This window comes from Rana temporaria, chromosome 11 (genome assembly GCF_905171775.1).
Source record: "Rana temporaria chromosome 11, aRanTem1.1, whole genome shotgun sequence".
NCBI classification, from domain to species: domain Eukaryota; kingdom Metazoa; phylum Chordata; class Amphibia; order Anura; family Ranidae; genus Rana; species Rana temporaria.
In genome coordinates, this window is record NC_053499.1 from 25,442,516 (window position 1) to 25,586,694 (window position 144,179).

At 45.7% G+C, this 144,179-nt stretch overlaps 2 protein-coding genes across 6 annotated transcripts; both read right to left on the reverse strand.

Moving 5' to 3' along the window:
- Positions 1 to 2,031: 2,031 nt before the first annotated feature.
- On the reverse strand, positions 2,032 to 45,312 carry ARFGAP2 (ADP ribosylation factor GTPase activating protein 2). 2 transcript variants are annotated; one of them, XM_040328229.1, is made up of 17 exons: positions 45,123 to 45,312; positions 33,080 to 33,198; positions 29,857 to 29,929; positions 27,690 to 27,821; positions 27,132 to 27,212; positions 24,793 to 24,889; positions 24,653 to 24,709; positions 22,092 to 22,136; positions 19,210 to 19,262; positions 18,915 to 19,051; positions 17,066 to 17,197; positions 16,708 to 16,833; positions 16,043 to 16,180; positions 14,628 to 14,751; positions 8,115 to 8,208; positions 6,532 to 6,650; positions 2,032 to 2,834 (listed from the first exon to the last, which is right to left on the reverse strand). In XM_040328229.1, the coding sequence occupies exons 1-17, from the start codon at positions 45,192 to 45,194 to the stop codon at positions 2,814 to 2,816; spliced, it is 1,620 nt and encodes a 539-aa protein (XP_040184163.1). In that variant the 5' UTR covers positions 45,195 to 45,312; the 3' UTR covers positions 2,032 to 2,813. The 2 variants fall into 2 exon arrangements, with proteins under 2 accessions (XP_040184163.1, XP_040184164.1); XM_040328230.1 differs by lacking the exon at positions 22,092 to 22,136 and having other exon boundaries at positions 45,123 to 45,310.
- An 11,600-nt stretch (positions 45,313 to 56,912) lies between these two features.
- PACSIN3 (protein kinase C and casein kinase substrate in neurons 3) lies at positions 56,913 to 116,457 on the reverse strand. 4 transcript variants are annotated; one of them, XM_040328231.1, is made up of 11 exons: positions 116,308 to 116,457; positions 97,063 to 97,156; positions 89,273 to 89,429; positions 85,760 to 85,995; positions 80,525 to 80,680; positions 78,497 to 78,672; positions 76,936 to 77,056; positions 71,366 to 71,505; positions 67,611 to 67,673; positions 63,791 to 63,948; positions 56,913 to 57,222 (listed from the first exon to the last, which is right to left on the reverse strand). In XM_040328231.1, exons 2-11 carry the CDS (start codon positions 97,105 to 97,107, stop codon positions 57,107 to 57,109), a joined length of 1,368 nt encoding a protein of 455 aa, XP_040184165.1. In that variant the 5' UTR covers positions 97,108 to 97,156; positions 116,308 to 116,457; the 3' UTR covers positions 56,913 to 57,106. The 4 variants fall into 4 exon arrangements, with proteins under 4 accessions (XP_040184165.1, XP_040184166.1, XP_040184167.1 ...); XM_040328232.1 differs by lacking the exon at positions 116,308 to 116,457 and adding an exon at positions 116,218 to 116,304; XM_040328235.1 differs by having other exon boundaries at positions 57,199 to 57,222; positions 63,864 to 63,948; positions 116,308 to 116,387.
- Positions 116,458 to 144,179: the final 27,722 nt, after the last annotated feature.

Here is a 144,179-nt window from a genome sequence, read left to right on the forward strand (position 1 = left end):
GTAAAGTGCCAACGTATATGTACGTGAGCCGGTCCTTAAGTGGTTAAACTGTTGCTGGATTCATGCTTATTTTTAACCTTCAGTTGGTAAGTACTTGTCCACTTGCGCAATAAGACTCTTGGGTAAACAGTACTTCACTATGGCACCTTTTCTTTTTATTATTTCTGGTATCATGATTCACATTTGATGTTTACAAATTATGGAGATCTTCTTGATGCACCGATGTGACTTAGCCATCCCTGGGCAAATTCTCAAAGCCTGAAGGACCCCCAGACTGAAAAGCAAGGGGGTCCATTCTATCCGGTGAGTGGGGACACAAGAGGGAGTGTGGCGCACCTTGAGTTTTGGAGCACGACTGCACTTTAATATTGGAGCACATCACATATTACAGTTTTTGGACTTTTATAAATTGTTTATGAATTATTGCACCCAACGGCCCAGATTCAGGTACATTTGCGGGGTAGCAGGACAACGATTTTGCCCTGCGCCCCCGCAAATATTTTGCGCTGCCCTCGATTCACGGAGCAGTAGCTCCGTAAATTGCGAGGGCGCGCCGGCAAAATTGCCCGGCGTAAGCGCGCGCAATGTAAATGATCCCGCCGGGGGTGGGAATCATTTAAATTAGGCGCGCTCCCGCGCCGAGCGTACAGCGCATGCTTCGTCGGGAAACTTTCCCGACGTGCATTGCGGCAAATGACGTCGCAAGGACGTCATTTGCAATTTGCATACTACACGCTGATCACAATGGGAGCGCCCCCTAGCGGCCCACGCAAGAATGCAGCCTAAAATCTGCGTGGCGTAAGAGCCTTATGCCGCGCAGATTTTATGCTGCAGTCGGTGTAACGAGGTTCCTGAATCAGGAGCATTCGTTACACGGGCACAAGTAAGCAATTGCGCCGTGGTTACACAGGCGCAATTGTTTCTTGAATCTGGGCCAATGTCTGCATTTTATTATACTCATTTGCAATAGCTGTAATTATTTCTAGTTACTGTATATACTCGAGTATAAGCAGTCCCGAATATAAGCCGAGGCACCCAATTTTACCACAAAAAAAAACTGGGGAAACGTATTGACTTGAGTATAAGTCTAGGGTGTCCATCTGCATGCCTCACTGTGCCCATGACTAGACTGACATTTAACATGGGAGTCTATGGAAGGGGTGAATAGCTTTGAAAAAAATTAAAAAATAATCGGTGCTCCCTGGCCGTAGGTCCCCCGGACAACAAACTTTGCACACTTGTAGAGGAAGAGTGGGGCTACATGTGTGCCAAGTTCAGGGGACCTACGGCCGGTACCGGGCCCCCAAAGTCCAGGAGATCAGGCGCAAAAAGGTGACTCGAGTATAAGCCGAGGGGGGGCATTTTCAGCACAAATATGCTGAAAAACTCGGCTTATACTCGAGTATATACGGTATTCATTTTTCAAGTGTTAGCACCCTGTGTACAGCAGCTGCAATTTCACGTGTTACACCCAAATTATTTTATTATATATTTTATCTGTACTTTCAGCACGAGTTATATATTTAGATATATGTTTGTTCACAATGTCCCGGGTTAGTAACTCAAAGTACTGAAATTCTGAGAAAGCCAAACAATTTGAGAAGCTCCCCAATGCCGCCCTACAGATTTTTCTTGGTACAGGTTCTCTTTATTTTTTGGAAACATGGCATGAAACCCTTGTAAACAAAACCCACAAGTGGCTGTGTGTGCCAATGGAGGCATCATCCACATAGATGAAATAAAAATGTATTTCCGCATACCACATCTCTTCTTCTGTGGTGCAATGGATGATCACCACCTCTGCTTTGAAAATGTGTAATGCCGGGGCCCCATACAAGGCCACAGCAGTTTAGCTTTACTAGGGATGATTGGATGACCCCAGGGGGGGTCCATTGGGAGCCATCAGCTTCAGTCAGGTAAGAAGTCACATAAAAGACACTTAAAAATGGAGGACTTTATTCCAAGACTGGAATATTTTCACATGAACATAAACTCTTCCTGCCATCCAGAGGGGGAAAAAAAAAAACAAAGTCATTGTGCCTCAGTATTTTTATTTATCTGGTAAACACTGTATGTGGCTTTCAAGGCAATTCACATCCCCTACCTCACACGTGATCGGCAATCGCAGGTCTACCAAGAGACATGAAAATAAATACTCATGCAACCAGCCTCTTTAAATTGCCTCACCTGCCATGCCAGGGCCTGCATAGTCTCCGTGTCCCAATATAGTCCAGATGAAAAGAATTAAAATGACTTAAAAAGTAACGCTGGGACACAAGGGGTTAATAAATCACATGATAGGATTTCACTCAATGGGAAGATGGGAGGCCTCACCCAGACAGTAACAGTCAGTAAAGTTTCTGAATGAGGTTCCCAATACCCTCCCCTACTGCGCACACTCATCCTTGTCCACTACGCACATCCATCATCTGTTACATATACATCCTGTCTGCAGCAACATTACCGGGGTCCTGCACAACACACCCCATCTATCATCTCACACAAACACACATTAAAAGCACAATCTCTGGGCGTCCCTAGGAGGAAGGGGAAGCAGCAAATCCTCCGGGGAGGTTGGGAGCAGCTGATGGGAACAAGCAACAGCAGACACTGTAAGAGGGGGGGAAATTATCCAGTGGTGTTTTGAGGAATACTGAAGCGGTCGTCTCCAAAGAAGGGGTGCGATTCGCCACTTGCTGGAGAGAAGCGGGTCACTCTCTCCCAGTCTGACCCCTCCATTTCCCCAGCCCTTATCTGGTGGGTACATGGGGCAAGATACTACAGCAGTAGACTCCACATTCTTCCCTGATGACCTAGTAGGAACTGTATCGATCCTAAGAAAGGAGGATAAAAGAAGTTTTTATTTGAATGCAAAAAAAAAAAAAAAAAAAATTTAATAAAAAAGGGTTGACAAAAAAATAAATAATAAAGAAAAAAAAAAAAAAAAAAATCTACACAGGTACATAGGACCCCCATTTATATATTACACATAGACCTCTTGCACCCTTTAAATCTCCACCCATGCCCACTTCCAGGACTTCTGCAGAGCCTCTCATATCCTATGGAACTCCCTACCCCATTCTTTCCATCCATATTCTACTTTGCCCACTTTTAGGCGATCCCCGAAAACTTATTTTCTGAGAAGCCCATCTTGCCGCCACCCAACAACTTTTATTTTACCCATCAGCTCATCACCCACAGCTATTACCCTTTGTATCTCTTGAACTTCCCTTTTAGATTGTATGCTCCAACAAGCAGGGCCCTCAGATTCCTTCTGTATTGAATTGTATTATAACTGTACCGTCTGTCCTTAGTATTGTGTTAGCACTATATAAATCCTGTATAATAATAAATGTGGTTTTTATAGTTGGTAGCAGGGCCGGCCCGACCATGGGTCCCAGTGGGTCCATTGGATCCAGGCAGCACTTTGAGAGGGGCAGCAAATTGAGCCATTGCCGCCTCTCCTCCTCTATTTACCCAGTAAATTGACGACCAAGAATTTTTTTCCAGCAATTGTGTGTCAAGACAACTGCCCCCCAGGCCGCTCCAGTTGTCCCTATACTACCCTTGGAATTTAACATAATGGTAAGTCATATAATTTTGCATATAGACAAGGTACTGTAGCATGTAAATCTGACTTCCTGAAAAAAAATATTTTTAATTATCATTATATTAAATAGATGTGAGGATGTGCTCAACGCGATTGGCACTGCGCTGATAAGCCATTCACCTCTGCAGCTAGGGGTTCGGGTTCGGGTCGCGGCTACATGTGAATTGAGTTTGGTGGTCTCAGCCCGGCTCCCGGTGGGTGTGCTATGCGAGGTAAGCCTGCGCTTAGTACGCCCACCCCCCTCCCACAAAAACCATCACACTTACACGCACTCGAAATTGGGTTAACACGCACGCACTTTGACCACGCGGTCTCTAAAAAAGAGAGGCGAAGGACTAATGGGGCTGGTTGAGCGGGCAAATCCTCTCACTCCCCTATAGGGAGTCCCTCTGCCCCGTTGGGGTTCAAAGCGGAGGAGGTAGGGCGGGCTGTGTGGGAGGACCCCCTCACACACCCGCCATTGCCACCTTTCTCCATGCCCCGGGTGGCAGATTGCCTCTGGGGGAGGCCTGCCTACTCCCAACTCCTGCAGTCCGCCTCCTCGCTCGAGTACACGCACAAAATACACTTAAAAAAAAAAAAAAAATAGATATGAGGGCCTTTTGGTGGACGTGATTTTTTATTTTATTTTTTTGTTATTTCATTCCTATACCCAGGCAGCAAAATGTCTTGGGCCAACCCTGCTTAGTAGTGTAGCAGTGTGCATCTATTCGAGGACAGTGCTGACTTGTTTTTAAGAGGTGCATGATCCTACTGTTTCTGCAATACTTAATCACTGAATGGAAATAAAGCATTTGTCCTGGTATTTAAAAATTATTGTTCAAGACCAAATGGCTAACTAATAGAAAGAAGTCCACAGCCCCATAGCCAGCACCCATCATTTTAGGTTCTTCTAAAGGAAACTCCCTTTAAAAATTTCTCGCTGCATGGCAATAAAGCTTGTCCTATCCAGCACCAATACTGAGACACTGGCCTGGAATAAGGGACTATATTAGAAGTTATGACTTCACTTGCTGCATGCTTGTTCTGGGATAGTGAACCTACACCAAGTAGTAAAGTTACAACCAAGCACCTAGCATTTTTTTTTGTAGATTTTATTATAATGAAATGAGGCATGGAATTAAAGAATATGCAAATAAAGTTTTTCTATCCACACAGTTCGGATTTCAGGGCACTGTCCTGTAAACAGGAGTTTTGATGAAGCATTAGATAAAAACACAGTCAATGTTCACTTGGGCCCTTTTCACATGGGGCTGTCCGTGTTCAGGCTCCGCTTGCTCAGTGGGATCACTCCGCTGACCCCCCCTTGAGCTGGTGCATAATGGACAGGTCTGTCTGCGCTCACTGTGCAGGGATGGACCTGTCAGATCTCCGCTCTCTCCTCTATGGGGGATCGGATAAAAATGGACCACCTGTCCGTTTTCATCCGATCGGATGGAAAATAGGGTTTCCATCCATCTGGATTCAGTGAATCGGATGTCGGTGGATATGTCACCGCTGACATCCGTCGCTCCATAAATCTGCATGGAGCTTCTGTTCTGGTCCGCCTAAAGAACTGACAGGTGGAATTGAACAGTCTGCCTGTGTGAAAAGGGACCTTACTTTGTATAGAAATCTGAAGCATCAACTGAGAAAATAACCAGCACCTAGCATTTTTAAGACAGCCATTTTAGTACTTATTTTATGAAAGTGTATTTGTTGAAACTTCTTGACCACTGCAGCTTCCTTGCTGCCGTTTCCTAAAAAAATTTAGGGCCAGATTCAGGTACAATTACGTTACGCTGCGGCGGCGTAACGTATCCCATTTACGTTGCACCGCCGCAACTTTACAGCGTAAGTGCCTGATTCACAAAGCACTTACCTGTAAACTTGCGGCAGTGTAACGTAAATCCGCTCGGCGCAAGCCCGTCTAATTCAAATGGGGCGGGCACCATTTAAATTAGGCGCGTTCCCGCGCCGAAGTACTGCGCATGCTCCGTCCGTCAAATTACCCGACGTGCATTGCGCTAAATGACGTCGCAAGGACGTCATTGGTTTCAACGTTAACGTAAATGGCGTCCAGCTTATACTTAACATTGGCTAGTCCACCTAGAGGGCAGCCTTAGTTTTACGCGGCGTATCTCGACGGAAACGACGGAAAGTTAGAGCGACCGGTAAAGCGTACATTCGTGAATCGCCGTAACTAGTCATTTGCATATTCTACGCCGACCGCAATGGAATCGCCACCTAGCGGCCGGCCTAGAATTGCATCCCAAGATCCGACGGTGTAAGTCAATTACACCTGTCGGATCTTAGGGCGATCTATGCGTAACTGATTCTATGAATCAGCCGCATAGATACGTCAATCGTATCTCAGAGATACGACGGCGTATCAGGGGATACGCCGTCGTATCTCTTCTGTGAATCTGGCCCATAGTATTTAGAGGATTTAACTTTGAAACAGGGTCCAAAATTAGCATTTACAAAAAATAAAATAAAATAAAAAACATTCCAAAGTCTGCCCCTTTGCCAATTCAGGTGGAAGTGGCGTGTATGAAATATAAGGTCCACCTCCAAACCCATTACCAACCTCTCCAGCGATCCCCCACCCATTTCTTCATTGCAACCAGTGCAAAATACCTGGTGCTTCTAGCTATGGGGAAGCATGTGGCTGTCTCCAATGTTGCAGCGCTCAGGCCTAGCAGTCAATCACATGATTCAGCCTTCAAGCTTTTATTTGTCACAGCTGTCAATGCTGGAGGCTGCCATGGTCTGAGCTGCAGGTAGCGCCATTCATTTTAGAGCAAAGCAGCGTCTTTTACAGAGATTTGGTGTAAGGGAACTTGAGTCAGGCAATGGCACATCTAGCAGCGTAGGAGAACCTCTGTTGTGACAGGCAACATCCATCCCCCCAGATTCCTTTACAAGCCACTTTGCGTTACCTGTAAGGTGTTCATGACACCGTTTGCCAATACAGCCATCTTGCCTGCAACAGATTTCACACCCTGCTTAAAGTGGGTGATATCAGCAGAGGGCAGAACATTTCCCAATGAGACTCCAGCTGCAAAATAAAGGATTAAGCCAATGTAATAATTGTTTCACACATTTCAATTGATGTTAAAGTGACATTAAAAAGGTAACTTTTTTTTTCTTCAATTAACAAACATCTTCTACTTACCTATTCTTGCAATGGTTTTGCAAGTTCTTCTCCAAGGAACTTGCTATGGGGACACTCGTGCACGCTCACTCCCAAGCTCCGCTGTGTGTGTCAATAAGACACACAGAATGGGGCATGGCCCTGCCCCCCCCCCCCCCCCCAACACTCTCTGGCTGTGTCTCAGCCAATGAGAAGGCAGAGACCAGGGAGACGAGCCCCTCTGATGCACATCACATTGGGATCGGGCTTAGACAAGTGTTAGAAGGGGCTGTTGGGGAAGCTGCATAGAATGCATGAAGGTAAAAACCTTCAACCTTTACAACCACTTTAATGAACAGTGTTTGAAATATACTCTGTCTCATTACAGCTATGATGCAATTTTTAAGAATAGAAACCAGGTTTTTATTTTTATTTTGGCAAAATATCACAGAACCAAGTACAGTGGATGATGCCTGTGACGGGAGTCACGTTTGGGCGCAGGGTGACCAAGAAAATAACGAACACTGAGAATTTGTCTTGGATTACTTAAAATAGGACAGTAATATTTATCCACAATATTTCCCAGGATATATGTAAAGACTATTCTTGGTTTGTTTGATTCTGAACTCAACATGTTAGTTGAGAGAGCCGATCACAGTGGCCTCTGTACAATGTAGGAGACGGGCCGACTCCTGCTGGAGCTCCTGCTATTGTGAGAAGATATCCTGTGTTTAAACTTATGATAATGTATCATCTACTGTGTGAAGCTCGGTGACAACAAGTCTGACCTGTAGTGAAATCCTGATTTATCATAACAATGACCAGGCTGCTTAAAGGGATTAGTTAATTAGCTCATGTTAATTAGGTTTCTGGTCACAGGTGTATTTTCAGAGTAATATGAGCAGGAGGTATGCACCTCCTCTTCGACTGTATATAAGACTTGTATTCTGGTTCTAATAAAGAGGCCAATTCCTGCTTGACCCTCAATACAGAGCCTCGTCTCGTAATTGGGTGAGAATTATTCGTATGGGTTTCTTGTTCGGCTGATTTGAGTGTTCAGTAGTTGCCTATGTGTTCGGAAATGGAATGTCCTAAACGGCTTTAACCCCTTTCATACTTGGGATGTCGTTACAATGCCCCCTCTAGTATTTCTCCCCATGGTATCTATGAGGCACAAACAAAGCAAATCCCTTAGTTTAGGGACCAATTTAAAAGGAGATCTCCAACCGGAAAAAGAAAACCATCATCATTACAAACTTGCAGGTTATCAAACAGGTTGTGTGCTCTTTGTATCTTTTTGTGCTGCTCCAGCTCACTCCTCCCTTATTTTTTATTCCTGTGGGTAGCAGTGAGATTCACACATAAGGCAGAATATATTGGAGAACGTACCTGCTGTGTTTACAGAGTCTGCGTCTCCAAAGAGGTCAGCTGAGCTGATGGCATTGCTGGAGGAGAGCTGCTGCAGACGGGACCGAGCTTCATACTGCAGGAGAGACAAAGAGCCATAAATTGTGAGCATCACACATAACCTGTGCCAAATAATCACCAAACAATCTCCAATCACACCAATGTGCTACGCAAGACGAAAAATGTAATGAGTTAAATAATACTGACTGACCAATGAACCCTCAAGACTGGATTTGGACCTGGGGTAGCACAAACCACATGGGGGGAATGCAATAAAGCATTTAGGACACTTTTGGTGGTATATTCCCTTTAAAATCAAATGTGTATAATGCACGAAAGTCTTGCGACCGTTTTATTTGTGTTACTGACACATGCAACACATTAAGTTTTTCTATTTTTGCCACTATTGCTGTGACAAAGAATTATCATTTTTTAGATAATGAAGACCAACTGTAATGCCACGTACCGTTTTTCGGGTTGTAAAAAATGACTTTTTTTTTAATGTCAATAAAAAACGATCGTATGTGGTCTCCAGAGCATTTTTCACGATGTAAACAATGGCCATTAAAAATTTAGAACATGCTTTAATTTTTCACAACGTTTTTAACGTCGTTATAAAATGGTCGTGTGTGGGCTTTAACAACGTGAAAAAAAATGCACATGCTCAGAAGCAAGTTATGAGACGGGAGCGCTCGTTCTGGTAAAACTAGCGTTCGTAATGGAGTAAGCACATTCATCACGCTGTAACAGACTGAAAAGCGCAAATCATCTTTTACCAACAGGAAATCAGCCCCAAAGGTGGCGTCATCCGCATGGAACTTCCCCTTTATAGTGCCGTTGTACGTCACCGCGCTTTGCTAGAGCATTTTTTTTTCACGATCGCGTGTAGCCAAGGCCGTTTTAACGATTGGGTTGAACATTTTTTTTTCCTAGACCATTAAAAACGTCATATTTTACTACCCGAAAAACGGTCATGTGTATGCGGCTTTAGACTCTAGAGACAAGCCAATGCTAAATTATGTCGCCATATCCCCTGCCCGTCACTCTCCTTGCTGCCGCTTGCCTGACCTCTCATCTCCCCAAGCTTTCCACACCCCCCCCTCCCTCTGTACACTCCCACCAGGTTTACCCTTTCCCAGTTATCCCCTGGCTGCTCTGTGGCCTCTATTGTCCTCCCCCTTTCCCATGGAAACCTCTTCCTTCTGCCCCCATGATCTGCCTGAGCACCTTGTTTTCTAGGCCATCAGTGTTCTCACAACCAGCAACTATTCATCAGCCCCATTCAGCTACTGGCCAGGAAATTCCCTGGCTGAGTGGTGAAAGTAAACGAGGGGGCGATGATACTGGCTGGCGTCATTGCCCAAATATGACAACAGAACGCGCCACACACACACACACACACACACACACACACACACAATTTACATTGGGAAGTAATTATTATTTATTTTTTTCAAATAACTTATTGTTGTGTCTATTGCAATACAAGGATACACACGCTTATTAAAAAAAGGTACAGGTCATATTATGCTAATTTCCTGATACACAGTCACTTGTAGCATCTTGCAGTTTACTTAAAGACAATAGTTGTTACATATCCGATGCTAGCAGATCAATGTATATGCGTTAGAGTATTATTCAACAATAAATATATAATATCTCTATCCATCTATCTATATCTGTTAACTTGTATAAAGGGAAGTGATTTATTATATATCAACTTTTGAGATCACAATCTAAAAATGTTCAATGCATGCAACATCGAGTATTAGGAATCTTAAGAGGGAAAAAAAACAAAGTATTTGTGGAATTCTAGACAAAATTACTATACACTACACTTTACGCTAGTGATCCTTTGCAGCTGGGTGAGAAATCACCAGCGCTAGGATAGCTAGATTATCTAGATCCTAATTGTTCAGATACACACACACACACACACACACACACACACACACACACACACCCCCCCCCCCCAAATGATGTTGGAATGATGCAATTATCTATAATTTGTGTGGCCTGCACATCGTTGCTGGAATGGAGCACAGAGCTATTAATCCTTTGCTGAATTATAAATGGTGCTGTTCAGCGACTAGCAAAGAAAGGTTACAGGATGAGTTACAGTGGGAGGAAGAGGACCAGTCAAGCAGAGCAAATTCAAAAATAAGTTAGGCCAGGCAGAAACAGTGCAGGCAAGGACAGAAGGCTGGGGGGGTTTTTTCAGCATCAATTAATCATTGTCCTGGAAGTGGGTGAAAGCAATGTGCAAGTAAAATGGGAGTTCACGGGAGCCCTTGCTAACAAATTGCTATATCTAGAGCTCATGATAAATCAGTGCAAAAAAAAAAAGTAAGTTGAAAGAAAAATAAAAAAATAAAGAAGGAAAAAAGAAGAGAGAAGGAAAAAAGAAGAGAGAAGGAAAAAAGAAGAGAGAAGGAAAAAAGAAGAGAGAAGGAAAAAAGAAGAGAGAAGGAAAAAAGAAGAGAGAAGGAAAAAAGAAGAGAGAAGGAAAAAAGAAGAAAGAAGGAAAAAAAAGAAGAAAGAAGGAAAAAAGAAGAAAGAAGGAAAGAAAGGAAAAGAAAAAAAAAAAGAAAAAAAAAAAAAAGAAGAAAGGAAAAAATAAAAGCAAGATCTTTTGGATATTTGAAACAAACTACAGTACTTTTAGTACTAGTAATGAAATAAAAATAGGGCCGAAACAACTAATCGATTAATCGACAACTAATTGATTATGAAATTAATCGATTACAATTTTCATAATCGATTAATCGGCCAGTAACATAATGGGGTTAAAAAAAAAAAAAAAAAATAATAATAATAGCCCTTTATAGTACAAAAAAGCAAATCGCTACTGTAAATATTACTTTCACTGTCCCACAGTAAAAAAATTGAACCCCTTACAGTAGTGATTATTTGCTCTTTTTGTACTTATTTTTGTTTTTTTAACACCATTATGTTACTAAACATCTCAGGCCGGGGTCACACCTCTGTGTTTTGGTTCTTTTTGCAGAAACACACTACAGTTCATTTACATGGTTTCCTATGGGACACGTTCACATCCATGATTATTTTTCAGCTGCTGCGTATTTGGAAAGGGCAAGGACTTTTTAACGCAAAACGGTGCCATTTTTTTTTTTTGGTTCACTATACTTCAATGGAGAAGCTGCAGAAAAGCATTAATGTGTTTTTGCAGCAATTTGTGTTTGTAATCTGCCCAACAACAAATTGGGCCAACATTTTTTTTTTAAATGCTATATTTTTTTTTTTTTTTTTTAAGGCTATTATGCGATTAATCGAAACAATAATCGGCCAACTAATCGATGTTGAAAATAATCGTTAGTTGCAGCCCTAAATAAAAATGAAAGCATTTTGCTGTGCTACATTGGGGAACAGAAACAGCCTACAGGTATGGCATCTGCAGCTACACACCGTACCATACATTAAAAACTACTGGAGCCACTTGACTGCATGGGCTAGTTTCTGGAAAAGGTGAACTTCTCCTTTAAGCAGCACCATTATTGTAGCCAACGTTCCATATTTCCACTGGCTAACCTACAAAAATACAAAACACACTACACTTTTAATGCTATACCAGCCATTTCTATTGACCACCACTTTAAGAAGGATAAATTGTGGCTGGTGAGGTAGAAAATGTCTCGGGCCCAGCATCAGTGAGAATAAACATGGCTTCAGGCTCGGTGGTCAGTAGGAAGAGAAGGAATAGTGCCCCATCATTGGTATCAGTGGAAGAAATGATTCCCCATTGTTGGTGTCATTGGGAGTAATAGCAGTCCATCATTGATATCAGCGGGAGGAATAGTATCCCATCATTAATGTGAGCGGCAGCAATTATGGCTCGCTATTGGCGTCAGTGAGAGGAATAGTAATTCCAGTGTGGCCATGGACTATGAAATGTGTACAGCCAGTAACATTGGGAATTTAACCACTTCCCGACCGCCGCATGTACATATACGTCGGCAGAATGGCACGGACAGGCACATCAACGTACCTGTACGTGCCTGCCTAGACGTGAGTCCGATCGGGACCCCCCCCCCCCCCCCGCTACATGCGGCGGTCGGGTTCCCTCGGGGAGCGATCCGGGACGACGGCGCGGCTATTTGTTTATAGCCGCTCCGTCGCGATCGCTCCCCAGAGCTGAAGAACGGGGAGAGCCGTATGTAAACACGGCTTCCCCGTGCTTCACTATGGCGCTGCATCGATCGAGTGATCCCTTATATAGGGAGACTCGATCGATGACGTCACACCTACAGCCACACCCCCCTACAGTTGTAAACACACACTAGGTGAACACTAAATCCTACAGCGCCCCCTGTGGTTAACTCCCAAACTGCAACTGTCATTTTCACAATAAACAATGCAATTTAAATGCATTTTTTGCTGTGAAAATGATAATGGTCCCAAAATTGTGTCAAAATTGTCCGAAGTGTCCGCCATAATGTCGCAGTCATGAAAAAAATAAAAATAAATTAGTAGTAAAAAAAATAATAATAAAAATGCAATAAAACTATCCCCTATTTTGTAAACGCTATAAATTTTGCACAAACCAACCGATAAACGCTTATTGAGATTTTTTTTACCAAATCTAGGTAGAAGAATAAGTATCGGCCTAAACTGAGGAAAAACAAAAATTTTATATATGTTTTTGGGGGATATTTATTATAGCAAAAAGTAAAAAATTGCATTGCATTTTTTGCTAAATTGTCGCTCTATTTTTGTTTATAGCGCAAAAAATAAAAACCGCAGAGGTGATCAAATACCACCAAAAGAAAGCTCTATTTGTGGGGAAAAAAGGACGCCAATTTTGTTTGGGAGCCACGTCGCACGACCGCGCAATTGTCTGTTAAAGCGACGCAGTGCCGAATTGTAAAAACCCCTTGGGTCATGTAGCAGCATATTGGTCCGGTCCTTAAGTGGTTAAACCCGCCTACTTGTTTTGGGTCATTGATTTATCAAAAATGGAGACATGGACGAGAGTAAAGATTTCATAATAGCCTGCTAAAAACTTTCATCCTTGAAAAACTTCCTATAATGAAAACTGAACATGTTGGTGTTATGATGAACAGTTCTAGCTTCCAGGGTTTTACCCTGGGTCAAACCATGTAAAAAAAAAAATATATATATAATATATATATTTTTTTTAGCAGAGACTCTAGGGAATAAACTGGTGATCGTTGCGACTTTTTACGTCACACGGTATTTGCGCAGGATTTTTTTCAAACACTTTTATAAAAAAAATAAATAAATAATTATTTATATATATATATATATATATATATATATATATATATATATATATATATATATATATATATATATATATATATATATATATATATATATATATATAAATAATATTTTTTTAGGGATAATAAAAAAATTAAAAATAAAAAAACGTAAAGTTAGCCCAAGTTATTTCCATAATGTGAAAGATGATGTTACGCCGAGTAAATAGATACCCAACATATGATGTCACACTTTAAAATTGCGCCAAACTTTGTTACTTAAAAATCTCCATAGGTGACGCTTTATTTTTTTACAGGTTACCAATACCAATTTAAGGAAGTGGTCTCCAAGTATATACGGAGAGAGATGAAGAGCGTATATACAAGTCCCTTAGTATTGTCGCGTTGGTTCTGAAGAGGTGATGCCTCAAAATGCGTTAGCAAGGATATTAGAGGTTAGTCTTCAAATAAAGCACCAATGTATGTTCACGATTGAAATTATGAAGCGTGTCTTTATAGAACTTTTGTGAGTATAATATATTTAAGATAACCAATAAGTTATTTTGGAGGATCCTACACTATTTCAGTTTATCTGAAGCAGCATTTATAATTTTAAACAAGCCACTAGCAGGCTTTAACAAATTTCAAGCAGCGTTGAAGTCTGTTGAAGCCTACTAGCAGCTTGTGTAAAGTGACAGTCAGCACTCTCACCATGATCCGTGTCTCGAAACTGGAGCTGATGGTAACTGTAAGGCCCCTTTCACACCGAGGAGTTTTTCAGGTGGTTTAGCGCTTAAAAATAGAGCCTAAATACCGCCTGAAAAAAACTCCTGCCCTGCAGTCTCAGTGTAAAAGCCTGAGTGCTTTCACACTGAGGTGGTGTGCTAGCAGGACCGCTCCAAAAGTCCTGCTAGCCGCATCTTTGGAGCGGTGAAGGAGTGGTGTGTTTACTGCTCCTGCCCCTTGAAAGCAATGGGAAACCGCGGTAATACCGCCAGCAATAAACCTCTGCAGAGGCGCATTGCTGGCGGTATTAACCCTTTTTCGGCCGCTAGCGGGGGTTAAAACCGCACCGCTAGTGGTCGAAGACCGCCACAATTCCGACGGTATGGTAGCGCTAAAAATAGCACCGCCACACCTCCCGCCCCAGTGTGAAAGGGGCCTAATGGTTTCAGGAAATTCACTCAAAGCCATTAGCATGCAGGAATCATGCAGTGCTTAGGAGAGGTTATGTACTAGAGTACACTGCACTTACCTCAGCATCCTGTTCTCTCCCAAAGAACATGTCTGAGGAGATAGCTTTGGCGCTGGCGAACTTTGTGCGTGCTTCGTTGGATTCTGCAGATGGGGTGGCCTCTGGTTTTCTCCTGTTTGCAGGCCTGAGTGTGAAGAATACAATACGTGAGAGCTCATCAATCACACTTAATAAGAAAAGTATTATACATGCTCACAATCTATTGCTCCGGTCATTACAGACCAAGAATCAATGCCGATTTTTATGCTTTCAGGTTCCCCCAAAGCCATAAGAAGATGAAGGTAGTCTACCAGTAACACTTTAGATCATTTCATTGTGCAAATAGAAACTATTGAAGGTATAACTACATGTGTTTGGTAATTTATGCCAACGAAAATTGGTAGAAAGTGTGCATTTGTGTGCAGAGAGATGCACGGTGTGAGACCAAGCAGACGCTTGCAGATGCGTCGCGGGATGACATTGCTGTTATGATATGGCTTTGCCCCACTAAGGACACAGCTACATAGTGAGTAGTCCGACACTGAGCCAGGCAGCACAAAAACAAAAAGCAAACCCTGGATTTTTGTACGCACCGTAAATCATTTTCTTGCTGGCCCTGTAGGGTCACAGGAAGTCATACACCTGTCGGTTATACTGCCACCTAAAGGAGGATTGGACACTGGCAAAAAAAAATAAAAAATTGCAGGCCAGTCCAAGAAAACCCCCTCCTACTGCCAGCAGTTTTTTTGTCAATTTCATAGAAGGATGGATGTCTTTTCTTTAGCTCTGCCGAGAAAGGTCTAACTTTCGGCTTCTGGTGCTTTCTAGACATCGGGTACTGGAAAAAGTCAGAAATCAGTCAGCGCTTTCCAGGTCTGGAGCAGCATCACTGCCTCAGTGCTTGCAGTGTCTCTAAAGGCTCACTTCATGAGTAGGCTGTTTGGACCACTGAACACCTTCAAAATCAGAAGGGATAAAGGCTGAGGAACTGGGCACAAGCGTCAACAGCTTACGTGCACACCGTGCTCCCTTTCTCGATATTCAGTTGAGGGAGCATCTTCCATTGCTGCTTTTGTATACAAGAGCCACAAAGAACTCGATCCTCAGTCCCACTGCCCCCCTACAGTGACTTAGTCACTTTTGGCCAGCCGAACCCTTCCCCCTGTTTCCATGCAGTTGGGTTTGAGAGCTCTGGAGGCTTTGTCCTGTACCCTGAGCTACATTGCTTTCCACCTTGCAGTGCAACATGTCCGATTCTAGAAATGGGGGTGGGGTGGGGGGGCAGTTCCACTGTATGGGGTGCCATCAGCTTACACTGCACAAACGGCTCTGGTACATTCATAAGTTGAAAGTAAACACAAATTAAAAAAAATATATATATATACGACAAAAAGTACAACAAAATACTTTACTGATAACATACTGAGAAAACTCACCGGTCTCGTGCTGGCTGAATACTGGAGATAGTCACCTCTCGCTCCTCCTCACCCTTATCTGCAGACCCCCAGGTAGAGTTTTCTGTTTCCCATCTTGAGCTAAATCCTTCACCTAGTGAGAATGGGTTGTCTTTATATCTATTTAGAAAAACAAACATTACATTACAAAATGTAGTTAAATCATGAACACTTAAAAATTAGGAACAGATCTACTTGGCTGAAAAAAAAAAGGAATGCAGTGCTACTATCCCACAGGTAATCCAAAACAGCTCTGAAGCCGGTGCTCTGGCAAAACGGCTGCTGAAACTTCACAAATAATCAGTTCAAAAGAAAAGCCGGCAAAACAGCATATATAACTGAGCAGCACGACAAGTTTTTATTGCTGGAGAATAATACAACCGGAAACTGGTCAACATGTTTCAGCCTTCCTGGCTTTATTCGTGACTGTCTTGAACAAGGGGCCAGGATAGATAGCCAAAGCATGTTGACCAGTTTGCTGCTGTATTACTCTGCATCAATGAACTCATCATGCCAGCTTTCCTCTTGGACAGATCTACTTGGCCCCCTTATGAAACAAAGGTTTACGTCGTCCATGAATATACTAAACCTGCCATAGAATTGCACTGTATTATAACTGAAGATAGATAGCTACCACAATAACATACTTTGGCGGTCCAGAGGTGAAGCTGGAGTCTTCCAACAGGTCAAGCTGAGATCGTGACGATTTTGTTGCAACAGGCGTCTCCTGTTCGATCACATGCATCTCTGAGAGAACCGAATGCGAAACAGAACTGTGCAGAAGTAATGGTATTGTAATAAGCATTTTGCCAAGCAAATAATCATCAATACATTCCTAAAGAGGTTAGGTCTGCTTTCAAAAGGTCGATCTTCCCCTTTTGGGTGGAGCTCCACTATTACCTAGAATTAATCGAGGGGGAGGCTAACCTAGAATTAATCGAGGGGGAGGCTACTTAAATAAGCAGACCCTATAGGGGTCTACAGTGACTGATACATATTACATACCTCCTGGAAGCCAAGCCCATGCCCAGCCGCTCTGCCTGCTCCCGTTTCTTCCCTTCCAGGGTCTGTAGCTTTTTCTCCTCTTTCTTCCTATCTATCTGAAGCTCCTGGTAGGCGAGTCTCATGGAAGAAACACTAAACAAAAGGGAAAATTGCTTGAACAATTTTGCATACATGAAATTATGCACCATTCAATTTAACAATGCTGCCATGCAATGGGAAGTTCACTTATAAGCAAAAGGCAAATAAAAAAACATTACCAGAGGCTTGTCCCACAGAAAAACATATCAAAACAATTGATAGATCAAAAGATGAAGGCAGTTATGTGCAAATCTCAACTTGCTTCATAAAAGGCAAGCTTGATCGCATCTCCCGCACCTACCCACTGGTCACTGAGGCCAGCCATCAAATAGAGAGGACCAAGGATGGCCGAGGCAAGCTCAAGTCTTACAAGGAAAGTTGACACTTTTTTTATATTAATGCAGCGAATGCATTCGCTGCATGGAAGATGGGCTTAAAGCGATATTTAGGGTTGTCCCGATACCACTTTTTTAGGACTTAGTACAAGTACCGATACTTTTTTTATGTACTCGCCGAAACCGAATACCGATACTTTTTTTTTAAATGTGTCCCCAAACATATTGCAGCCATGTCCCCCGTATATCCAGCAATGTCCCCCGTATATCCAGCAATGTCCCCAGAATATCCAGCAATGTCCCCAGAATATCCAGCAATGTCCCCAGAATATCCAGCAATGTCCCCAGAATATCCAGCAATGTCCCCAGAATATCCAGCAATGTCCCCAGAATATCCAGCAATGTCCCCAGAATATCCAGCAATGTCCCCAGAATATCCAGCAATGTCCCCAGAATATCCAGCAATGTCCCGCTCCCGCTAATACTCGGTATCGATACCGGTATCGGTATCGGGACAACCCTAGCGATATTAAAACCAAAAAGTGTAATATACTGCAGCTTTCCAATCCTTAAATGTGGTGGGTGCATTGGTTTTCTTTTTCTAGCCCCCCCCCCCCCCCTGTTTTCACCTGGTGATCTGGCCAGTAATACAATTCCTGTATTAGACAGCCCCCAACTCTGGATAAAAGGGGCACTCTCAGTCGGGGAGGGGTGTAGTGTACTAGCAGATTAAAAGCGAGTATTTAATATGGGCAGTTCGAATCTCAGGCCGATTCAGCAGGGACCAAACCATGTTTGGGCAGGCTGCATGTACCCCAAGTTGATCAAATCGCATGGTGCTCCAGAGCTTAGTAAATGAGGTAAAGCCTCATTTTGCAAAGAATACCCAATCACGTGCAAGGAAAATATTAAACAGCATTTTTACTTGCACATGATTGGATGATGGAAGTCAGCAGTGTTTCTGCTCATTTACTAAGCTCTGGAGCAACTGAACTTGGCAAAGTGCACAGTCTGTTTTGCCTTTAGTAAATCAACCTGTGTTCTCCTGGCGGGGACGGCTTCCCCCACTGGGAGCACACAATGGCCCCACGGGAGGGATTACCCCATCAACACCGACTGCATTGATGGGAGAAATGGAGCAATTTTCTTGTCTGCAACCTGTGGCTGCAGGAAGGATAAATTGCTCCGTCTATGGCCAGCCTTAGATACACTAACAAATTTAAGTCAAACTCCAGCTCACACAAGTAGTTACAGTAAAATGTACACAAATTAAAGTGGATCATCAGATATATTGGTAAGCTGCTTTTGAGTTTAAAACTGCTTTAATTGCCCATCTAAATGAGCCCTTAAGCATGTTAACTGTTTCTGTTAAATCTAGTGTCCTCCAATTGCACAGGATAACAATAAATGCACAATTTGGTAAATCAAATACTTACAGGGACTCTTCTGCTTCCTTCCTCATTTCAGCCACCTGCTGCTCTCTCAACTTTTCTGCCACCTGTGCCTGTCGCTCGATCTCACTGAAGCTCTGGCTGCTCACCTTCTGGGCACCAAGACCTTTCTTTGCCCCCAGCTGCAACACAGAAAAGTGTAAGAACTGCCCGGAGATATAATCCAGAGCAACAAGCTAGCATTTACTAACTGCACACTGAAAGCACCATCCTTCAGTTGACTGGGCTACGGTCACTGCATTGTTCCTAGAAACTGAACGTGTATAAAAAATATACTCACTCCTTTCTTTGTTGCAGCAGGTTTCTTCTTTCCAATGAGAGATGGCTTCACCTCTAGAAAATAAAAAGATTTGCAGACATAGGAAAGGACTGTAGCGCACATGCATCAAGGCGTTAGTAAGGTGGCAGAGCCCCATAGCACAACAGGGTGCCCTGTGCCAGAGACAATTTAAATTAGTTCACCAGATATTTTAAAAGGAGAGTATACCGAGAGCAAGTCAATGAACAAGTCTTCCCTTCATTTGAATACAATGGCTGACTCTGTAGCAGCAATAGTCACTAAAGTGACAAAAGGACCAGTAAACCTGAAGCCTGGGACATACCACGTATTTTTTTTTTACCATTGAGTTGAATGCAAAAAGGGAGGTCCCTGTACTTACACAAGTGATGTTCGTGCAGCAGGGAGTTACTGAAGTCCTGGAAGACCTATGTGAACTATTAGAGCACTCACCAGAGCCCTAGCAGTTCATTGAGAACTAAAAGCTGCTTGCCGCAATGGCAGGCGGTACTTGTAGTCCATTCAAAGAACTCTGAATGAATGGCACGGCTGTGTGGGTGGATCCCCACATGGCTGTGTTGTATTTGAACTGTGACAGCGGGTGGAAAAAAAAAGAAGATTCACACAATTCACAGGTCAGGGTTGTGGCAGGTGCTTTAATACACCCTGAATATGGGTAGAATATGTTGCTAAAAGGTGAACGTCTCCACTAATGAGGAATAACATGCAATACTTACCATGGTCCTCACTGACATTCTTTTGCAAATCCTGGTGCTCAGCTTTAAAGAGGAGGTCCGCCCGCCTCTTTAAAAAGATTAAAAGTCAGTAGCTAGCCATACTTTAGCAGCTGACTTTTAACATTAGGACACTTACTTGTCCTGAAGTTCAGCAAAGAGGGCATCACAGGCGATCTTCGGACCAGCTGGTCGGGTGCGGCTGTGGCCATTGCTACTGAAGGAACCTGGCAGTGTAGCCTTTTTGGCTTCTTGGCCGGGCCCCTACTGTGCTGTGCATATATCTCACACCAAACATATTGGGACGTCTGCCTTTACACGCACATGAACTGTGTCTATTGGGTTCCATATTGAGTTGGTCCTCCCTTTGCAGCTATAACAGCTTCAACTAAATTTGGAACTCTACGGACCAAGACTGGGATGTCATTAACCACTTAAGACCCGGATCTTTATGCAGGTAAAGGACCCGGACAGTTTTTGCGATTCGGCACTGCGTTGCTTTAACTGACAATTGTGCGACGTGGCTCCCAAACAAAATTGGCGTCTTTTTTTCCCCACAAATGGAGTTTTCTATTGGTGGTATTTGATCACCTCTGCGGTTTATATTTTTTGCGTTATAAACAAAAGTAGAGCGTCAATTTTGAAAAAAAACGCAATATTTTTTACTTTTTGCTATAATAAATATCCCCCAAAAAGATATAAAAAAAAAAAAAAAAAGTTTTTCCTCAGTTTAGGCCGATTAAAAAAAAAAAAAAAAAAAAAAAAAAACACGCAATAATCGTTTATCGATTGGTTTGCGCAAAATTGATAGCGTATAGGAGATGGTTTTATTGCATTTTTATAAAACAACATTTTTTTACTACTAATGGCGGCGATCAGCGATTTTTTTCGTGACGGCGACATTATGGCGGACACTTCGGACAATTTCGACACATTTTTGGGACCATTGTCATTTTCACAGCAAAAAATGCTATAAAAATGCATGGTTTACTGTGAAACTGACAATCGCAGTTTGGGAGTTAACCACTAGGGGGGCGCTGTAGGGGTTATGTGTGACCTCATGTGTTTTTCTAACTGTAGGGGGGCGGGGCTGGACGTGTGACGTCATTGATCGCGTTTCCCTATATTAGGGAGCACATGATCAATGAAGCGTTTACACACAGCTCTCCCCGTTCTTCAGCTCCGGGGACCGATCGCGGGACTCCGCCGGCGATCGGGTCCCGCGGCCACGGAGCTTCGGACCGGGTCGCGCCCGCGACCCACGGGCGCCCGCGACCCAGGGCTGGGCACTTAAAGAGGACGTACAGGTACGTGCTTGTGCCCAGCCGTGCCATTCTGCCGACGTATATCTGCAGGAGGCGGTCCTTAAGTGGTTTAAGTGTGTGTGTAAACATACATATATAAAATTTGTATTTTAGGTTTACGGATCTTCATTTAGGTGCAATTCTAGGTATTTAAAAAATGTATTATCATGGCTGAGGAAAGAAAAAATAAAACTTCTGCAAGCATGATCTGCAGGCACCTAGGGATGCCCACACCTGAAAGTCTTCAATAATCCTGCCATTATGGTTGAACAACAAGCTGTTCTAACAGGCAAAGCCCAAATACTTCTGGGTAAGGGTTGAGCCTGCCGCTACCTCTCGCCCCTTAACCTACTTTACTACAACAGTCTGCCTTACTGGCCAACAAGAAGGGAGTGGCAGGCAAGGTTTGAATCGTCACTATAGAAAAATTTAAAGCATTGCCAGTTAGAATAACCAGGTTTTTGAAGGCTGCTGCAGGTATGAGAAGTCATCTCTAGGTTCCATGTATGATTGCAGCAGTCTTTTTCTTATGACAGAACCTCCAAGTCAGGGGTAGGCAACCTCGACCCTCCAGTGACACTACAAGTCCCATGAAAAATTGCAAGACCCTGACAATCACAGGCATGACTCCTCGAGGCAGAGGCATAATGGGATTTGTAGTTATGAGGTTACCTACCCCTGCTCCAAGTTATTATTACAATGGACTGCACTGCAGGAAGCACCAATAACTATTGCAGCTACAAGAGACTCTTAATTGAGAAGACGTTCTAGACTCTGGTATGAAAAAACGCAAAAAAGGCATGCCAAGCACACAGCAGCCAGAGCGAGCCAGTCACCATCTGGTCACCTGTGCTGGGGTTCGGCTCCTGAGCACTGAGGCACATGGCCAGGTCTGAGGAGAGAGGAACATACAGGTTTAGCTGTTGCATAAAGCTACAGGCATAATATACAGCCTCAGTAAGAAGTACAGCGTATGGCCATTGTCAAACCTGGTCACACACCCAATGATTTTGATTGGCAAGGTCAACAAGGTGTGCATCATTAGGTGAACTACGTCTTACCAGTTTTAGGACTGTGGAGCGGCCCACATTTCAGAATGGTTAGGAAAACCATTTTAGTTGGCTAGTAAAGACCTACTGCTTGACGATCTTAAAGTTATACCTAAAAATATTTATACTGAAAGTACGTTTTGCATGTTACAGAGGGCTTCTACCACGTTGTGTGCACATTTGTAAATAACTGCATATTTGATAGAGAAAAGAAAACAGCACGAAGCAGACAGCAATGGCTTTTAAGTTGTAGTGAATAGCACTTAAAAAAATAAAAAAAATAAAAAAAATAAAAAAAATAAATGCTACAATGACAGAATAATATTGACAGAGAGGCCACTTTAGAATGCCTTAAAGGGGTTGTAAAGGTACAATGTTTTTTTACCCCCAAATAGCTTCCTTTACCTTAGTGCAGTCCTCCTTCACTTACCTCATCCTTCCATTTTTGTTTTTTAAATGTCCTTATTTCTTCTGAGAAATCCTCACTTCCTGTTCTTCTGTCTGTAACTCCACACAGTAATGCAAGGCTTTCTCCCTGGTGTGGAGTGTCGTGCTCACCCCCTCCATTGGACTACAGGAGAGTCAGGACGCCCACTAACACACTGTAGTCCAAGGGAGGGGGCGAGCACGACACTCCGCACCAGAGACAAAGCCTCACATTACTGTGTGGAGTTACAGACAGAAGAACAGGAAGTGAGGATTTCTCAGAAGAAATAAGGACATTTAAAAGCAAAATGGAAGGATGAGGTAAGTGAAGGAGGACTGCACTAAGGTAAAGGAAGCTTTTTAGGAAAAATAAATAAATAAAATTGTACCTTTACAAACCCCTTTAAATACACCTTTAGATGCCTACTTAAAAGTTCACAAATCTGGGCCAAAAAGATGCCGCCTTCGGTTCGAAGCAATCCCACTGTGCACTGAAAACATCCTTCAACGTCTACAAGCCTATAGCTAGCACTGGGAAGTATGTCGAGCAGAAACCCGGAGCACAAAGTCTAGATCAAAGTTGGTCACCAGAGCAAAGGGATTCGAAAAGGAATAGAGGTGCAGCGACATCAGCTTGATGCAGTCCATTTAATTCCTGCAGCCCTATAGTGATAGGTTGGTACCTCTGTATGGACCGGTGGACCCGGGGCTGAGAGGTAAACAATACAGGAGCCTGCAAGCACTGCAGGACTTAAAGTGGAGGTTAACCCTCACAAAAAATTCTGACATCACACGGAGTTGCGCCATCCTACCGACAGAATGCCGGTGTTTTTTTTTTTATCAGCACATACCTTGTTATCACGATTTTCACCTCACGGCAATCCCGCGGGAGTGGGCGTTCCCAAGCACTGCCTGTGATTGACAGGCTTCCGAACGGCGCATACTGCGCGTCACAGGTTGCCGACAGAACCCGAACGTCGGTGCGCAGGCGCCGTATAGAGACGCACCGACGTTCGTGTTTTTTCGGCAACCTGTGACGCGCAGTATGCCCCGTTTGGAAGCCTGTCAATCACAGGCAGTGCTTGGGAACGCCCACTCCCGCGGGATTGCCGTGAGGTGAAAATCGTGATAACGAGGTATGTGCTGATTAAAAAAAAAAAAAAAAATCAAACACCGGCATTCTGTCGGTAGGATGGCTCGACTCCGTGTGATGTCAGAATTTTTTTTGAGGGTGAACCTCCACTTTAAAGAAAATTGTGCATTTATTTTTTTTGCAGTATCAATCTTTAATAATGCACTTATATTGATAATGCAAAAAAATAAATGCAAATACAGGTGTATTTAGCAAAGTTTAAATTCACTTTTGTAAAAAATGAATGCACCTATATTTGTAGGGAAAAAAAAAAAAGTGCATTTGATTTGTTCTTTTTCTAGGAGCCTGCAAAGCACCCATGTACATTAGATCGCAGGTGCAATGCAGGGCTCTTGCAGACTGTCAGTGTAAGCCATTTGCTCATACCTCGTACGAGCAGACAGTTGCACATGAACAGGAAGCATCAATAAACAGACATCGCCCTGGTAGTTTATTGATAACTACAAGCCGACAGCCACAAAGGCTATCTGTACTTGTAGTTCTTACATTCACAGGGATCTGTGAACGAATGACGGGGCCGGGTGGGCAGAGCATAGGAGGCGCACAGCAGAGTAGACAGGACCAGTCATCTGCATATGCTCAGCGGAGCATTCAGTGACCCCACAGAAACTGGAACCTTTTCTGCAGCACAATTTTCTTTATAATCTATGCTCCAAAATAACTGGGGGAAAGGGCCTTGAATCCCAACCTTCTTTCTCCACAGCCTATTCAGCTAGCTCATAAAAGTGATCCTGTTTGAAACCAATAAGATTCAGTACAAGTTAGTGTAATGAGACTTACCAATTGTGGCTTTGGGTGACGTGCTCAGAATGTCAACACTAGGGCCAGTCTCCACACCTGCAGACACAGCAATGAGTGTTACACAAGAACTCAGAAGAAGTCACAGCACTGACAAAACTAGATAAAGAGCCAACACTCACCAATCGGCTCACTGCTCACAGAGACACCAACCGGCTGTTTTGCAGCTGATGGACTTGTCACAGCTGCTTCAGTAATTGGTGCTGCCTCCCACGAGGACTAAAAATGTATTGGATAAAATAGTTTTTCAGTGTGAGAAAACACAATCCATTCATTAGAAAGCAGTTAACACCAAAGGAATACAATTTTACCTAAAACTAGCTCACCCTCCCCACATGCATACTACTTGCTTCAATGCGATGACCATGGCCTCTGGTGTTTGTTTATATCCTGTGCTAACATTTTCAGTGTGCTGGCCTTTCCTGCACAGAAATTCCCCATAGCAGAGGTCAGATTCTAAGAACCCAAGTTTTCTAACAGGGCTAAATTCCATTTAAAGCAGAACTAAAGTCCCAATAACTTAGCTTTCCTTTTATGGTCCCTCGCCAGCATCTGCATCTTGTACCCAGCTTCTACCTGGTGCAGGCTGTGGCCATCTTCATTGGCCAGAGATGGTTGACGTCACTCAGGGCTTATACACAGGAGTTCATCTATCTTGGCACACAGGCACAGTGCCAGAATGTAAACTGAGCTGTGCTTGCCTGTGAGAAGACATGTATGTTTATTTTATTTTATTGCAGAGAGGTTGCATATCACCTCTGCAATAAAGATCAGGCCTGTTCGTAGTTTTTAAATCTGGGACTATAGTTCAGCTTTAAAGTATTGACTATTGCTAAAATGAGAGAGCCTGGACTTAGAATCCCATTCAGTCCCTGTAATGTATACAGCCTGAATGAACCTAGGTTCACCATCATTCACCAACACTGGCCCAGATTCAGGTAGCCTTGCGCTTTTTTTACGTAGGCGCAGGGCACCGTTTTTGCCCTGCGCCCCCGCAAATTTTCTGCGCTTCCCGCGATTCACGGAGCAGTAGCTCCGTAAATTGCGTGTGCGCTCCGGCAAAATGCGCGGCGTAAGCGCGCGCAATTTAAATGATCCCGTAGGGGGGCGGGAATCATTTAAATTAGGCGCGTTACCACGCCGAGTGTAGGGCGCATGCTCCGTCGGGAAACTTTCCCGACGTGCATTGCGGTAAATGACGTCGCAAGGACGTCATTTGCTTCAAAGTGAACGTGAATGGCGTCCAGCGCCATTCACGATTCACTTACGCAAACTACGTAAATTTCAAATTTCGCGACGTGGGAACGACGGGTATACTTTAGCATTGGCTGCCCCTGCTATTAGAAGGGGCAGCCTTACGCTAAACACGCCGTACGCAAACTACGTAAACTGCATACGCAGGGCGCGCGTACCGTAGTGAATCGGCGTTCGTATGCAATTTGCATACTATACGCTGAGCACAACGGGAACGCCACCTAGCGGCCATCGCAAGAATGCAGCCCAAGATATGCGGGCATAAGAGCCTTATGCCACGCATATCTTAGGCTGCAGTCGGCGTAACGAGGTTCCTGAATCAGGAGCATTCGTTACGCCGGCGCAAGTAAGCAATTGCGCTGCGTAACTATGGTTACGCAGGCGCAATTGCTTCTTGAATCTGGGCCACTGTGTACAGACTGTGCCTAGGACCCAAACTGCTTCCAAGGTGACCAATTTAAAAGGTAAAAGAATGAATGATTATATATATATATATATATATATATATATATATATATATATATATATATAATATATATAAAAAAAAAAATATCTATATCTATATATATATATATATATATATATATATATATATATATATATATATATATATATATATATATCTCTATCTATCTATCTATCTATCTATATATATAAAAATAAATGAGCTTAGAAAGCATTGCACCCATAATCAGTGGATCAGAGATGCAATGCTAGGCTTCTGCAGACAAATCCTGCAGCTTTATTGGCTGGCTGTCTGAACGCTGCAGGGCTTGTGAATGATCTACAAGAGCGCTCATCTTTGCGTTTCATTCAATCCTACAACCTGTAGGCTGACAGTACGTGTAGTTCATTCATTCACAGGAAACTGAATAAATGACACAGCTATGTGTTGGATCCTCACGTAGCCCCACTCTTTTCCAAAAGCGACAGCTGATGCAGGGAGATGATCCCCCACCCACGGTCACACACACAATTTTTTTTTAGGCATGTCACTGGTTTTGACCACACCTAGACAACTCTTCAGCATTTTAAGGAAAAATACACATGGAAAGTATTAAGCTGTCAATTAGATGAAAAAGAGCAGCCGCCTGGAGTTCGATTCCAACTTCAAAACCTGAAGGTTGTGCAGGTGCCTCTTGCATCCAGCCAGCAGTTTACCAATTTTCCATCTACATATGGGTTTGCTTCATAAAACAAGACATACCTGGGTCAGTTCAGCAAAGAAGTCAGACTCCTTCCTCTCTGGGGAACTAGCAAGGGTGCAATTCATTCCATCTATCCACAGCTAGAAGAAAAATCCACAAATATTGTTCACGTTCTTTCCAGGACATGATTATTTGTCTTTGCATTCAAGCAGAACAAGGCCCTTGTAAACAGTGAGTGTGTCAACAGAATTTTCACTGAACAAAGATTTGATACAATACATTTAGTGGCATAAGAACTGCATTTGCAGCCTTTGATTGTAGTAAACTGTATACTGACAAATGGCTTCACCGCTCTGTAGCCTAGCTTCCGGTGTTAGGACCTGAATGTACAGAGGTTCAAGGGTCAAGCAGAGAGATTGGAGTCATCAGTAATAGGACACTGTAATGAACAAAGAGGGTAAGGGGGCACTAGGGAGGGTAGTATAGAAAAGCAAGCTGACCCAAGTTTTCTTTTCATGTACATACTTGCACTTTGTACTCCTGTAACACAATGTCGTGTAATACCATCTTGCATAGGAAATTCCCAGTGCTGCATAAATCCCTCTGGAAATACTCACATCAGTGCCGTGTTTGGACATGGCTGCACTGGCCGATTGCCGGATCTTCTCTCGATACATTTGAGCGCTGCGACTGTTGTACTTGGCATTGGTGTCATTAGTGGTACAGCCATGCTGGTGGAAGAAAGCATTCTGCAGCAAGAACACAAAAGAATTAGGTGAAAACAAGCTTTAATGGAACCCAGGTCAAAAATGAAAAGTATAGTAGAAGCCATCATCAGGTAAAACCGTGTGTCATATGCATACACTACATACACGGCTGACAGCAGCCGCATCAATTAGTAAAGGAAATTGTTTGGTGTGCCCAGCTTGGCAAAAATGAACTAGATAAAGGGATACTAATCATGGCGTTATGCTTTAAGGCCCCATTCACACGAGGCGGACTCCATCGATACTCCGCAGATCTCCGCTGAGCCGACGGATGACAAGCTCCTCTCTGCTCACTGAGCGAGGAGGGGCTTGTCGGGCATCGCTGTCTCCTATGGAGCGATCTGATGAAAACGGACAGCATGTCCGTTTTCATCAGATCTTACCCGATCCACCATGGGCGGATATGGACGTGGTCCCCATACGTCTGTTTTTATCGGATCGGATGTCAGCGGACATGTCTCCGCTGACATCCGACGCTCCATAGGGATGCATGGAGCGGCCGCTCAGGTCCGCCGTCAAAACTGACAGGTGGACCTGAACGGTCCGTAGTGTGAATGAGGCCTGAGTCTTATCTTTTTTTTTTCCTTACATTGTAATCATCTGTTATAACATTTTCAAATAAGTAATTTTCTTCTTCACTGATATCAGTATGAACAATGTACTCACTGTGACCTGTTAGATCGGCTATCCTTTCCTCACATGCTGTCTGCGTGTAAGGAAAGGACAGCCGACTGACAAGTCTGTTTACATGCGACCAGCTGTGATTGGCCCTTTACCTTGATCTGTGATCAGCTGTGTCCAAAGCACACAGCGGTCAGAGCGTGCCCCATAGGGCATGTGGGAGGATGTCCATCGACATCCTCCCTGAACTGGAGGCCCGCGCTGTAGCGTTCCATCAGCTATAGAGCAGGCGAGAAGTGGTTAAATTGTTTTTGTCTTGGAAAGGTTTTAAAACACCCTTTTTCTAGTGAAGTGGTCTCTTTCCCTCTCCAGTGCTCTGTGCTGGCATATACAAGTAACAGCCCCATCCCTATCAGAAGTTTCCTCATGGAGACATTTAGGGTAGAGGAACAATGGGGAATGCCTCTAAGGTCTATGGCGTACACTGGGCAGTGTGGTCAAACTCTGCTGTCCATTTGATTGTGCAACTGCTACAACAGGAAGGTGGACTTAAGTGGGGGGGGGTTAGTACAATGACTGCCTAAATGAATGTCTACTTCTGTAACTTCAAATTGGTCCAAGCTCTTTGTCACAGGCCAGTGAGGTTGCCCATTATATTTACAACCTGAAGGAATGCCTAGGAAGTGTAGAGGCAGGGTAACACTGACCTTTGAACAGAAAAAGAGATTGCAAGTGCCTTGCTGCCTAGATTTCTAGGTATACTGATTTTAGCTTGATATGCTTCTTTTTTTTTTTTGTAAGCTTTTTAAAGCGGATGTGCCATGGGAAAAAAAATATTAAAAGCCAGCAGCTACAAATACTGCAGCTGCTGACTTTTAATATTAGGACACTTACCTGTCCTGGAGTCCAGCGCCGATCGCAGCAGAGGACGAGCGATCGCTCGTCTCTCTGCTGCTCCCCCCGCCATCCACGCTGAGGGAACCAGGAAGTGAAGCGCTGCGGCTTCACTGCCCGGTTCCCTACGGCGCATGCGCAAGTCGCGCCGCGCCCGGCGATTGGCTCCCGCTGTGTGCTGGGAGCCGAGTGTTTCCAACACACAACGGGTGGGCGACGGGATGTGACGGAATGCCCGTCTTTTGCCCGTGAATGCCGGGCCGGAAGTGGGTGCAAATACCTGTCTTTATCTGCACCCCCCTCCCCCTGAAAGGTGTCAAATGTGACACCGGAGGGGGGAGGGTTCCGATCAGCGGGACTCCACTTTAGGGTGGAGAACCGCTTTAAGCTCCGGTTATGTTGGCATACATACAGTTGTATTTTTCTAAGTTTACGACAGTTCACGTTAATGAAAAATTAAATTTTCTGCGACATAACTAGATTGCTACTAGTGGTTACTCACAGCGTTGGCATTGCCTCCAACTTGCATGCACCTCAGCTGATACCAGCTCCAGTTGGAATCCAGTTCAGTTGACCTGAAACAAAACACAGGGGGTCAGCACTGCTTCCATTTTTGTAAACTACACAACCCAGTGGCTTAGTGGTAAATGCTGACTTTAAGTTTAAACTGACACTATACTCCAATTTAAGCAAAAAATAAAGTCTATTCATTCATGCATGCATACTATGAATATAGCCACACTGTTTTTCTTGCTCCCAAGATGGACTATGGGATTAGTAGCGTTGAAAAAACACCCAGGAAAAAAAATGCAGTGGTTTTGGAGCTCACAAAGGATGCAGAAAAACACAGTAAGAAACAATTCCATTAAAAAAAAAAAAAATAATAATAATAATAGATTACAGAACTATTTAGTAGTGAATGTGTATAATCCCCCCCACCCCAAAAAAAAAAAGAAAAAGAAAGGAGGCTACCATTTAATGTCACTTATCCTTCCATTTTGCTTTTAAATGTCCTTTTTTCTTCTGAGAAATCCTCACTTCCTGTTCTTCTGTCTGTAACTCCACACAGTAATGCAAGGCTTTCTCCCTGGTGTGGAGTGCCGTGCTTGCCCCCTCCCTTGGACTACAGGAGAGTCAGGACAGCCACTAACACACAGCTCCTTTATCAGCAACGTAGAGTGCGTCCCGATTCTCCTGTAGTCCAAGGGAGGGGGCGAGCACGACACTCCACACCAGGGAGAATGCCTTGCATTACTGTGTGGAGTTACAGACAGAAGAACGGGAAGTGAGGAAGAAATAAGGACATTTAAAAGCAAAATGGAAGGATGAGGTAAGTGAAGGAGGACTGCACTAAGGTAAAGGAAGCTATTTAGGAAAAAAAAATAAAAAATTGTACCTTTAACAACTGTAGATTATATAAACTGTGTGGCCAGGTTACAGTCAACCAAAACCTTTCTAAACAATGCTAATAAACAGTTTTTAAAGTATTTATGCGAGCACCATTGGGTGTCTGATGAACAGACAGTATGGAGGCTAAAAAGGAGCAGTCTATAGAATTAAATATGAACCAGACATAAGGGTTCATTTACTAAGACTGGAGAGTGCAAAATCTAGCGCAGCTTTACATGGTAGCCAATCAGCTTCTAACGACAACTTGTTCAGTTAAGCTTTGACAGAAAAACCTGGAAGCCGATTGGTTTCTATGTAGCACTGCACCAGATTTTGCACTCCCCAGTTTTAGTAAATCCACCCCATAGTGTACCTCAAACTTCTTGAACAGCGATGGGTTAAAGCGGAGGTTCACCCATAGAGAACACATTTTCCCCTTAGATGGATGCTCGTTTTGTCTAGGGGAATCGGCTATTTGTTTTCAAATATGAGCAGTACTTACCGTTTACGAGATGCATCTTCTCCGCCACTTCCGGGTATGGGCTGCGGGACTGGGCGTTCCTTCTTGATTGACAGTCTTCCGAGAGGCTTCCGATGGTCGCATCCATCGCGTCACGATTTTCCGAAAGAAGCCGAACGTCGGTGCGCAGGCGCAGTATAGAGCCGCACCGACGTTCAGCTTCTTTCGGCTACTAGTGACGCGATGGATGCGACCGTCGGAAGCCTCTCGGAAGACTGTCAATCAAGAAGGAACGCCCGCTCCCGAAGACCCATACCCGGAAGCGACGGAGACGATGCATCTCGAAAACGGGTAAGTACGGATCATATTTTAAAACAACTAGCCGATTCCCCGAGACAAAACGAGCATCAATCTAAGGGGAAAAGGTAAAAAAATAAATAAATGGGTGAACTCCCGCTTTAACTGCTGCATTACAGACGCTTTCCAGGTACGGAAATTTTATGCATAGTTACATTGATCCAGTTTGGACCAACAGAACTATGCATTTACCATACCTGGACGATGCCCCTGGAAGCTGGAAATCACTGAAATAGACACCGCTACTCCACAAGATTCTTTGTCCTGTGCCAAGTGGCTGTCCTGCTGCATTCTGAACACGGGAGGTCAGAGCGAGTGAGTGACTTGTATAGCGCTACAAATGCAAACTAAATTGCCTCAAGGCGCTTTTTGCATCCAGTGTCGTCCTGTGTCTTCAGAAGAGGTCAGCCGCTCGGTACAGGCACCATTCAGAGAATGTTTTGCATTATTAAATGAATGTAAAGCATTCTCTGATTTAATGAGGTGGAGAGGCGGAACACGAATGCAACATCCATTTCATCCAAAACCTATTATCTGAATGGCACATGTCCTGAGTGTTCAGAATACAGAAGTGCAGCTTCTCAGCATGGGAGACCTGGAAGCAAGTGGAGATTATTAGAAAAACAAACAAGGCGCCTCTAAGTGCAGAAATATAAAAACTTAATATCCCCTAAAGATGTTCCAGTGGCAGGGCAGTCCCAGTCTGATGATAAAGCTTCCAGGGAAGTCCACAAGATAACAGCCAATTTGTGCTGTGAGTGTTTAGGGAACACAATGGTGATGGAGCCTGGGGATGTGACCTGGCTGAAGAAGGAACCAATGAGCTGTTCCGAAACGCGTCCCGCCTCTATGACACACTTCCTGCCCTCTTCCTGTTTGTGTTCCATTCTGGTTTTTGTCTCGCTTCCTCTGACATCATCCCCAGGCTCCATCACCATTGTGTTCCCTAAACACTCACAGCTCAAATTGGCTGTTATCTTGTGGACTTCCCTGGAAGCTTTATCATCAGACTGGGACTGCCCTGCCACTGGAACATCTTCTGGACACACTTACCTGCTACATGCCTGCTTCATCCACCATCTTGTAAGTGTTTTTAACCCCTTTAGGGGATATTAAAAGTTTTATATTTCTGCACTTAGAGGCGCCTTGTTTGTTTTTCTGTTCCCATTAGAGATTGCTTGTCTCCCCGAGTGCTGCCTAAAGTGTGTGAAGATCTGCTACCCTCTCCAACACAGACTTTATCTGTCAGGATTCAAATTCTTGGAGCGCCCTGGATATACACATTTTTAAGTGGAGATTATTAGAATAACTGTATCTACTTCAGCGATTTCCAGCTTCCCAGACATTGGCCAGGTATAGCATTTTGCATAGTTACATAGGTCCGAGCTGGACCAACGCAACAATGTATAAAAATATCCACATATTTCAAAAGCTTTTTTCATGCTATGTCTACTATCTATCTATCCATCCATCCATCCATCCATCCATCCATCTATCTATCTATCTATCTATCACCCACCTGATGAAGCTGAGATGAACTCCCAGAGATCGATGTATTCCAGAGCAATCAATGCATAGAAACACTCCATAGGGGATGCTGGCCCAGCTGGGGTTCTTCGCTCCGCAATCAAAGCATGACTGGAAAAACAAGAAAGACAACAGATGAAGCAACCAGTGTAGCAATCTGAACATGTAAATGCATGCATATATATTAGTCAGAACTTTTCAGCTTCGGACAGAGTAGGAAAAGGTTAAAACTCGTCAATTTATTTTTTGTCTGTTCTATTGGGGGGGTTTTCACTTCACCTCCCATCCCAGATATACAAGAGGAAGTCCTTCTTGATGGCGGTCACCAGGACAGGAGCCCCTTTTCATATAATTACCCCGCTCTACAGTTCCAATAAAAAAAATTGGGATTTCACTTCACGTTCTGACTCGGAAGATGAACAAGACAAATAGCTAGATTCAGTAAGAGTTAGGTCGGCGCATCAGTAGATACGCCGACCTAACTCGGAATCTGCGCCGACCTAAGTTTAAGTGGATTCTCAAACAGAGATACACTTAAACCTATCTAAGATACGACGGCCTGCGCCGTCCTATCTTAGGGTGCAAAATTTAGGCTGGCCGCTAGGTGGCGCTTCCATTGCGGTCGGCGTAGAATATGTAAATCACTAGATACGCCTATCCACGAACGTACGCCCGGCCGCAGTACAGATACGCCGTTTACGCAAGGCATTATCAGGCCTAAAGATATTCCATCAAATAATTGGAATAGTAATGTTAAAGTATGGCCGCCGTTCCCGGCTTCGAAAATTTTACGTCGTTTGCGTAAGTCGTCCGTGAATAGGGATTTACATCATTTACGTCCACGTCGAAATCAATAGGACCGTGAGGAGTACTTAGCCGCAATGCACACTGGGATATGTAGGCGGACGGTGCATGCGCCGTTCGTAAATTACGTCAATCACGTAAGGTCACCCGCCATTACCATAAAACACGCCCCCTCAACTAAATTTGAATTAGCCGCCCTTACGCCTGCCCGATTTACGCTACGCCGCCGTAACTTAGCAGGCAAGTACTTTGTGAATCATGTACTTGCCTGGCTAACTTACGGCGGCGTAGCGTAAATGCCATACGCTACCGCAAAGTTAGGACCCCCTTTGTAAATCTAGCTAAAAGAGTGCAAATTTCCCTAGTGGGGCAAAGACCACACTAAAAATGTGATAGGGGGTTCTAATTCTCCTTGGTTCTGTCCAAACCTTTAAAAACCATGGGATCTCAACCTGTGGCGCTCCAGCTGTTGCAGAAGTCCCATCAAGCCTCTGCCTATGGAAGTCATGCTTGTACCTGTCAGACTTGCAATGCCTCATGGAACTTGTAGTTCTGCAACAGTTGGAGGGCCACAGGTTGAGCACCCACGTTTACAAAAACAAAACAAAGAAAAAGTGGGCTATACATACACTTTAAAAGAGAAGTGTGGGAATCGAGAATAAACATTGAGGCCGGGTTCACATATGTGCGGCTGCTGTCTGGTTCAGGTGCGATACCGGTCTGAATTTCTGCCCGAATTCGCACCTGAACCAGGCCCAAAAAACGCACAGGACCCTTTTCAATCCGCTCCACGGCCAAGCTGGATCTGTGTGAACCAGTTCCATTGAGAGCCGGTCACACTCCCCTGTTATGTGAATTGCAATCCCTGAAAGCCTCATCCAATTCGCACATATGTGAACCCAGTCTTATACTTACCTAGATGGCTGCAGCATCGCTCCCCCCCGTGGTCTATACACTGAGAACCGAGCAATTAACCACTTAAGGACCACCTCCTGCAGATATACGTCGGCAGAATGGCGCGGCTGGGCACAAGCATGTACCTGTACGTCCTCTAAGTGCCCAGCCGTGGGTCGTGGGCGCTCCGGTCCGAAGCTCCGTGACCGCGGTACCCACGGACCCGATCGCCGCTGGAGTCCCGCGATTGGTCCCTGGAGCTGAAGAACGGGAAGAGCCGTGTGTAAACACACCTTCCCCGTTCTTCACTTTGGCAGCTACATTGATCGAGTGTTGCCTGATATAGAGAAACACGATCAATGACGTCACACGTCCAGCCCCTCCCCCCTACAGTTAGAAAAACATATGAGGTCACACATAACCCCTACAAGCGCCCCCTAGTGGTTAACTCCTAAACTGCAACTGTCATTTTCACAGTAAACAATGCATTTTTATAGCATTTTTTGCTGTGAAAATGACAAAGTTCCCAAAAATGTTTCAAAATTGTCCGATGTGTCCGCCAAAATGTCGCAGTCACGGGGGAAAAAAAAAAAAAAAAAAAAAAACGCTGATCGCTGCCATTAGTAGTAAAAAAAAAATTTCTTTCTTTCTTTCTTTTTTTTTATAAAAATGCAATAAAACCATCTCCTATTGGGACTGTACCACAATGTACCCTTTACCATGTCAATTTGAAAGATGTTTGTTACTGTACTCTGTGATTTCTTGCTTAATAAAAAATTTGAAAAGAAAACCATCTACTATTTTGTAAACGCTATAAATTTTTCGCAAACCAATCGATAAACGCGTATTGTGATTTTTTTTTTTACCAAAAATAGGTAGAAGAATACGTATCGGCCTAAACTGAGGAAAAATAAAAAAAAATGTATATCTTTTTGGGGGATATTTATTATAGCAAAAAGTAAAAAAATATTGTATTTTTTTCAAAATTGTCGCTCTATTTTTGTTTATAGCGCAAAAAATAAAAGCCGCAGAGGTGATCAAATACCACCAAAAGAAAGCTCTATTTGTGGGAAAAAAAGACGCCAATTTTGTTTGGGAGCCACATCTCACGACCGCGCAGTTGTCAGTTAAAGCGACGCAGTGCCGAATCACAAAAACTGGCCAGGTCCTTTACCTGCATAAAGGTCCGGGTCTTAAGTGGTTAAAGAAAGTTGATCATTCTTGGTCTTCACTGACCTAATCAGTGACACTCAATCACTGCTCCATGCTCTGCCCCTCCATCGCTCACTGGAGTCCCGGGCTGTGGAGTGGACAAAAGTTGCTGGCTTTGGCCATCAGCGGCATGCTTAGAGGCTGAGCCAGCTGCTGCCCAGGCATCTGAGCAGATCCCGACATTATTGTTGGGATACATGCAGGGCCTGGACCAGCTCTGTGACCCCAGACAATTTGTTTGGGTGAACTGGTGCAATAGAGACGTGCCTGGTTGAAAATCCTGAACAGAAAAACTGTGTTCCTGTATGGATGTCAAGGCTTAGGTTTCAGTAAATAAAAAGGACAGAAAGATGGGTATTCCAATGGTGAATAACATTTAAAATAGAAGCTTTGATCCGGATGCGAACTTCACTAGTACACAGGCAGGAAGGTCTGAACTTCTGACCAGCGTATGTCACTCACTGTCTGAGTTGGCAGGACCTGGATAAAAGCAGTAATTCCGGTTGGTTCACCTCCACTGTATGTTCACTAGTAATGCATTGACTGGCCATCCCTCTAATGCAGCATTGCAGCTTTTACACTCCAGAGGAATCCTTGAAATTATTCAGGCCTGGGGGGGGCAGCTATCTATTCAGGCCTGGGGGGGCAGCTATCAATTCAAGAAGAATGCCCTCCCTTAGGCCCTGATTACACCTAGTACATGATCCACGTTCAGAACGCTCTTAACCACTTCCATACAGGGCTGTTATACACACCTCCATACCACTCTAACGCACGCGGCGATACCTCACATATGTGGTTTAAACGGCGTTTACATATGTCGGCGGGACTTGCGCGTGCGTTCGCTTCTGCGCGCGAGCTACTGGGGACAGGGGCGTTTTACATTTTTTTTTTATTATTATTAATTTATTTTACATATTTATTTATTTTTTTTACACTTTTTTTATTACTTTTTTTCCTATTATAAGGAATGTAAACATCCCTTGTAATAGGAATAGTGTGTGACAGGTCCTCTTTATGGAGAGAGGCGGGGTCAATAAGACCCCACATCTCTCCTCCAGGCTGGAAACCATGAGATCGGTGAAAAAAATTCACTGATCTCATGAATAATGTGGCCTACAGCCGCAATCGCGGCTTTGTTTACTTACGGGACCTGGGCGTGACGTTATCACATCGCGCCCGGGTCCTCCGACGGTCATAGAGATGACTGGTGACCATCTGGTCACCAGTCATCTCTATACTTCCTGCCAGCGCCGGACGATTCTTTCTCCGGGCCCCCGATGGCACGGGAGAGCCCGGAGAAGCACCGGGAGGGGGGGGGGATGTCCCCTCCCGCCGCCTGTAAGAACGATCTAGCAGCGGAACCGCCGATATGATCGTTCTTATGTTGTGCAGAATCGCCGGCACAAGAGATAGATATCTGAATGATGCCTCTCGCTGCAGGCATCATTCAGATATCCCCCTTCAAAGTCCAGGACGTCATATGACGTCCACTCTGGATGGTAGAGCCACTTTGTGGACGTCATATGATGGTGGCTGGTATTGAAGTGGTTAAAGAGGAAGTAAACCCTGATGGGTTTTACTTCCTTTGTTCCCGGCAAAGAAAAAGCATAATGTGCTAGTATGCATCGCATACTAGCCCATTATGTACTACATACCTGCAGAAGAAGCACTCAATGTCACTGCTGTCCCCGCTGTGTAATCGCGTCCATCTTCAACCTTTCTTCCTTCTGGGGGCCGTGGACTCCGGCTCCGCTATTGGCTGGCATTGCGTGATGTGACGTCACTCCTACGCATGCACTCGGGAGCTGATGGTCACAGCACAAGCACTATAGAAACAGCACGATTGTGCCCTGTCTTCAGTGCAAATGCGCCGATGATGTCAGCGCCAGCGTATACGGCTAATATCTCTAAACAATAGAGGTTTAGGAGATATTTCCAGTACCTACAGGTAAGCTTTATTATAGGCTTACCTGTAGGGAAAAAACTGGTTGTACAAGGTTTACAACCACTTTAAAGTGTTACTAAACCCAGGAGCTTGCATTTACTTTATCTGGTCTCACACAGTACACAGAACATGGAAATGCAATTATTTTAGTAAACAAATTGCTAAATGCTTTTTCTCATCAGAGGTATATAGCAGTCTTGTGATTTCTATCAGTGCCTGGTTAAAGCTTGTAGGAGGTGTTTTCATTTTACCCTATGAGGCTGCAGGACCACTGACCCTCTGTCTGGACAGTACTGATTGGCCCTGTGATGACATGCACTCTACCAAAAAAAAAAAAAATTTTAGCAATACACACCAAACTGAGCATGTGCAGCTTGTCCCCAAGGCTCTCTTCTATCAGGAGATGGATTGGGGACAGTGGAAGAAGGGGAAGTAAAGAGAAGACAGGGTCAAACAGCATTTTTACACAATGTGGAGGATTAACCCCTTAGGTTCCACAGTGAGCATGCTTTACTGCATATACAGACTTATTTTACTGTTGTGGGTTTAGTAACACTTTAACCACTTAACGACCGCCGCCTGTAAATATACGTCCACAGAATGGCACGGCTGGGCAGATGGACGTACCGGCACGTCCTTTACATCTACCCGGTCGCGCACCCGCGACCCGGTCCGAAGCTCCGGGACCTGTTTGCCGCTGGGGTCCCGCGATCGGTCCCCGGAACTGAAGAACGGGGAGAGCAGCGTGTAAACACAGCTTCCCCGTGCTTCACTATGGCGCTGCATCGATCGTGTCATCCCCGTTATAGGGAGACACAATCGATGATGTCACTCCTACAGCCACACCCCCCTACAGTTGTAAACACACACTAGGTGAAACATAACCCCTTCAGCGCCCCCTGTGGTTAACTCCCAAACTGCAATTGTCATTTCCACAATAAACAATGCAATTTAAATGCATTTTTTTGCTGTGAAAATGACAATGGTCCCAAAAATGTGTCAAAATTGTCCGAAGTGTCCGCCAAAAAATTGATGATCGCCACCATTAGTAGTAAAAAATTTTTTTTTATAAAAATGCAATAAAACTATCCCCTATTTTGTTAACGCTATAAATTTTGCGCAAACCAACCTATAAACGCTTATTGCGATCTTTTTTACCAAAAATATGTAGAAGAATACATATAATATATATATATATTTTTGGGGGATATTTATTATAGCAAAAAGTAAAAAATATTGCATTTTTTCTAAACTGTCGCTCTATTTTTGCTTATAGCACAAAAAATTAAAAATCGCAGAGGCAACCAAATACCATCAAAAGAAAGCTCTATTTGTTGGAAGAAAAGGACGCAAATTTCGTTTCGGTACAACATTGCATGACCGCGCAATTACCAGTTAAAGCAGCGCAGTGCCAAATTGTAAAAACACCTCTGGGCATTTAGCTGCATATTGGTCCGGGGCTTAAGTGGTTAAGCATTTGACAGGCGGTGAGGTGGCCCTGCATTGCCTCCTCACTGCTTGTTTTAACCCCCTAAATGCTGGGCAACTGCATGCATTGTTCACAGTTCCAGTGCAGCCCCATTCACTTGAATAGGTTGCGTTGGGCAGGGAGTAGCCAACCACAGCAGAGGGTATAATTCCTGCAGCGACATGTGTACATCTCCAGTCAGTGCCTTTCCTGCTAAAGAGGGACCAACTGAGGGGTGGTAAAAATGGGGGATGAACGGACGTTTTTATCGTCTCCCAACTGATAGTGTAAACAAGCTTATGCAGTGGTGATCAGAATACCAAAAACAACCACTGATGTTGTGCCGCTGGCTCATTCAAGTGGCATTGACGCGGGATAACTAATGCAGGTGACTTGTCCTCAATGTTCCCCTATGGGGGAAGTTCCTCCACTGACTGCGCAGGCGCAAACTTCCCGACGGAAATCTCCGAACCTCGCCCGGCATCCAGGCTCATTCTTTAACATCCCCGTGGATTGGAGGATGTTAAAAAAAGAGCCAGGAGGCCGAGTGAGCGAAGCGAGGACGTGAGGCCGACTGGCCACTTTCCTCTAAGTCCACGTCGCCCTGGATGCCGGCCGCCGTTCGGGGATTTCCGTCAGCAAGTTTGCACCTGCGCAGTGCTTGAAGGAACTTTCCCGATAGCTGGAACCATCTCTGCGCATCAGTTCGCGCATGCGTTGGAACTTCCATGATACATGGAACCAGCACGGCAGATCACAGGCACCAGCAATAGCAAGAAAAAGCAACCAAAACTCAAAGAACCCCTAGAAAACTCTGGCGGAACCCTGGTTGAGAATGGATGCTCTAATGAATCTCAGGTGGTGTGTAGTCAACATACTAGGCCAGGGATAAGCAATTAGCGGACCTCCAGCTGTTGCAAAACTACAAGTCCCATCATGCCGCTGGGTGTCATGCTTGATGCTGTCAGAGTCTTGCTATGCCTCATGAGACTTGAAGTTCTGCAACAGCTGGAGGTCCGCTAATTGCATATCCCTGCACTAGGCTAACAAGCCCATTGATAAGGGGATTTTGCTTCGTCATGTTAAAGTCCAGAGCAATCAATAGCAGCCTCTGTGTGACCCTGTACTCTGGATAGGGGGAGGGGAGGAGGAAGGACGCTACACACCTCCGCCAATAACCATCAGGACAGCAAATCTTGCATTGGCCAACAATACAAGAGGATTTGTCACCCAACCAGACCACCATCACTCCCAGGGCCGAGCTGGATGTTCCTGATCGATCAGAGTTCTACCCCAGGATAGGACAGACACGCCGATCACACAACACTAGTGTGACATGAGAATGACTGTTCAGACTGTGATCACTTACATAAACAAATACCTGAGCCAACCTATGCCTGAGGCTAGCTCTGCTATAGACAGGCCTAAGTCTGACATGTGTGCAGGAGCAGATGAATGGATCTGACTGCAACCCGTCTGCGTTCAGATTTGTGCACCCGCTACTGCGGGCATGATCACTTGTGACATGCGGCTGTGTCCATGCGGCTTCTGCATTTCAATCTACATCTATTGGCGGCCTGCGCACAGCCAGGGAAGGACGCAGGAAAAAGCGGCTCAGCACGCAGGACAGGTAAACAGCACCCGTCTGAACCTCAAAAAGAAAAAAAAAAATCATATTGCAGTTAGTTTTAGTGAGAGCTGACAGATCACTTTCACAGGGGCCCGGATTCAAGAAGCAATTGCGCCTGTGTAACCATAGGTTACAAAGCGCAATTGCTTACTTGCCCCGGCGTAACGAATGCTCCTGATTCAGGAACCTCGTTACGCCGACTGCAGCCTAAGATATGCGCGGCATAAGGCTCTTATGCCACGCATATCTTAGGCTGCATTCTTGCGATGGCTGCTAGGTGGCGTTCCCGTTGTGCTCAGCGTATAGTATGCAAATTGCATACTAACGCCGATTCACAACGTTACGTGAGCCCTGCGTACGCAGTTTACTTTTTTTTTGTACAGCGTTTTTCGCGAAAGGCTGCCCCGCTATTAGCAGGGGCAGCCAATGTTACGTATACCCGTCGTTCCCGTGTCGCGAAATGTCAAATTTACGTAGTTTGCGTAAGTGATTCGTGAATGGCGCTGGACGCCATTCACATTCACTTTGAAGCAAATGACGTTCTTGCGACGTCATTTGCCGCAATGCACGTCGGGAAAGTTTCCCGACGGAGCAAGTGCTCTACGATCGGCGCGGGAACGCGCCTAATTTAAATGATTCCCGCCCCCTACGGGATCATTTAAATTGTGCGCGCTTACGCCGGGCATTTTGCCGGCGCGCCCACGCAATTTACGGAGCTACTGCTCCGTGAATCAAGGGCAGCGCAGTAAATTTGCGGGGGCGCAGGGCAAAAACGTTGCCCTGCGCCTCCGTAAAAAAATGCGCAATTGTACCCGAATCTACCCCACTGCCATCTTCTTCCCTCTAATTAGAACCCCCAAACATTATATATATTTTTTATCCTAACACCCTAGAGAATAAAATTGCGATCTTTGCAATACTTTCTGTCACGCCGTATTTGCGCAGCGGTCTTACAAGCGAATGACTTTTTTTAATTGAAAAAATAAGACAACAGTAAAGTTATCCCCATTTTTTTTGTTATATTATGAAAGATAATGTTACGCCGAGTAAATTCATACCCAACATGTCACGCTTCAAAATTGCGTCCGCTCGTGAAATACAACTTTTACCCTTTAAAATCTTCATAGGCGACGTTTAAAAAATTCTACAGGTTGCATGTTTTGAGTTACAGAGGAGGTCTAGTGCTAGAATTATTGCTCTCGCTCTACCAATCGCGGCGATACCTCACATGTGTGGTTTGAACACCGTTTACATATGCGGGCGCTGCTCACGTATGTGTTCGCTTCTGCGCGCAAGCTCGTCGGGACGGGGCGCGTTTTCTGGCTCCTAACTTTTTTTTAGCTAGCTCCTAGATTCCAAGCAAATTTGTCAAACCCTGAATGGGAGATCTTGATGACTTGGGTCTTTTGACGGAACAGTGGCATGGATAAGCCGGCACTAATATGCCGCACTGATGATCAGTGCCCTGATCACCTGTACAGATCTCCCCTGTGAGCAGATGATCGGCTCTCCTCTCACTCTGTCAGTGTTGGGCGTGGTGGTGAGCCCATAAGCCCATAAACGGCACTTCCTTGTTTACATGTGATCAGCTGATCACATGGGTAAAGAGCCACGTCATTTTCTCTTTACTAAGATTAGGGTTGCCCCGTGTCTGTGGGCACACAAGAACAATGACACTGGGCCAACGTCATCCCAGAATGAGAGGGGTGGTGAAAGCGTCATCTGTGGACCATTCCATGCACCACAATTGGGCATTATATATTACATTTGTGTGCGAATATTAAACCCAAACTCCAGGCACAAAACACTTTAACCACTTCAATACCGGCGCATTGTCATATGACGTCCACAAAGGACCTCTACCGATCTGGGTGGACGTCATATGACGTCCTGGGCTTTGCGGGTGGATATCTGAATGATGCCTGCAGCTAGAGGCATCATTCAGATATCCTTCTCTTCTGCCGGCGATTCTACACAACGTAAGAACGATCATAGCGGCGGTTCCGCCGCTAGATCGTTCTTATAGGCGGCGGGAGGGGACGCCCCCCTCTCCCGCCGCCATCCAGTGCTTCTCCGGGCTCTCCTTTGCCATCGGAGACCCGGGGGAAACGATCCGCCAGCGTCCGATGGAAACCATCTCTATGATCGTCGGAGGCCCGGGCACGATGTTATGACGTCAGGCCCGGGTCCTGGAATGTAAACACAGCCGCAATTGCGGCTGAAAGCATTAGATCGGTGAATTTTTTTTCACGATCTCATGCTTTCCAGCCTGGAGGAGAGATGTGGGGTCTTATTGACCCCGCCTCTCTCCATAAAGAGGACCTGTCACAGTGATTCCTATTACAAGGGATGTTTACATTCCTTGTAATAGGAATAAAAGTGATAAAAAAAAAAGTAAAAAAAAAGTGTAAAAATAAAAGAAATTGAGTAAAATAAAAAAAAAATAAAAAAAATTTAAACGCCCCTGTCCCCGGTTGCTCACGTTCAGAAGCAAACGCACACGCAAGTCCCACCCACATATGTAAACACATGTGAGGTATCGCCGCGTGCGTTAGAGCGCCAGCAACAATTCTAGCACTAGACCTACTCTAACTCTAAATTTGTAAAAACTAAATAAAAAAATAAGCGACGCCTATGGAGATTTTGAAGTACTGACGTTTGGCGCCATTCCATGTGTGCGCAATTTTAAAGCGTGACATGTTAGGTATCTATTTACTCGGCGTAACTTCATCTTTCACATTATACAAAAAAAATTGGGCTAAATTTACGGTTTTGTTATTTTTTAATTCACAAAACCGTTTTTTTCCCCCAACAAAAAAAAAAAAAGGCGTTTGAAAAATGATTGCGCAAATACTGTGCGAGATAAAAAGTTGCAATGGCCGGCATTTTATTCCCTAGGGCAGGGATATGCAATTAGCGGACCTCCAGCTGTTGCAGAACTACAAATTCCATGAGGCATAGCAAGACTCTGACAGCCACAAGCATGACACCCAGAGGCAGAGGCATGATGGGACTTGTAGTTTTGCAACAGCTGGAGGTCCGCTAACTGCAGATCCCCGCCCTAGGGTGTCTGCTAAAAAAAGATATATAGTGTTTGGGGGTTCCGAGTCATTTTCTAACAAAAAAATAATTATGATTTATGCATGTAGGAGAGAAGTGCCAAAATAGGCCCGGTATGGAAGTGGTTAAACCCGAACTCCAGGCACAAAACACTTTAAAATAGAAGGTTCAATAGCCACAAAGGATATAAACCGGGGATATGCAATTAGCGGACCTCCAGCTGTTGCAGAACTACAAATCCCATGAGGCATAGCAAGACTGACAGCCACGAACATGACACCCAGAGGCATGATGGGATTTGTAGTTTTGCAACATCTGGAGGTCCGCTAATTGCATATCCCTGATATAAACCCACCTTATGTGCATCGTATGCCTTTGTAAAAGTAGAAGTAACATCATCACTGTGCTATACATTGCCTGTGTAGAGAGCAGAGCTGTGGGAGGGGCCCAGCAGGTTCCACCCACTACAGACTGCTGTAAGAAAACATGAGGGGGCGGAGACAAGACCGGTCACCCCGCACAAGGAGAGAGAGCCGCAGGGACCGGTCTTTATTATAGGGAGGAATTTCCGGGACAGATGTGGAGGAAATACACGGGACACACCAAGAATGAAGGAAGAATACACGGGATGTACTCAGGATTTCCTCCCCCCGGAGTTCCGATCTCCCTCCCGTGTATTATTTACAGAGAATACGGGTTTGATAAAGTGTTGTGCTGAGGTTACATGGCGGAAAAGCCCAGAACGGTCCCCATTGTACTCCCTGTGATCTCCGCCTCATATCTCCGGAGTGGGGGGATTATAATCTGATCTGCAGGCCTGATGTGTAAAATATAAATAAACATAACAGGTGAAGGGTAATGAAGCCTCCTGTGTCCTCCCCTCACTACGCTTGGCATGAATCCTCCTCCATGCTGGGACTTGTAGTCCTCCAGCACAGTCCTGACTCACACAGTCCCTGGCAGATAAGGAGGCCATGACACCATAACAAGTGCCAGGCCTCTCCCTTCCCCCTCCTCACCTTGTTGGTCGGTACAGCCCTCAGCCTCTTGAACACGGATTGAATGTCCGCTTTAGTCGGCTCGGCAGCCATGTTATCCTTTCCTCACTACAGTATACGGCCCTTCCACCTCTCCTCCAATCACAGCGCTCAGAACATCACCCAAAGCCAAACAGCCAACCGGCCAATCACAGAGCTCAGAATATTCTCCGCACCGTCTGAGCCAATCACATCGCGTGCACCCAATGACCACTGCAGCCAATGACGAGTTCAGACCTCCCGCCCACCAGAGCACAAACCACTCCCCCGTCATCTCTGGTCTCCAATCACCTGCATGATATTACCACGTGACTACCCCCCCTTACGTCCCTTCACAAGTTACTCCTCCCCATTCGTTCCCGATAAACCTCATGAATCACTTCACGTATTCTCTAGTACAGCATCCTCGCTTGGCCCCGCCCCTTTACTTCCGCAGTTCTTCCCAAGTACTGTATTTCACTATATAACCTCAGTTTACTGTTATAAATAAGTGTAAATGCAAAACTCCGGTGGGTGTAACAATATGTCCGCTTGCCCCCTTCGCGACGTATCCTTACTGTGGACGGGTGAGGGGTGTAGCAAGATGGCGGCGACAAAACGTCACTTCCGTTACACATCCTGATGGGTCGCCAAATCTGACGGAACACAGGTGTTATATCAGAAAGCCTTTTAAAACAACATCAAAACAGTCAGACGGATTTCTAAATCCTGCAATTCACTATATAAGCTCAGATTACTGTTAAAAATAAGTGTGAAACGCAAGACTCCGGTGGGTGTAATATTATGTCCGGTGTATTGTCACAGTTTGCTGCCTATCCTAGAATGCTCCGGAAGTCCCGTGGCGGCCAACTGCGCATGCGCGATGCGTTCCAAACGCAAATGCGATGCGTTCCAATGCATTCACGAAACCTCAGTCGGCATCCAGGCTCTTTCCTTAACATCCCCGTGGATTGGAGGATGTTAAAAAAGAGCCAGGAGGCCGAGCGAGCGGAGCGAGCCATCCGAGCGAAGCAAGGACATGAGGCCGACTGGCCACTTTCCTCTAAATCCACGTCGCCCTGAATGCCGGGTTCGCTGGTGTGTACTGTCGAAAATCCATTGAAACGCATCGCACTTGCGTTTGGAACGCATCGCGCATGCGCAGTTGGCCGCCACGTGACTTCCGCAGCATTCTAGGATAGGCAGCAAACTGTGACACTACACCGGTGTCTTGTCACATTCCGCTCCCCATCTCAGAATGCTCCGGAAGTGACGTTTCGTCGCCGCCATCTTGCTACACCCCACACTACTGCATAGTAATGATTGAGTGTGAAGGGGGTAAGCGGACATCTTGTTACACCCATCGGAGTTTTAGATTTCACTGTTATTTTCAACACAAAACGGACCTTATGTGCTTAATACAGGATTTTGAAACCTGACGGACTGTTTACATGTTAAATGTGAAAATCAGAGGTGTTCTGTCACATTAGCAACCATGTAAGGTCAGCAGGTTTGCTGCTGCTTTTAAAATTTAACATTTAAACAGTCCGTCGGATTTCCAAATACTGTATTTAAGTACATAAGCTCAGTTTTGTGTTGAAAAAAACTGTGAAATCTAAAACTCTGGTGGGTGTAACAAGATGTCCGCTTGCCAACTTCTCACTCTATCATTACTGTGCAGGAGTGCGGGGTGTAGCAAGATGGCGGCGACAAAATGCCACTTCCGGAGCAATCTGTGATAGGGAGCAGAATGTGACACTACACCGCCTTCCCCCTTCTCACTGTATCGTTACTGTGGAGGAGTGTGGGGTGTAGCAAGATGGCGGCGACAAAACGTCACTTCCGGAGCAATCGGTGATAGGGAGCGGAATGTGACAAGACACCGCCTTCCCCCTTCTCACTGTATCGTTACTGTGGAGGAGTGTGGGGTGTAGCAAGATGGTGGCAATGGAACATTACTTCCGTTACACATTCCGACGGATCGCCAAATCTGACGAAACACCGCTACCCATCAGAAAATGCAACCTTAGTGATGTTCCGTCATGGCCATTTCACACAGCGGACATATTTTTACACCCACCGGAGTCTTGCATTTACATCATCATCATCTTCACTGTATCCCGTTCCCAAAGCCTCCTGCTATTTCATACTCCCTGGCAGAAAGCCCTCCGCCCCCTGACCATCCAAGTCAATGTCCCCGCCATGCATTGGGCCCCACCCCCAGGTTTCTTTACTAGTTCTCTCCGCCCACAGATCATTAAACTCGGGCTCCGCCTCCAGACACTCCCCCAACCCATCAGACTAGACTACCTTCCGATCAGTCCCTTCTCTGGGAGATGTTTAAGGGCATCAGATAGAAGTCAAACCGGGCGTAATGTGGGTGCAATAGAGGCGTAAGGTGAGCGCTAGAAGGGCGCTGGATAGACGTAATGTACGGGCACTGGTGCAGAGTTGCAGTAGGTATAGGAGATAACAGGGAACATATCAGAGCGCTTATCTCCTCCCACTCCCTAGGTAGAGGCCAGTGTTCTGCCGAGATGTGTCCTCTTGGCGGATAATGCCAGCCCTGGACTGCACAGGCGCAGCGCTCTATCAAACGGAAGCGCCGAAAATTGCCGAACATGAAGAGCTGTGAATCAGCTGTAGACTGCGCCTGTGCGATAAAGAGGACATTGTGACAGATGTTGCCGCACATTCCTGATGCTCGCTCCACTCTGCAAGGGGCAGGTGTATTACTATTATGTCGTGCAAGGGGCGGGTGTATTATTAGGGTGCTTTTATCAAGAAACTACATGTCTTTGCCGGGCATGTTAAAAGCAAATGAAGGGCAAAGAGGCCGTATTTTAAATTGACAGACAGAGATGGTAAGGGCGGGTAGTTCAATGTGGATGTCAGTAGTTTCTTGATAAAACCACCCTAATAATACACCTGCCCCTTGCTGTAGCCATCCACCTCTTACATGATATAATAGTAATATACCTGCCCCTTGCAGAGTGGAGCGAGCATCGGGAGCGTGCGTCAGAATATCATGCTCATTGCGCATGCGCCGTGTACAGGTAATTCAGAGCTGTGTTCAACTTCGGCGATTTTCGGAAGTCCGCTGTGCTCTGTTCTGAGCAAGGGCTGCGCCTGCGCAGTACAGAGCGGGCATTATCCGCCGGGGAACCATTCTCGGCAGGACATCGGAGCTATGAGGGCGGCCTGAGTCTCGGACATCTGATTGGCTCTGATGGCAGTACAGTGGGTGGGGCGCCGCGTGAGTCAGGGGACGGAGTTGTCTGGTGTGTAAAAAAACAGGCTGAGCCCCGGAGATCTGTGTGCAGGCAGAGGTCGGGGTGTGTGTGTGTGTGTGTGTGTGCGCTGTTATCTTTCACTGCTTTCATCACCAGTGCTCAGGATAAGAGGGGTTAACTTTCACCAACACGGGGATCATAGTACTAATACCAATGCTCTGGCATCACTGGACGCAATAATTACCTCAAACATCGATATTGAAGAATGCAATAATAAACCCGTAGGACTGACGTCATCAAGTAATAACTCCCGGAACTGACGTCCATGGACGCAATAACTCCCGGCCCTGGCAGTGGACGCAATAATAACTTCCGACACTGGCGCCAGTGGATGCAATAATAACTCCCTACACTGGCATCAGTGGACGCAATAATAAATCCTGGCAGCGGGCACAATAATAACTCCCGGCAATGGCGTCAGTGGACGCAATAACTCCCGGCCCTGGCAGTGGACGCAATAATAACTTCCGGCACTGGCGTCAGTGGACGCAATAATAACTTCCGACACTGGCGTCAGTGGGCGCAATAATAAATCCCGACACTGGCGTTCATGGACGCAATAACTCCTGGCACTGGCGTCAGTGGACTTAATAACAACTTCCGGCACTGGCGTCAGTGGACGCAATAACTACCGGCACTGGCGTCAGTGGACGCAACAACAACTCCCGCCACTGGCGTCAGTGGACGCAATAACTCCCAGCACTGGCATCAGTGGACGCAAAAACTTCCAGAACAGCAAGTGGGGAGAGCGCAGGGAGACATCCTTGCCAGGAGAATATTGATAGCAGCTATAGGTGCTGGCAATAATCATATCTTAAAAATCCAACATGCTGGTTGTATCCAAGTCAATCTATGAACCCACTTGGGTACAATCTACCTGCCCATAGATGGATTAAATCTCGTCTGGTCTCATCTGAACTGGCCAAGATTCAAACCATCTATGGCCAGCTTTAGCTTTATTACTGAAGGTTGTGTGTTGGTAGGTGGAGGTGGCTGCAGTGTGGCTCGGCACTTTGAATAGAGGGGAAAATCTTCCTGGTAAATTAACCAGTAATCTAATCAATGTAATTGGGAGAGAACCAGCATAGAACATTATGTATATATTGTGTAGATGCACACCAATGTAGAAATAACACAAACTTTATATATAAAAAGAGATAATTAACAGTACATACATTCAATATACAAACAGATTCCATCAACAATGGGCCCAATAGGAGTCCTGGCAGAATTGTGTACATATACCTAGGAGTATATAGCCATTAATAGAGGTTCCTCCAGATGAATGTTGCAGTGGCTCCTAAAGATGATGCGGCTTCTGTCTTTGTGTCGTAAACTTGCATTCATAGGGAGATCCTCCAACTGTTGCCCAACAAGCCTGGAACGGAGTTTCTCACCAGCAGTGACTGTGGTGTGGCACTGATACTCAGAGTCAATCTACTCTGATCTTTAGTCTCTTCCTAAGAAAAAATAATAATATCTAAACTGACATGCAACTAGACCTCTAAACTGATGATCCCGACCTGGCCACCAAATACTGCACCTGGCTCTAACGTATGCGGATTATCAAGCCCCAAGCTGATACTAGCTATAGGAACAAGGTTAAACTAGAATAACAGGAGCTGTATATAAACTACATTTCAATAAACAGGTGCACCTGACAATTTACTGGAAGGTGACCAGTAGACATACAGAACACAGACCTAGGTATCTGGCACAAGGATTTAGATATACACTCAGAAGCTGCAGTTAAACTATTAGATTATAGGAAGACTATCACAATAGTCCCTTCTGGATTGGGGTTCAGTAGTATGGACAGGACATGTGGCTGAGACATTCTCTCTACTTCCTTCTGAGGTTTCAATGCAAACAAACCAGGGACAGGAAAGGCATACATCATATTTACAGGCATTTATAAATTCAGACAGAGGGCATCAAATCTCTACATAATTATAAATAAATGTTTTTTTTAACCACTTGCCGCCTGCCATATAGCAAAATGACGGCGGCAAAGTGGTTCTGTTATCCTGATCGAACGTCATATGACGTGGAGGGGGTGGCCTCACCAAGGGAAATCACTGATCTTCTGTTCATACCTTGTATGAACAGAGGATTAGCATTTCCCCTCCTGACAGGACCGGGAGCTGCGAGAGAGCCCACGTAGAGCTACGGGCTCTTGCGCAGGAGAGCCAACCTGCCACCGTAGAATAATGGCGGCAAGCAGGTAAAGGGGTTGTAAAGGTACAATCTTTTTTTCCTAAATAGCTTCCTTTACCTTAGTGCAGTCCTCCTTCACTTTCCTCATCCTTCCATTTTGCTTTTAAATGTCCTTATTTCTTCTGAGAAATCCTCACTTCCTGTTCTTCTGTCTAACTCCACACCGTAATGCAAGGCTTTCTCCCTGGTGTGGAGTGTCGTGCTCGCCCCCTCCCTTGGACTACAGGAGAGCTGTAGTCCAAGGAAGGGGGCGAGCACGACACTCCACACCAGGGAAAGAGCCTCGCATTACCGTGTGTAGTTACAGACAGAAGAACAGGAAGTGAGGATTTCTCAGAAGAAATAAGGACATTTAAAAGCAAAATGGAAGGATGAGGTAAGTGAAGGAGGACTGCACTAAGGTAAAGGAAGCTATTTAGGAAAAAAAAAATTGTACCTTTACAACCCCTTTAAGGCTGAAGGAGGCTTTCAAGTGACAGAGTTATTTTATGGCCCCACAACCCACTAAGCTAGGGAAAAATCACTGCAACACCAAACCACCTTTATTTTTAAAGGAAATGGCTCAGTCCTTGGCCTCTCAAAGGCATCTCCTCCTCCTAGGCCAATTTTCAGCTTTCAGCGCTGTCCCACTTTGAATAACAATTGCTCAGTCATGCAACACTGTACCCATATGACAAATTTAGAGCTTTCTTTTTGGTGGCATTTCATAACCTCTGGGTTATTTATTTTTTTGCTAATTAAATAAAATAAAAAAGCATTTTTTGTTTGTTATAACATTTTGCAAATAATCTCCTATAAATTTAGGCCAAACTGTATTCTGCTACATTTCAGTGTATATTATTTAGTCTGTAGGAAAGTCCACAAACTATGGTATATATACAGTATCTGAAAACTGATCAATCCTGATGTACTGACGGCCTATTTCATTTCCTGAGGCCCAAAAATACCAGGACAGTACAAATATCCCCCCAAATGACCCCTTTTTGGAAAGCAGACAGTCCAAGGTATTTAGTAGGAGACATGGTGAGTTTTTTAAAGTTGTAATTTTTTGTCATAAATTTTTACATACTGTCAAAAGTTCAGTACATGGTCATCATATAACTGGTGTGGCGGTAATCAGAGACCATGACTGGTGACAGTAGGGAACAAATAATATACAGTAAAACCTTGGTTTGAGAGTAACTTGGTTTGAGAGCGTTTTGCAAGACAAGCTAAATGTTTTAATACATTTTGCCTTGATATACAAGCAATGTATTGATATAAGAGTAGCGTCATGTCACAACTGAGTATAAAAGAGAAGAGAGGAACCTTTAAGTGTAGCAATATGGTTACATTTAATGAAGGTACAACATTTAGCAACTTATTTCTACACTTAGAGGTGCCACTCTTCTCTTTTATACCCTGTAAAAAAAATGCTTTGATATATAAGTGATTTGGATTACAAGCATGTCTCTGGAATGAATTATGCTTGCAAACCAAGATTTTTCTATTTTTATGATTTAAAAAAAAAAATATGACCAGAGTAATACACTGTCACCGTAGGAATACTGTACTAGTACTGGAAGTGACCAGGATTTTTTTTTTTACTCACGGTTGCTTATAACAAGGAAAGTCACTGGTATAAGCAATCATTTATACTAAATGAAATCAGTTCATTCAGCGCTTACTATTGTGGTTAGCTGCGATTGGCCACAGCTAATCACATAGTACAGATGGGCTGTGATTGGTCCTGCCTGTACCATGTGATCACTGACACCAATCTCAGAGATCAACACAATAGATGGAAGCCATCTAGTGTGTGCAATTGTCATGTGATCTGCTGTGATTGGTCACAGCAATCACATGGTACCGGCAGCTTGGCCTGTTTCGGGTGGACATCATAGGATGTCCACCCGGAAAGACGAATGTCCTTGCCTGGCCGTCATTTGACTATAGACCGCTGGGAAGTGGTTAAATTCAGGCGTTTTCTTTGTCTTTGTTAATGCTACAGCCTACATGGGTATTCTAGTAAACTGTACACTTCAAACCTCCTGGTAACAGTTTAACCACTTCCCGCCCGGCCTATGGCCGATTTACGTCCGGGAAGTGGTTCTGAAATCCTGACAGGACGTCCATGGACGACCTGCAGGATTTCATGCCGCGCGCGCCCACGATGCGGGGTGTCAGTCTGACACCCTGCATCTCCAAACTCGGTAAAGAGCCTCCGGCGGAGACTCTTTACCACGTGATCAGCTGTGTCCAATCACGGCTGATCACGATGTAAACAGGAAGAGCCATTGATGGCTATTCCTCACTCGCGTCTGACAGACGTGAGTATAGGAGAGCCGATCGGCGGCTCTCCTGACAGGGGGGGTTCACGCTGATTGTTTATCAGCGCAGCCCCCCCTCGGATCGCCACATGGACCACCAGGGAAGCCCACCCTGGACCACCAGGGTGGGGCAAAAAAAAAAAAGCATTGAAAAAAAAAAAAAAAAAAGCTTTTTAAAAAAAATAAAGATGCCAATCAGTGCCCACAAATTGGCACTGACTGGCAACATGGGTAGATCAGTGCTGCCCCACAATGTCCATCAGTGCCGCCCCACAATGTCCATCAGTGCCACCCCAAGTGTCCATCAGTGCCCATCCATGCCCAGTGCCCACCTATCAGTGCCCATCTGTGCCACCCATAAGTATCCATCAGTGCCGCCTGAGTGCCCAGTGCCACCCATGAGTGCCGCCTATGTGTGCCCATGAGTGCCGCCTATGTGTGCCCATGAGTGCCGCCTATGTGTGCCCATCAGTGCCGCCTATGTGTGCCCATCAGTGCCGCCTATGTGTGCCCATCAGTGCCGCCTATGTGTGCCCATCAGTGCCGCCTTGAGGCGATTAAGTTCGCATTTGCTGCGCTATACAAGTTACTCACTCACTCACTCACTCACTCACGCATACCAGCGCTGTCAATCAGTGCCACCTCATCTGTGCCCGTCAGTACTACCTCATCGATGTCAATCAGTGCCATCTCATCGGTGCCCATCAGTGCCGCCATATCAGTGCCCGTAATTGAAAGAGAAAACTTACTTATTTACAAAAAAATTAACAGAAAAAAATAAAAACGTAATTTTTTTCAAAATTTTCAGTCATTTTTTAGTTGTTGCGCAAAAAAAAAATAAATAAAAAAAAATCGCAGAGGTAATCAAATACCACCAAAAGAAAGCTCTATTTGTGGGGAAAAAAGGACGCCAATTTTGTTTGGGAGCCACGTCGCACGACCGCGTAATTGTCATTCAAAGTGCGACAGCGCTGAAAGCTGAAAATTGGCTTGGGCGGGAAGGTGCGTAAGTGCCCGGTATGGAAGTGGTTAAAGACATGGTTTGAGGAGTTTGGTGTGGAGGATCTTGGGAGCCCTGAATGCAATCCCACTGAACATCTATAGGATACAGTTGAAGACGGATTGCAAGCCAGGTCTTCATTCCCTCCCATCAGTACCTGATATCAAAAAAACATCTTTTGGCTGAAAGTCCCAGAGATACAATCCAAAATCTTGTGGAAAACCTAAGAGTAGAGGATGTAACAGTCAAAAGGAGGGAGGGAACCCATAATTTTGGAAGGCAACGACCAACAAGCTCATGTAGGTGTGATGTCAAATATCCACAAACTTTGGGCCATATAGTGTATATTAGCCACTTTAAAGAACAAGTTGCCCACAATCATTCACACCATTCATGCAGTATCCCAGAGACACAAAAGCAAATTAAAAACTGTGGATAAAAACAATATGGTTTTTATTATTATTTAAATACAAAATACATTTTTCACAATAAGGTCACTTGCATGATGCGATGGCACAATATTGAACCTCCCTACTCGTGTGTCTCACCAGCGCAAAAAAAAGTGCTTTTAAAAGCCTCATGCTAATCTCATTGGCTTCCTGAATTTTGGGGGGGGGGGGGGGGGGGGGGGTCATCAGAAGACAAATACCTGACCAATGACCGAGCGAGAAAAAACACAACTCGGAAGAGTTATTCTTCACAAAACAGTATTTAGAATAAATCATCCAATCTCAACATTTACTAAAGTAAAAAAACTCCGATCATCATCCCAAACTTATATCAGGAAAAAAATAAATCCTAAAAACAAAAACTATTTGGGAATCCTTTATATCCGCTGGCTGCCAGGGACTGGAGATGCGTTGTAAATGTAAATTCCAATCCTGCCAGCAACCAAGGCAATAGTACACCAACTAAAAATCCTTTGTAACAGACTACAAGGTGTTTGCTGTGCAAAAGGTGGAAACTTTAAAGGCCAACACCATCCAAAATGGATTTCGATTTTGGGTGGGCACTAGTAAGCAGAATTGTCCAATAGTTTATTGTATCTTATCTAGAGTCTACTGAGGAAGTTGACCAAAGTTATTTCGTTTTCCTCCTTATGAGGTCATAAAAAAAAAGGAGTTGTCTGCTCTTTTGGATTCCCTAGTAAGGATGAGCTCCGGAGTGCTCGCACACTCCACGTGCAGAGCCCGCCAGGAAGTCAGCACCGAGCTGCGCTAATCACAGGCAGGGAGACATTACCCGATCTCGGCAGCCGAGCATCAGGACAATGTCTCCCTGCCTGTGATTAGCGCAGCGCGGTGTCGACTTCCTGGCGGGCTCTGCACGTGGAGCGTGCGAACACGCCGGAGCTCATCCTTATTCCCTAGTTATGTTTTTTTTTTTTTTACTACATTATCCCATAGGTGTGACTTTTGGCTTTTTAATGGCTGCTTTTTTTACTGGGATTTTGATTTCTAGATGGGATAGCTTTAAAATGGAGGCCCCAAGATATAGGAAACCAGTATATTTGTGTGTCTGCAGCTGTACAAAATTGAAATCTGACTATTTGGATTCGGCCTTTAAAGTTGTCCATTTGTTCGCAAAGTTGTTCGCTAATTTGCGCAAACTTAGACAGCTAGGGCATGACAGCTCAATCCCCAGCACGAAGGGCAAGAAGGCTGGCACCTGTGGGCTTTATCCATTTGGCGTTTACATATCCGATAATTACAATACAATATTACAGGTCACAACCTTAAAGTGGAGGTTCACCCGAAAAGTTAATTTTTAAGATTTGATTGAGGCTCATTTTGTCAAGGGGAATCGGGTAGTTTTTTTTAAATCGAAGCAGTACTTACCGTTTTAGAGAGCGATCTTCTCCGCCGCTTCCGGGTATGGTCTTCGGGACTGGGCGTTCCTATTTGATTGACAGGCTTCTGACAGTCGCATACATCGCTTCACGATTTTCCGAAAGTAGCCGAACGTCGGTGCGCAGGCGCCTTATAGAGCCGCCCTGGCGTTCGGCTTCTTTCGGCTACTCGTGACGTGATGTATGCGACCGTCGGAAGCCTGTCAATCAAATAGGAACGCCCAGTCCCGAAGACCATACCCGGAAGCGGCGGAGAAGATCGCTCTCTAAAACGGTAAGTACTGCTCGGATTTTAAAAAAACTACCCGATTCCCCTTGACAAAATGAGCCTCAATCTAATCTTAAAACATTTTTTTTCGAGTGAACTCACGCTTTAAGAGGATGGCATGTTGAAGACGCACCAATTCTAATGGCGTTAGGCATGGTCTTTACACTTAAATTTCTCAACAATGTTCTCAACATCCTCCATATCCAAGAGCTTTAGTATTTACACCCAAGAATGACTTTAAAGTGTCAATTCACCCAAAACTGGATCTTTTAGGCTCGGTTCACACCTATATGAATTGAATGCGTGATTTCCCGCATCCAATTCGCATAGCAGGAGAATGTGACTGGCTCTCTATAAAGCTGGTTCACATATCTCCGCAGCGGGTCGGGTGCCGGAAAAACACGTGCCTTTTTTTGGTGTGTTTCAGCCCAAAATTCGGGTTAAAAATCGGACCTGAAAACGGTGAACCAGCACGCACCGGACCCCTGCTGTGCGCCAGATGCGGCGGCGGTGTGAACCGAGCCTTAGTTTTTGGTAGCTACAGGTGGGTTTAGTCACCCACTCATTTATATCCTTTGCTGAGAGTGTTGCCCCCAGTCACTATATAGCAACAAAAGGAGTCTTGTTACTCCTGCTATACTATTTATTATCTATATGAAGAATTTGGTGGCAAAAGTGAGGCTTCCCATCAACCATGGCAGGGAGGCAAAGCTGGGAACTCAAGTAGAGCGATCTCGCTGCTCGAGAGAATTATATAAAGACCGAGTCACTCCCTCCAGCATTCTCCCATAACTAAAATGTCAGTTTTGGGTAAACTTTCCCTTTAATTTCTTATAATGCTGCAGAGAACATCCAGATTTTATATCTTCTGGGTTGTTTTATTAAGAAAATAATAAAGAAAAAGAAAATAACTGCATGTCTAAAATAAAATGGTAAAAGCAGCAATGGATTCACTATTAGGATCCAATGTTCATAAGTTTGCCCCAGTCCTCACGACTACTCAGGGCACACACGCACACAGCTTAACGGAAATGCAAGGCTTGGTCAAGTCTCAGGACGCAACATCCTCCACGTAGTTCGCCGGATAAAGTCCGATTTTCCCAGAGGAGAGGCGTCCTCGGCACCAGCCCTGTTCATCTTCTGAGCCTAGTTTTATGAGCTCTTCCCCTGAGGAGCGAAACAAGAAACAGTGCAGGGTAAAGTCAAGCCTTTAAGACATGGCAGCAACCGCACTAAAGCGGGACTAAACCCAATGATGCTACATATGTCGGAAGGTTGTGAAAGGGAGTCTGGGTTTGACTATACAAGGTCAGCACACTAGCCAGGAGTATGGGCAGAATGTTTGATGAATGTACACGGTAGCATTGTCAATCTCAACCTGGATCTTAGAAGCGTTCACTGCAATAATACAAACCTTCATCAGAGCTTAGTACTGCTGAACCAAGTATGCACTGGACTGAAGAAATCAGAATGATCCTAGAATTAGATAGTATAATTTTTCATGATGCTGGTTAAGGATCTCTCCAATTTTATCAGTCCAGTACACACTCCTGAAAGTGATATTAAAGCCAATTTAAAATAAATAAAATGTGTATATATATATATATATATATATATATATATATATATATATATATATATATATATATATATATATATATATATGTGTGTGTGTGTGTGTGTGTGTGTGTGTGTGTGTGTATATATATACACACACACACACACACACACACACACACACACACACACACACACGCATATCAAAGCAAGTTTTCCCATTGATTGATTATTACAGTGGGGGGGAGACGTCCGATATTACAGTGGGGGGGGGGGGGGGGCGTCCGATATTACAGTGGGGGGGGGGAGACGTCCGATATTACAGTGGGGGGGGGGGAGACGTCCGATATTACAGTGGGGGGGGGGAGACGTCCGATATTACAGTGGGGGGGGGGGGGGAAGACGTCCGATATTACAGTGGGGGGGGGGGGGAGACGTCCGATATTACAGTGGGGGGGGGGGGGAGACGTCCGATATTACAGTGGGGGGGGGGGGAGACGTCCGATATTACAGTGGGGGGGGGGGAGACGTCCGATATTACAGTGGGGGGGGGGAGACGTCCGATATTACAGTGGGGGGGAGACGTCCGATATTACAGTGGGGGGGAGACGTCCGATATTACAGTGGGGGGGAGACGTCCGATATTACAGTGGGGGGGGAGACGTCCGATATTACAGTGGGGGGGAGACGTCCGATATTACAGTGGGGGGGAGACGTCCGATATTACAGTGGGGGGGGAGACGTCCGATATTACAGTGGGGGGGAGACGTCCGATATTACAGTGGGGGGGAGACGTCCGATATTACAGTGGGGGGGAGACGTCCGATATTACAGTGGGGGGGAGACGTCCGATATTACAGTGGGGGGGAGACGTCCGATATTACAGTGGGGGGGAGACGTCCGATATTACAGTGGGGGGGAGACGTCCGATATTACAGTGGGGGGGAGACGTCCGATATTACAGTGGGGGGGGAGACGTCCGATATTACAGTGGGGGGGGGACGTCCGATATTACAGTGGGGGGGGGAGACGTCCGATATTACAGTGGGGGGGGGAGACGTCCGATATTACAGTGGGGGGGGGAGACGTCCGATATTACAGTGGGGGGGGAGACGTCCGATATTACAGTGGGGGGGGAGACGTCCGATATTACAGTGGGGGGGGAGACGTCCGATATTACAGTGGGGGGGGAGACGTCCGATATTACAGTGGGGGGGGAGACGTCCGATATTACAGTGGGGGGGGAGACGTCCGATATTACAGTGGGGGGGGAGACGTCCGATATTACAGTGGGGGGGGAGACGTCCGATATTACAGTGGGGGGGGAGACGTCCGATATTACAGTGGGGGGGGAGACGTCCGATATTACAGTGGGGGGGGAGACGTCCGATATTACAGTGGGGGGGAGACGTCCGATATTACAGTGGGGGGGAGACGTCCGATATTACAGTGGGGGGGAGACGTCCGATATTACAGTGGGGGCGGAGACGTCCGATATTACAGTGGGGGGGAGACGTCCGATATTACAGTGGGGGGGAGACGTCCGATATTACAGTGGGGGGGAGACGTCCGATATTACAGTGGGGGGGGGGACGTCCGATATTACAGTGGGGGGGGGGACGTCCGATATTACAGTGGGGGGGAGACGTCCGATATGACAGTGGGGGGGAGACGTCCGATATTACAGTGGGGGGGAGACGTCCGATATTACAGTGGGGGGGAGACGTCCGATATTACAGTGGGGGGGAGACGTCCGATATTACAGTGGGGGGGAGACGTCCGATATTACAGTGGGGGGGAGACGTCCGATATTACAGTGGTGGGGGGGGGGAGATGTCTGTTACAGTGGGGGAGATTGTGGATATTACAGTGGGGGGGAGACGTCCGATATTACAGTGGGGGGGGAGACGTCCGATATTACAGTGGGGGGGGAGACGTCCGATATTACAGTGGTGGGGGGGGGGGAGATGTCTGTTACAGTGGGGGAGATTGTGGATATTACAGTGGGGGGGAGACGTCCGATATTACAGTGGGGGGGAGACGTCCGATATTACAGTGGGGGCGGAGACGTCCGATATTACAGTGGGGGGGGGGACGTCCGATATTACAGTGGTGGGGGGGGGGAGATGTCTGTTACAGTGGGGGAGATTGTGGATATTACAGTGGGGGGGAGACGTCCGATATTACAGTGGGGCGGAGACGTCCGATATTACAGTGGGGCGGAGACGTCCGATATTACAGTGGGGGCGGAGACGTCCGATATTACAGTGGGGGCGGAGACGTCCGATATTACAGTGGGGGGGGGGGGAGATGTCTGTTACAGTGGGGGAGATTGTGGATATTACAGTCTTCTTTTATAATTAATCGAAATTAGTCGATTAAAAATAAATAAATCGATTAATCGAACACGAAAATTTTAATCAGTAACAGCCCAAGTAAAAAACCTTCTGACTTTACAACCCCTGGTCATGCCTACAAGTTTCTTGGCTAATCAACTGAGAAACATCAGTGAACCCAGGAGTCCACCAATCATGAATGGAGGTAATCAGTGAACCCAGGAATCCACCAATCCTGAATGGAGGTAATCAGTGAACCCAGGAATCCACCAATCCTGAATGGAGGTAATCAGTGAACCCAGGAATCCACCAATCCTGAATGGAGGTAATCAGTGAACCCAGGAGTCCACCAATCATGAATGGAGGTAATCAGTGAACCCAGGAATCCACCAATCCTGAATGGAGGTAATCAGTGAACCCAGGAATCCACCAATCCTAAATGGAGGTAATCAGTGAACCCAGGAATCCACCAATCCTGAATGGAGGTAATCAGTGAACCCAGGAGTCCACCAATCCTGAATGGAGGTAATCAGTGAACCCAGGAATCCACCAATCCTGAATGGAGGTAATCAGTGAACCCAGGAATCCACCAATCCTGAATGGAGGTAATCAGTGAACCCAGGAATCCACCAATCCTGAATGGAGGTAATCAGTGAACCCAGGAGTCCACCAATCCTGAATGGAGGTAATCCGTGAACCCAGGAGTCCACCAATCCTGAATGGAGGTAATCAGTGAACCCAGGAGTCCACCAATCCTGAATGGAGGTAATCAGTGAACCCAGGAATCCACCAATCCTGAATGGAGGTAATCAGTGAACCCAGGAGTCCACCAATCCTGAATGGAGGTAATCCGTGAACCCAGGAGTCCACCAATCCTGAATGGAGGTAATCTGTGAACCCAGGAGTCCACCAATCCTGAATGGAGGTAATCAGTGAACCCAGGAGTCCACCAATCCTGAATGGAGGTAATCAGTGAACCCAGGAGTCCACCAATCCTGAATGGAGGTAATGTGGAGTGCACACCTGGAATCCAAGGCCTCGTACCAAAATGAATTCTACTACCAGAGTCTCCAATAAAATAATAGCTCTTAGGGGTTTCAAAAAGTTTAGATCTACCTAAAAATAAAAAACATTTGTTTTAAGTAGTATCAGCATTTAAATCGTTTTGCGGACTTCCAAGTATTGTTTTTTTTATTCTTCCTTCTTTTGTGTCTCCATTCAGATAAATTCACTTACCTGATAATTAATGCGTTCCTTTATAAAAAAAACAGCTGCAATTACGTAGAGGAAGAATTTATCAGCACTTTGTAAATAAGACTGTGCCACAGTAGATACTCTGCGATAATGCAAGATTAATCCGATTTGAAAGTATTACCAATCCTACCAAGATGGAAAAATTAAAAGCAAATGCAATCCTTGCATTGTTTCATTCAACTACCGAAACAAGGCAATGGAAGAAGAAATGCCAGAGCCCAATCTATCTGCTGGGACTTAAAGCGGAGGTCCACACAAAAATGGAACCTCCGCTTTTCGGATCCCTCCCCCCTCCGGTGTCACATTTGGCACCTTTCAGGGGGGAGGGGGTGCAGATACCTGTATAATACAGGTATTTGAACCGACTCCTGGGCATAGACCCCTGCAGAATCTGCGGGGGTCTACGCCACTTCCTGTCCCCCCCTTCCTTTTTGTACTCACTGAACTGCAACTCAATTTATAACATTTGTATCATGTGTTTTGTCTGGATGTTTGGTTGATATTCTGTCTGTCATTTAAAATACACCTATGATAAAAATTATAGGCCCATTAATTTCTTTGTAAGTGGGCAAACGTACAAAATCTGCAGGGGATCAAATAATTATTTTCCCCTTTAAGACTTTTTTTTAGCCCTTTGCTTGGTGTTTTTTCTATTTTTTTTTTCTTTTACATTTTTACACATTCTGTTTCTTTCACACGGGGACCATCTTGAAATGATGGACATACTATTGGTCCCATTCAGTTACTTAGGGCCAGATTCACAGAGGAAATACGCCGGAGTATCTACTGATACTCCGGCGTATTTTCAAATTTGCCGCGTCGTATCTTTATTTGTAATTCACAAAAAAGATACGACGGCTTTTGGCTAAGATCCGACAGGCGTACGGCTTCATATCCTAGGTGTAATTTTCCGGCGGGCGCTGGGTGGAGTTTGCGTCGTTTTCCAGCGTCGGGTATGCAAATTAGCTGATTACGGCGATCCACGAAGATACGTGCGTTCATCGCAATCTCTTACGTCGTCGCTAGTCAGTTTTTCCCGTCGCAAACTTAGGCCTGCTTTTTCATGGCTTATATTTAGAACAGCCATGTCAAAGTATGGCCGTCGCTCCCGCGTCGAATTGCATTTTTTTTTTTTTTGCGTAAGACGTCCGGGAATACGAAACGACGCAACGCACGTCACCGTTCAAAAAAAACGTTGGGGCGCCGTAATTTTGCGCAAAGCACGTCGGGAAATTTTCTTACGGAGCATGCGCAGAACGTTCAGGGCGGGAACGCGCCTAATTTAAATGGTGCCCACCCCATTTGAATTAGGCGGGCTTGCGCCGAGCGGATTTACGTTACACCGCCGCAAGTTTACAGGCAAGAGCTTTGTGAATCAGGCACTTACGTTGTAAACCTGCGGCGGTGTAACGTAAATGGGATACGTTACGCCGCCGCGTAATGTATTTGTACCTGAATCTGGCCCTTAATCTGTACCTCTACTTTGTAGGTTCTTACACAGCCCTTTATCTATTTTGGTCCAGTCTTTCCAGGTCCCCCTGTGCACCCCGGCTGGTTGACCCGTCTTACCTTCATTTCCCAGACTGACTGTGTCCTTTGGCTCCCCTCTGTGTCATTGCCCCTTTTGTGAATAGTCCTCTGACTCCTGTTATTACCTGGATTCTTATGTTGGTGTGTAAGTACACCATATCCATCTTAAGGAGTGGATATTGTGATCTACACCTACATTCTGAGGTTTATGTGGGTACATATGTAGTTCTTTTTATTATATTTTTATGACATGGTCTCTCCACAGATATACTGGATTTGATCTCCTGAAGAAGTGAACGCTGCTTCACGAAATGCGTTGAGATATAGTCCAACATTTACCTACCTGTTGATCTCTGCAAGTTTGTTCATACTTTGAAATATACATCAACGTTAATGTGTGTCTCATCATATTTTTTTTTTAATACTAAGACATATGTGGTGTTCATTGCATCAATTTTTAACTTAAATATGGAATAAAAGATGTATAATTTTTTTTTTTTTGTAAATTGGCATAACTCTAAAAAGTCCCATGGGCACATTTGTCTTCTAGATACCTTCTGTGTATTTGCCCCTTTCAATCCCATACAATCCCCATATGTCTGTGCTCTGGTGGATTAATACTGCCAGTTGCTAAGCAAATCTCTGCATGATTTAAGCTGCAGAAATCAGAGTTTTAGTATAGAGTGCAAGATTCGTGGATGGAACTTACGCAGTGCCGATATTGGGGAGTTACTCCCCAGAACTCTATCCATACTTCCATACAAGTAGCCTTTGTTCATCCACACTAAACAAAGGCCTTTCTGAAGCATTTCTCCGAGACACGACTTTGTTCACGCTGGAATTAGTGTTACGTTAATGGTGCGTTGGTGGTCGCTGAGGGGAGCACAAAGGATGATTCATGCACAAGTGCCAGTCTGCATGCTCTGCCTGTTGTCAGATTCATGCACTATGGCCTGACCAGGGGATGGAGGTATGGGAGAGGAGGAAAGGGTGGGGGAGGCGTGCCTGTGGAGCGGAATGGAAGGAAGGGTTGTTAAGGGAAGGTTAGTGCTCTGTACCTGCCATAAAGCTCAGCTCGTCAGCTTCCTGTCCAGTGTAATCATACAGTGCCTGCACACGCACGCCCTCTACCTGTGACGCCTCCCGACCATTACTGTCCAGAGACTTTCTGGGGCTTTCATCTTCCGACCACTCAGACGTATCGTCCTTGGCACCACTGCAAAAATACACAGGTTAATACAGCTTCCGAGTGCAATGATCATATTCCAAAACTTAGGACATGGAGTGAGAAATTTAAAGGTTCAGTCCACCTAAAAATGGTAGTTTATTGAATACCAGGTCTGGTCTTGGGGACTCCATTGGTGAAATCTCTGCACTTAAATCTCCAAGTTTACACACCTGCTGAGGCCATAATGAAGGGGTCCCTTCAGGTGGATTTCAAATTGTTTATTACGTTTTTTGTTTTTTTTAAAAACGGAGGTCCACCCAAAAATGGACCTTCCATTTTTTTGGAGCCCTGCCCACCTCCGGTGTCACATTTGGCACCTTCCAGGGTTGAGGGGGGAAGCATATACCTGTGTAATACAGATATTTTGTTCCCACTTCCGGGCATACGTACCCGAGCCACCCTCGGGTATCTACGCCACTCCCCCCGGCTGTCTTCTGGGAGACACACAGGTCCCAGATTACAGCAGGGACTAGTGTGTCTTGCAGCGCGAGTTGCACATGTGCAGTAGGGAATCAGGAAGTGAACCCGGAAGTTTTCACTAGCTGTAAGCCATAATCAAAAGAAATGCTTGAAATATATCTGTGTGTAATGAATCGATATAATATAGGAGTTTTACTTTTTGAATTTAATTACTGAAATAAACATTTTGATGATATTCAAATTTTAATCAGCTGCATCTGTATATATTGAAATCTTTATTAATATTTTTTTGTACTAGTGGTGATCAGTGACTTAAATTGGGACTGCGATAGTGCGGCAGGAAATCTGATGCCAAGTGACAAGGGGGGGGGGGCGGGGATGTGTGTCTAACTGCCACCAATACAGTGATAATACTATACACTGTCACTGTACTAATAACACTTTCTGGGAAGGTGTTAACATCTAGCGTGATCAAGGGGTTAAATTTGTGCCCAACATGTAATGTGTGCTTGTCTTTACCAACATGTCAGTTTCTTATCCCTGCTTTGCAGGAATAAGAAACAGATTGTTCCCTCTGTACAGAGCCCTGTGTTGATTGTCAACACAGGGCTCTGGGCTGTGATTGGACACAACCGATCAGCAGATCTTAGCCATGAATTATTGGCTGGGATGTGCTGACAGACTCCCGCCGTGTACAATCACAATGGGTGCCTGCAGGGGGGGGGGTGGAAGGGGTGCATGCACACGCCCCAAACCTGAAAGCAGGCAGAGACATACAGGTGCGTCTCTTTGCCTGCATGGGTCGCCCATCTGCAAATTTATAAAAAGGTAAATTCCACAGAGTAAAAACTAAATTTCAAGAAACAAATTTGGCATTGCAAAACGAGCAACAAACAAAAAGAATATACTGTATTTGCTGGCGTATAAGACTACCTTTTACACCTAAAAAAACTGGCCAAAAAGCAGGGGTCATCTTATACGCCGGGTCAGCTGCTCGAATGCCTGCTGGATGTGCGGTAATACTGTATGTAGCAGTACATACAGTATATACCGCTTACCCAATCCCAGTGAGCGATGTATTCAAATGAATATAGAGCCTGCTCGGATTGGAGTAACAACCTCTGCAAATCCGAGTAGGCTACGTACAGTAGCCTGCTCGGATTGGCTTTAAGAGTCAGAGAGGCGTGGGCTGATGATGTTACAGCCTCTGCCAATCCAAGCAGGCCTTGTAATCATTAATAGAATACATTGCTTTCCGTGATTAGAAGGAAGAATATGGCTCCAGCAAGAAGGAAGAATATGGCTCCAGAAGGAAGAAATATGAAGAGTCGGAAGCCTCGGAAGGGGGGTCGTCTTATACGGCGAGTTCAGGCAAAAAATCATAAAAAAACTGTAAAATTAGGAGGTCGTCTTATATGCACGGTCGCCTTATACACCGGAAAATACGGTACCAGTCTTTTATTATTATACCTGATGTACGTAGTGCTACGAGTGCTCAGCCTGTGGCCCTCCAGCCCTTGTGAAACTACAAGTCCCATAAGGCATTGCAAGCTGCTGACAGTTACAAGCATGACTCTCAAAGGCAGAGGCATGATGGGAGTTGTAGTTTCGCAAAAACAGCTGGAGGGCTACAGGTTGAGCACCCATGTAAAGGCAAAAACAGCTCAAACGACCATGCCTTGGTTTATGTAATGTTTAGTGTGTGGATTTTTTGATTATAGAGAAAGAATGGAAAAGAAAGAACTTGAACACACAAAGATGGGCAGGAAATGCAGAAGTGAACGTTCACCAATAGAGTATACAAGACAAAAAATAACCTGGGAGGAGAATCGGCTCACTAGGCTTTACCGATAACGAACACATCAATTTTGGATGGACGGATCCTTCAAAACAAGTTTACTTAGCAAGTCAAATATCAGATAGTAAAGTACAGTAACTTTAGCAATCAGTCGGCAGGTTAATGCACTTTGCCTTTTAGCTTGCGCCTTACTGAAAGAGCCTGTAGCTTACGAAGATCAGCTGACCAAACAAATTTAGCTTCAAACATGAAAAATAAAAAAATTGCACCCAATTAGATATGTACAGGCTTTTTTAGGAAGGCATAAAGAGCTCTAGCTAAAATTTGGTGCGAAGAGCTACGTTGATGTGCCAAGTGAAATAATATAGACCAACCAATTTGTGTTTAATAGACACTGGGGTAGATTCAGGTACCTGTTACGGCAGCGTATCTCCAGATACGCCACCGTAATTTCAAATCTGCGTCGGCGTTTCGTTACGCTGATTCACAAAGGCAGTTGCGCTGTAAAAATAGGCTTCCTCCACCGACGTAACTTGATTGCGGCGGCGTAGAATTGTGTGCAATATAACTTTGGCCGCTAGGGGCGCTTCCGTTGTTGTCGGCGTAGAATATGCTAATTTCTTAGAAACGTCGATTCACAAACGTACGTGCGCCCGGCGTTCGTTTTTTACGTCGTTTGCGTTAAGGCTTTTTCGGCGTAAGGCTGCTCCTGCCATTAGGAGGCACAGCCAATGTTAAGTATGGACTTCGTTCCCGCGTCGCGATTTGAACATTTTTCGTTGTTTGCGTAAGTCGTCCGTGAATGGCGCTGGACGCCATTTACGTTCACGTTGAAAACCAATGACATCCTTGCGACGTCATTTACCGCAATGCACGTCGGGAAATTTTTAGGGACGTCGCATGCGCAGTACGTTCGGCGCGGGAACGCGCCTAATTTAAATCATCCACGCCCCCTACCGGATCATTTGAATTACGCGCACGTACGCCGGCCCCTTTAACATAAGCCGCCTCAACTTACGGAGCAAGTGCTTCGTGAATACAGCACTTTCTCCTGTATGTTACGGCGGCGTAGCGTAAATACAATACGCTGCGCCGCCGTTTAAATTGCGCGCCCCTACCTGAATCCACCCCATTATCAATTAACAGGCCTGACGGATATTCAAGAAACAGAATACAAGTTCATCTGACCACCATAAGCTTCCCAACTGTACTTGTGACCACCAACACCAAAAAGAAAGATACAAGTGAAAAATTAGAAGGAGGCGTTTCTTATTAGAAAACATATTTCTTCATCTAATTAGAAAGGAAGAGGTTCTCGGAAACCCATCACCGATATTAGCTAAAGAAATTCCAGGTTAATGGGGAGGAAAAAAAAGGAGTTTAGACAAGGCCGCCATGGCCCTGGTGGGCTCTACATGAGAGCTGTACTAACTCTGAGCGTTGGGTCTCCGTTAGGGTGGCATAGAAATCCTGGTCTTCATCGCCGTAGGTAAACCTGGGAGGAGGACGTCAAACAAAATGTGAACCGATTCTAAAACTTCAATCTTCATTACTTCTGGAACTGATTTAAAGCGGGGGTTCACCCCAAAAAAAAAAAATGTTAACATTAGATTCAGGCGAGTTGTTAGAATCACAATCGGGTGTTTTTTTTTTAAATCGTTGCCGTACATACCGTTTTATAGATATATGTTCACCACGGCTTCCGGGCATGTAATCTGCGGGACTGGGCGTTCCTAATTGATTGACATGCTTCCGACCGTCGCATACTGCGCGTCACGAGTTGCCGAAAGAAGCCGAACGTCGGTGCGCAGGCGCCTTATAGAGCCGACTCGCGGTCCGGCTTCTTTCGGAAACTCGTGAGGCGCTGTATGCGACGGTCGGAAGCATGTCAATCAATTAGGAACGCCCAGTCCCGCAGATTATACCCGGAAGCCACGGTGAACATATATCTATAAAACGGTATGTACGGAAACGATAAAAAAAAAAAAAAAAAAACCCGATTGTGATTCTAACAACTCGCCTGAATCTAATGTTAAAAAAATGTTTTTTTTGTACTTATCATTTTAGCCGTATTTCTTCTCCTGCACCGTGCGGCGTATCCTTCCGGGTATAGGCGTTCCTAAATAAAGCGCAGTTGATTGACGGGCTTGGATAGCGCGTCACACCTTCCGACAATAGCCGACGTGACTCTTGGCAATTTACGGCGCCTGCGCAGTCAGCTCTACACGGCAGGCGCCGTAAGCAGGCGAGTCACGGCGGCTATTTCCGGATGGTGTGACGCGCTATCCAAGCCCGTCAATCAACTGCGCTTGATTTAGGAACGCCTACTCCCCGAAGGATTCCCCGCTCGGAGCCAGAGAAGAAATACGTCTAAAACGATAAGTACAAAAAAAAAAAAAAAAAAAAAATCCAGCATACTGCAGAGGTCAGCAGTGTGCTGGATCTAGTGACAGAAAGTTGATTTTTGGGTTAACCTCCGCTTTAACATAATTTTTTGGGTTCTGAAAAACAACAAATATATTTTTTTTCAAACATGCTGCATTTTTTAACGACGTTTTAAACGATGTCGTTTTTCTGGTTGTAAAAAATTATCGTGTGTGGGCTAAAACGACGTAAAAAAACTGCGCATGCTCAGAAGCAAGTTATGAGACGGGAGCGCTCATTCTGGTAAAACTACTGTTCGTAATGGAGTAAGCACGTTCATCACGCTGCGACAGACAGAAAAGCACGAATTGTCTTTTACCAACACGGAATCAGCTAAAGCAGCACCAAGGGTGGCGTCATCCGAATGGAACTTCCCCTTTATAGTGCCGTCGTACCTGTTGTACGTCACCGCGCTTTGCAAGATAATTTTTTTTTAATGATCGTGTGTGGGCAACGTCGTTTTAATGATGAAGTTGGAAAAACTTTGTTTTTTCTACATGCCGAAAAACGTTGTCTTTTTTCGACATGCTGAAAAATGATCGTGTGTACGCGGCATAAGGCTCGGTTCACAGCGATGTCAGACACGGCAAGGGATTCGCACCGCATGGCTGTGGAGATCACATGCGATGTCCGTGCAATGCGAATTCCGCCATAAATTGTTAAGGCTATTTAATGTTAGGCTGGAATTATGTTTTATACATTATCAAATGCCAGGTCTGGCTCCATAGATTTAGTAGTACTAATGCTTTTCCAGGTCTTCCAATCTTATGACAGTAGAGATACTACCTGACTTATGCGAATATGATACCCTACGTATTATCTTCTCCACGTTCTGTATATTCGCTTGTCTGACTAGAACACGGCTATTGTAGGGTTGGAAGTTTACATGTATAACGTGATAGCGTGTGAATATCCGGTCGGTGTTCTGTACACCTTTTTTGTTGTCTTTGGCACAATGTTTGTTTTGTTGTAAAAAAAAAAAAAAAATCATCCAAGCTTGAACAGTAACTCTAATGCCGCGTACACACGGTCGTTTTTTGTCTTGTAAAAAAACGTTGTTTTTTTCTCATGAAAAAAAAAAAAAAAGTTTTTCAAACTTCATTTTAAAAAACAACATTGCCTACACACCATCGTTTTCTGAAAATGCTCTTGCAAAGCGTGGTTGCGTACGACGGCACTCTGTTCCATTCAAGCTCGCGTCATAACTTGCTTCTGAGCATGCACGGTTTTAAAAACGTTGTTTTAAACATCGTTTTAGCCCACACACGCGATAATTTTTTATGACAAAAATAGACATTTTGAAAAACGACATAAAAAATTGAAGCATGTTCGTTTTTCAGAAGACAAAAATGATGTAAAGCCCACACACGATCATTTTTAATGACGTTTTCTAAAACGTTGTTTTATTTCATCACAAAAAACGACCGTGTGTACGCGGCATTAATCTTCCCATGGATGGATTGGAATTTGATTGGCTCAGTAGGGACTGGACAAATTTCAATCTATGTATGGGCGTTGTGGTTGTACAAAAGTCGATCTACCGATAGACCCCTGTAGGACCACCTGCTGGAGAATTTCCGCTCAATCAGTGCTGTGGGCTATGGCCTGCTGCGCTAAACAGAATATTCAGATGATTGGGAAGCCTCCCTGTGGTTGGAATACGACACAGTGGGAAGATTCCTCTTGTCACTTATATTGGTGCACATTATTACTCTTTATTATGGTCGAGACAAAGAAAAAAAAAAAACAACTGTATCCATTCTTGCACTTAAAGCAGAGCTCCACTCAAAAAGGAGAAGCTCCGTTTGTTCGCACCCTCCCCCTCCAATGCCACATTTTGGGGGGGAGCAGGTACCTGGATTTGACAGGTACCCACTCCCGTGTAAAATCGCTGAACGGCGATCGACATATCTGACCCCTCCTCCCCGCTGCCTTCTGGGACCGGTATGTGTCTCAGAAGATGAGCCAATTTAGAAAGCTTCAGTGCCTTTTTCCTTTAGACCCCTTTCACACTGGGTCGCTTTGCAGGCGCTAGAACGCTAAAAATAGCACCTGCAAAGCGACCTGAAACAGCCGCTGCCATCTCTCCAGTGTGAAAACCCCTGAGGGCTTTCACACTAGAGCGGTGCGCTAGCAGGACGGTAACAAAAGTCCTGCTAGCGGCATCTTTGGAGCGGTGAAGGACGGTGTGTATACCTCTCCTGCCCATTGAAATCAATAGGCGTCACCCTTCTGCCTGTGCTGTCTGGTCAAGGTGTATCAATCACAAAAAAGTGAGTTTAGTTTTAGAGTTGGGAGAAACTAATACATCTGTTAGGTTTCAATTGCGGTCTGTATCACCGTTGGGGAAATTTATGCTCTTTTTGTCCTGTTTGCTGTAAACCACCAAAAAAATCCCAAATTTTGGGTCGCCACCATAACAGAAACAGAGCAAATCCTCCAACGGGAACACTAGTTCTGATAAAATCAGGGATTCCCTCGCTTTGGGAGGATTTCCCATTTCCGGTTTTGACTATAAAACAGGAAGTAAAGGCAAATCTACCCAATGGGGACACTGACAGAGGTTAAACGCCTCCCCTTCTCTATCCAAAATGAAAAAAAAAAAAAAAAAAAAAAAAAAAATGATTGCTCTGGCTTTAACCTTGTCTAAAGATAATTTAACCCCCTAAAGCCTTATACTTACCCAACTCCAGTTGTTATTCTGAACCCCCTGCTGATATGATATCTGATATTATATGAGGAATAATAGCAATCACCTCTTACCCTCTGTTCAGCTGCTGGGTGGGGGTCCCGGCAGAAACTCCATCCTTGGCTGGAACAATGCCAGTGAGGGTCACCTCTTCTACGTTTTTACTGGTACGCTCCTTCTTGCTGATCGGCCTCTGTGTCTCTGGAGACCATTCCTGTAATGGAAACACATAAGTACTGAGAAACCTCCTTCCCCGGTGTGGTCTGATCAGCACAGATTTTGGAGATCATAAAAAAAGAATGGTCATCTGCGGCTCTGTAACATAGAAAATGTGTATTGGGGCTCATGCACACAGGCGCCCAAGTTGGTGTATTTTGGTGCCCGGGAGCCCCTGGTGCCGAGTACAACTGCCTACAGACCGGAATGGGTATAGGGAGCTCTAATCAGGTATGTGCCAATATATTCTCAGTCCTCCAAAAACACTCAATCCAAGGCTCTCCTAATGGTGCTTCAACTCATAAGGCTTCCTCAGATGCAGCCCACCACAGAAACACAGAAGGGTACAAACTTCTTGTGCATTACCACCAAATGGAAATCCCCAAAGACAAATGGCTACTCACAAAAGTAGTAAGGCTCCATTCACAATAGCGTGTCGCCAAAGTCACGTGATTTCCCGTGCAAGCTTAGAGCAGGACTTTGATCTGACTTTACATTCTCTGTACCAAAGTCGCATCAAAAGTTGTACCAAAGTAGATCAGGCCCCTGACTGATGCATAGTTATGTCGGAACAGGAAAGGGGTCGTCCCCAAATGGTTCCCACAAAGTTGGGAGCATGAAATTGTCCAAAATATCTTGGTATGATGACTTAGGAGGTCCCTTTACTGGAACTAAGGGGCCAAGTCCAACCACTGAAAAACAACCCCACACCGGAATCCCCCCTCCACCAAATGATTTGGACCAGTGCATAAAGCAAGGTCCATAAAGATATGTATGAGAGCGTTTGGGGTGATTGACTGGCCTGCACTGAGTCCTGAACTCAACCCGATAGAACACCTTTGGGATGAATTAGAGTGGAGACTGTGAGCCAGGCCTTCTTGTCAAACATCATTCCCTGACCTCACAAATGCACTTCTGGAAGAATGGTCAAACATTCCTATAGACACTCCTAAACCTTGTGGACGGCCTTCCCAGAAGAGTTGAAGCTTTTATAGCTGCAAAGGGTGGGCCAACTCAATATTGAACCCTACGGACTAAGACTGGGATGCCATTAACGTTCAAGTGCATGTAAAGGCAAGTGTCCCAATACTTCCCAGTATTTCTTTTTTGATGCCTTAGAGCAGGGGTCTTCAAACTGCGGCCCGAGGGCCAGAAGTGGCCCTATGCTAGCCTTTATCTGGCCCTTGGGGCACAATTCCTCCCACTGATATAGGGCACTATTCCTCCCACCGACAACAAGAGGGCACTATATCTTCCACTGATACCAATGATGGTATTCTATTCCTCCTACTAATAGGGGGAATACGCCTCCTCCTATCGACCACCAACCCTGAGGCCATATTTATTCTCACTGATGCTGGGCCTGTGACATTGTCTGCCCCTGCTGGTCACAATCCGGCCCTCCTAAAGTCTGAAGGACTATAAAGTGGCCCTTTGTTTGGAAAGTTTGGAGACCCCTGCCTTAGAGAGACACACTGTTTATTATTACCATGTTTAATTGTCATCTTTTTATCATTTACTTACACTCTGCATAGGCCTCTATAGACTACTATTGTGTTGCTTAGGGTCTACTCACTCTTACTTACAATGTACAAATACCTGGAAAATGCAAATAATAGCACTGGGCTCAGTGCATTACTGCAAGGCAGTGGGGTGAATGGGTCCGTATACCCTTATAATTCACAAGAGATCCCTTTTGCTAGAGGTTGCATGCCTTTAGGGCTCATTTACACTTGCTTCAACATGCTTTTGTGATATGTTTTTGATGCTTCAATTATGTATTTTTAAAGGTTTGGCTTGGCAAATGCCGTGTGTGTTTTGATATTCTATTTGTTTTAAAGGGGCCCAGCAGAACCCAAGCTCAGTCGTACCCCCATCCAGGAGATCCCCAGCTAATTGGCACCCTCATTTAGCAGTTCCCCCGCCTGCTGATCCCCCCCCCCCCACTCAGTAGTAACCCCCAGCTCTGCTGATTCCCCCCACTCAGTAGTAACCCCCAGCTCTGCTGATTCCCCCCACTCAGTAGTAACCCCCAGCTCTGCTGATTCCCCCCACTCAGTAGTAACCCCCAGCTCTGCTGATTCCCCCCACTCAGTAGTAACCCCCAGCTCTGCTGATTCCCCCCACTCAGTAGTAACCCCCAGCTCTGCTGATTCCCCCCACTCAGTAGTAACCCCCAGCTCTGCTGATTCCCCCCACTCAGTAGTAACCCCCAGCTCTGCTGATTCCCCCCACTCAGTAGTAACCCCCAGCTCTGCTGATTCCCCCCAGCTCTGCTGATCCTCTGGTTTTCCGATCCCCTCTCTCTGGTCCCCACTCATCTCTCACTCTGTTGCACTCTCTCTCTGCGCAACACATCTGACATTGCCAATTTCTCCTGTTCTGGTCCCCCATCTCTGCCGATCCTCTGCGGCTCAATGCTCTCCCTCTGGTCCCCGCTCACTGCCGATGACGTATTTTTTGTTTGCTTGTTGGTTTCCCAGTGCATGCTGGGATCTCTCATATCTGCAATACCTCCAAAACAAAGTAAAACTAAAGCAGAATAAAAGCCCATAAAGAGCTGCAGGTCTGCTAGTGAGCTTTGCCACAGACTTCTATGAAGGCTTTGGAGATGCTTTGAAGCACCAAGAAATGGGGTATCGTTTTTTTAAGTGAAGCAAAGCGCAACATGTAAACAAGACTGCAAGCTAACCATTTTATTTAGTGACAGGTGATTTGATTGGCATTCAGAGTGCTTTAAAAAAGCGTGTCCAATGCCACATTTTGAACCAAGTGTAACAAGTCCGTAATGCATCTGATGGGATTGCAGACTCTTGTCTGGGGTAATTGGTACTATGCTGCCTTGCACAGAACTATACTGGCTCGCTGCAAGGTAAACTTCCTAGCGATTGTTATAGGACAGGTCGGGGTGTGCATTATAAAATATGTTCCTGAACATAAAAAAAAAAAACTGCAAAAGATGAGAAAAAATATAAAAAAATAATTTTCTATACAAAATGCATCAATATCAATACTTGCTGGATAAATCCAATTGATTCTCTTTACCTAAAAATGTCCAACTGCTCAACCCACTTAGGCAATCTCAGGACTTACAGTGGCAAAAGAGTTCAGCGCGAGTTTAACACAGGAAACAATGGAGGATGTTTATCTCTGTATTACTGTAACTGCTATATATATATATATATATATATATATATTTTTTTATGAGTTTAAGAATATTTCCAGTATCCGGCTAGAAGGAAATTGCTTTGTCAAGGTTTTTATTTATTCTACATGATAAATTGCGATTTCCTTATTTATTTAGGAATAATATATTTCACAGTACTTTATACAGTGAAAAGTCAGGATTTCGTATCCGTATCCGTATCCACCTCCCAACACCCCTTACACATGTTAGTGCCCATACCACACTTCTACAAGACACATGTGCTGGGGCAAGGCCAGATCTATCATTAAAGGGGTGGTTCCCCCTAAAACAAATTTCTAACAATACATTCGTAAGACCCGTTAAACTGCGGGTAGGCTGGCTTTTGTGTTGTTTTTTTAGTACATACCTCGATACCGCCGTTTCGTCCCTTGGCGGTGGGCGTTCCTAGTTGATTGACGTTCCTCCGACGGGCGCATACTGCGCGTCACGACTGTCCGACAGAAGCCGAACGTCATTGCGCAGGCGCCGTATAGAGTCGGCTCTATACGGCGCCTGCGCAGCGACGTTCGGCTTCTTTCGGAAAGTCGTGACGTCACGTAAGTGCCCGTCGGAGGAACGTCAATCAACTAGGAACGCCCACCGCCAAGGGACGAAACGGCGGTATCGAGGTATGTACTAAAAAAACAAAACAAAAGCCAGCCTACCCGCAGTTTAACGGGTCTTACGAATGTATTGTTAGAAATTTGTTTTAGGGGGAACCACCCCTTTAAGCACAGTATGCCGTTGCCTATAGGTGGCGCAGTCAAAGGGGCAGTCTGGAAAATAAGACCATTCGTCTGGATTTTGCTGATTGGGCTACAGCGGATTTCCGTGGACAATTGTCCGCTGACATCCGCCGCTCAATATGGGTGAATAGAGTGTCCGATCAAGTCTGCCTGAAAAAAACGGCACGCAGACCTGAACGGACAGCCCGTGTGAAAGGGTCCGAAGTTTACAATTTGGTTCTGTCAAAAAGCATATTGTTATCAACTGCTTTTCCTGCCAACAGTACATAGATACACAGCCTCACAGAAGTGGGTCTTTATCCGAAAGGCCGCATATATGTGTACTACTTCTTGTGCTGGGAGCGCACCGCACAACACGCTCCCAGCACAGAGACTGGGTTCTCACGAACGATCGATCAGAGCCCAGGACTCCTGGTTCCCGGTCATCTGATTGTTGTGATAGCCTCCGATTGCCCATCGCATGATCAGTCACTGTATAGCCCACCCTGGTCTTTTCTGTCTTTTCTGAATTGAAAGATACATTGCGCCTTTCTCTCCTTGCAGGGGGAGAAAGATGTAAAAAAAAAAAAAAAAATGCAATTAAAAGAGAAGTATGGAAATCCATCCCCCCCCCCCAATCATACTTGCCAGGGGACAGATGCTGCACCTGTCACCTCTAAAACTGAGAACCGCGCGATCGAACACCACCGGTCGCTCGGTTCTCACAGCTCTCTGCTCTGACGCATGCAGGAGCGGCTCTCAGTAGCTCGCTGAGAGGCTGAGCTGGGTGCCAGTCAAGGCATATGAGCGAATCACGACTTCATTGTCGCGATCCTTACCGAGGCCTGGACCGGCTCTGTGACGTCAGCCAACTTCAGCCCACTGTCTGCTGAAAACGGATCACAGGAGTGCAAATTGATCTACAGAAGTATAACCAAAACAAACTTTGGCTGTACGCCTCCTTTAAAATAACGAAAAAAATTAGCTAGATCAAGGTTTCATATAGGTTAGTGCCAGGGTTAGTGTTTAGTTCAAAGGTCAGGGACAAAAGGTCTATAGCAATATATTTTGAGAAGGATTTTTTTGTGTTTTAGGTAGCAAAAGCAAATGCGCACCATTGTTTCTGGGCTGTACTATGGGTACAAACAATGTACAGGAGCAGGAAAATGTATTTTGGGTTGTTCCTTGGTGGTAAGTTACTGTATGGTAATAGCAAGAAAAACGCAACTAAATTTAAAAAGGAATATTGGACCAAAACAATGAAATTCAGCAGATATCCATTACCATTTACCACCAAAAGAAAGCCCAATTTGTCCTTAAAAAACAAGTTATAATCCATCTGGATACACAAAGTCACCAAAGTAGTTGCAAGGATATGTACAGTTTTACTAGGACATGTAAAAGTTGCAAAATTGTGTTCAGGCATTAATATTTATTTTAAAACGCTTCACTAAGGGGTTAAACAATGGAATCCAAGAAAAGTATAACTAGCCTTTCCACAGACTGTAGTACATACCTCAAACTGAGGCCAGTTCATACCCATGCCTGGTCCATGGGTGTTCTTCCACCATTTTAGATCTTGCTGGTCATCAGAGGCTTGGATATTTTGGTACAAGTCTTTGTACAAAGCATGGAAGCTGCAGGAGGGGAAATACACAAAACAAGCACGATGAATGTGAACTAGGTGGAGAACAGGATTACATGTTGATAATGGGATCATAGAATGGATAAATCTGGTGATCCAAAACCTCAGGAGGTGGCTCTAGCCTTTGTGAGGCCTTAGGCAAAACTTGACATGGGGCCCCACTCACACCCATAATGGGAAAAAATAATTCAAGGACAAGGGCCTCTTCCCCACAACCCTGGCCACTGGTTGTGGGGGTCTGCGGGCAGGGGGCTTATCGGAATCTGGAAGCCCCCTTTAACAAGGCGGCCCCCAGATCCTGCTCTTTAATAACTAAGGGTCGGGGGGCCACCCGGTGATGTCACCTGGTGAACCTGCCCCCTTGTGACGTCATTGACTGAGGGCATACTGGGTCATTAATGTCACAAGGGGTGGTGTCACCGATATTCACTTGGTGTTGTTGCATTGGGTAAGTTAGGCGGCCGCCTGATTGGCCTAATTAAAGAGCCGCCTCTGCAAAACTTGCTATCTTAGAAAGCACCTGCAGACTGTAGCAAACACCCGGCTGCATAGGGGAGGGGGGCACTCCATTATAACTAAGGCAGGCCATACACTTTGCAAATTGTTTCCTGCAACCGCAATTCCCCCATCAACACAGACAGTGCCAACAGGGGAATTCGCAGTTTTCCACAGGGGCAGCTATCCCCGGTGAGAGAAAACCGTGATTATCGCTAGCAGGTGCTATAGTCGCAGGCGAGTCCTGTAGGCTGGTTGTACCAGGGTTGATCATAAAATTCAGCTGCCCATTAAAGGTTCGAATCTAGACCAGTTCCGGCTGAACCAGCCGAGATTTGAACCGTATATGGCCGGCCTAAGCTTTGTCCTTCTGCACATGTTCATTACCATTAGTGGGAAACCATGCTCCTTCATGGTCCATAAGGAAGACCCTTAAAGCGGGAGTTCACCCGAAATTCTTTTTTTAACCTTAGATTGATGCTCATTTTGTCTAGGGGAATCGGGTGTTTTTTTTTTAAATCGAAGCCGTACTTACCGTTTTAGAGATGCATCTTCTCCGCCGCTTCCAGGTATGGGCTGCGGGACTGGGCGTTCCTATTTGATTGACAGGCTTCCGACGGTCGCATCTATCGCGTCACGAGTAGCTGAACGTCGGTGCGGCTCTATACGGTGCCTGCGCACCGACGTTCGGCTACTTTCGGAAAATCGTGACGTGATAGATGCGACCGTCGGAAGCCTGTCAATCAAGTAGGAACGCCCAGTCCCGCAGCCCATACCCGGAAGTGGGGGAGAAGATGCATCTCTAAAACGGTAAGTACGGCTTTGATTTAAAAAAAAACACCCGATTCCCCTTGACAAAATGAGCATCAATCTAAGGTTAAAAATTGTCATTTCCGGGTGAACCTCCACTTTAACAAACATGCAATTTTTTTTTTACCTCTCTCTGCTGGAGAGATCGAGATGCTTGTGATAGTCCAACAACATCTCCTTAAAGAAACGGAGGCGCTTCTGCTCAGCCTCCTGGCAGCTCTCAAACTGTTGTTCCATGTCCTCCATATAGCGAGGGTTGTATTTTCCCAACTCATCCAGAGCCTTCTCATAGGCAGTTTTATCCTGAAATAAAATATATATGATTGAGGCAGACTGCTCATAGAAGAGGGAGAGCCATCAGAATACTGGAAGAGCATGTTTGCATACATTGCCACTACTCTGATACCTATGCATTCCATTCCTGACCACCTCCTCCAAACAATGATACTTGCCCGATTTCCATGTTGATCCATTGGTTCCAGTATTACTTGCATCAGTAACACAGGACTAGTATTAAAATCAGGAATTAGAAGTTCAATTTAGGAGAGAAACCACCTAGTATCGAGTAGGTACAAAAGGTGGTCAGCAGTTGCAGTCAATAGGTCTTTCTTGGTACTCGAGGCAGATATAAAAGACACAGATTAATGCAACTCTATATTATTACATCATTAACCACTTCCATACTGCGCCTATTCTGGCACTTCTCTCCTTCATGTAAAAAAAATCATTTTTTTTGCTAGAAAATTACCCGCACACACACACACACACACACACACACACACACACACACACACACACACACACACACACACACACACACACACACACACATATATATATATTTATTAGCAGACACCCTAGGGCAGTGATGGCGAACCTTGGCACCCCAGATGTTTTGGAACTACATTTCGCATAATGCTCTTGCACTCTGCAGTGTAGATGAGCATCATGAGAAATGTAGTTCCAAAACATCTGGGGTGCCAAGGTTCGCCATCACTGCCCTAGGGAATAAAGTGACGGTCATGGCAATATTCATAAATTCAAAAAACAAAAAAAAACAGTAAAGTTAGCCCAATATTTTTTGTATAATGTGAAAGATGTTACGCCGAGTAAATAGATACCTAACTTGTCACGCTTTAAAATTGTGCACACTCATGGAATGGTGCCAAACTTTGTTACTTAAAAATCTCCATAGATGACGCTTTAATTTCTTTTTACAGGTTACCAGTTTAGCGTTAAAGAGGAGGTCTAGTGCTAGAATTGTTGCTCTCGCTCTAACACACGCGGCGATACCTCACATGTGAGGTTTGAACGGCATTTACATATGTGGGCGGGACTTGCGGGTGCGTTCGCTTCTGAGTGCGAGCTACTGGGGACAGGGGCGTTTTAATTAAAAACATTTTTTATTATTACATTTTTTATTTTACCAAATTTTTACATTTTTTTTTTTTTACATCACTTTTATTCCTATTACAAGGAATGTAAACATCCCTTGTAATAGGAATATATCATGACAGGTCCTGTTTATGGAGAGATGCAGGGTCAATAAGACCCCACATCTCTCCTCCAGGCTGGAAAGCATGAGATCGGAAAAAAAAATTCACCGATCTCATGCTTTCAGCCGCGATTGTGGCTTTGTTTACTTCCGGGTACGGAGGCGCCACGTTATCAAGTCATGCCCGGGCCTCCGACGGTCATAGAGATGACCGGTGACTATCTGGTCACTGGAAATCTCTATTCTCTTCATTCGGCGGCGGCCGATTCTTTCTCCGATGGTACGGGAGAGCCCGAAGAAGCACCGGATGGCGGCAGGAGTGATGTCTCCTGGCCACTCCCTGTACACAAACAGCCCCCTCCCTTTCCTTCACAGCCCTTACTTGTAAAGGAAATCTTTCTACCTAGTCCCAGCTCGTTTCCACAAGGTGGCAGTAAAAATATTGATGTCTGAGCTCAATGACAGAGCAACAGAAGCTGCGAGATCTTTTCTACATTATACAACATGGCTCCCCTTCACCCATTCTGCCTTCTTCTGCCTGGGCGGGCCCCCTTGCTCTTTTATCGGCTGCACCTCCCTGATGGCGGCCCTGTTTACGTAGAACAAAACCTATTTCCCTAAATCCCATTGTGTTCTCTGTTGTCAAGCCCAGCCTCTAACCTTTTCTACTTCCTGGTTGCATCTCTCCACCCGTTCCTGAAGTTTACGGATCTGTTCCTGTGACACCGACGTATCTGCTTTTGCGTGATCCTCTCGAACTTGTGCTGCACGCTCATCCTTCCGAGCTGCATGGTACTTCTTTTTAGAGGTCTCCACCTGGAGAAAGAAAAAGCAATAAAGCAACCAAAAAATAATAAGTACCCAACTCTACGACGACCATAATTGAAAAAATAAATAAAAAAAACACGGGAGTCAACACGGCCACTTTTACCTTAAATGTTTGATCATACATTTTTCAGCGCCACCCAAGGATCGGACTTTGGCCCAATTCAGCAAAAACAGATAACATTCAATCTTTTCCTTCTTTATCCATGATTTTCTCAGACCAAATGCTCATTTTTTGAAAAGTTATCAGCCACAGAGAGATTGCATTGATTTTTAATGAGTCGGCTGATTTAGAGATTTGCGTTGTGAGAAGAAGCAGTAAAACACATTCATTACAACGCACTTGAAAATCAGTAAGTGAAGCCTGAGTATTTGAAGGAAAAGAATATAGAAAACAAAGGACTTTGTAGGTCGCCACATGTAACCCCAAAAGGAAGTGAGCATTCAACAGTGTTCATTTTGTCAACTAAAAATACTATTTTAGGTGACTAAAACACGACAAACTAAAAATTCAGATGACTAAAATATGACTAAAAACTAAGATGGCACTTCAGTCTTTTTTGACTAACTAAAACAAAATTAACACTGCACTACCACATATGAAAAAGTAGGGGGCATCAAAGCTGCTGAAAGAGAAAAATATATATGTTTTTCTTAATATTTAACATATATAAAATGTTCAGGTAATACATGCAATGGAATTACAGCCAATAGAGTTTACAGTGCTGCAGCCCGGAGACGGATCCTCCCTGATCCTCCCTGGAGACGGATCCTCCCGGATCCTCCCTGGAGACGGATCCTCCCTGGAGACGGATCCTCCCTGGAGACGGATCCTCCCTGGAGACGGATCCTCCCTGATCCTCCCTGGAGACGGATCCTCCCTGATCCTCCCTGGAGACGGATCCTCCCTGATCCTCCCTGGAGACGGATCCTCCCTGATCCTCCCCGGAGACGGAGACGGATCCTCCTCCCCGGAGACGGATCCTCCTCCCCGGAGACGGATCCTCCTCCCCGGAGACGGATCCTCCCTGGAGGGCAGGGAGGTGTATGAGACACACATGCTGGCCACCAGTTTAAAGCTTTGCCTTTACCCTCTTTTTCATGTTCTCACTGACCCCATAAGGTTTATCTGATGATATAGGACTTTGTTAAAGCTATAGATACATCCATATTCCGCTACGCTTCCTTTGACAAGTGTATCACTGCTGGTATGATAATCTCCTTGCCATGATTTAGTCTCAACTTTGAGAGGACCGCAAACTCCACAGTTTAGGAGTCATTAACACTGCATGCAGCCCATGACGTCACTGCCGCATGCGCTCTGAAGGGACGGTATACCTGTGCTGCGGCCCATGACTCCCAAGGCAGTGACTTTATTATTTCCAAAAATATGTTGAGAAAATGTGTTGATATAACTCAGAATGTGGCACCACATCCAAATGTTAATAGCAAGAAAAAAATGTGGAGTGATACTGTACTTTAAATTGGAAGCCACTAGTAGACCCAAGGATAAAACAAATAAAAAAAAGCACTCAGTAGACTAAAAATTCCAAAATTTATTATGACATTATAAAACAACTAAAATCATGAAATGGATTCAAGAAGGCAAGTACATTTGGTATCATCCCATGTGGGTAGATCCTATGTAAAGACAAGATAAACCTGTATGTAAGCCCATAAATATTGTAAACTTGTGACTTGGATTAAGGGCAGTCTTCCATATTAGGGCCCCACAGAAAGTAAAAGTACCAAGGGATAAATACGTGTTTCGCCTATAGCTTCCTCAGGCGATCCTATTGGTACCAGGTTTCAATGGGAAATTAGAAATGCTCAGCACACAACATGAAAAGGGAAGGGGAGATAAGAGAAAGCAGCTCACAAATAGCCCAAGTTCGAGAAAACCACGTGGGCAACTCATCTCCATCTCTCATAATTCTGCTCAGTTGTATAGATTCCACTGGTGCCCGTGCCAATCCTTGCTGCAATCTAATCTTTTTACCTACACGGAGGCTGGGACATCCACTCAGGATGCAGACTATGTACTTGGCTTCTTAAATCCATTTCATGATTTTTGTGTTTTTTTAAATGTTGTCATGTTAAATTTGGGACTTTTATTCTACCGAGTACTCTTTTTTTTTCTTTCATTTTAGGTCTACTAGTGGCTACCAATTTAAATTCCAGTATCACGCCACATTTTTTTCTTTGCCATTGCCAAAATAAATAAAGATTAAAATATAGATTTGTGTGACAATTTAAAACAGTTTATTGGTATTTATTTTTACTCACATCATAAAAAAAAAAAAATGAATGGTGCATTACCTGCTCTTCATACTCTGTCACTACGGGATTCGTTTTCTGTATTGTGCAAAAAACCTGGCTGAGGACCCCTTCACGCCAATATACGTCAGCAGAATGGCACAGCTGGGCACATCAACATACCTGTACGTTGCCCTTTAAGCCCAGCCGTGGGGTCGCAGGCGCGTGCACGCGACCTGGTCCGAAGCTCCGTGACCACGGGACTCGCGGACCCGATCGCCGCTGGAGTCCCGCGATCGGTCCCCGGAGCTGAAGAACGGGGAGAGCTGTGTGTAAACACAGCTTCCACGTTCTTCACTGTGGCGCCGTCATCGATCGTGTGTTCCCTTATATAGGGAATCACAATCGATGATGTCACACCTACAGCCACTCCCCCCTACAGTTAGAAACACAGATGAGGTCATACTTAACCCCATCAGCGCCCCCTTGTGGTTAACTCTCAAACTGCAATTGTCATTTTCACAGTAAACAATGCATTTTTAGCTGTGAAAATGACAATGGTCCCAAAAATGTGTCAAAATTGTCCAAACTGTCCGCCATTATGTCACAGTCACGAAAAAAATCGCTGATCGCCGCCATTAGTAGTAAAAAAAATTAAAATGCAATAAAACTATCCCCTATTTTGTAAACACTATAAATTTTGCGCAAACCAACCGATAAATGCTTATTGCGTTTTTTTTACCAAAAATAGGAAGAAGAATACGTATCGGCCTAAACTGAGGAAAAAAATCTTTTTTTTATATATTTTTGGGGGATATTTATTATAGCAAAAAGTAAAAAACATTGATTTTTTTTTCAAAATTGTTGCTTTATTTTTGTTTACAGCGCAAAAAATAAAAATCGCAGAGGTGATCAAATACCACCAAAAGAAATTTGGTATATTAGACCAATTAGAAATATTTGTAGGAAAAAAAGGATGCCAATTTTGTTTGGGAGCCACGTCACACGACCGCGCAATTGTCAGTTAAAGCGACACAGTGCCGAATCGCAAAAACTGTCCGGGTCCTTTAGCTGCCTAAAGGTCCGGGTCTTAAGTGGTTAAAATAATTACAGTGCAATCATCCACATACAGAAATAGAGGGGACAATGTAAATAAACAGTGGGTGTTTAGTATCACTTTAACTTACAGAATTACCCCGAGTGTCACTGGGACAGGACGTAAATAAAAAATCCTGGGACACAGACAACAATGTTCTAACCCTTCTGAACTCCAGAACTTCAAAACATTGAGTTCAGCATGTCCAGGTTATGAAGAATAATTTGTCTCTGGTGTCCAATATCAGGAAATCTTTTCCTAGCCATTGGCATCCTGCTTTTTTAGAACAGCAATTGTTTTGTTCAATGAATTTACAAAACTATTTTCATATTACCAGGAAGTCACCATAAGCACTTTGTTATTTATAAACCAATGTAAACCATTGCACACTACACATGATCGCTGTTTACTAAAAACCATGTTCAAGGCAAGTGTGTGAACAGTTGGTGGAATTTCCTGAAAACCGCGCCATTGTGTCCCAGTATAAACTAAGAGCCACATCAGACGCACAATGTAGCAGAAATCTGTAACAAGTACAAATTTATCGGCTTGCTTTCTCACCTTTATCCACTTGCCGAACAGCCGCCGCAGTTTTACTGCAGCAGCTTGTGTCGGCTGGGCGAGACGACGTTATGTTACGGCGCTTCGCCCTGTGGCCATTAGGGGTGTGCGCGCGCGCCCCACCAAAGGCACGATCTCCCCCTGAGGTGGTGCGAGTGCCCGGTGGGCGCGATGACTGCCTGGCACACGCGATCGCTCATGACACAGCGAGAACCGGGCTCTGTGTGTGTAAACACACAGATCCCAGTTCTTTCAGGGGAGACAGGACTGATCGTCTGTTCATACAAACAGACGATCAGTCATGTAAAAAACAGGTCCCCCTTCCCCCTAAAAAGGTGCCAAATGTGGCACCGGAGGGGGAAGGAAATAAGCGGAAGTTCCACTTTTGGGTGGAACGCCGCTCTAAGGGCTCGCGTACACTTACTTCAAAATGCGGCATTGGACACGCTTTAACAACCTCATCTCCGGAAGGCTTTACACCCTTCATAACCAAGCCATTTTTTTTCTAATTTAGCACTGTGCTACTTTAACTGGTAATTGCACAGTCATGCAGCGCTGCACCCAAACGCAAACAGAGCTTTCTTTTGTTGGTATTTGAATGTTTTTATTTTTTATTATACAAAACAAAATAACTATTTTATACTTTCTACTATAAGGCTCCATGCACGCTGAAGCTGATAAACTGCAGTTTATTGGCGTTTTGGCTTTTTAAAGCCCATAAACTGAACTCTATGTTAGCCTATGTGCCCATGCACACCTGTGCGGTTTTTAGTGTTAATGAGCTTTGGAGTTTTTTGGCTTTTTTCTGAACGCCCGAAATTTAAGTTCAAAGTGCCTTTTTTTGGCGGGAAAAAAAACACAAAATGCCGAAAAACTCAAAAAAAGTCAGCGTTTTTTTTATCCATTGAGAAAAAAAGAAAAAAAAAAGCTACACTGAAACACTCTGATTAAAGCTATTGCAAAAATGCAAAAAAAAAACGTTGAAAGGCTCCATGCAAAGCTACTGCCATTTTTTTATATTTTTGTCTCTATACCCTGTAAACAGTCATTTCAGCAAAACATTTTTTTTCCCTTTAGTGACCCTTTAATTTGTGGGGGTGGAGCTTTAAAAAGATCACCCCTTATCCCCAAGTGTAGTTTTATCATGACATACTTACATCTTTCAGCTTCTTCACCCAAGGTTTCTGAGCTTTACTAAATCCATCCTCCGCTTCCTTCGTCTCCCGAAATCCTCCAATCATCTGCTTGTGAAAGGCCTCCTTCTGCCAGTCTCGCACCTTCCCACTGTCCTCGTCCCACAGCTGATTCCGGAGCTCCGTGTGGATCTCGCTGAGGGCATCCGCTGCTGTGAGGAACGCCTGCCAAGCCTTTTCCAGTGTGCCATACTGAGGGCCTGCAAGGCAAACGAGCCGACACCATTAGCAAGTAGCCTGCTGAACATGCGATATACAACTCATGTCTGTCAAAGTTATTTTCTCCTGGTGATAATTTAAACTTCCCCCTGTGTGTGCACCATGTCATTGCTAAGAAAAGAGCTCCACTCCTCTGAGAACTGAGCTATCAGAAGTGATCGATTATGTAATCTAAACCCTGCTGATTGGCTGATTGAGTGTCAAATCCTCACCATTGAACTGAAGGGTTGGAAAATTACCTGGGTGTGAAACTGAACTCATTCAACATCAGAACCCAACTTCATTACACTGGTCTAACCGCAATCTTCCAGGTCCCGTGCCAGGCAGCTGCTCCACTGTATACTGACTATAATGGGTCACTCACTGGACACCACGGCCATTCACAAGGTGACTTCAAGGCATTCTCCGATTGGACAGATGGAATTTTTAGTCATTGAAGAAAAGCAAAGCATTCTGTGAATGGCAGAGGTGCTGAGCGTGACACCATCTGTGGCCATTATGAAGTGGAGCAGCTGCTCGGCACATGACCCAGAATATGGCAGCAATTGCTGTTGTAATGCCAACTACTACAGTGATCGTCAGTTTTCACAGCTGTTCCTCAGGTAGATGTACATACAAGCTGGGCCAAGGTAACTATGCAAACAACATCATATCTAGGAGTTCAGCTTTGAGTTATTTTATATTTCCTGTAACCAATGTAGTTAAGGTGATAGTTAGGCCCCTTTCAGACGTCCGCTCCGCCTGTCCGTTATTACAAGTCCGTTAACGGACTTGTAATACATCCCTATGGGAGCGCGTCCGTTAGCGGATGGAGCATCCGCTAACGTCCGCGTCCGTCGGGATCTGGTTTTCGGACGGAAGAAACGGAACGGAAGAAAACCCTATTTTTCTTCCGTCCGGCGGAACGGAACTGATGCAGACGGACAGACGGTCCGTCTGCATCCGGTTCCCCATAGGGCAGAGCGGAGCTGAGACAGGGCGGTCCCTGCACCGTGTGCGGGGACCGCCCTATCCGCCGACAGCTCAGCGGGGATCCCCGCTGAGCCGACGGAGACACACAGAGCGGACCCAGAAACGGTCCGCTCCGTGTGAAAGAGCCCTAAACGTTTTGTTTTTTTGTTTCAAATATTTTATTGAATTTTATAAAACAAACAAAATTCCATAAAAATTCCAACAGCATGTACAATAATATAATAGAAATAGATATTCCATTAAAGCGGAGGTTCACCCTAAAAGAATTATATACCATCCCGTCCAGCATACTTGCGTCAGCTACAGTATGCATTTTTTTTTTTTGCGCTGTATTTACCGTTTAATCCTTCAGTTTCTTTTCAGACTCCCGCGGGAAATAGGCGTTCCTATGAAGAGGGGAACGTGATTGACGTCCGGCTATGGCGCGTCACGCGTTCCGAAAATAGCCGAAATAGGACTCGGCTGTATACGGCGCCTGCGCAGTCAGCTCCTAGTCCGTGCACAGGCGCCGTATAGCGCCGTGAAGAGCCAAGACCTAGTCCGGTTATTTTCGGAACGTGTGACACGCCATAGCCAGACGTCAATCCTGTTCTCCTCTTCATAGGAACGCCTACTCCCCGCGGGAGTCTGAAAAGAAACGGAAGGATTAAACGGTAAATACAGCGCAAAAAAAAAAAAAAGAAGCATACTGTATCTGACGTAAGTATGCTGGATGGGATGGTACATAGATGTTTTTTAGGGTGAACCTCCGCTTTAACAGAGCATGTACAATAATATAATAGAAAAAGGCGTACTCGTTCAGGAAAGTAACTCTTATAAATGTAAATGAAAATAGATAACCTAGCCAATTGTAGGATAAGATTGATGTAAGATGAAATGTCATAATCATAGCTTCATGGCAGCTATTTGATGACAAGTAATTGAGAAATTAAGTTGATTGAAATAAGATTATGTCATCTATGAAGAGAATAGAATTAAATGAACCTTTAAAGAAATATAAAGTTAATGTGTTGTAGAATAGCTGGGGGGATAAATTAGGCTAAACCGGGGCCAAGTTCCTTCTCTTGGCTTTATCTGGTACGAAGGTCAAAAATCCCAACCATTCAAAGCATCTTCTATTACAGTTGGTATATCAGATATTTTTTTATTTTTTATTCTGTTTATTGAGATTTAGCAAAAATATATCATACAACATTTGGACGTGTCAGTCGGACACCATCCACACGTGGCCATGGCCCAATCTATTCCACCTAACTAGCATAGTTCAACTATCTAACACAAAGTGAGACAGAGCTGGATTCATCCAAATATGAGCCGAAGGTGACACACACACACACACACACACACACACACACACACCGCCCCCAATAGCTAGGACATGCCAATTTTACCGCTGCTTCCCACGCCTTGATTGTGGCCTTGATTGTTAGCATTAAAGGCAGATCCGACCTGGAGCCCCTAAACAGTGCGAATCTGAGACTTTCACAAGACTCTAGATGGGCCGCCTCTAGCACCATGGCCGCATCCCCATCTGCTAGTAACCACCTACGAGCAAAGACCATCTGACCCACCAGGTAGTACTTCTGCCAGTATGGTAGTGCCAGTCCCCCTTGATCACCAGGTTCCTGTTATACTTTAATGCCTATTCTTGGGGATTTAGGTGCCCACAGGAAAGATGAGACAATACTATCAATCTTTTTAAAATACGATTTTGGGGCCCATACAGGCGCATGTCTCAGGAAGTAAAGGGAGAAATTTCATTTTCAACAAGATGATCACGCCGTACGCAGTGACCCGGCGTAGTTTAGGCAGTTGTTCCGACGTGGTTGTGAGCATGCGCAGTGGGATGCGTCCATGTCTCTGGGCATGCGCAGTTTGTGATACGTATCTGTCTGGCGCTCGGCCCATCATTTGCATGGGGTCACGCCTCATTTGCATGGCTCACGCCCACTTCCACCTACGCCGGCGTACGCCTCCGAAACCCAGCGCAGCGTTGGGAGCACTGGCTTGGTGAATTACATGCTTGCCTCTCTGCGCTGCGTTGGCGCAGCGTACATTGTTTGCGCTACGGCGGCGTAATGTGCGCCCGCTCTCTGTGAATCTGGCCCATGGTTTTCACAATGGTATTGTGATACGTATTTATTCCCCCCCCCCCCCCCATTTACTTACTTTAGATTCTTAGGCAAGTCACAGATTTAGGGTTACTTTTCTAATAAAAGAATTCTAATCATTAAAATACAGATTTTTTTTTTTTTTGGATTGTCTACTGTGGATTTGGTAGCTTACCCTTCTCCAGGTTGCTCTTCCACTTGCGGCTCCAGTCGGTCAGCTGCTGTGAATAGGCCTTTTCAATTTTGGCCCTCTCTCGGAAACATGTGACCAAGTCGTTGCATAGTCTGTTCCCATCTTCGATTCGTTTCACTGTGCGGCGGTAATTACCAGACTGGATAAGGGAGATGACATAGGAGATTAATCCAGGTCATAGCATGTACAGCAATAACAAGCAATTTCCCACAGCAACCAGATTCAGTTTTTACTTTGTCTAAAATAACACAACAAACTTGAAAAGTTATTGAAGGTTATCCTGCATTACCCAAGTACACCACCATGGTCATATTACCTCTTCCAAAAATGTGTCATCAGTTTTTGCATTATGGCTATTTCTTTCATGTATAAAATGATGGTGAAATCATTTACATATCAATGTATACATTTCACATATATACCAAAAAGGTTGGGGGATCAAGCAAGGGAATCCAATGATTTGACCAGCTTAACCCCTTAACGCCCGCCGCACGACTATTTACGTCCGCAGAATGGCACGGACAGGCTCCCTCGGGGAGCGATCCGGGACGACGGCGCGGCTATTCGTTTATAGCCGCTCCGCCGCGATTGCTCCCCGAGGCTGAAGCACGGGGAGAGCCGTATGTAAACACGGCTTCCCCGTGCTTCACTGTGGCGGCGTATTGATCGAGTGATCCCTTTTATAAGGGAGACTCGATCGATGACGTCAGTCCTACAGCCACACCCCCCTACAGTTGTAAACACACACTAAGTGAACACTAACCCCTACAGCGCCCCCTGTGGTTAACTCCCAAACTGCAACTGTCATTTTCACAATAAAGAATGCAATTTAAATGCATTTTTTGCTGTGAAAATGACAATGGTCCCAAAAATGTGTCAAAATTGTCCGAAGTGTTCGCCATAATGTCGCAGTCACGAAAAAAAATCGATGATCGCCGCCAATAGTAGTAAAAAAAAAAAAAATTAATAAAAATGCAATAAAACTATCCCCTATTTTGTAAACGCTATAAATTTTGCGCAAACCAATCGATAAACGCTTATTGTGATTTTTTTTTACCAAAAATAGGTAGAAGAATACGTATCGGCCTAAACGGAGGAAAAAAAACATTTTTTATATATGTTTTTGGGGGATATTTATTATAGCAAAAAGTAAAAAATATTGAATTTTTTTCAAAATTGTCGCCCTATTTTTGTTTATAGCGCAAAAATAAAAACCGCAGAGGTGATCAAATACCACCAAAAGAAAGCTCTATTTGTGGGGAAAAAAGGACGCCAATTTTGTTTGGGAGCCACGTCGCACGATCGCGCAATTGTCTGTTAAAGCGACGCAGTGCCGAATTGTAAAACCTGGCCTGGGCATTTAGCTGCAAAATGGTCCGGGGCTTAAGTGGTTAAAGTGTATCGAACAAAAAATTTGATATATTGCAGCATACGAGTCCCTAAATGTCATTTTCTATTCTCATGCACCATTTTCTTTTTTTTAAAACAGCTAATATGTCATAATTACCTTACCCATGCAATGATTTTGCACAGAGCAGCCGAGATCCTCCTTCTTGGGCCCCCTGCTGGTGCTCCTGGCCCCTCCACTCCGCTGAGTGCCCCCAGAGCAAGCTGCTTGCTCTGGGGGCAATTGTGCATGCTCACTCCCAAGCTACCTCGGTGTGTGTCAACCCTGACCCAGCCTACACATTTGTCTAATGACAGGTTTTCTTTATAAAATCATAAAAAGTATTTATAGTTTTAAATTATATATATTCACGGTAGGCAGCTATTAAAGTGGAACTTAAAGTAGAATTACAGGATCTACCAAACTAGGCTCCCTCCCCTACCTAGCACCTATTCTGAATAACCTGTGTAATAAAGTTTTGTATACTTACCTATTTTCAGCCTACTCTGGTCCGGTCACGATATGTCCCTTGTGTCAGCGGCGCTTCAGGGAGAGGAGAGCGCACTTCACAATGGCTGGTTATGCCTAGGAGCAGTGATGTCACTAGGGGTGCAACGGATCAAAAAAATCACGGATCGGATCGATCTTCGGATCAGGAGTCACGGATCGGATCGATCCTCGGATCCACCTAATCACTATCCAACCCCTCCACCCTGGTGTCATCCCCCTCCACCCTGGTGTACAGACATGCTCCCCAGGTGATGGTGTAGCTCCTACCTGCAGGTGCAGAGCTCACCGATGCTGTCTCCACATGTCTGCAGGCAGTTCCGGGTCTGTAGTGAGCGTGCCGAGGCGGGGAGGCGTGTCACGCTGTGCTCTGACAAGCACACGGGGGTGTAGCAAGATGGCCGCCGCTCCGGAGCTAGGCCTAAGTCGGGGACTTTCCTACGGCCAAGGTTCCGGAGCGCTCCGCGGATCGCGGGGTGTGCCGATCCGAACGGGGTGACCGGTTCGGATCACGGATCGGTGACGATCCGTTGCACCCCTAGATGTCACCCATATGCTTTAATGACCTATTAGTTGTTGGCCCTGCCTCCTCTCCCCTGGCGCTGGCTGACAGAGGGTAGTCTGATCACATGACTGGACCAGAGCGGAACGAAAATAGGCAAGTATACAGATATTTCTTACACAGTTTTGTCAGAATAGGTGTTAGGAGTGAGAAGGGAGCTTGTGCAAAAAAAAAAAAAAAAAAAAGGGTGGCATAATCCCCAATGATCAGTATTAAAAAAAAAAAGAAAGGAGCATAGGGTATCCCTCAGTCAGAGTCACTCTTGCACCCCCCCCCTTTTTATTTTTTTGCCATTCCTGCTTGCAGGTGCTGATCTTCTGACATTGATGTTTATTTTTGTTCTCCTTGTCGATTATTTTATGTGATGAACATGGGCGTAGCATAAGGGGTTGCAGGGGTCACAATCGCAATCCCACCCCTAGCTCCAGGGGGCCCCTGCAGCCTCCCCGTCATATTATCATAGCCTCCACAAAGTCCAGCTCCGATCTGCCCAAGGGCTCCACAGCCACGCTCCAGTACTGGGCTTCCACAGTCCACACCCCTAAGTTCTCATTGGCTGGGGACAAGGTGTGAACCATTTCCTGAATGGAGAGAAGCACAGGGTGAGAACAGCCCAGGGGCCAGGTCAACTTTTGCATCGGGGGCCCACAAGCTTCAAGCTACGCCTCTGCTGATGAATATTCTGTAGGTATACTGTGTAACAATTATGTATTGTTTACTTACCAGCTAACATGGATCCTGAAGAAGCCCAATTTGGGGCAAAACACGTCAACCCACCACCATCCTGGGTTCTGCTGATGGTATGGCAATGTTGCCAGCACTGTACACCTTTTTAGAATGTATTCCTACGCTTTTTCTATGGATTAATACATTTTGTTTTAAACCCATCTTTATCCTGTTTACTATTGGCTGTGGCACATTTAAAAATCCCCTATACTTCTGTATCTGCCCCAGTGGGAAACTCAGGGATACCCTATGCTCTTTAAATACTGAACGGTTTGGTTTAGGTTAAGCCCAAAATTCTATAACTGCATCCGAGCGCCACAAACTGGAAACGCCATTTCATTTATTTCTAATATTCAAAGCAAACTCAGCCACCCATTCATGTGTCCATGCTTTATTTTGTTGAGACAGCACTTTGGGGGAGTCAAGCATTTCTGGCTGCGGCCACCTTTAGTAAGGGCAGATGATTCATGAAGTATTTTCTTTCTGGAATCCATTCGCCCTTAGCTCAGGTATGCAGGCAGGATGGCGCCCTTAGCTGTGAAAGCCCTTCACAGCACCTGCCCCAGATGAAAGTGTGTTAGGAGTACTGGCTCCCCTCAACTCTTACCTCTATAACACAAGGGGAGGTGTTTGGTAGTACATATAAATAGCTGGCAATAATGCAAATGATTACTGGCAGCACAGGCAGAGAGCACAGCCAATGATGGGCTGCCTTAAGAAATCTGATACTGCGGACGCTGGCTTAGTGCATTTCGTTGTTTCACTCCTGTGACCCGCTATCAGCGGAGAGTGGTCTGAAGTCCCCTCTGCTGACGTCACTGCCATCAGTCAGCACGTCATCCCAACTTCCAAGTCTGGATCCACCAGGTTCCTTGATTGATGGCAGTCTCAGTGTCGCCCCGAGGAAATGAATACCGCAGCTAAACGCGGCCGCAATTAAACGCACGTAAACGCAATGTGCAAATGCAGCTAATCGCAGTGCCTGGAGCCTTGAATTTCACAAAACATTGGTAGTGCTTTTTACTTCAGCAAAACAGCCGTCAGTCCGAAAGGGGCCTTAATGCCATCTTCTAGCTTGAATGCATCGGACATAACCAAGAGTGTCCTATGCCTTCTAATACAGGAGGAGTGTACCCTTATTCGGTTACCAACTCTACAGTCTGTGTAATCTGATCTCCCTGCTAACCAGGTCTCTTTCCGAACACAGCTGTAGAATAATCTGGAGAAAGATCATCTTTTCTCAAAACCGGGCTGGCAGTGGTAAATTAGAATGTCCTTTTTTCTTATATAAACAAGCGTGTTGTGCGATCTCCTTAAATTAACTTAACCTTGTGCAATAATAAAAGAAACATAAACCATGTTGTGCTCTCCCATATACACTCAAAATGTACAATATCCCTAGTCCAATGTATTATAATGCTACAGGACTTGTGTAGGGCCAGTTTACCGTCACATTGTAAAGCGCTGCGCAAACAGTAAAATCACAATATAAATATCACATAAAGCCCTCATATCACCATAATAAACAACATGAATCAAAGTGCGCCATTCATACTCTATATATGCGACGCATAAAATAAAGCCCAAAAATATATGAATATCGCAGCACTCCAAAAGATGGGACTCCTCTGTGCATTTAATCCATCCAGCGCTCCTCCACCAGCACACCAAAATTGCTTACCGGATTGCTATCCCCCCACAATCAGAGATCCATTACAGTAAAACCTTGGTTTGAGAGCGTTTTGCAAGACAAGCAACATTTGTTAATACATTTTGACTTGATATACAAGCGATGTCTTGATATAAGAGTAGTGTCATGTCACAACTGAGTATAAAAGAGAAGAGTAGCAATATAGTTACATTTAATGGAGGTGCAACATATTGCTACACTTCGAGGCGCCGCTCTTCTCTTTTATACTCTGGAGCTCCTGCTGGATTTTACTTCTAATCCCCTTGTGGATGGACATTTTATGGTTACACAACCTGGTCACATCGATATAATCTTTTTATATGGACTATAAACTGCAGGGATTGACAAACTTGCTTGGAATCTAGGAGCCAGCTAAAAAAGTTAGGAGCCAGAAAACGCACCCCGTCCCGACGAGCTTGCGCGCAGAAGCGAACACATACGTGAGCAGCGCCCGCATATGTAAACGGTGTTCAAACCACACATGTGAGATATCGCCGCGATTGGTAGAGCGAGAGCAATAATTCTAGCCCTAGACCTCCTCTGTAACTCAAAACATGCAACCTGTAGATTTTTTTTAAACGTCGCCTATGGAGATTTTAAAGGGTAAAAGTTTGTCTGCATTCCACGAGCGGACGCAATTTTGAAGCGTGACACGTTGGGTATCAATTTACTCGGCGTAACATTATCTTTCATAATATTAAAGAAAATGGGGATAACTTTACTGTTGTCTTATTTTTTAATTAAAAAAAGTGTAATTTTTTTCCCAAAAAAGTGCGCTTGTAAGACCGCTGCGCAAATACGGCGTGACAGAAAGTATTGCAACGATCGCCATTTTATTCTCTAGGGTGTTAGGATAAAAAATATATATAATGTTTGGGGGTTCTAATTAGAGGGAAGAAGATGGCAGTGAAAATAGTGAAAAATTACATTAGAATTGCTGTTTAACTTGTAATGCTTAACTTGTAATACCAACGGCTCACCACCTAATAGCGCCAGCCCACCTGCCAAGCCAAGTCGCCAGGACACTATTTCTAGTCACCATGGTGACCTGGCGCCCGGGATTTGTCGAGCCCTGATAAACTGAATTACCTATGAATAAATGGTTTGGGAACGAATCAATTGAGTTCACATTATTTCTTATGGGGAAATTTGCTTTGATATACAAGTGCTTTGGATTACAAGCATGTTTCCGGAACAAATTATGCTCGCAAACCAAGGTTTTACTGTAGTTGGTTTTCATGCAAGCCTGCTGGGTGGCTGAGATTTAATATGTACAGATATGGTGTAACAGATGCAGAACTGATGCCCCTAGATCACTTTTTTTGCATAAACACAAATTCTAAGCCACAAAAGCGGACCTAAAATGATCCACCGCATGCCGGCCCCTCCCCCCCCCCCCCCCATCACATGCTCCCTGCTGTCAACAGTTCACAAATACTCCTCTACCACTATTCTGGCCTTAAAGTGGAGGTTCACCCAAAAAATAAATTAACATTACATTCAGCCCAGTTGTCCTAATGACAATCGGCTGTTTTTTTTTTCCCCGTACATACCGTATTTTCACCGCCGCTTCCGGGTATGTCTTCTGCGGGACTGGGCGTTCCTATCTGATTGACAGGCTTCCGACCATCGCATACTGTGCGTCACGAGTTGCCGAAAGAAGCCGAACGTCGGTGCGAAGGCGCCGTATAGAGCCGCACCGACGTTCGGCTTCTTTCGGCAACTCGTGACGCGTAGTATGCGATGGTCGGAAGCCTGTCAATCAGATAGGAACGCCCAGACCCGGAGAAGACATACCCGGAAGCGGCGGTGAAATACGGTATGTACGGAAAAAAAACAAGAAAAGGACAACTCGGCTGAATGTAATGTTAAAAATAAATTTTTGGGTGAACCCCTGCTTTAATATTCTGCTAGGATAGAGTAACAGCCAAAATGTGTGTGCGTGTGTGGGGGGGGGGTCATGTGGCAGCCATGAACCAATCAATGCCTTTGCCTGGACATACTTCTTCTTGGTTGGTCGCAGCCCCTTGACCTAGAAGCAGTCCAGATTTAGACGCCACAGCTAGAAGGGGCCTACACAGCAAGGGTCTATTTCATGGAATTACTTTAAGCCCCCTTTCACACTGGGGCATTTTTCAGGCGCTTTGGCGTAAAAAAAAAAAAAAAAAAAAAAAAACGCATGTAAAGCGCATAAAAGAAGCCTCATCTGCAATCCCAATGTGAAATTCCGAGTGCTTTCAGAGCCCTTTCACACTGCCAGCGCCTGAAAAACGCTGGTAAAGCTCCACCGAGACCCCTTTCCCACTGGGGCATTTTTCAGGTGCTTTGGCATTAAATTAAGCACCTCAATGGCTTTAGGAGCGGTGTATTCAACACTCCTAAAACGCTGCAAATAAGCTGCTTGCAGGACTTTTTTTGGAGCCCTACCAGCGCAGCGCCCCGGTGTCAAAGCCCTCGGGATTTCACATTGGGATTGCAGATGCAGCTTCTTTCAGGCGCTTTAAATGCGCTTTTTTAACGCTAAAGCGACTGAAAAACACCACAGTGTCAGCGGCCAGCGTAAATATTGCACTCTAAGATACGACGGCGCAGGCAGTCGTATCTTAGGCATGTTTAAGTGCATCTCAGTTTGAGAATACATTTAAACATACGACGGGCTTAGATTCGGAGTTACGTCGGCGTATCTACTGATACGCCGGCGTAAGTCTTTGTGAATCTGGGCCAATGCTTTTACTATGCAGATTGTACAGGTATTATTGACTCGGCTAAGTCCAGCTGCCCTCTGGCTCAGCTTATCCAGAATGTTCAGCTGCCTATGGATTGTGTAACCAGTGTCTGCTTGCATAAAGCGCTGTCCCTTCACCGACGCAAGACAAGAAATAAGAGTCTGCAGCACTCACCTCCCAGAAGCTGCCGCTGGCAGGCCCCCCTCCCTCGTCTGTCATTACCGCGGATTTCTTGCAGCACAGAATTTTTGCAGATTATGGTCTGGCACTGTAAGAAAGAGAGAGAGAGAGAGAGAGACTCGTGAAAAGGTTTGTTACGTCACCCAAGAGTTTTTTTTTTTTTTTTTATCTTCAAAATGACCTACATACTTTAAAATAAAATAAAAAGGTCTATGTGACATGAGCAGCAACCATCCCAATAATGTCTATATAAAATATTGCCTAAGGAGAAGAATAAAATTCCTGAGTATGAAGCAGCCACATCAGCACATTCTCTACAACCTAGACAGAAGGGACGACACATTACAGAGGATCTCCAATCACCAAACAGGTATACAATAAAACCTTGGTTTGAGAGTAACTTGGTTTGAGAGCGTTTTGCAAGACGAGCAAAATGTTTTAATACATTTTGCCTTGATATACAAGCGATGTCTTGATATAAGAGTAGCGTCATGTCACAACTGAGTATAAAAAAAAAATAAGAGAGGAGCCTCTAAGGGGTAGATTCACATAAACTTACGACGGGCGTATCAGTAGATACGCAGTCGTAAGTCCGAATCCCCGCCGTCGCAACTTTAAGCGTATGCTCAAACAGAGATACGCTTAAATGTTGCTAAGATACGACCGGTGTAGTGTCACCGTTTGCTCCCTATCGCAGAATGCAGCCCAAGTCACGTGGCGTCGAACTGCGCATGCGCAATGCGTTCCAATGCCAAATGCGATGCGTTCCAGGGGATTCACGACACTACCGTTCAGTGAACCATCACAAATTGGAAACGGAAGTGACGAGGAAGCATACACAGAGCGGGGGGGGGGGGGGGGGGGCCGGAGAGAAAGACATACAGATGTAATGAGAACCATACAAAGAGCGGGGGGGGGGGGGGGGCGGGAAAAAAAGAGACATGCAGATATAATGAGAACAATACACGGAGCGGGGGGAGAGATAAAGAGACATGCAGCTACAGTATGGTTCTCATTACATCTGTATGTCTCTTTCTCTCCCCCCCCCCCCCGCCGCTCTGTGTATGGTTCCTCGTCACTTCCGTGACAAATTGTGATGGTTCACTGAAGGGTAGTGTCGTAAATCCCCTGGAACGCATCGCATTTGCCGTTGGAACGCATTGCGCATGCGCAGTTGGCCGCCACGTGACTTCCGCAGCATTCTGCGATAGGGAGCAGAATATGACACTGCATCGGCATAAGTCTCCTACGCCGTCGTATCTTAACTGCATATTTACGCTGGCCGCTAGGGGCGTGTACGCTGATTTACGCCTAGAATATGTACATCAGCTAGATACGCTGATTCACGAACGTACACCCGGCCGTCGCAGTAAAGATACGCCGTTTACGTAAGGGGTTTTCAGGCGTAAAGTTATTCCACCAAATACATGGCGCAGCCAATGTTAAGTATGGCTGTCGTTCCCGCGTCGAAATTTGAAAATTTTACGTTGTCTGCGTAACTCGTCCGTGAATGGGGCTGGCCATAATTTACGTTCACGTCCAAAGCATGACGATTTGCCGACGTCATTTGGAGCATGCGCACTGGGATAGGTCCACGGACGGCGCATGCGCCATTTATTAAAAACGCCAAAGACGTGGGGTCACTAGTATTTTACATAGAACACACCCCTAACCAGCCTATTTTGAATTAGGCGGGCTTACGCCGGCCCAGTTACTCTGCGCCGCTGTAAGTTTCAGCGCAAGTTCTTTGTGAATACAGGACTTGCTGCTCAAACTTACGGCGGCGTAGTGTATCTGAGATACGCTACGCCCGCCTAATTCTACCTGAATCTAGCCCTAAGTGTAGTAATATGGTTACATTTAATGAAAGGTACAACATTTAGCAACTTATTGCTAAACTTAGAGGCGCCTCTCTTCTCTTTTATACCCTGTAAAAAATGCTTTGATATACAAGTGCTTTGGATTACAAGCATGTTTCTGGAACAAACTATACTCGCAAACCAAGGTTTTACTGTACATTGCCCAATCTGCAACTGCAGAAACATAACCGCTTTGAATAGCGGGAGGGTGGACGGGTTTAGGTGAACCTGTCAATCATTGAATGATGGAGGACAGGGGACTGCGGACACAAGTCAGCGGGAATCTCTAGATCAGCAAAACTCAGCCAGGATTCCTCCCAAAGTTCCCAGAGCTTCCTTGAGTCGAGCCGATTGCCCTCCCATTTGATGGCGCTTGCATAATCCCAGTTGCAATGTCACTTGGCAGAGCTGCCAACATGATGCCAATGACCTTTTTAGCTGTAAGGATGGCATTTTTACCACCACTGTAAGGGGGCATTCTTCTGTTTAAATCTGGCAGGAGTTTTCTTAACACCTGATCATTATTTTAAGCCAGTGCCGATCCTGACCTCCCTGGGGCCCCAAGCAAAATGACATGTCACATTAAGTTGAGAAGGGGGGGGGGGGCGCTTGTTATGTCACATTACAGTTGAGAAGCGGAGGGGGGGCGCTGCCGACAGTGACATGTCACATTAAAGACTTAAAAAGTTGAGAAGCGGGGGGGAGGGGGTGTTCTGCTGTCGGAAATTACATCTTACATTAAAGTGAGAAGCGGTGGGGTCCCGACTTCTTACCTCTTCTCCCATGCAGCCAGCGAGTTTAGAAGCGGGGTGAGGGGCTGAAAATGACTTCTCACCAGGCGGGGCCAATCAGGAGTGCAAGTCCCTGGAGAGAAGGTTCTCGTGGACATCTTTGGATCGAGATGGGGCTCAGGCAAGTAATAGGGAGGGGCTGGCTATTGCACACAGGTTTTTTTTTTACCCTCGAAGGGATGAAGGTAAAAAGACCTTGTGCCTTTACAACCACTTTAACTAAAAAAGTTGAAATTAGAAGCGAGCTACCATGCACAAGATTTTGCACTGTAAGTTTAAAGCGGGGGTTCACCCTATAAAAAAAAAAAAAAAATTTCCTCTAGCATAAAATTCGGCATAGTAGCGCGAGCTGCAGTATGCCTGTATTTATTTTTTTAGCCCGGTACTCACTGTGCAATCGTATACTGAAGATTCCGACTCCCCGCTGGGAATGGGCGTTCCAATCCAGACGGAAGGTGATTGACGGCCGGCTCTGGCACGTCACGCTTCTCCGGAAATAGCCGAAATAGGACTTGGCTCTTCACGGCGCCTGCGCATAGTCTGTGCGCAGGCGCCTTATAGCGCCGTGAAGAGCCGAGACCTACTCCGGCTGTCTTCGGGGAGCGTGACGTGCCAGAGCCGGCCGTCAATCACCTTCCCTATGGATAGGAACGCCCATTCCCCGCGGGAAGTCGGAATCTTCAATATACGATTGCACAGTGAGTACTGGGCTAAAAAAATAAATACAGGCATACTGTAACTCGCGCTACTATGCCGAATTTTATGCTAAAAAGTTGTTATGGAGGGTGAACCACCGCTTTAAGTAAATCAGCCCCTTTGTGCTTTAAATTGAGACAAGTACACACTATAGAGGAATATGCTTTGTTCATAAATCTGTGGGTGTTGTCACAGTCGGGACATACATTTCTGCCTTGTTAGACAATACACCAATCATTATTAGGCGTCGGCTGCCAGAAATAGCCAGGAAGGCTAAGGGCCGTTGGAAGACTCCAGCTGTTCAGAGTGAGGCAATTAAAGGCCTCTATAAAGTAGCCCAGAGGATAACCACTGATTAGCTGCGTCACTCCTAAGGCTGTGTGAACAGGAGAGCAGTGCCAGAAATTCTGATGAGGTGAGGAGACCATTGACTTTGTCCTGTGTTATAAATGTCAAAAGACTATTGTTTTGTGCTGTATGACCAGCACTGTCTACCCAGCAGTAGGCTGAGTTATACTTCATAGATAGGTTCCTGTGTGGAAGGTAGACGTCCAGAGTGGCTAGGATTTATTTTATGTTTGATTTTGTTTATGAAATTTGGATGCTTGGAATTGTTTTCGAGCAAGTTGGAAAAATAAACCAGAAACGTTGTTTTCAACCGTCTGCGACTGCCAGTCTGTATAAATTCAGTGTGTGGTGAACCCAACCAAGGGGTCACACACCCCGCTACCGAGCTAACCCCTCACACCATACAAAAAAGTTTGAATAGGCTTCTACTTTGAACAAACGCATGGCAGGAAATGACGCTGGGCAGCCAACAGTACTGTATATAGGTTATCAGATAAGTCAGGCCTGGCCATATAATCTAGAGTCCTGGTGTGATTTACGTGTAACAAGGGGGGACCTATTTTATGGCACCCCCGCTGGGCAGGCATGCACAGAACCCCCAGAGACATGGCCATGTGTCAGACCAGAGAATGACTGTACTCACAGTCACTAATAAGAGGATTCAGCAGTCCCCTTCCCAACACTTGTTATTAAAAGCTCAGACAATCCAAGAACGGAAACTGTTCTCGCTCCCAAAATAAACATTGAACGCAGGCCTAAAATATCAGCACCTGCTGCCAGCTATGACACAGACCCCTCCGTTACCCCCCACTCCCTAAAAAAGGAGTCCGGCAGTCTACAGGAGATATGAAGAAGAGGCAAGGCTACACCGCGAGGGAACTGGTACAAAGGTCAAAAATAAAAGAATAAATCTTGTACACACTCAACCAGCCATTCTCAAATCTTTTTACCCCTGAGGAACCCTTAAAAAGAATATTTAGATCTCAGGGAACCCCCAGCTAAAACCAATTAAGGGGTCAGCAGGAACATTGCCTCTTATATTGCTGGTAAGCAGGAACATTGCTTATACTGGTGGTCAGTGGGAAGAACGCCCCCTTACTGTGGAGGTGGTAATGTCTCTTTAGCCCTGTACACAAGACCGGGAACCTGCTCGGTATCCTTCCCCGTGTACACATGAGAGATTTTCCCATTGGGAAAACAGCAGGGAGAGCTTTGGTTGGGAATCCCGGCCCTGTGTATGCTCCTGCAGTGTTTCCCCATAGGAAAACAGCAGGTTCTCTTTTTTCCCGCCGAGATTTTTCCTGTCAGGAAAACTGTGAGGAAGCATACACACAGCCGGTTTTCCCGGCCAAAAGCTCCCCCCGCAGTTTTCCTGGCAGGAAAACCGGTCGTGTGTACGGGTCTTCACAGACACTTTAAAGGATCACTTGTGTAATGCCACTTGCTCAATCACTTGGCTCCCAAAAGGGGTCAAGGAACCCCTCGGTAACAATGGAGGAACTTTAGTGTTTCACAGAACCCCCGGTTGAGAATGGCCGCCTGGGCGGATCATGTAATGGGTTGACATTAGCATGGTTTTAATCAGCCTCTTAACATAGAGGAACCTTTGAACTTTGTGGTCTCAGGGAACCCCTATTAAAAGCTACTGGCCCAGATTCTCAAAGGGCTTACGACGGCGCAACGCCATGTACGCCGTCGTAAGTCCTAATCTGGGCCGTCGTATCTATGCGACTGATTCTTAGAATCAGTTACGCATAGATATCCATTAGATCCGACAGGCGTAAGGCTCTTACGCTGTCGGATCTTAAACGCATTTTTTTTTTTTTGCCGCTAGGTGTCGCCTCCGTCGTTTTCCCCGTCGAGTATGCAAATTAGCTAGATACGCGAATTCCCGAACTTATGCGCGGTCGACGCAGTGAAGTTACAACGTTTACGTCAGGTTTGTGCGGCGTAAAGTTGCCCCTGCTATATGAGGGGCAACCAATGTTAAGTATGGCCGTCGTTCCCGCGTCAAAATTTTAAAATTTACGTTGTTTGCGTAAGTCGTCCCGTGAATGGGGCTGGACGCCATGTACGTTCAAGTCGAAACCAATGACGTCCTTGCGACGTCATTTGGAGCAATGCACCCTGGGATATTTTCCGGACGCCGCATGTGCAGTACGTTCGGCGCGGGAACGCGCTAACTTAAATGCTCCACGCCCCCTACCCGGCTAATTTAAAATTAGGTGGGCTTGCGCCGGGTGATTTACGCTACGCCGCCGCAACCTTACAGGCAAGTTCTTTGTGAATAAAGCACTTGCCTGTAAAACTTGCGGCGGCGTAACGTAACGTAAATCAGATCCGTTACGCCCGCCGAGTTTTACGCCAATCTACGAGAATCTGGGCCAAGGTATCTACAACTCATGATACATTAGTGTGATGGTCAGTGGGAAGAATGCTCCCTACACTTGGGCTATTTTATTGGGGGGAAAAAAACCCTTACAGATAGCTATTAAAAAAAAAAAGAAAAAAAAAGGGGGTCATTGGTGTCAATGGGAATTTATCTGAGAGGCAGAACTTGCTCATTGCGCAAGGAACCCCTAGCAACTTTTGGAGGAACCATAGGGTCCCATGGAACATTGTTTGAGAAATCATGGTTTGAATAGATGCGGTCTATTAAAAATGTAGGTACTAGGGGCCAGATTCACAAAAGAGATACGTTTGACGTATCTATGCGCCCGATTCATAGAATCTGGCTACGCATAGATGGCCCTAAGATCCCGCAGGTGTAATTGACTTACACCGTCGGATCTTAGGCTGCAATTCTAGGCCGGCCGCTAGGTGGCGATTCCATTGCGGTCGGCGTAGAATATGCAAATGACTAGTTACGCCGATTCACGAACGTACGCTTTACCTGTCGCTCTAACTTTACGTCGTTTCCGTCGAGATACGCCGCGTAAAAATAAGGTTGCCCTCTAGGTGGACAAACCAATGTTAAAGTATGGCCGTCGTTCCCGCGTCGAAATTTGAAAATTCACGTCGTTTGCGCAAGTCGTCCGTGAATGTCCAGCGCGGACGCCATTTACGTTAACGTCGAAACCAATGACGTCCTTGCGACGTCATTTAGCGCAATGCACGTCGGGTAATTTGACGGACGGAGCATGCGCAGTACATTCGGCGCGGAAACGCGCCTAATTTAAATGGTGCCCGCCCCATTTGAATTAGGCGGGGCTTGCGCCGAGCGGATTAACGCTACGCCGCCGCAAGTTTACAGGTAAGTGCTTTGTGAATCAGGCACGTCCGCTGTAAACTTGCGGCGGTGTAACGTAAATGGGATACGTTACGCTGCCGCAGCGTAACGCTTTTCTCTGTGAATCTGGCCCTAGATGGATATATTTACCAAACTCTTAATTTAGGATAGAGAATTGAAGGATCAGAGCCTCTATTGGGTTTTTAGCGTCCATGTAGGAAGTGTCTCCCTCACTGCCCATCAGAACAGGGAGCGATAGAAAATCTTTCCATTTTGTAAATTTTAGCGTAGCATAAAAAGGGTTAGCACCGACAAGGTTGCTTTTGCCATTTGTGCCGTTTCCATCCTACCGACAACCCCACCATTCAACTTTTGTACAGGCTTTACAGAGACAGGAAGTTTGTGAAAATCACCTGAGTGGGGGTCACAATTCTTGAAATTTCACAGAGCTGGCCATTGCCAACAGTCATCTTGTCTACCTGCTCGGCTTTATAATCCAACCCTATGGCTGACACACACAGGCGCCATTGCTTCACAGGTTGCCATGTCCATTGAGGCTTCATAAGTTGTCTGGATCTGGGCCATAGATATCTAGGTTAGATATATTAAAGTGGACAAAGAGGGGATTTGGAGGACTTTTCAGATTTCAGTTATCCTTTTTTATAATCAGATTGTAAACATGTGGTAAGCTCAGAAGTGAACAAAGTTTGTCATGGCAGGTAGAAGCTCGGTTCCCCTATCCTGCCCTTCCCTAAGATAAGGCTGGAGAGGTGGGGTCTGAACTGCTGAACATTTCTGACCAAGAGTTTGGCTTTATGCACACTACAGCGCCTTGAGTTTAGAAGCTGTTGGCATTTTTTTGGGCCAAAGCTCCTTTATAACTCTATAAAAGCCTATGTGTTAATGTACAGGATAGGAATGTTTTGAACGCCAGCTGGCGTAAAATTCTTGCGTTTTCACGCAGCCAACGGTCAAAGTAGGCTGTGTGTACATGAAGCCTTAACACATCCCAGATCCCACCTACCAATAGCCTAGATTTTTAAAATAGTTGCAGATGGGTAAAGAGATGAGCTACAGGGCCATCAAGGGCTCAGGATGCCAAGGACTACATCAGCTAGTTACCATATATACTCGAGTATAAGCAGAGTTTTTGTGCTGAAAATGCCCCCCTCGGCTTCTACTCGAGTCACCTGATCTCCCGGATTTGGGGACCTGGTACCGATGATCTGCCGTGCTGGTTCCAGGTATCATGGAAGTTCCAGCGCATGCGCAAACTGATGCGCTGAGATGGTTCCAGCTATCGGGAAAGTTCCTTCAAGCACTGCGCAGGTGCAAACTTGCTGACGGAAATCCCCGAACGGCGGCCGGCATCCAGGGCGACGTGGATTTTGAGGTAAGTGGCCAGTCGGCCTCACGTCCTCGCTGCACTCGGACGGCTCGCTTCGCTCGCTCGGCCTCCTGGCTCTTTTTTTAACATCCTCCAATCCACGGGGATGTTAAAGAATGAGCCTGGATGCCGGGCGAGGTTCGGAGATTTCCGTCGGGAAGTTTGCGCCTGCGCAGTCAGTGAAGGAACTTCCCCCATAGGGGAACATTGACGACAAGTCACCGGCCGGCCGTAGGTCCCCTGGACCCCAAACTTGGCACACATATAGCCCCACTCCTCCTCTACAAGTTTGTTTTCCGGGGACCTACGGCCGGGGAGCACCGATTTTTCAAATTCGGGCACCCCTTCCATAGACTCCCATGTTAAACGGCAATTTCTCCGGTAACTTTGTGGACCCGGTACCGGCCGGCCGTAGGTCTCCTGGACTCGAAACTTGGCACACATGCAGCCACAGTTCTCCTCTATAAGTTTGCGGTCTGGGAAACCTACGGCCGGGGAGCACCGATTTTTCAAACCCAGACACCCTGTATATACTCCCATGTTAAACGTAAGTTAAGGCATGGGCACAGTGAGGCATGCAGATGTACACCCTAGGCTTATACTCAAGTCAATACGTTTTCCCATTTTTTTGTGGTAAAATTAGGTGCCTCTGCTTATATTCGGGTCGGCTTATACTCGAGTATATACTGTACTTAGGCCCATCCCAACTAATCTGGCTAAGCTAAACTCTGCAAAAAATTTCTTCTAGGAGTAGTTAAGCTTTAATACTTCAGAAGTATGCAATGCGAGATGAGATTCACCAGATTCATAGCAACACAACCAGTTTGATCATTCCTGGTGCCAGAGGATCAACTATCAATGTTCAAAAGAAAAGAAGATATTTCACTTTGTGGGGAGCCCGTTGGCTCCCACTGCCGTCAATTGGGGCTGAAACATACAGAGCTGGCTCAGAAGCAAGTAGCGGTGCCCCATAGCAAGCAGCTTGCCATGGGGGCACTGAGCATGGGGGGGGGGGCGCAGAAGCGCCAGCAGGGAATCTAAAAGAAAGATCGGGGCTGCTCTGTGCAAAACCAGCAAATATGACATGTATGTTCTATTTTATTTATTTTTAAATTTGAGCCTTAATAGCACTTTAATATATATTAATTTAACAAGGCAAAGCACAATAAAACTCATCATGACCAATAGAATGAATCTATTACTAGGTCATCTCTAAACATAGGTTGGTATGGATGACAGCACATCATTATTCTGCAAGGTCATCTTCTGTTTAGGGACAGACCTTTTTGTAGGCTGCACCTTCTATGCTGACACTGGTCACTCTCATGTTACTTTGTTTGCTCTTTAGTAGTTTTTTTTTTTTAAACTGGGAGGATGAATATAACCCATTGCACCAGTGGTGATATCCCCAAGATTGAAATCTTGTGTCATATAAGAGTTCTCGCGCTGTGCACGAAGGCAGCAAAACCCTGTTGTCTGCATCTTTGAACACAGCCAGCGGGGCTCGGGAGCGAGTCTGCACGAGTACCCCACCCCCCCCAGCAAACCACTTGCTAGGGGGTACTCAGAGGGCAGGAGAGTCCAGGAGTGCAGGCAGGGGACCCCAGAAGAGGAGGATTGGTGCTACTCTGTGCAAAACCATTGCACGGGGCAGGCAAGTGTGACATGTTGGTTATTAAAAAGAAATGAAGGTTTAAAATCACTTTAAATTAAAAAAAAAGTGTGCCTGTTCAAGAATGAGAAAGGTTGCAGATAGGACAGGAAAAAATAAAGACATGTCTTGGGGGGAGTAGGTGCAGGAAAGGAGTGCAGAGGGTAGAACAGTTGGCAGTTTGTGCAGGACAGACATACAGTGGGTATGAAGGGGGGTGATATGTGCAGGAGAGGAGTGTGGCCGGTATATCAGAGGGCAAGATATGTAACAAATGAGTATATAGGGTACATCAGTGGGCAGTGTCTGCAGAAGAGGATTTTTAGCAGTATGACTAGGAGAGGTGTGTGGAGAGTATGGCAGACAGCAGTACCTGCATGAAAGGAGTGCAGCGGGTATGATGGGGGCAGTACGTGTAGGAAAAAGAGTACTGAGGGTATGACCGGGACAGTACGCGCAGGAGAAGGATACAATGGGTATGACATGGGTGTATGTGCAGGAGAGGGATACAATGGGTATTACAGAGAGCGGTAGGTGCAGGAGAGGGATACGGTGGGTATGACAGGAGGTGCTATGTGCAGGAGAGGGATACGGTGGGTATGACAGGATGCGGTATGTGCAGGAGAGGGATATGGTGGGTATGACAGAAGGAAGTATGTGCAGGAGAGGGATATGGTGGGTATGACAGAAGGAAGTATGTGCAGGAGAGGGATATGGTGGGTATGACAGAAGGAAGTATGTGCAGGAGAGGGATACGGTGGGTATGACAGGACGCGGTATGTGCAGGAGAGGGATATGGTGGGTATGACAGGAGGAAGTATGTGCAGCAGAGGGATACGGTGGGTATGACAGGAGGAAGTATGTGCAGGAGAGGGATACGGTGCGTATGACAGGATGCGGTATGTGCAGGAGAGGGATACGGTGGGTATGACAGGATGCGGTATGTGCAGGAGAGGGATATGGAGGGTATGACAGGACGCTGTATGTGCAGGAGAGGGATATGGTGGGTATGACAGGATGCGGTATGTGCAGGAGAGGGATATGGTGGGTATGACAGGATGCGGTATGTGCAGGAGAGGGATATGGTGGGTATGACAGGATGCGGTATGTGCAGGAGAGGGATATGGTGGGTATGACAGAAGGAAGTATGTGCAGGAGAGGGATACGGTGGGGTATGACAGGACGCGGTATGTGCAGGAGAGGGATATGGTGGGTATGACAGGAGGAAGTATGTGCAGGAGAGGGATACGGTGGGTATGACAGGATGCGGTATGTGCAGGAGAGGGATATGGTGGGTATGACAGGAGGAAGTATGTGCAGCAGAGGGATACGGTGGGTATGACAGGAGGAAGTATGTGCAGGAGAGGGATACGGTGGGTATGACAGGAGGAAGTATGTGCAGGAGAGGGATACGGTGGGTATGACAGGAGGAAGTATGTGCAGGAGAGGGATACGGTGGGTATGACAGGACGCGGTATGTGCAGGAGAGGGATACGTGGGTATGACAGGACGCGGTATGTGCAGGAGAGGGATATGGTGGGTATGACAGGACGCGGTATGTGCAGGAGAGGGATATGGTGGGTATGACAGGAGGAAGTATGTGCAGCAGAGGGATACGGTGGGTTTGACAGGAGGAAGTATGTGCAGGAGAGGGATACGGTGGGTATGACAGGAGGAAGTATGTGCAGGAGAGGGATACGGTGGGTATGACAGGAGGAAGTATGTGCAGCAGAGGGATACGGTGGGTATGACAGGAGGAAGTATGTGCAGGAGAGGGATACGGTGGGTATGACAGGACGCGGTATGTGCAGGAGAGGGATACGGTGGGTATGACAGGACGCGGTATGTGCAGGAGAGGGATATGGTGGGTATGACAGGAGGAAGTATGTGCAGGAGAGGGATACGGTGGGTATGACAGGACGCGGTATGTGCAGGAGAGGGATACGGTGGGTATGACAGGACGCGGTATGTGCAGGAGAGGGATATGGTGGGTATGACAGGAGGAAGTATGTGCAGGAGAGGGATATGGAGGGTATGACAGGAGGAAGCATGTGCAGGAGAGGGATATGGAGGGTATGACAGGAGGCGCTATGTGCAGGAGAGGGATACGGTGGGTATGACAGGAAGCAGTATGTGCAGCAGAGGGATACGGTGGGTATGACAGGAGGAAGTATGTGCAGGAGAGGGATACGGTGGGTATGACAGGACGCGGTATGTGCAGGAGAGGGATACGGTGGGTATGACAGGACGCGGTATGTGCAGGAGAGGGATATGGTGGGTATGACAGGAGGAAGTATGTGCAGGAGAGGGATACGGTGGGTATGACAGGACGCGGTATGTGCAGGAGAGGGATACGGTGGGTATGACAGGACGCGGTATGTGCAGGAGAGGGATATGGTGGGTATGACAGGAGGAAGTATGTGCAGGAGAGGGATATGGAGGGTATGACAGGAGGAAGCATGTGCAGGAGAGGGATATGGAGGGTATGACAGGAGGCGCTATGTGCAGGAGAGGGATACGGTGGGTATGACAGGAAGCAGTATGTGCAGGAGAGGGATATGGTGGGTATGACAGGAAGCAGTATGTGCATGGCAGAAATGCAAAAAGAGGACACGGTATTATGAGGAGGATAATGTGCAGGCCAAATTAAGACTAGCCCCATATCAGTAAAGTGCAAAAGCTGGCTGACCTGGGTAAAATGTGAGGAAGAATTTCTGCATGGAGATTCCCATTCATCCTCTCTGCAGAGGTGCATTGCCAGCGGTATAGCGGCGGTGTCGCATTGTTTTCAATGGGAAGGAGCGGTAAACAAACCACTCCAAAGATGCTGCTGGCAGGACTTTTTTGAGCGGTCCCACCAGCGCATCGCCTCAGTGTGAAAGTACTCAGGCTTTCACACTTAAGGTGGCCATACATGGTTCGAATTTCGAAAATCGTATTAAAGAATTTTCGTACCAATTTTGCACCGGTCGTGGGCTGCAGCAACAGCCGGTTTTCGTGCGGCAATCAAATTTGAGGAATCCGACATGTTGGATTTTTTTTTTAAAACGAACGATTTTCTGATCAATGATGGGAGAATCGTGCGAGAAATGTAATAGAAAAAAAAAATGCGCATGTGCAAGAAAATAATATTCCCGGAGAGAAACGAATATTCCCGGGGGGGAAAAGAAATATTCCCGGCAACATGAAGGTTTGGTCGGCCGAATTTCGAAAATCAATGGTGGTATCATCAGATCACAAAAAAAACGAACTTGCTGATTTTAAAAAGAAAATATTTGTTCGAAATTCGACCGTGTATGGCCTGCTTAAGACTGCAAGGCAGGAGTTTTTCAGGTGGTATTTAGGCACTATTTTTAGCGCTAAAACGCCTGAAAAACTTCTCATATAACCCAGGAAGCAGCAGGTTGGTAGAGCTGGGACGAGTCATTGGAGGCCTGGCTGGCTGAACCCGGAACAAGGAGCTGGGCTACCAATGACTGAACACACCAAGATGGCAGCGTAGGGCATGGGCTGTGACACCGGATCAGTCAGTCATAGTGAGACAACAATGGAACCCCTGGGCTAGTGAGTATGCCTTCTGATGAGTCCAGCATTACAGGTAAAGGGGAATGGGTGGGGGAAAAAGCACAAGGAAAGTCAAGATCCTCTTTATGCATTTACTGGTCAAGTACCAACATACCGGTAATTCACAATGTATAGATAGAGATAGCACAGAGATTCAAACTTGCCCTCTAACAGCCTCTCACAACCTTTTCACCATGGAGAAACCCTTGAAATAATTTCTATCATCTACAAAGCATAGTACAATAATATGATTAGTAAGTTTTCGATGCGGTATAAAAGGAATAAGTAATGTGGACACTCATGGCCAATGTAATGCTTCAGGTTGAGTGATATTTAGACTGGAATTGGGCAAGGAGACGCTCTGACGTGTCGCGTTACGGTCCATGAGGACGGGCATCACTATTGTGGTTTCTATATTTTTTTTCGATGGTATTTCCACTGCTGTGGATATTGGGAGAGCCCTGAGGCTGCAAGGTTGGAGACAGTCCGATTTAAAGGCCCTGGCTGGGGTTCAGCCGCAAGCGATCAAAGCTTATCGGTCTGGTAAGCGCGCATTTTGTATGGTGCTCCCTATCGGTGGTGGTTCGCCTTTTCCCAATGTGCTTTACTTCATTTATGTCCATTAATTACGGTACATCACTATTGTGAGTCTTTCTTTTTGGAATCCCATAACATCCTTGCCTTATCTGGAGGATTTTCATCCCTGAAGTCGATGGTGGCTCTATTGGAAAGACCCTGGCTGGGGTTCAGCCGCAAGCCTATTATGCTTGCCATTCTGTATATGCAGTGCTGGTCAGGCAGGGATTATAGGAGGTGCTTGCCGACTGAAACCCCTTGGATATACCTTCTAAAATTATGAACTGACCCAATAATAGCAAGTCGTGTTTGTGATCAGGGCAATCAATTGCTTTTATGACAAAGGCATGGGTAAGACATTTATGAAGAGGAACTGTCTGGGTCTACATGACCAAGGGAGTGGGGCCCAATGCCCAATCAACCCACATCCTGCATAAAATGGATCCGCAATTCCCAAAAGGGAATATACATACATGTGCTCTTTCCTGGTCTAGGCAACCGGTCCCCCCATGGGTCAGTGCTTCGGACCAAGACAAGTTGCACAGGTACAGAGTTACATTGTGAGAAGTATAAGAGAGTCAAGACTTTGATGCATATACAGAAGTTCAAAGTTGCTTTTTTTTTTGTTTTACATTTTTAAAGTGGTTTTAAAGGCTGAAGGTTTTTTCTTTTAAGCTTAAAGTGGTAGTAAAGTTCCAAAACAATCCTAAAAATGGCCCTGCAGCAGGCTTAAGTCATTATGTACTAGTATGCACCATATACTAGTACATTATGACAGACTTGCCTGCAAACAGAGCCCTCCAGCGATGCGCTGTCACGGTTCCCCCAGCGCTTCCATCTTGACCCGGTCTTCCTTCCAGGTTTCATAAACTTGGTCACCTGAATTGCCCAGCCACAGTGCAGGAGTCAGATCGGAGCGGCACACAAAGCGGGGCGTAAATGTGGTCTGAGCTGAGCATGTGCAAGCTTAGATCCCTTTAATGCCAACAGGAAAGGGGGAGATTTAGGACGAGAGACCTCGATGGTCTCTTCTGTTATATAAACCCAGCCTGTCAGCAGGATTTTACATTTCGAATTTACTTCCACTTGATACTAAAGCTTTCTTTTTTTTCTCATTAAAATAACAAACATGTCATACTTACCAGCTTCGTGCAATGGTTTTGCACAGAGCAACCCAAATCCTCATCTCGGGTCTCCTACTGGCACTCCTGGCTCCTCCCCTCCACCGAGTGCCCACCATAGGAAGCTGCTTGGGGCATACGTGCGGGCTTGCTCCTGGGCCAGGCTGTTTGCGCCATTTGCTCCTGCTGCTCTCACCGAAGCCTGGGAGAGTGGAGGGAGAGGAGCTGCTGCAGACCTGCACAGCGCTGGATCGAGATCGGGCCCAGGCACGTATTTAGGGGGGCTGCAGGGGGAACTGCGTGAAAAAAGTTTATTACCTTAAAGCGAAGTCCTACTAAAATAAAAATATTAAAAGTCAGCAGCTACAAATACTGCAGCTGCTGACTTTTAATAATCAGACACTTACCTGTCCCAGGGTCCAGCAATGCGGGGGAACGAAGCCCCGCTCGTCTCCCCCTTCTCTCCACGGCGCCAGCATCACTACTGTGGGTGCCCGGCTGTGGCTTCACAGCCTGGCACGCACACTGCGCAATGCACGAGCCACGCTGTGCACCGTGATTGGCCAAGCAATCATCTGGGACCTGTGATGTGTGCAAGATGACTGCCGAGAGGGAGGGGGGAGAGGTGACCTTCCTTCCGGCGCCACGGTGCCCAGGGAGGAAGTGGGAGCTAAAACCCTCCAAGAAGGTTTTGGCTCCCCCCCACCAAAAAAAAATGACATGCAAATGTGGCATGTCAGGGGGGTCACCTTCACTTAAAGCGGAAGTAAACCCATCCATAAAACAGTTTCTTTTCCGTCACGTGCCGGAAAAGGTAACAGTCCCATTGGTTGTGCTCTCAATCAAACTGTCAAACCATCCAATAGCTGGTGTCATAACTGATCACATGTGCAGCATCATGGCAGTTGTAGATTAAACAGAGGCAAAGATGGCAGCTTCCTTGGCTGAAAACGATAGGGGGGTTTACTTCCACTTTAAAGTGGAAGTTCTATTTTTGGATGGAACCCCGCTTTAAAGGAGAGAGTTTTTTTGCCTTTACAACCATGAGAGAGCCAATGGGGGACCCGAGAATAGGAGGATTGGGGCTGCTCTGTGCACAACTATTGTACAAAGTAGGCAAGAAGAACATGTTATTTAAGAAAAAAATAAAATAACACATTTACAACTACTTTAAATGCACCTACCCTCTTTTCTGCAGTCATTTTCATTTGAATGCTATTACAGGTTTATAAAATCAAGCAGAGGTAGGGTGGCTATGACAGATTTGCTTTAGGGAGGGATGCAAATTACATTCTACAAGAAGACTAGAGAATTTTTTTTAAACCTGTATAAAAAAAATCTATCAAAATACCGATCAACACACAAGTAAAAATATTATATTAAAAAACATTCAAAATTGCCTTCCCTGAACTATTGCTTCAATACAAATATTCTAAACAAGTTAACATTTTGAACTACCTAAATATATTGTAAATCATAGTTCCTTTCATAGGCGTGCGCAAAGGGTGTGCCTGGGCACACCCTAATCACCCCATGTGCATCAGCATTATCCTGGGGTGGCACCAGGTGGGTGGTTGGGGTGCCAGTGGCCAGTGTAAATGCCCCCATTATATTAAAGGCTAGGTTCAACTGTAGGAACACGTTACACCTATACGTTAGGATGTAACAAAATATGCTCCCAATCAACTGTCTCCCACCATCAGAGCCTCCTCCCTGTGACAGCATGTGGCGTTATTGTGCGTTTGAGCTTTGGGGTGCACACCCTAAAGCAATAGGCTGCGCACACCTATGGTTCCTTTAAAAAAAAAAAAATGACTTTGCAAAGGCTACGTAATCAGGCCCATATTTTCAGTTTTATTATATTATAAACCCTTAAAGTTGTAATAACCCCGATTAACAGGACGACACTCAAATGTGAAAGGTGCATACCTAAAAGCAGCCAATCAGCACGCGTCTCCTTTCACCAATTTAATAAAAGCTAAAATTGGGTTCTGTACATCACTGCAATCCTTGTGACATTTAAAGCCATTACCTCAGTACATGACAGTTACTAATTGCTCTGTAAGGAATGAGCAGACTCTAAAATAATTGGATTTTGGTGCAACATCCAAAAGGATAGTGAATGTTGGAAATGATCTCCGAGAAGTAGATGTGCGGATCCTGCTTATGTCTGCATTATTGCCAACAAGGACAGCCAGACATTGTCCAATCCTTTCCTCCAATCACCCAACAGGTGACACTCATTGCTCGCACTTTTTGAAAATCGTAACTGAAAATCAGGGCAAAAAATCGTGGGTGCGCGGTATACGCCGATACCCGCTTTCCCGCGCCGAGTTTGAATACTGGGCTCACGTCCTGGACGTACAGGACGTGAGCGCGAGAGAGGAGCCGAACCTGCCCGACTATACACGAGTGTCCTGCGCCGGCATATACCGAGCGCAGTACATTCGTGTATAGTCGGGGCAGGCTCGGCTCCTCTCGCGCTCACGTCCTGGACGCACAGGACGTGAGCGCGAGAGTAGCCGAGACTGCCCGACTATACACGAGTGTACTGCGCTCGGTATTTGCCGGCGCAGTATTCAAAATCGGCGCGGGAAGGACGCTGCAGAAGGACGCCGGACCCGACGAGGAGGACACCCGAAGCCGCAGACGGACCCGACGAGGCCGCCGATGGATGCCGCGCAAGACAGCAAAACTGTAAGTACAACATTTTTTCCACAGGAATGCGGGTCCACTTTAGGGGTGCGCGCTATACGCCGGAGCGTGCAATACCCCGATAAACACGAGATTAGATATAGAGAGAGATTAGATATAGAGAGAGATTAGATATAGAGAGAGATTAGATATATATATATATATATATATATATATAGATAGATAGATAGATAGATAGGGAGAGGATAGATAGATAGATAGATAGGGAGAGGATAGATAGATAGATAGATAGATAGATAGATAGATAGGGAGAGGATAGATAGATAGATAGGGAGAGGATAGATAGATAGATAGATAGATAGGGAGAGGATAGATAGATAGATAGATAGGGAGAGGATAGATAGATAGATAGATAGATAGATAGGGAGAGGATAGATAGATAGATAGATAGGGAGAGGATAGATAGATAGATAGATAGATAGATAGATAGGGAGAGGATAGATAGATAGATAGATAGATAGGGAGAGGATAGATAGATAGATAGATAGGGAGAGGATAGATAGATAGATAGATAGATAGATAGGGAGAGGATAGATAGATAGATAGATAGATAGATAGATAGATAGGGAGAGGATAGATAGATAGATAGATAGATAGATAGATAGGGAGAGGATAGATAGATAGATAGATAGATAGGGAGAGGATAGATAGATAGATAGATAGGGAGAGGATAGATAGATAGATAGATAGATAGGGAGAGGATAGATAGATAGATAGATAGATAGATAGGGAGAGGATAGATAGATAGATAGATAGATAGATAGGGAGAGGATAGATAGATAGATAGATAGATAGATAGGGAGAGGATAGATAGATAGATAGATAGATAGATAGGGAGAGGATAGATAGATAGATAGATAGGGAGAGGATAGATAGATAGATAGATAGATAGGGAGAGGATAGATAGATAGATAGATAGATAGATAGATAGGGAGAGGATAGATAGATAGATAGATAGATAGATAGATAGATAGATAGATAGGGAGAGGATAGATAGATAGATAGATAGATAGGGAGAGGATAGATAGATAGATAGATAGATAGATAGATAGGGATAGGGATAGGGATAGGGAGAGGATAGATAGATAGATAGATAGATAGATATATATACAAATATAAAAAAAAGAAATGCATGCCTGGGTATCGGTACATAAATTGATAAAAGTCCTTTACACCCAAAACCCATATCCCCCCTAAATGACCAGAACTCACCGACAGGGCACCCAGGTCCAGAGTGCACAGAACACCCCAACTAAGTGCACAGCTTCCTACATAACAGCAAACCGTATTCAAGTCACATACCTTCCAGCCAGAAGACGATCCTCAGGAAAAGGGAGGAGGGGGAGAGAGGCAGACCTGCACAGACCTGTGCCCTTCCAAATCTGCAGAAAGAAGATGAGTAGTCAGCGGCAGCTGCACACTAAACACGCACACTCACTTTCACATGACGCTCGACTAAATATGGAGACCCCAATATAGCAGTGTCCAGCCTGACGCCTTTGCCACCCTCTGCCCAGTGATGTCAGTCACCTCCAGCACTCCCCCCCACTCTTTCCCAAACTAGTGCCACCAGCAAGCAACCCTTGATGACTAAAACGGCCTGTCATGAGAGAGTGGGCCGGGGATCCAGACCCCGAGGGTGACTTGCAACCGGTAGATTAAATTGCATCGACCCTTTTCAAATGATCACGCCTTTTTGGAGACAGCTGAAGAACCCATCGTAAATCAGAGGGCTTATTCATAAAATAAAAATACTGAGGAGCTAAAAAAAGAACAAATAAGACCAAAATAAAACAAAGTTATACATAAATCATCTCATAACATTCCAAACAAAACTGTAAAATTATTAATAAAAAAAAAAAGGAAGAAGGAAGACACGTGTGAAATGAATGTCGCCAGCGGTGGAAACGCAGATGCCTAGGGCCCACCAAGTACGAATCCTCCCCTCACTTTGTTGGCCACGCTCTTCAATACTAAACTAAAACTAGAGCACACCAAGCAAAGGAATTAGCAGCATACTGCAAAGGAGAGTTGTTAAAGTGGAACTACACTGCATCTGAGCAACACAAAAAAATAAAAAAAAATGCAATGTCATCCCCTGAAGCCCAGGCCCGGATTTCCCACAAGGCCACCGAGGCCAGGCCTTGGGGCGGCAGGGCGCTAGTGGCATGGAGTCCACTGACGCCTGGAACATACAGTTAAGGGCGGCAAGTTATGGGGGAATCCGCTCGCTCGTTAACAAGTGATTGCGGCGATGTCGCCGAATATCACTTGTAAAATGTGTGCTCCCGTCCGTCCTCCCCTCTCCCCCGACCCCACATACCTCTCTCTGCTGGCTCTGTCTTCGGGACTCCCCCCTCCCCCCGGCCACCGAGTCTGTCTCCTGTCCCTGCTGCCGATGTACACAGAGAGAGGGGAGAGCTGTGCTCTTCCCATCTCAGCTGTGACAGGAGTTCTAGCACAGTGCTAGGACTCCTGTTTTGGAGGTGACAGGGTCAATAAAGAGAACATGTCACCTCCAATTGCTATCACACAGGGAATTGTTTTCTCCTGTGTGATAGCAAAAAAGTTAAGTGAAAATGAATTGATAAAAAATAAATAAATATTAAGAATTAATAATTAAATTAATAAAATAAAAATGTAAAGAATAAGAAAAATAATAAGGGAAATAATAAGAAAATGAAAAAAAGTAAGCGACAAGCTAAAAAAAAAAAAAAAAGTGATAAAAAAAATTTAAACTAACTGCGCCGCCCATTCTCAGTTTATTCAGGGGGGGTTCGGTTGGCGGGGAGGGGGTGCATTGCGGAACCTGGCTTTGGGGCGGCAGGGAGAGCAAATCTGGCCCTGCTGAAGCCCAAGCCTTTTTCTGACCCTTGTTGCCTATAATGTAATCAGAATTTTTTGGTAGAAAATTACTTGGAACCCCCAAACATTTTTAGGAGAGACCCTAGAGAATAAAATGGCGGCCGTTGCACTATTTTAGGTCTCACTGTATTTGCGCAACGCTTTCAAAACGCATATTTGGGGGGGGGGGGATACACTTATAACAACAAAACAAAAAGTAAGGTTAGCCTCTATGGCCCAGATTCACAAAGCACTTACGCCGACGCAAGTGTCAATGTGCGCCGACGTATGTGTGCGGCAGACCCACGAACCAACATGCGCATAAAAACAGGCTACACCCCTGCCGACGTAGCTTGCACACGCCGGCGTAGGGTTGGCGCATGGTGCTACTCCCATTGATTAGCCATTCAAACATGCAAATGAGGGGAAATACGCCGATTCACAAACGTGCGTGTGCCCGGCGCATGCTACGCGCAAGTTGTACGTCCGGTGTAAAGTTATTCCCCATAAATGAGGTGCAACCCGGGAACAGACATGCACAGGTCTGCACCAGGGAACACAAGCCGGCGTATTGTGCGTTGGACGTGTGTCTGGCTGGGCGTACGTTATGTTCACGGCGTACGCGGAGATCCAGCGTAGCTTAGGCAGTTGTGCCGGTGTGGTTGTGAGCAGGCGCAGGGGGGTGCTGTGCATGCGTCCACGTCACGGCGTACGCGCAGTTCGTGAAAAAAAATAAATAAGGAGGAAGAAGAAGAAGAACATTGCAAAATGCAGGAAAATAGCGGCACACACGCATATGCGTTTTTACTGCCGATCAATGTAAAAGCAGCCAAAAGCAGACCTTCCCAACCAACCAATTTATCATCTCGCCCCTACTGTCGTCCTCTTTCAGAATAGGAATTCTTTAAATTACAAGTGGTTAAGCTGTGCTGCAGCTGTGAGCTTGAGGTCGGCTTAAGGAGCCAGTGAAGGGCATTCAGATACAACTAAATAGGGTGGCTCTAGATCCACTGGATTACTTTTACAGGGCTCTGAAAAAAAAAAAAAAAAAAGGGGGGAATGCTTAAGCTGGTGGCACCGTATTGATTCCCAGAGTTCTCATGTTACAACGGGGACCACGGGAAAGGACATCCCCAGCAAGTACGGGAGCACCGGCGGTTCCTTAATCCCTCCTGCGCCAAATGACCCCGGAAGCGGCTTCTATCACATAAGGGCCAACGAGGAAGAACAAAAAAATTAATAAAATATATAAATAAAAGATTAAAAGCGTCCCTGTACCCCCCCACACACCCCATAAAAAAAGTGCAGAGTAGGACGAGCACGTGTATGTAACACAGGGGTGGACTGACAACTCATGGGGCCCCCGGGCCTCTAGTAATTTGGGGGGCCCTCTGCTTCCAGGTGGGGTGAGCATCCGCCACCCCGGCTGTGTTGTGATTTATCATAGCACAAGCCAATCACTGGGTCCCAGCCTACGATTCAACCCCCGGCACACGCTGATCAGCTCATTCATTCTGAGAAGAGAGCTCTGTGTTGTAAACACCACAAAGCTATGTACACTGAAAAAAATAAATAAAAAAAAGATGACTTCGTAAAACCACCACATAACACACACACTTAACCCCTTGATCGCCTCTAGATAGTAACCCCTTCCTACCCAGTGTCAGCATATAATATCACTGTCACTATTGATGTTAGTGTCAGATTGGCCACCATACTATCACAGTCCCACTATAAGTCACTGATCTCCTGCTAGTATTAAATAAAAAAAAAAAACAACATTATATTATAATATATATATATATATATATATATATATATATATATATATACACACACACACACACACACACAATATATATATATATATATATATATATATATATATATATATATATATATATATATATATATATATATATATATATATATATATATTTTATAATATGATATCTCTCTTTATATCTATTTATCTATCTACACACACAGGTATATTTCTCTCTCTCTCTATCTATCCATCTATCTAGTGACGCCGCTTCCCGGGATTTTACATCGACGACCCGATCAAAGCCAAACCGGGTCTCAGCCTCGGCGGCGGACGCGCTGGCTGGTGGCTCGGGTCTTCTGGTGGGACAGTAGGCTCGGGAAGAGCGGTGGAAGGCGGGGCGAAATCCTCTCGCGCTCCTTAGGATAACAGTAAGTGCCTTTTAACTGCATCGATTGTTAACACTTAAAAGCCAACCACTGCCTCTAAAAAAAAAATAAAAAAATGGTACCCGGGTGATGCCTGCAGCCATCACCCCGGTTTAACCCCTTCAAGTCATGAACGCAAATTTGTGTACAGTCAGCACAAAGGGGTTAAACTCTCTATCATGCCAGTAACACAAGAGAGGTTGTGCGATGGGGCGAGGGCAGCTTCAGTTAGTGTAGAGAAGCCGCGCTCCGGCTACAGGGCGCTCTGGTAACTGATCTTCCTCCAACATGCTTCCCATTATAAACCTACAGGTGTGGACTGGAGAACTAAATGGCAACGTTTTAAAAAGGTCATCTCTGCTCACGCTGGATTAACATTCTCAGTGATACATAGATCCAAGACAGCTTTAAACTGGCCTTTTTCCCCCCTTCTATATAAAAAATAAAATAAAAAAATATCGAAATTGGGGTACATTTATACTGATCAGAAAATTTAATTTTTCACATTCTTTACTTCACAAATACAATGGCTTACAGCTTGATATAAATATCCAATATTCTCGTATTCTTAAAGGGTTAGTTCACCTTTACCAAAAAAACTACAGATGCCAATAAGGCAAGGCCCGACAAACCCCAGGCGTCAGGTCGCCATGGTAAAAAAAAAAAAAAAATTGCGTCCTGGTGCCTGAGCTGCTGCCCGAATGCTCCACACCAAACCCCCCACTATGTGCCCATCTGTAAGGCTGGAACCAGCATACCAGGGGCCGCTGGGTAGAGGAGAAGAAGGAGAGCGGACACACCTACTCTCCTCCCCTTCTTATGGCTGACCCGGAAGTGACGCGTGACGTCACTTTTGGATCTACGTTGACCGTTTCCCCAGCCATTGAGGCCGGGAACGAATGTAGTGCATTATATTACATTCAATGGAGCCCAGAGGAGACACGCAGAGTAGACCCTGGATGTCTCATTAAAGAGAACCCGTCATAAAAAAAAAATCATCACATAGGGCACTTGGGTTTTACATGGCTGGAGAAGTTCCTGGACCCCTGTGGGTATGGGGCATAAGTGATGTCAGCTTGGGGGGCAGATCGCCTCTACATCTCCTCTAATGGGCAAGATTTGCTATCAAGACTAGGACACCTATGCAGATTTTGCATTTGACCAGCTATATACTTAAAGCGGAGTTCCAACCACAATTAGCATTTTTTAAATGTACGTCCTTTCATCCTGCGTTTTTATAATATAAATCCAGTCACTTACTATTTTACAATGCGCTGCCGATCCGCATAGATATTCAAAAAAGATAGTTTATAAAACTATATCTACACCGTTGTCATTTTGCTTGTGGGCATTGTGAAGCCTACAAGCACTTACTTCCTGGAAGTCTTGGATGGGGAGTGATAATTGGGCAGCGCACTGCATCCTGGGAAATGATGACACACATTTCCCAGGAGCATTAGAGGGAGATGATGTCAGAATCCTAGGTGGATTCAAAGGCAGATTTCGTGGGACCGCATAGCAACAGGCATTTCCAGATGAGTAAAAAAAAAAAATTTCCTTTTTTTTCTTTTTTAGTCGTAAGCTACAGTTTAAATCAAAATAGTTTTTTTGATGGAACCTCCACTTTAATATGAGTTCTAACATTTTTATAAAAAATGCCCACTAGATGTCACTTTTCCTATATATATATATATATATATATATAATCACACACACAAATATAATATATATATTATATGTGTGTGTGTATATATATATATATATATATATATATATATATATATATATATATATATATATATATATATATATATATATATATATATATTTTATACACGCACACACACACACACACACACACACAAGCAGTGGGGGAATTACATGCGATTCGGACAGGAATGGCACCGCATTCCTGGTGAAATCACATGTGATTCTTTGCACAGGCATTTATTTTGTATTGACGCAGATTGCAGCACAAAGTATCGGTTTTCGGGAGCATTTTCACGAGTACGAATACTGGTGAAAATCCTCGGTATCGGTGCATCCCTACTATTTACCAATGCTAGCAACATAAGGATTAACAAGTCAATGTTGATTGAGGGTGTGATGTTTCGCTTTAAGGACACACAAACTGGCCCTAGCTGTGGGTCAAATAAAATCTTGTAGTGGGTCAGAAGTGGCCCCTGGGTCATAGTTTGGAGACCCCTGGTCTAGATGAAAGAATCCTTTCCAGAGAGAAAAACTGAGGAATTGTCTTTTCGGATCATGAAAATACTAGTAGCCTGGCTAATATGCTGATACTCCAGTTTCAATAAGTCAAGTCACTGACCTAGATGGATAAATAAGATCAGAATTGTAAGTTTTTTTCCTCTGGCTGTCCTGGTCTGCATACTTGCTTCAGGTCAGAGACCCAGAAGATCGCTCACATAGTGAAGTGACCAGTGGGGTCCATGAAATACCCAGGAAACTTGCATTCTCAGAAGAAGCTCAGCAATGGACGCTCACGTTTTATTTTAGGAAGGTTTACTTTAACGCGTAACTCCAATTTTGTTGATTAAGAAAAAAAATAATAATAATAATAATAGTATTCCCCCCTGGATGATCCAAGTACACTGTGCAAGGATCAGAACAACCTTTATTTCAGATTCCTACCTTTAGTTATTCTGAAGAAATCCATGTGTGTTTGTCTGTGCCTCTGTACCGAGTGGGTCTAATGGGAGTGGTTTCAGAATTATCAGAGAAGAGCACCAATGAGGAAATCTGCTGGGCCTGCATCCCTTTAGACGTCTCCCAATTGGAATTATCTCACCAAAAATGAAATTTGTGTTGCAGGGGATGCCTGAAATCTGACTTGTATCTTAGTGCAGACTTCTGGGAAAATTGGCGAGCCAATCACACAAGCAGGAAATTATGTTTCTGGTGAGTGGTCAGTACACACTCTGTATACAGAAGACCTCCAGATATCCATTCTGCAATGTATTTATAGAAAACTACAGCGGCTGCAGATTAAAAAGGAAAGGTAAATTTTAACAACATTTAACCGCCTCCTGCACATATACGTCGGCAGAATGGCACAAAGCACGTACAGGTACGTCCCCCTGTGCTAGTACCCAGCCGTGGGTCGCGGCGCGCGCCGGCGACCCGGTCCGAAGCTCCGGGACCCGATCGCCGCTGGAGTCCCGCGATCGGTCCCCGGAGCTGAAGAACGGGGAGAGCTGTGTGTAAACACAGCTTCCCCGTTCTTCACTGTGGCGCCGTCATCGATCGTCGTCATTGTGTCCCCCTTTTATAGGGGGACACAATCGATGACGTCACACCTACAGCCACACCCCACTACAGTTGTAAACACACATGAGGTCACACATAACCCCAACAGCGCCCCCTTGTGGTTAACTCCCAAACGGCAATTGTCATTTTCACAGAAAACAATGCATTTTTTGCTGTGAAAATGACAATGGTCCCAAAAATGTGTTAAAATTGTCCGAAGTGTCCACCATAATGTCGCAGTCACGAAAAAAAAAAAAAAAATAGCTGATCGCCACCATTAGTAGTAAACATTTTTTTTATTATAAAAAATGCAATAAAACTATCCCCTATTTTGTAAACGCTATAAATTTTGCGCAAACCCACCGATTAACGCTTCTTGCGATTTCTTTTACCAAAAAAAGGTAGAAGAATACGTATCGGCCTAAACTGAGGAAAAATATTTTATATATATATATATATATATATATATATATATATATATATATATATATATATATATATATATATATATATATATATATATATATATATATTTTTTTTTTTTTTTTTTTTGGGGGGGATATTTATTAGAGCAAAAAAGTAAAAAATATTGCATTTTTTTCAAAATTGTCGCTCTATTTTTGTTTATAGCGCAAAAAATAAAAACTGCAGAGGTGATCAAATACCACCAAAAGAAAGCTCTATTTGTGGGAAAAAAAGGACGCCAGTTTTGTTTGGGAGCCACGTCGCACAACCGCGCAATTGTCAAAGCGACGCAGTGCCAAATCGCAAAACCTGGCCGGGGTCCTTTAGCTGCATTTTGGTCCGGGTCTTAAGTGGTTAAATTACAATACGACTTGTTTCGCAATTGTACACGCGATCGTTTATTTGCCATTACCCCCCCACGAAAGTGGAGTTGCCCTTTAACTCTAAATCCCCCAACACTGGGATTAGAATGATCAGCCCTCAAATATACAGCCATTTCTGATTTTGTACAATGTCATGTATGCTACAAAACACAACTTAAATCATCTTAAAAAATGACTGAAGTACACATGACCCGCTGGGTGGCTGACCTTTGAGCTACAAAAGTTTAATTTATACTCCCGCAGTGTGATTGAAAACTCTTAAGGCTGCACCAGCACAATGTGGCCACCAGGTGGCAAAAATTAAAGCTTTACCTACAATAATAAATTCCACAGACAATCCAACAAATTCCCATACATAGGCAAGAAATCAACCACGGGCGAATCCACGCCTGTACGGAAAAATCACTGCCGGACAATTTCATAGATTCTCCGTTTCTGCCCAGACAATCATTCCTGCTTACCAGGATTAGAGGGATTAAACCTATTTGAGGTCATCAATTCTCATCACAGAAGTATACAGAAACAGAATCGTACAAAGGAAGCCTGAATAGAAACTTGAGCGCAAGCATGCGATTTATTTTTTGTGCCGTTTTGTGCATTTTTAGGCATTTGCAGACTTGAGTATTTTTGTTTTAGCTAATGAAAAGCGAATTACTAGGACGCGCGTTAAGATTGAACCTCGGCAGATTGGTGGAATTGCACATTTAAGACCCCTTTCATACCGAGGTGTTTTTCCAGGCGCTTTTTTTTAGCTCTAAATGTGCAATTTCACCAACTGGCCGAAAAAGAAGCCTCATCTGCAATCCCAATGTGAAAGCCTGAGTGCTTTAAGAGCCCTTTCACACTGCCAGCACCCGAAAAACGCTGGTAAAGCGCTGCTAAAACTAGCGGTGCTTTACCAGTGTTTTTCTGACGCTAGCGGGGCACTTTTAACCCCTGCTAGTGGCCGAATAAAGGGTTAAAAGCACCCACAAACCGCCGCTTTGCATTGATTTAAATGGGAAGGGGCGCTTTAGGAGCGCTGCAAAGAAGCTGCTTGCAGGACTTTGACGCCCTGCTAGCGCAGTGCCCCAGTGTGAAAGACTTTCACATTGGAATTGCAGATGAGGCTTCTTTCAGGTGCTTTACATGCGCTTTAACGCACAAGCGCCTGAAAAACGCCCCAGTGTGAAAGGGGTCTTATAGCCAGACCCAAACAACAGTGGTGGCAACAAGCTATGCACTGGTTAGTTCACCGTGATGCCATTCCTTCTTCAATGGTGCCCCAAAGCACCCACACAATGCACCTTACACACACACACATGCATTTTCGGGTGCACCGCTACTGAAAAAGTAGTACATGTCTGTCCTTCAGTCTAGTTTGGTGCATTGGAAGTCCATTCAAAATGGCTACAATGCCCAATAACTCAATGCTGAAAAAGATCTGAATGGGCACCTAAATATTTTAGTAGTCCCTGTGGTGATCGGGAACTCTAAAGTCGCATACACGCGACCAGTCCATCCGATGAGAACAGACCGATGGACCGTTTTCATCGGTTAACCGATGAAGCTGACTGATGTGTCAGAACGCGGTGACGTAAAACACGACGACGTGCTGAAAAAAAAGTTCAATGCTTCCAAGCATGCGTCGACTTGATTCTGAGCATGCGTGGATTTTAAACCGATGGTTGTGCCTACTAACGATCGGTTTTGACCTATCGGTTAGGAACCCATCGGTTAAATTTAAAGCAAGTTAGGTTATTTAACCATCGGTTAGAAAAAAGCCATGGGGCCCACACAGGATCGGTTTTGACCAATAAAAACGGTCCATCAGACCGTTGTCCTCTGTTTAACCTATCGTGCGTACGAGGCCTAAAGGCCCGTACACACGATCGGATATGCCAACAATTGTCCGATGGATGTGTTTTGTCGGATAATCCGACCGTCTGTATGCTCCATCGGACAATTGTCAACAAATATTGAATGGTCATGCTCTCAAATTGTCCGACAACAAATGTGTACACACGATCGGATAATCCGAGGGAACACAAGTCCGGACTAAAATCCAAAGTACAAACACGAATGCTCCGTCCGAACCATTGCGAACCATCACAGAAGTTTCCCAAAGGGTGGTGCTAAAGAGGTGAAAAACCACGTTATTTTGTGTATGTTGGCTGAAAAAGTTCCGACGTCTGTATGCAGAACAAGTTCACGGCCAATGCCCTTCAGACAAAATTCCATGGATTTGTCCGATCGTGTTTACGAGGCTTAAAGCAGAGCTCCACCCTAAAGTGGAACTCCCGTTGATCGGAAGCCTCCCCCCTCCAGTGTCACATGTCACACCTTTCAGGGGGGTGCAGATACCCTTCTAAAGACAGGTATTTGCACCCACTTCCGGCCACAGTCTACGGGCAGACTGCGGGCAGGACGTCACCTCCCGTCCTCCCCCCGTTGTGCTCTGGGAACACTCAGCCAATCAGCAGGCGCAGCGCAACTCGCACATGCGCTGTAGGGAACCGGGCAGTGAAGCCGTAGCGCTTCACTTCCTGGTTCCCTCACTGAGGATGGCAGGGAGGGGGGGGGGGGCAGCAGAGTGACGAGCGATCGCTCGTCCTCTGCTGCGGACGGCGCTGGACTCCAGGACAGGCAAGTGTGCCGATATTAAAAGTCAGCAGCTGCAGTATTTATAGCTGCTGACTTAATAATTTTTTTTTTCAGCGGACATCCACTTTAACAAAAGGCAACCGCTCACCACATAAACAGCCTGGAAAGAGTTAATGGAGTCATGCAGCTGCAGACCTATCCATCTGTATGTATGTTCCCCCCCTCTAACGCATTTCACACAATCAGGGGCTTACTCATACAGTAAGCTCCTAATCAACGTGTTAGTGGGTATTGTACGTTCGGATGGATGGGTGTGTGGCTGGGTGACCTAATAAATGGCTTTGAGGCTTTTCTATAACGAGCAGTTCCCCTTTTTTCCTTTGAAGTTTTGCATAGACTGATGACTCTAGGAACCGGCTCCTGACGGTGGAGATCACCTGAGGATTCAGAGCCTGCAGTAGAATATCTACTCTCATAGAGAACCAGTCTGCTCATCTCCTGTACTGGTGTTCCCCATTCACCTCTCAAAAGAGGACCTTTCTTGGAGGACCTACCACATGTGGTGCACAGTAGAGGTCGGCCGATATTTGGCCGTTTTGGAGAAATCGGCATTGGCCGATTTTTATCCAAATTAGGCCAATATTTTACATGGCCGCTAGCGGTGCAACGGATCCGGAAGCTAGGCCGAAGACGCGGCCTTTCCTGATGCTGTGACCGCGGCGGCAATCCGCGGATTGCCGCCGCGGTCACAGCATCAGGAAAGACCGCGGCTTTGGCCTAGCTCCGGAGCCGTGGCCATCTTGGTACACCCAGCGCGGCGCCCCTCCTCTCTGTTTACGCCCACAGAGGAGGGGCCCACGCTCGTGGGACACACACTGCTCTCTGGTGTCTGTAGAAGGGGGGGGGGGTGTGTACTGAGGAGGGTGACACCATTTTTTTTGTGCCAGTGCCAATTAGTGCCACTTGCCATCCAGTGCCATCTGCCAGTGGCAATACCAGTGCTACCATCCAGTGCCACCTTCCATCCAGTGCCATCTGCCAATGCCACCTGCCAGTGCCAAATCACACAGGTACAATCAGGGACTAAAAGCCCAGAGACGGACGACAGGACTGGTAAAAAGTAAGATCTATAAAACCATCAGGAGAAACTACAAGGATTTTTCTCCTCTACCTCTCCCCCCCCCCCCCAAAGCAAGCATCACCATAGCCAAAGTCGCAGAACATGAGAAATTCAATGTATTTCTATGAGAGCCGTTCCTACGGACACTACAGAAGTCGCGAAGACAGAGCCAGCAGAGAGAGGTATGTGGGGGACGGACGGGAGCACACATTTTACAAGTGATTGCGGCAACAATCACCATGGCTGTTTAATGTGTATCTTCGGCCGCTTCCGAGTCTGCTGGACACCCATGCAGTGTTTAATCGGTTGTACGCAGACGATGTCCAGTTGGTCGTTGACAGCCTATCCAACCCTGCTCCTGGCCTGCAGCTTGCTTCCTGTCTATTAGACATCAAACAATAGATGGATCGCAAGTCCCTTAGTCTAAATGCTAAAAAGACAGAAATTCTCATCTCTGGACGTATTGATCCAGCTGTCTTCTTGGGAAAATGGCCCACGAGCCTTGGGCCGTGTCCGGTTCCAGTGAATCAAGTCCGCGTCCTGGGGAAAATTTTTGACTGTAATCTGAATTGGATACCCCAAGTCAATCAATGTATCCACAATGCACTGTATTACATCAGGTGTTTGAGAAAGGTCAAAAATTTGTTTTCTCAGTACCACCGGAAAGTCTTGGTTCAATCTCTCGTCAACTCCCGGATTGACTTCAACAATATTGTGTATTTGGGTATGCCTCTAAAGTGGCTGAGGAAAATCCAGCTCGTCCAGAACCAGGCCGCTAGACTAATCTCCGGCTTAAATAGGCGGGAGCATATTACCCCTACCCTGCGATCACTGCACTGGCTCACTGTGGTAGATCGCATTCAGTTTAAGACTCTCTGTCTCGCCTATCGCGCTCATCATGGGACGGGCCCACAATACCCGAATTCCTTGATAACGCGATACACCCCTGCACGAGGACTTAGATCACTTACAGCTGGTCTCGTCACTTGTCCATCTGCTCGCCTGCTTACTTTCGGGGGTAGACGCTTTTCTGTGAGAGCAACGGCCCTATGGAATAGTCTCCCTGTTTCTATCCGGTCTCTCCCCTCCATTATGGCCTTTCATAAAAGGATAAAAACTTGGTTCTTTGAGGGAAAAGCAGGCTGAGTCACGTTAGTTTTCCCTGTTGTTCCTTGGTAGTCTGCTTTTTTGTGCTCTTTTTTCTTTTCCTTCTATTTTCTTTCCCTGACTTGATTTATCTATTTACAGGTATGTCTTCTGCGCTTAGACGCTTCCCTGACGGGTCAGTATTTGGCGCATTACAAATCCGTTAAATCAATCAATCAACCAACATCGCCACAATCACTTAACGAGCGAGCGGATTCCTCCACAACTTACCCATAACTGTATGTTCCGGGCATCGGGGGCCTCGGTGGCAAATCCGGGCCTGGGGGCAGATGGACCACTTCCGCGGTTGAAGCTTACCTGGTTGTCACGCTGGATCACAAGTTTTACTGCAAGCATGCTAAACCAGAAAGTCAGATTTCCTGATCTACAAACTTGCTTCAGGTCAACAACTCCGTACTGAAACTACCGATTCAGCACGCCGGCCAGACAACTAGCCTTTTCAAAAGGAAAATTCAACAATGGCAGCCAACATATTTGTTTCGGTACACATTTGCCTTGGAGAGCGACTGGTCCTCTTTGCAGTTCCCATAGACTGATCTTATTTAGGCTGTGTTCCCCCCCCCCCCCCCCCAATTTTGTTTTTGATAAAAACGAAGTATGGTTATTTTCAGAGCCTTCTCCTTATATAGAAAGAGCAGACCTGGTTTTCAGTGGAGAGTTGGCCCTGTTCCGAACAGAGGGGGGGGGGGGGGGGGGGGGGGGGGGGGGGGGGTGGGAGGGGGAATCAGAATCAACCTAAATGGAAGGCTAAGCAGTAGTCCCCAGCTCTGCCAATTCCTCACCCAGCAGTAGCCCCCAGCCCTGCCGATCCCCCACCCAGCAGTAGCCCCCAGCCCTGCCGATCCCCCACCCAGCAGTAGCCCCCAGCCCTGCCGATCCCCCACCCAGCAGTAGCCCCCAGCTCTGCTGATCTCCCACCCAGCAGTAGCCCCCAGCTCTGCCGATCTCCCACCCAGCAGTAGCCCCCAGCTCTGCCGATCCCCCACCCAGCAGTAGCCCCCAGTCCTGCCGATCCCCCACCCAGCAGTAGCCCCCAGTCCTGCCGATCTCCCACCCAGCAGTAGCCCCCAGTCCTGCCGATCCCCCACCCAGCAGTAGCCCCCAGTCCTGCCGATCTCCCACCCAGCAGTAGCCCCCAGTCCTGCCGATCCCCCACCCAGCAGTAGCCCCCAGTCCTGCCGATCTCCCACCCAGCAGTAGCCCCCAGTCCTGCCGATCTCCCACCCAGCAGTAGCCCCCAGCTCTGCAGATCTCCCACCCAGCAGTAGCCCCCAGTCCTGCCGATCCCCCACCCAGCAGTAGCCCCCAGTCCTGCCGATCTCCCACCCAGCAGTAGCCCCCAGCTCTGCAGATCTCCCACCCAGCAGTAGCCCCCAGTCCTGCCGATCCCCCACCCAGCAGTAGCCCCCAGTCCTGCCGATCTCCCACCCAGCAGTAGCCCCCAGCTCTGCCGATCTCCCACCCAGCAGTAGCCCCCAGCTCTGCCGATCTCCCACCCAGCAGTAGCCCCCAGTCCTGCCGATCCCCCACCCAGCAGTAGTTGGCCCTGTTCCGAAGATAGGGATCAGCCTTAATGGAAGGTAGGATGGTTTTTGGTTGTTTATTTATTTTTGTTAATTATCTTATAACATGTTCTAAAGTTATTTTGAATTTATTTAAAGCTAAACTAAAACTCTCTTAAATCAACATCCCCCCCCAGCAGGAACCCCCAGCTCTGCCGATTCCCCGCCAAGCACTAGCCCCCTGAGCCCCCACCCAGCACTAGCCCCCCGCCCGGCACTAGCCCCCTGAGCCCCCCGCCCGGCACTACCCATCTGAGCACCCCGCCCGGCACTACCCATCTGAGCCCCCCCGCCCGGCACTAGCCCCCTGAGCCCCCTGCCCAGCACTAGCCCCCCGCCCAGCACTAGCCCCCCGCCCAGCACTAGCCCCCCGCCCAGCACTAGCCCCAAGCTCTGCTGATCCCTCCTCTCTCTGGTCCCCACTCACCTCCTGCTATATCACGTCCACGTTGCGCACCACGTGCGACATTGCCAGTTTCTCTTGCTCTGGTCCCCCAGCTCTGCTGATTTAGCAACCAGGAAAAAACCCTGGCTCTGGACATATACTGTTAGAAAGTCAAAACCAAGTTACCATACAGTCTCATACAAGGGAATTTAAGAGCCTTGACATTGAGGCAGAGCTAGTGGGCGTCAGCAGCTCTACCTGACCTATGACTTTGCCCTGAAGCCTAGATCTTGTGTGCAAACATAGCACATATTTGTATGACGACATTCAGGCAGAGCCAAGCAGGGGCTCCACCAATAGATAAGCCTCACAAGCAACATTTGACCAAGTGATACATTGGTTTGCAACCCCAAATAAACTTTTCCTTTAGGTAAAATATTTTAGGGCCACTTATCTATATATATATATTCCAGCAGGGAGATTAAAGCGGGGTTCCAACCAGAGTGAGCATTTTTCCAAAGTATGTCTCACGCATGCGCATTGTAATAGCAGTGCCGTCAAGCCCTCCGGTTGCCATCACAACGGGCGTCGGAAGTTCACGCCGTTGTGATGGCAACGAAGACGCTTGTAAGAAGCCGGAAGATTTGTAAAGAAGAATTACTGGAGCAAAGCGCAATAACAGTTCACCTTTTTTTTTTTTTTTTTCACACTCAATCGCGTCACTTCCGGTCTCCAAGTCCCGCGATTCTAGCCCTAGGGGGAAGTGCACGGCATCCTGGGAAATGATGACACGCATTTCCCAGGAGCAATAGCGTGCTGAGGAGCCAAGGGAGATTACGTCAAAAACTGAGGTGATTCCGATTTCCAGGTGAGAAAAAAAAAAAAAAAATTCAATTATTCATTTTTTTTTTTTTTTTTGGTCAAATATGCACATTAATGCCAATTTTTATATATATATATATATATATATATATATATATATATATATATATATATATATATATATATATATATATATATATATATATATATATATATATATATATATATATATATATATATATATATATATATATATATTTATGGAAACTCCACTTTAAGATAGAGAGGGTGGATAACTCCGATAAAACAAAAAAAAATTAGATGATTTATATGGAACAGCGTGCAAGGATCTCCTAACATGGACACAGCAGGTCCCACTCCCACCCAAAAAAGAGAAGCCTATATAGATGGGTAGCTACAAGAGTAGAAAATATATTTGGCTCCGACTAATAAATAACATGTTCAAAAAAGTGTCAGGGCTTGAAGTAGAACTATAGGCAAAACTTTTTTATTCTCCATTTTGAATAGACCAAGGGAGGGTTATAACCCCTGTCAGATTCCCCCCCCCCCACCTGTGGCCCATTGCAGAGATTTCCCTTCACTTCCTGTCCCGGAGCCAAACAGGAAGTGAGAAAAAAAAAGTCCCTGAAAATTACCGTATTTATCGGCTTATACCGCGCACTTTTTTGCCCTGAAAATCAGGGCAAAATCGTGGGTGCGCGGTATACGCCGATACCCGCGCCGAGTTTGAATACTGCGCCGACATATACCGAGCGCAGTACACTCGGGTATAGTCGGGCAGTCTCGGCTCCTTCCGCGCTCACGTCCTGGACGTACAGGACGTCAGCGCGAGAGTTGCCGATCCTGCCCGACAATAGACGTGTACTGCGCTCTGTATATGTCGGCGCAGTATTCAAACTCGGCGCGGGAAACGAGCGGGGAGGACGCCGCAGAAGGACGCCGGACCCGACGAAGAGGACACCCGAAGCCGCAGACGGACCCGACGAAGAGGACACCCGAAGCCGCAGACGGACGCCGGACCTGACGAAGAGGACACCCGAAGCCGCAGATGGACGCCGGACCCGCCGAGGCCGCCGCACAAGACACCAAAACTTTAAGTACAAAAAAAACTTTTTCCCCCACAGGATTCGGGGCAACTTTAGGGGTGCGCGGTATACGCGGGAGCGCGTTATACCGCGATAAATACGGTAAGTGAGTTTCTTGGGGAGGTGTCTCCATTGGAAGATTTCCCCTCTATTACTTTTCTGGGTAAAATTTGTGATTTTCTTTTACTTTCAATGATACTGGTAAACAGGACAAAAAAAGGGGGAATCTCCCTAACAGGGGCATAGACAGCAATAAAAACTGACAGGTGTTCTAATCCCTCTCTACTCAAAACCAAAAAAGCCACACACACACACACACACACACACACACACACACACACACACACACTGAGATTTTCTGCAGATTTTTGCCTTCAGATTTACCAATACCATATTGTATTGTTGAAGTTCAGCCCCCCTCCTCCTTCCCCCGCTGCCAGGTCACTCAAAGCTCAGCGCGCTTCGCTCATGTGCAGTAGGCAACCGGCTGAAAGGCTACACTGCCGGGTACAAAAGCAGCAGCATTTTAAAAAGGAATACCCAACTTAAAGCGGCGTTCCACTCAAAAGTGGAAGCTTTGCTCATCAGCCTCCTCCCCCTGTCCCGTGCCACATTTCGGAGGGGAGCGGGTACCTGTTTGACAGGTACCCATCCTCACTTACGAAGGATTTCGCCACGGTGAGGTCACTCGGAAGTTCGCCCGCCCCTCCTCCTTCCTTTGTCGCCAGGCCACTCAGAAAGCTCAGCGAGCTTCGCTCATGTGCAGTAGAGACCCGGCTGTGAAGCTGAAAGGCTACACTGTCAGGTACGAATGGCAGCGGCAGCACTTATGGAGACATCTGCTGGGGTGCCGACATCGCTGGACGCCAGGACAGGAAAGTGTCCAATTATTAAAAGTCAGCAGCTGCAGTATGTGTAAGTGCTGACTTCATTTTTTTTATGGGAGTGGGTGAGGGGCGGAACTCAACGTTTTTGTTAAGTCTCCCAGCAGGGCCGCTCCGCCCTATAGGCTCACTATGCAAGCCGCTTTAGGGCCCCCCAAATTACTAGAGGCCCCTGCCTGGTGAGAAGTCATTTTTGGCCCCTCACCCCGCTTTTCAACTCGCTGGCTGCATGGGAGAAGAGGTAAGAATTCAGCACCCCCCGCCTCTCACTTTAATGTAAGATGTACCGTATTTATCGGCGTATACCGCGCACTTTTTTGCCCTGAAAATCAGGGAAAAATCGTGGGGGCGCGATATACGCCGATACCCGCGCAGAGTTTGAATACTGCGCCGACATATACCGAGCGCAGTACACTCGTGTATGGTCGGCCAGTCTCGGCTCCTCTCGCGCTAACGTCTTGGACGTACAGGACGTCAGCGCGAGAGTAGCCGAGCCTGCCCGACCATACACTAGTGTACTGCGCTTTGTATATGTCGGCGCAGTATTCAAACTCGGCGCGGGAAACGAGCGGGGAGGACGCCGCAGAAGGACGCCGGACCCGACGAAGAGCACACCCGAAGCCGCAGAAGGATGCCGGACCCGACGAAGAGGACACCCGAAGCCGCAGACGGACGCCGGACCCGACGAAGAGGACACCAGATAGACGCCGCGCAAGACACCAAAACTGTAAGTACAAAAAACTTTTTTCCACAGGAATTTTGGGGAACTTTAGGGGTGCGCGCTATACGCGGGAGCGCGCTATACCCCAATAAATACGGTAATTTCCGACAGCAGAACACCCCCTCCCCCATCAACTTTAATGTGACGTGTCACTGTTGGCAGCGCCCCCCCCCCCTTCTCAACTTTAATGTGACATGTCATCTTGCTTAGGGCCCCAGGGAGGTCAGGATCGGCACACATTGTGAATCAAGTATTTGAAATCTGCATTCTACTGTACCAAGGTTCTTATAATGTAATGGATATGGGGGGCCACAATCTGCAGCAATCTCACAGGCTTGCCAGGGCCGTCCATGACACGGTTAGTGGCTGACAGCTGGGAATGGGGAAGTCACTTTGTCACATGAGCAAAACATTCTCATTCCCAGCTGTCCGCCACCGACAATGCTGAAAACCGTGCCAACTCTCAATAGGCAAGCGCCATCATCATAGAGTCATATCACCAAAACAGAAAAGCATTTCATTCTGGAGAGAGAAAACGTCAGTTAGGAGATAAACTAAAATAAAAGTTCTAGATTTTCATCCTTTAGTAACTCAACTAAAATGTGGATGCATTTTTTTCTCTAGTAATGCTCAGGACTCGGCGCGACTGGTGTACGGTTGTCCATAGACGGAACTAGGATCAATGTGTAATGAGACGATCGAGTCAACAGGAAGTCATCAACTTACAAGATTTCTGGTGGGATCAACAGGTGTTTGGTTTCTACATAATTACAGGAAATTTGAAAAATAAACTTTCAGGGGGGTGGGTCAGTCGAGTACGACTTTCGACTTTAAATACCGTTGTATTTTTGTGGTATCCCCCCCCCCCCCCCTTAGGCGGCTGGCTTTCTGATAAAAAGTCCCAGCGACAGATTCGCAGTGAGACCACTTTTATAGGCGGTGAGAGAGGTGCCCCCCTCCCAACATTTCTTGGTACTTCCCAAGCTTACCGGAGCCGTCAGTAAGGCCGGACCTGATCCAGTGCAGCCGACAGATAATCAAATGAGGTTAAGATGGCCCCCACTCGGCTCTATGCCCTTGGAGGACCGGAGCGACGTCTGATGTCACTTCCTGTTCTCTATGACCTTGGAGGACCGGAGCGACGTCTGATGTCACTTCCTGTTCTCAATGGGGGGGACTGCCCATTGCCACGGCTGGACCGCGCATTGCCCCTTTTGCCACGGCTGGACCGCGCATTGCCCTTTTCTCCACGGCTGGACCGCGCATTGCCCTTTTCTCCACGGCTGGACCGCGCATTGCCCTTTTCTCCACGGCTGGACCGCGCATTGCCCTTTTCTCCACGGCTGGACCGCGCATTGCCCCTTTTGCCACGGCTGGACCGCGCATTGCCCCTTTTGCCACGGCTGGACCGCGTATTGCCCCTTTTGCCACGGCTGGACCGCGCATTGCCCTTTTCTCCACGGCTGGACCGCGCATTGCCCTTTTCTCCACGGCTGGACCGCGCATTGCCCTTTTGCCACGGCTGGACCGCGCATTGCCCTTTGCCTGACATACAAGTAACAAAGTTTCAGTCTATGGATCTCCTCTGCAGGAATGGTAACATTGCCCCCACCCTGCGGAAGTCTGAATTGCTCCACGCTTTAAACCTCCCCTGTGCCTCCTTCTAATCGTTCCTTGGTAATGTTCCAGTCCTCTGTACATTATACAAGGTAATAATTACACATGCAAAGGCCAAACACCCATCAGCTGCAAATGAGGCAGACCACGGAGTGTTCACTAATTGTACTCTGTGTATAAAACCCGCTTCTCACTGCAGTCATTCTGATAAAAGGGAAGTGTTCTACTTCATTACTAATGAGGGAAACAAAAGCATGCAGCCATTAAATCGCTATTAAACCAAAAAGCAAACATTATATTGCAGCAATCCTTTTAGATGCGACGGCTGCATTCGTTTTCTCTTTTAGCCTTTTTTCTATTTCCATCTGGTGATCCTGTAAGCAAGTTTGTTTTTCAAAGGCGTTCTCCAGCAGAATGCATCAGTTACAGAGATGAGGCAAACCATTTAACGCCTGCAGGGGTGCTTACAATAATCAGCTTTAATGTAAAATCTATATCCCAAAAGGAAGAAAAACACTTTTGCTGTAACTCAGGGGTCTCCAAACTGCGGCCCGAGGGCCGGATGCGGCCCTTTGCTTGCTTTTATCCGGCTCTTGGGGCACTAATCCTCCCACTGATACAAGGCACTAATCTACCATCGAACACCAATAATGGAGCACCATTTCTCCCACGGACACTTAGGGCCCTTTCACACTGGTGCGTTTTTGCCGCGTTTTCGCGGTAAAAATAGCGCTATTAAAACGCTCCCCATGCCCCTCTCCATTGAAATGAATTAAAAACGCGGTAAAAACGATGTGTTTTACCGCGATTTTAACGCTTCGTTTTTACAGCGGTTTTTAATTCATTTCAATGGAGACCGAGGACGAGAGGGCATCCGTGATAGGCGGAACAGTGTCTCCTGGGAAGCTGAGTGTTCCGCCTATCACGGAACAGCAGAAAGAGGAGGCGCGGCTTTTGAAAAATGGATGGCCGCGGTCTGCATGTCACAGATAAGGTAAGCAGTGACACACTGAGGCATGTAATGGTGGCACAGTGAGGCATGTAATGGTGGCACAGTGAGGCATGTAATGGTGGCACAGTGAGGCATGTAATGGTGGCACAGTGAGGCATGTAATGGTGGCACAGTGAGGCATGTAAAGGTGGCACAGTCTGGCATGTAATGGTGGCACAGTCTGGCATGTAACGGTGGCACAGTCTGGCATGTAACGGTGGCACAGTCTGGCATGTAACGGTGGCACAGTCCGGTGTAAACTACTCACATGCCGTTTAGTCGTGCTATTCTATAAACAGAAAGGGAGGAGGAAGACTTCTGCAGTGCTTATAACGTGTGGGCTGTAATGGGTTATTTAAATTCAGATTTCCATTTATTAAAAGCTGTAAAAAGATATAACCTGTTAAGTTTAAAAAAAAAAAAAAAAAAAAAAAAAAGCAGTTCTGCAGCGACATCTCCCACACACACACTTCATTGTGAAATTGCTGTAGGTCTATTTTTACTTCAACACATCTCATGGAAAGCGGGTACATCATGCAGCTTCAGTCGGCATTGTCTTATGTGCTGCTCCCACATAAAACAAAGGCAACCTGCTCATATGCTCAGTGCTAGTGAAAGAACGTTAACTTTTTACAATTATCACTACTGCAGAACAATGCCAAGCCCTTGGAATGAGTAATACACTGTACATTAAGGAACAATACCTGGTCATTATCATTAATCCCATCACACGTGGGAAAGTGTTCGGTGTGAAACAAGCATTTTATTGTTCTTTAAGAGTATATGCCCGACAGGCAACCCACGGTGCTATCAATGTATTCTTCATGATTTACAATTACCTTCCCGGTATTACCTTCAATCATCTGTAAAAATCATCATAAAGTCCTGATGAAGGGGGGATTAGTGAGCCGAAACACGTTGGATTTACTTTCTCACCTCCTGGGTGTGAAAAATAAAACCTTCCCACATGCTGGGCATTGAAGCTGAACACGATCAGTTCTGCTACCAGTGATATCACCACTACCAGGATGCAAAAATCTGAAAAATGACAAACACACACACACACACGTCCATGGTCTTGTTCACACCATCTGCAGAGAACAGAGTTGTTGTTTTCCATGTCCCTGGTTCGCTCAACACTGGTATAGTGTGTATTTTTCGGCACAAAAAAAAAAATGCCCAAGTATAAGCCGCGTTTTTCAGCCCATTTTTTGGTGCTGAAAATGCCCCCCTCGGCTTATACTCGAGTCACCTTTTTGCACCCGATCTCCCGGAATTTGGAGACTCGAAGAACTTGGGACTTGGCACACATGTAGCCCCACTCTTCCTCTACAAGTGTGCAAAGTTTGTTGTCCGAGGGACCTACAGCCGGGGAGCACCCCTTCCATAGACTCCCATGTTAAATGTCAGTCTAGTCATGGGCACAGTGAGGCATGCAGATGGACACCCTAGGCTTATACTCGAGTCAATAAGTTTTCCCATTTTTTGTGGTAAAATTAGGTGCCTCGGCTTATATTTGGGTCGACTTATACTCGAGTATACACGGTATTTGATTTCTTTGTGCCCTTGCACAGACCTATATTCGATAACACATCTCTGCACACAGTGGCCCGAATTCAGAAAGAAGTTACGCTGGCGTATCTATTGATACGCCGCGTAACTTCTAGGATGCGCCGGCGTATCTTTTTTCTGTATTCAGAAAACAAGATACGCCGTAATCTTGCTAAGATACGACTGGCGTAAGCCTCTTACATGGTCATATCTTAGTTGCATATTTACGCTGGCCGCTAGGTGGCGCTTCCGTACATTTACGCGAGGAATATGCAAATTAGGTAGATACGCCGATTCACAAACGTACGTCCGCCTCATTTTTTTTTACGTCGTTTACGTACGGCTTTTTCCGGCGTGAAGTTACCCCTCATAAAGCAGGGGCAAGTCATGTTAGGTATGGACGTCGGAAACGTACGAACAGCGTCGTATTTTACGTCGTTTGCGTAAGTCGTCCGTGAATGGGGCTGTACATAAGTTACGTTCACGTCGAAAGCATTGACTATTTGCAACGTGATTTTGAGCATGCGCACTGGGATACGTCCACGGACGGCGAATGCGCCGTTCGAAAAACAGCGTCAATTACGTGGGGTCATGATAGTTTAACATAAAACACGCCCACTACCAGCCAAATTTGAATTAGGCGGGCTTACGCCGACACGTTTACACTACGCCGCCGTAACTTGGGGTGCAAGTTCTTTCTGAGTACGGAACTTGCGCCCTAAGTTACGGCGGCGTAGTGTATCTGAGATACACTACGCCCGCCGATAGATACGATAATGCATCTGAATCTGGCCCAGTGTGAACAAGCCCAAAACAGTCAATGGTGTGAATAAAACCTATAACTAGCATAGGGACAAACCAACGGGACTAAAAAAAAAAAAAACCCACCTCGCACAAATTTTCTCAGCACTCAGTCCGGCACAGAAGACCCCCGAAGTAGCACACTGCAGCCTATATGCGAGTTTACCGATGTAACGGAATGACCCGGGACACCCAGAGACTTTGTGAGGATGGGGGATACTCCTGTGTCAGCGTCACTGATAACTCTTGGGTCTGAGTCCACCCTGTGCCTTTTGGGCATGGGGTGGCAAGTGAAAAGTGAATCATAATTCATGTATTACATGAGATAGGACATCACTGATAGTTCGTATTGCAGGATTTTGAGATACTGCAAGATGTTGGCCCAACCAGTCAATAGTGACTCATTCTATGATTAGCCCTGACTAGTGACATGCTAATTGAGTCAGGGCCTGGAAGACATTCCAGTGTCCTTGTGTAAAGGTGTTAACCCAGGTCTGCTCCCAGAACTCTAATTATGCATGCTAAAAACTGTTTATGTGTGATAACACTGTCTACAGCCTGTTGATCCTCAGAGGTGTGAATAGGTGTCAAGCTGTATGCGGAGACGAAACGTCTGCCTAGGGAACTCAGTGGGTGAAGGTGTTTTGTTTGTTATGCTGTTAATTAAGGAATGTTTAGTAATTAGCCTTAGTGTGTGATTAGGGGGGGTGGAGATCTCATTGTTGCTTTAATGCCTTGTACTGTATATAAAGCTGAGAAGAAGAAACCATTAAAAGTCTTTACATTTGAAACCAGAAGCACAGAGCTGTGTCTCGTGTCTGGGGGGAATTCTTATGGATCGGGTCCTGTTGGTTGGAGTGTCGATAAGCTGTCGTGACTGGGATGGAAGGTCGTAAACAGTGGTGACCGTTACAACCGATATTTGCAAAGAACTGGAAGAAGCTTTCTCCTCCTTCCTTCTTGGACTGAGGGGAGAAGGAGAAGAGTTCTGTGTACTTCATCATTTACTGTAAAAGTAAAAAATATAATGAATGTATAAATGCTCTGGAAAATACCACTGCCAACAAGTAGATGGAATCTAAATTTGGCCCTTCTGGTCCATGACATAGGAGAGCTGCAATGCAATAACTCCCACTGTTTACCATTGCGGAATTGGCTGTTCTTACCTAGCTATCAGGCACAGAGGGCAAAAATGTATAAGAAGCATAGAAAAGGCAAGAAAACGAAAAAAAAAAAAAAAAAAAAAGGGTCTCTATGCCAGCGTTCATTCACTTAACAAATGTAAATACTGTACAACAAACCGAGCAACATTAGTGATCTTATGCCCATACAAACTGTTAAGATATTTAAAGCACCCAACTTTTCGCTTCCTAATGACCTCCCAGGGCATCTTTTCCATCCAACCTAAAGATCCAAGAAATTCTATTTGCAAATTTGCCACCTACTGGAATCACCAAAAACCAATCTAACAGCATGTCAGACCCGGTGCCGGACGTGCTCTACAATCCAAGGTTTCATCTATTTACTATACTCTTCCATATTTAATAACTCCAACAGGGGAGGAGAGATGCAAACTTGAAGAAAGAAAAGCTGGGACAGCCGCACTCCAAAAAAGTTCCTTTTTAATAAAAATTGGTCACAAAACTACATGCCACGGCCAAAGGAATCAGAACAAAAGCTGACGCGTTTCACACTGTATCTCAGTGCTTATTCAGGCGAGGGGGGCCACAAGCGGAGAAGGCGAGGGGGGCCACAAGCGGAGAAGGCGAGGGGGGCCACAAGCGGAGAAAGAGAGAGGGGCCCCAAGCGGAGAAAGAGAGAGGGGCCACAAGCGGAGAAAGAGAGAGGGGCCACAAGCGGAGAAAGAGAGAGGGGCCACAAGCGGAGAAAGAGAGAGGGGCCACAAGCGGAGAAAAGAAGCAGTAACATGGGAACGGTCTTGAATGTCCGAGCCTTCAGGAAGGAAGCCTGTGGGACGAAGGAATAGGACAAGTATTCCTCTTCATTAGACTCCCCCGGGACTAACCAAGCATTCTATCCTGTATATATAGGAGACCTCCACATTTCATTGTTTTATGTTGTGTCCACTTTAGGATAGCATTCCAGAAAGACAGCCATGTCGGAAAATCCGAACAGAATATACCTCTAGACCAGGCATATGCAATTAGCGGACCTTCAGCTGTTGTAAAACTACAAGTCCCATCATGCCTCTGCCTCTGGATGTCCTGCTTGTGGCTGTCAGAATCTTGCAATGCCTCATGGGACTTGTAGTTCTGCAACAGCTGGAGGTCCGCTAATTGCATACCCCTGCTCTAGACACAGCAGATTGCACATGCACGACGCTTTACTTTTACAGAGTGTTCTGAATATCTCACCGCCCCACAGAAGCCAACGTATTTGGGTTCAGCACTCACAGTCACGCCTATTTACAAGTACAGCTGTTCACGTGATGTCTCTGACACTCCATATAAAAATAGCCACCTTTCTTTTATGTAATGCAATGTTCTACTGTCTACCCCTTTAATCGACAAGATGATAATTAGTCATGGCAAGAGGCCTCAGATCGGTTACATACCCCACCCTGGCTCCAGAGTAGGGGCATAGAATTCCCTAGTGTACGCAACGCATGTCAGCGTCTCTTCCAGCAGCTCAGCGCCCAGCTTGCTGCATTTATAAATACTCCGTTCATGATCCCAGCCCCCGCACTGGGGAGTGCTGGGGGCAGCGTGCCAAGGGGGAAGGGGCTGCCCTTGTGACATCAGCCTGTTCCATGCCTAAAGCCACATAGGGGCACGCGATTACCATTAATCAGCGTCAGCTTCTGGCTCTTGAACTTTCTGTAGCTTAGGAACAGCAGATGATCACTGCCCAGCTTATACAAATACCTGAAGATTCCAGCTTCTATGTACTGCAGGCAGCTACAAAAGATTTTACAAGTGAATTACATTTCATCTGGACTCTGCTGACCCAGCGACAATTTTGAAAAAAGAAAAAAAAAATTTTTTTTTTACTTTTTGCTGTAATAAATATCCCCCCCCAAAAATATATAAAAACAACATTTCTTCCACAGTTTAGGCCGATATGTATTCTGCATCCTTTTTTTTTTGTAACCAAAAATATCGCAATTAGTGTATATTGATTGGTTTGCACAAAAGTTATAGCGTCTACAAAATAGGGGATAGATTTATGGCATTTTTATTATTTTATTGTTTTTACTAGTAATGGCAGCGATCTATGGGACTGCGACATTATGGCGGACACCTTTGACACCATTGTCATTCATTCTGCGATCAGAGTTACAAATAGCCACTGATTCATGTATAAAATGACAAAGAAGGGGTTAAACACTAGGGGGCGATCAAGGGGTTAAGTGTGTCCTAGGGAGCGATTCCAACTATAGGAGGGGATGGTCTCACTACAACATGACAGATCACTGCTCCCAATGACAGGGAAGCATTAGATCCCGGTCATGTTGCTAGGTAGAACAGGGAAATGCCTTGTTTACATAGGCAACTCCCCGTTCTACCTCTGTGTCATGATCGCGGGCCGCCGGCAAACATTGAGTTTGCTGGACCCGTGGGCACGCTCCCGCAGTGCATGCTCCCGCTAGGCAGCAAATAAAAAAAAAACGTACAGGTACGCCCATTTGCCTGCCCGTGCAATTCTGCCAGCGTATATCGGCGTGCGGCAGTCGGCAAGTGGTTAATGCCAGCCCAGTCTTAGTTCGTAGGGTTCAATACTGGGTTGGGCTTGGGCCCACCCTTTGAAGCTGTAATAGCTTCAACTCTTCTGGGAAGGCAGCCCACAAGGTTTAGGAGTGTCTATGGGAAAGTTTGACCATTCTTCCAGAAGTACATTTGCAAAGTCAGGCACTGATGTGGACAAGAAGGCCTGGCTCGCAGTCTCTGCTCTAATGCATCCCAAAGGTTTTCTATCGGGTTAAAGTGGTGTTCAGGCCATGATTTTTTTTTGTTAAAATCAGCAGCTACAAACACTGTAGCTGCCGGCTTCTAAAAAGGACACTTACATGTCCTAGGCGCCAGGGACGTCGCCCCCCCGAGGCCGATCCCTCGATCGTGGAAGGTCCCTGCGCCGCCATTCTTACAAAGGGAAACCCGCAGTGGAGCCTTGCGGCTTCACTGCCCGTTTCCTACTGCGCATGCGCGAGTCATGTAGCGTTTTCTGAATGGGCGGCTGTTCACTGGGACAGTGTTTCTCACCACGCACAGGCTTCTCGGCTCATTCATTGGTTGATTGAAAGCAGCGCAGCCGTTGGCTGGCGCTGCTGTCAATCACATTAAATGACGCGGCTCGCCGGGGGGGGGGGGGCAGTGATACAGTGAGCGGCTATAGCCGCCGGCTGCATTACTAAAGCGCGCCCGCAAGAACTCAACACCTAGTTTGCATGAAGGTGGTGAATTCTTGAGAGGAGGAGCCGAGACAGCTGCCGAGGGACCCCAGAAGAGCAGGATCGGGGCCACTCTGTGCAAAACGAGCTGCACAGTGGAGGCAAGTATGACATGTTTGCTATTAAAAAATACATTTGGGCCCGGATTCATGTAGCACTTACGCCAACGTATCTCGAGATACGTCGCGTAAGTGTAAATGTGCGCCGTCGTATCTGTGCGCCGTGCCCACAGAACTAGATACGCCTTAAAATAGGCTTCTTCCAACCGACGTAGCTTTCCTACGCTGTCGTATCGTGGGCGCAT

What these genes read in the sequence shown, in the direction of transcription:
- ARFGAP2 (XM_040328229.1), bottom strand. Translation starts at nt 45,194, where the DNA reads ATGGCTGCCGAGCCGACTAAAGCGGACATTCAATCCGTGTTCAAGAGG. An exon ending in TCTTTGCTGAACTGACCCAG is followed by an intron (nt 24,890 to 27,131) that starts GTATGTCTTGTT and finishes ATACATTTTTAG; the next exon opens with TCCTCGTGGGAGGCAGCACC. An exon ending in CTGCTGCAACAAAGAAAGGA is followed by an intron (nt 19,052 to 19,209) that starts GTGAGTATATTT and finishes TCTGTGTTGCAG; the next exon opens with CTGGGGGCAAAGAAAGGTCT.
- PACSIN3 (XM_040328231.1), bottom strand. Translation starts at nt 97,107, where the DNA reads ATGACAGACGAGGGAGGGGGGCCTGCCAGCGGCAGCTTCTGGGAG. An exon ending in GAAGAGCAACCTGGAGAAGG is followed by an intron (nt 85,996 to 89,272) that starts GTAAGCTACCAA and finishes TTTGCCTTGCAG; the next exon opens with GCCCTCAGTATGGCACACTG. An exon ending in ACGGAGACCCAACGCTCAGA is followed by an intron (nt 63,949 to 67,610) that starts GTTAGTACAGCT and finishes GTATTTTTGCAG; the next exon opens with TGGTGCCAAGGACGATACGT.